Source organism: Ranitomeya imitator, chromosome 2, assembly GCF_032444005.1.
Source record: "Ranitomeya imitator isolate aRanImi1 chromosome 2, aRanImi1.pri, whole genome shotgun sequence".
Classification (NCBI taxonomy): domain Eukaryota; kingdom Metazoa; phylum Chordata; class Amphibia; order Anura; family Dendrobatidae; genus Ranitomeya; species Ranitomeya imitator.
Genome location: NC_091283.1, coordinates 328918530 through 329062708, shown reverse-complemented (window position 1 = coordinate 329062708; position 144179 = coordinate 328918530). Strand labels below are relative to the sequence as shown.

The window sequence follows — 144179 nt, the reverse complement described above, 5'->3', positions numbered from 1 at the left end:
AAAATAGTGGTCCGTAGCTCCTCCGTAGGCAGGGTGTTTCAGCGTTTTTTGCGCATGGCATCCTCCGTATGTAATCCGTATGTCATCCGTACTGCGTGTTTTTATCGCAGGCTTGCAAAACCGACATACGGATATACAAGGGATCCATGTGTAAAAAAAAAATAAAAATATATATACTGTCTATATATATATATATATATATATATATATATATATATATATATATATATATGTCAGTAGACACATATATGTATATATATTAATATTTCATCCAGCGCGATATAGCAGAAAGCCGGTAATTCAATTACCGGCTTTTGCTTTCTCCTTCCTAAACCCGACATGATATGAGACCTGGTTTACAGACAGTAAACCATCTCATGTCACCATTTTTTTTGCATATTCCGCACTACTAATGTCAGTAGTGTGTCTATGCAAAATGACCTATATTTACCTGCATTTGCGGTGAGGCGCCCTCTGCTGGCTGTTCCTAGATCGTGGGAACTTTCCTAGAAAGCTCCCTGGCTCGAGTTCATATGAGGACAACCAGTATTTTTTTTAACCCTTTCCTAGTATTGGATTAATAATGGATAGGTGTCATAATTGACGCCTCTCCATTATTAATCTGGCTTAATGTCACCTTACAATAGCAAGGTGGCATTAACCCTTCATTACCCCATATCCCACCGCTACACGGGAATGGGAAGAGAGTGGCCAAGTGCCAGAATAGGCGCATCTTCCAGATGCGCCTTTTCTGGGGTGGCTGGGGGCAGATGTTTTTAGCCAGGGGGGGGGGGCAATAACCGTGGACCCTCTCCAGGCTATTAATATCTGCCCTCAGTCACTGGCTTTACTACTCTGGCAGAGAAAATTGTGCGGGAGCCCACGCCAATTTTTTCCGCAATTTAACCCCTTAATTTACTAGCTAGAACGGCCAAATTTTGCATAGACACACTACTAACATTAGTAGTGTGGAATATGCAAAAAAATGGTGATATGAGATGGTTTACTGTTTGTAAACCAGGTCTCATATCATGTCGGGTTTAGGAAGGAGAAAGCAAAAGCCGGTAATTGAATTACCGGCTTTAAAGCTGTCTAGCGCTGGAAGAAATATTAATATATATATATGTGTCTCACTGATATATATATACAGTGGGGCAAAAAAGTATTTAGTCAGTCAGCAATAGTGCAAGTTCCACCACTTAAAAAGATGAGAGGCGTCTGTAATTTACATCATAGGTAGACCTCAACTATGAGAGACAAACTGAGAAAAAAAAATCCAGAAAATCACATTGTCTGTTTTTTTATCATTTTTTTTGCATATTATGGTGGAAAATAAGTATTTGGTCAGAAACAAACAATCAAGATTTCTGGCTCTCACAGACCTGTAACTTCTTCTTTAAGAGTCTCCTCTTTCCTCCACTCATTACCTGTAGTAATGGCACCTGTTTAAACTTGTTATCAGTATAAAAAGACACCTGTGCACACCCTCAAACAGTCTGACTCCAAACTCCACTATGGTGAAGACCAAAGAGCTGTCAAAGGACACCAGAAACAAAATTGTAGCCCTGCACCAGGCTGGGAAGACTGAATCTGCAATAGCCAACCAGCTTGGAGTGAAGAAATCAACAGTGGGAGCAATCATTAGAAAATGGAAGACATACAAGACCACTGATAATCTCCCTCAATCTGGGGCTCCACGCAAAATCCCACCCCGTGGGGTCAGAATGATCACAAGAACGGTGAGCAAAAATCCCAGAACCACGCGGGGGGACCTAGTGAATGAACTGCAGAGAGCTGGGACCAATGTAACAAGGCCTACCATAAGTAACACACTATGCCACCATGGACTCAGATCCTGCAGTGCCAGACGTGTCCCACTGCTTAAGCCAGTACATGTCCGGGCCCGTCTGAAGTTTGCTAGAGAGCATTTGGATGATCCAGAGGAGTTTTGGGAGAATGTCCTATGATCTCATGAAACCAAACTGGAACTGTTTGGTAGAAACACAACTTGTCGTGTTTGGAGGAAAAAGAATACTGAGTTGCATCCATCAAACACCCTACCTACTGTAAAGCATGGTGGTGGAAACATCATGCTTTGGGGCTGTTTCTCTGCAAAGGGGCCAGGACGACTGATCCGGGTACATGAAAGAATGAATGGGGCCATGTATCGTGAGATTTTGAGTGCAAACCTCCTTCCATCAGCAAGGGCATTGAAGATGAAACGTGGCTGGGTCTTTCAACATGAAGGCACACCGCCAGGGCAACGAAGGAGTGGCTTCGTAAGAAGCATTTCAAGGTCCTGGAGTGGCCTAGCCAGTCTCCAGATCTCAACCCTATAGAAAACCTTTGGAGGGAGTTGAAAGTCCGTGTTGCCAAGCGAAAAGCCAAAAACATCACTGCTCAAGAGGAGATCTGCATGGAGGAATGGGCCAACATACCAACAACAGTGTGTGGCAACCTTGTGAAGACTTACAGAAAACGTTTGACCTCTGTCATTGCCAACAAAGGATATATTACAAAGTATTGAGATGAAATTTTGTTTCTGACCAAATACTTATTTTCCACTATAATATGCAAATAAAATGTTAAAAAAACAGACAATGTGATTTTCTGGATTTTTTTTTCTCAGTTTGTCTCCCATAGTTGAGGTCTACCTATGATGTAAATTACAGACACCTCTCATCTTTTTAAGTGGTGGAACTTGCACTATTGCTGACTGACTAAATACTTTTTTGCCCCACTGTATATATATATACCTATTCTATGTGTAGACATTTATTCTACCTATTCTACTGGAAGCTGTCAGTGTGATTTTACTATACACTGCGCTGAATTGCCGGCTTTTCTCTCTAACAGCGCTGCGTATTTCTCGCAAGTCACACTGCTGGTCCGTGTGTGATTCGTATTTTTGGGGCTTCCATAGACTTTCATTGACATTTAATTTGCGCAATACCGTGACAAACGCAGCATGCTGCGCTTTTCTACGGCCGTAGAAAGCCGTATAATACTGATCAGTTTAACACGGCAGATAGGAGCAGGGGCATAGAGAATAATTGTGCCGCATGTTTTGCGAGTTTTACGGACGTAGTTTCTGCGCTCTTACGTCCGTAAAACTCGCAAGTGTGAAGCCGGCCTTAGGCTGCCGTCACAGTAGCAGTATTTGGTCAGTATTTTACATCAGTATCTGTAAGCCAAAACCAGGAGTGGGTGATAAATGCAGAAGTGGTGCATATGTTTCTGTTATACTTTTCCTCTATTTGTTCCACTCCTGGTTTTGGCTTACAAATACTGATGTAAAATACTGACCAAATACTGCTAGTGTGACGGCAGCCTTACATTCACACGCTGAAGCTCAAACTCACATGCTGACACTCACGCTCATGCTCACACGTTGACGCTCACACTCAGCCTGACACCCTCATTCCTAAGCTGATAAGTGAACACAAACACACACAAACCTATGCACACATTGTCACCAGCCTATGTAGGAGCGTTAACAGAACGAACGTACATAGGCTGTAACCAGACTGCAACTGTTAATTTTAAAGAAAAAGAATTGTGTGATCTCCAGCATAATTTTAATTATCAGCAGAGGGAAAGCCGATGGCTGGGAGCAGATGTTTATAGCCTGGGAATGGGTTAAAATCCATTGAGCTTCACAGGCTATTAATATCAGCTCACATACTTAGCCTTTACTGGCTATTAAAATGGGGGATCCCCAAAAAATGACGTGGGGTACCTCTATAATAACCAGCAAAGGCTATGCAGACAGCTGTGGGCTGATATTAATAGCCTACATAGGGGCCATGGATTTTGGCCCCCATGCTAAAACCAGCTTTCAGTTGCCCCAGAAAAGGCGCATCTATAAGATGCACCAAATCTGGCACTTAGCCTCACTCTTTTCACTTGCCCTGTAGTAGGGCGTTGGTGGATTAGGCGTTCAGCAAGTATGGTTTAATTAAGATTATTAATGGAGTCTGAGTGATTGTTTCAAATAAAGGACTTTATTCTGGCTGTGTCTTTATTTACCATATAACTATAGGATTATTAATGAAGAGGTGCATTATAGACACCTCTCCATTACTAAGCTGTGGGCTTGATGTCACATGACAATACAAAGGTCACATCAACCCCACAAATATGAACCCCACTTGTCACATAGTTCAAGTTCACCTGAATTCATTAGCTCCGGTGATATCCTTTATGGCACCACTGCTGCGTGGGAAAGTTCTCACACAGCGGTGCCGTAAGTGAGAGCACCGGAGCTGATGAACTCCGTTGAACCTCACAGCAGCGCAGTGATACACTGCGGGAGGGATTACCTCCTGTCAGTGTATCGCCGGTGGCCGGGTAGAGCGGTCACATCTCCTTATGTGACAGTTCTACACGTGAGATCGCCGTGGAACAATATGGATTACCTGGACTTAGGCGGAAAAGTGAATATAGGTTGGTTTATTATTTTACATTATTTCTAGGAGACTTTATTTTAACTGAGCACAAGCGCCGGCTGCTGATACTACTCTACCATCAGACATAGCCCGATGGGAGCAATAGTGTCGTCGGCCCGCGCCTGCTTTTTTACCACAGGTCCCCGCAGCTGGTCACAGTCAGCTGCAGAATCACGCTGACATCTGCCAGCATGATCCCACAGCGCTGTGACTTACAGTACTGGTGAAAGCATTACAATGGGTGACAGTCACAGCTGCGGGGTCACGCAGACAGGTGACAGCATGACCCTGCAGCGCCTGTCATCCCATGCACTGAGCAGTGTATGCAATGACAGGGTAAAATAAAGACCACAGCATGTGCTGCGGGCTACAACAAAATGGCCATTATCTCCAACTAAAGCTGTGACCTCGACAGCCCAGGAGGGTGTGCCCAGGTCACAGCTGAGAGGCAGGAGGAGCTGCCTCAATGCAAGAGATATGGTCGAGTCCGACCGTTAGCTCTTATGCCCATCGCTGCCGTAAGTGAGGTGTTCAAGTTTCATTCCCAGACTCACACGCCCCCACTAGTCAAAATGGCAGCCCTCAGTGGTACATATATATGTCAATAAATAAAAAAAACTATTAAAGTAGTTAATTTAATTTTGTATTAAAAATAATTGATTGTATAATCCAAAATTATTGATACAAAAAATAAAATCACGGCACCTTCCCTTTTAATTAACTGAAAGATAAACATATTGGGGAGCCGGTACAACTCTTTCTTGTTCGACCAAGTGCCCATTGTAAGCAGCATTTAACGTCCAAACCACCTAGGTATATCGCCAGCAATGATCATGTCCATAAAAGGAAAAAACATCAAAAAGCCCATAACATTTCATAAACACATGACTAAATTGCGGCATACAATTTGGCAAGACCCGCAGTGGTTAAAGGGAACCTGTCACCTGAATTTGGCGGGACTGGTTTTGGGTCATGTGGGCGGAGTTTTCGGGTGTTTGATTCACCCTTTCCTTACCCGCTGGCGGCATGCTGGCCTCAATATTGGATTGAAGTTCATTCTCTGTCCTCCGTAGTACATGCCTGCACAAGGCAAACTCCGCCCATATGACCCAAAACCAGTACCGCCAAATTCAGGTGACAGGTTCCCTTTAAATACATAGACAGTTTGTTAGCAGTGGATTCAGGATACTCTCCAAGCGTGTCACAACAGACCTTCTTTATTCAGGAACAGTATATGATAAGCTAAATAGATCAGGAATAAATCATTTGTGTGTCTCTATCTGTGCAGCATCTGCAGCAGGCTGCTTTTCCTCTCATAGGCTAGGTTCACATTAGCATTTGAGCCGGCTGCGTATCATCTCCATGCTCAAACACATGCAAAAACGCATGCAAATGCATTTGTATGCAGCGTTTTTTATCCACATCATCTTACCCATGATGGCAAAAAGAACGCTGTGTGCATACGTTTGCATGCATTTTTGCATGCATTTGCGTTGTTTGTGTGCATGCGTTTGATATTTCTAATGTTTTTTCAGTAGCTTTTCCTTGACATCAGACACCCAATGGGCGTGTATCATGTGATTATATACTGCACTGAGGAAATCCTTGTCTTTGGATGCTGAAACAAGCTGCAGATGGATCTTGACAAAGAGAGCTTCTATGATAATCTGGATTTACAATTGAAATTGGCTGTTGCCTTTGCATTTGCATTTGCTTGTCAAGAAGACAAAGACTGAGAAGACGTTGCCATCGCTACTGGCAACACCCGATCCTTGAACTCTGAGAGAGCCGTGGAGCCTACTATTCGTTGTACACCGAGCTGTGTGCAAACCCTCAGAAGTGTTTTGACTACACGAGGATGTCTGAAGGAAGTTTCGATGACTTGCTGCAACATGTCCAAGGATCCATTACCAGGAATAACACACAAATCCGTAGAGCAATTCCTTCTGAGGAACGTCTGTTGGTGTGACCCTGAGGTACGTAATTGTGAAAAACAAACACATGTTCATAGTATTATTGTTAGAAAACCCATATATTATTTTTTTTTCCTTTTTCTGTTGGTCAGATTCCTGGCTACCAGAGAGACCTTATCTCTCCATTTCCAGGTCTGGATTGGAATGTCCACCCTCTCTGGGATTGTTGGAGACACCTGCAGGGCTTTATGTGATGTACTTCATCAAGAATTCCTCCCCCAACCCAAAACTGAACTTTGGCTTGAAAATGCTGAAATTTTCCAGACGCTGAATGTCGATTTGTCACTGTAGACTTTGGCTCACTTGGACGAGGAAATGACTCACAGACTTTCCGACACGGGCCAACGTTTGTATCATAATAATTTCAATTTTCCACAGCCACGACATCTTCCCAACACTGAAGGCCCGCCATTGTCATTTGTTGTGGTTGAGGATGAGGCCTTTCAAATGTGTGTTTCTATATGTCTAATGAAATGGAATCAGAGACTTTGCTTTTTTATTGCCAATAAAGAGCGGAATTTCTACAAAAGACCGGTGAGAGCAATTTGCTTTTCTTCTGGTGGACCTTTCAAATGTGTGCCAACCTCCTAAAACCTTACTCAAGTAGGGACTTGAATCACACCAAACTGATTTTTAATTACCGACTGACAAGGGCACGAAGAACTGTGGAGTGTGCCTTTGGCTTGCTGGTATCTAAATAGCGCATTTTGGGAACAGCCATAAATCTAAAAATTGAGATACCTGTAGTAAAACACCCATTACAAGTTCCCTAAACAATACAATACAAACGTGTGTGTTTTCGGCGGCGGAGCTTAAAGAAACAAAGAAAACACAGATATTGTGCAAAGAAAATAAACATTTATTTAACAAAAAATAATTGGCAGTAGGATCGGGGTCTATCTGAGGGTGAGATGTGGTGGATCTTGGGGGTGTGGAGCTGTGAGGATTGGGTGGTAGTTGATGAGGAAGGAGTTACATGGGAAGGGGCAACAAATTGAAGGATTGGATCAAGGATGGTTCTGGACATATTGGGAATAGACAACACGGTGGAATCATGGGAATGGATAGACAAACTGGAAGGAACAGATAAAAGGGAAGGTAGTGACTAGAGATGAGTGGTGTTTGAGTTGAACTGTTCGCCAATTTCAAATTCAAGCTGTTTTGGGCGGTGTTCGAGTCGTTCGACGAACTCGAACAATTTGCTTAAAATTCGGCTGTTCGAGTTTCTGTTCGATAACTGTTCGTTCACCAAAAGCCTAACTTGATTTTCACATTAAAACTGTTTATCAATGTTAATAGACTGTTTCAGTGTATAGTGGGTGGGGGGGATAGATCTGTGCTGAAATAATGCTGATCTCCATTTTTTTTTCTTTCCTGCATTTACAGTGGGGCGGTGCAGACTCTCAGCCTATCAGCAGTGCACACACACACAGCAATGTGCATGTGATGCACACAAGCAAGGGCATGTGTCATTGGCTGTGTATGTCATATGTCCTTGCCCTATAAGAACCAGCCACTTTCCAAGTCGCCACCATTTCCTCACTGCCGCAGCTTAGTGTTAGACGGCACTGCTGCTGCTGTGGGCTCTATACAGTCTAAGAGTTTTTTGCAAGCGAATTTTCAGTTACATAGAGAGAGATAGGTTTAGGGAGTCGGGAGACGGGACTAGTTGTAATATCAGCCCTTTTCAGGGTAGGTTACAGCAGTTCATAGCACTTTTTGCCAGGCAGGTCTGTTCCAGTGCTGTGCAAGTATTTGTCACAGCATTTGGTGTAATCTAGCTCAGCCAATCCTTTTGGGCTAGTAGCATTGTCTGGTAGTCATCTGAGTAGCCCACCTGTGAAGCTAGCTACACCGCCTGTGTATCTAAATTTTTAGTGCATCTAACCCAGTAAATCATTTTGGGCCTAGTAGCAGTGTCTGCATGTCAGCGGATTAGCCCACCTGTTAAGCTAGCTACACCGCCTGTGTATCTAAATTTTTACTATATCTAACCCAGTAAATCGTTTTGGGCCTAGTAGCACAGTTTGGCCACTCATCTTTGCTTGGTTTCCATCCATCGTTTTTTGTACCAACAACTACAGAGTTGCCAATTAGTTAAGCACCAAAATGAGTGGCAAAAGGCCTGCTGCTGGTGGAAAGGGGAATATGCGTGTTGGAAAGGGAAAAAAAGCTTGTGTCCGTGGGGTACGTGGTAAAGCAACAGTAACATCTGCAGAAGATAGACCATCTTCCAGCCAAAGTAAGATGTCTACTTCTTTTCGTGGACAATCTGATATGATCCCTTTCTTACGACCATCGCTACGAGCATCGCTACAAATTCCAGATGAGGCACAAAAAGAGCAGGTGCTTGAACGGATATCACGTGCTCCTTCAAGTGGGCTCTCCTCCACCTCAAATTCAACATCACAACTACTCCAGTCCTCAGAGGTGTCACCCCAATCGCACTTGCTTCCTCACAGCTCCCAAGACTCCTGCCACCCATCTGAGTATGGGGTAACACAGATGGTTGAGTCTGCAGAGCTGTTTACTCATACTATAGCCTGAGAATCAGAGGTCTGCTCCAGAGCTTCTGTGAATCTAGACGAGGAAATGATCTGCACTGATGCCCACAATCTTTGTGAGTCGGATCCAGGCCCAGATGAAGAAGGATCTGAGCATAATGTAGACCCTCATTCCCAAACTGTAACTCCTGTTGGTGGAGATAATGAGGAAGATGATGATGATGACACTGAGATACCTGATTGAAACGAAAACTTGACTTTTCAGTCAGGGCAGGAAGAGGTTGGCTCTGAGGACGACGGGTGTGAGTGCACACAGGGTGATGATGATGAGGTTGGAGACCCCACTTACTGTCAACCCACAGTCCGCCAGCCCATGAGGTCAGCAGAGGAGGTGTAGGAGGATGCTAGTGACGACGAGGTTAGGTTGCACTTTCCTGGACAGGGACGGAGTACTGGAAGCACGTCAACAACTGCATCCTCAACCACAACTGTTCCTCTGAGCACAAGTCGTGGTGGCTCTTCAGGTCGCATGGGCTCTAAGCCTTGCATAGCCTGGGCATTTTTTGAGATCGCAAAGGATAACCCAACTCATGTTGTCTGTATGATTTGTCACCAAAATCTCAGTAGAGACCAAAAAATGAATAGTTTGAGTACTTCATGCATGAACCGTCACATGGATATGAGGCATAAGTTGCAGTGGGAAGCTCACTGTGCTACAATGCGGCTTAGTGGGCCGGGCCAACCACCGTCTGCCCCATCAAATGCATCCATGGCCTGTTCATCCTCTGTGACTGTGGGGACAGCAGTCGCACATGGTTTTGGACGCAGACCTTCCACCTCTTTACCCGCAACAGCCAGTGTGATTGGCAGGTCGTCAGTAAATTTGCAAGTGGAAACACCTGCTGGTTTTGAGCGCTCTCCGACATCGAGACCACCACATTTTGATCAAAGCAACATATCTTCACCTGCACCTTCCTCACAGACCAGCAGTTTGCCAGGGACACCCTACTCAACCCCATCTAAGCACGGCAGCCAGCCCTCGGTCCCTCAGATGTGGACAAGTAAAAGAACATTTCCTCCTAGCCATGACAAAGCTAAGAGGTTGAATTTCACCATCTGCAAGCTGTTGGCTACAGAAATGCTGCCATTCCGCCTGGTGGACACAGAGGACTTTCGAGACCTTATGTCTGTCGCAGTGCCCCAGTATCAGATGCCCAGTCGCCACTACTTCTCAAAGAAAGCTGTGCCTGCACTACACCAGCATGTCGTACACAACATCACCGCGTCCTTGAGAAACTCTGTGTGTGACAGGGTGCATTTCACCACAGACACTTGGATGAGTAGACATGGACAGGGGCATTACATGTCAGTGACTGGGCACTGGGTAACTATGGTGACATCAGGAGAAGGGGCTGCTGTCCAAGTCTTGCCATCCCCATGAGTTGCGCGTTGATCCTCTGTATCTCTAAGTTTATCCACTGCTTCTGCCTTCTCAACCTCCTCTCGGTCCTTCACCTGCACCCAAAGCCTGTCAGGTATTGCCACCCGCGTTCTAACTGCGCAGCAGGAATCCTGCACACCTCCTTACTATGCTGTCACTAGGGCTCAACGACATTAGGCGTTGTTAACCTTGAAATGTCTGGGAAATGTGAGTTACACAGCTGAGGACTTGTGGTCATCGCTGGAGACCGAGTTCCATCAATGGTTGTCTCCACTGAACCTGCAACCAGGGAAGGCCGTGTGCGACAATGCTGTAAACCTGGGTGCGGCCCTTCGCCGCAGCAATGTCACACACGTGCCTTGTATGACTCACGTTTTGAACCTGGTTGTGCAGCAATTTTTATCCCACTCTCCCGGACTAGATGGGCTTCTGCAGAGGGCACGATCGCTGTGTGCTCACTTCCGCCGTTCGCATCCCACCGCTCTACGACTTATATCTCTACAGATGTCGTTGGACCTGCCAGTTCACAGGCTGAAATGCGATGTGCCCACATGGTGGAATTCAACTCTGCATACAGTTAGGTCCATATATATTTGGACAGAGACAACATTTTTCAAATTTTGGTTATAGATATTACCACAATGAATTTTAAACAAAACAATTCCGATGCAGTTGAAGTTCAGACTTTCAGCTTTCATTTGAGGGTATCCACATTAATATTGGATAAAGGGTTTAGGAGTTTCATCTCCTTAATATGTGCCACCCTGTTTTTTAAGGGACCAAAAGTAATTGGACAGATTCAATAATTTTAAAGAAAATGTTCATTTTTAGTGCTTGGTTGAAAACCCATTGTTGGCAATGACTGCCTGAAGTCTTGAACTCATGGACATCACCAGACGCTGTGTTTCCTCCTTTTTGATGCTCTGCCAGGTCTTCTCTGCGGTGGTTGTCAGTTGCTGTTTGTTTGTGGGCCTTTCTGTCTGAAGTTTAGTCTTTAACCCCTTTACCCCCAAGGGTGGTTTGCACGTTATGGACCGGGTCAATTTTTACAATTCTGACCACTGTCCCTTTATGAGGTTATAACTCTGGAACGCTTCAACGGATCCCGGTGATTCTGACATTGTTTTCTCGTGACATATTGTACTTCATGATAGTGGTAAAATTTCTTTGATATTACCTGCGTTTATTTGTGAAAAAAACGGAAATTTGGCGAAAATTTTGAAAATTTCGCAATTTTCCAACTTTGAATTTTTATGCAATTAAATCACAGAGATATGTCACACAAAATACTTAATAAGTAACATTTCCCACATGTCTACTTTACATCAGCACAATTTTGGAACCAAAAATTTTTTTTTGTTAGGGAGTTATAAGGGTTAAAAGTTGACCAGCAATTTCTCATTTTTACAACACCATTTTATTTTAGGGATCACATCTCATTTGAAGTCATTTTGAGGGGTCTATATGATAGAAAATACCCAAGTGTGACACCATTCTAAAAACTGCACCCCTCAAGGTTCTCAAAACCAGATTCAAGAAGTTTATTAACCCTTCAGGTGCTTCACAGGAATTTTTGGAATGTTTAAATAAAAATTAACATTTAACTTTTTTTCACAAAAAATTTACTTCAGCTCCAATTTGTTTTATTTTGCCAAGGGTAACAGGATAAAATGGACCCCAAAAGTTGTTGTACAATTTGTCCTGAGTACGCTGATACCCCATATGTGCGGGTTAACCACAGTTTGTGCGCATGGCAGAGCTCGGAAGGGAAGGAGCGCCATTTGACTTTTCAAAGCAAAGTTGACTGGAATTGAGATGGGACGCCATGTTGCGTTTGGAGAGCCACTGATGTGCCTAAACATTGAAACCCCCCACAAGTGACACCATTTTGGAAAGTAGACCCCCTAAGGAACTTATCTAGAGGTGTGGTGAGCACTTTGACCCACCAAGTGCTTCACAGAAGTTAATAATGCAGAACCGTAAAAATAAAAAATCATTTTTTTTCACAAACATTATCTTTTCGCCCCAAATTTTTTATTTTCCCAATGGTAAGAGAAGAAATTGGACCACAAAAGTTGTGGCACAATTTGTCCTGAGTACGCTGATACCCCATATGTGGGGGTAAACCATTGTTTGGGCGCATGGGAGAGCTCGGAAGGGAAGGAGCGCCGTTTGACCTTTCAATGCAAAATTGACAGGAATTGAGATGAGACGCCATGTTGCGTTTGGAGAGCCACTGATGTGCCTAAACATTGAAACCCCCCACAAGTGACACCATTTTGGAAAGTAGACCCCCTAAGGAACTTATCTAGAGGTGTGGTGAGCACTTTGACCCACCAAGTGCTTCACAGAAGTTTATAATGCAGAACCGTAAAAATAAAAAATCATTTTTTTTTCACAAAAATTATCTTTTCGCCCCCAATTTTTTATTTTCCCAATGGTAAGAGAAGAAATTGGACCACAAAAGTTGTGGCACAATTTGTCCTGAGTACTCTGATACCCCATATGTGGGGGTAAACCATTGTTTGGGCGCATGGGAGAGCTCGGAAGGGAAGGAGCGCCGTTTGACCTTTCAATGCAAAATTGACAGGAATTGAGATTGGACGCCATGTTGCGTTTGGAGAGCCACTGATGTACCTAAACATTGAAACCCCCCACAAGTGACACCATTTTGAAAAGTAGACCCCCTAAGGAACTTATCTAGATGTGTGGTGAGCACTTTGACCCAATAAGAGCTTCACAGAAGTTTATAATGCAGAGCCGTAAAAATAAAACAAAATTTTTTTCCCACAAAAATAATTTTTTAGCCCCCAGTTTTGTATTTTCCTGAGGGTAACAGGAGAAATTGGACCCCAAAAGTTGTTGTGCAATTTGTCCTGAGTGCGCTGATACCCTATATGTGGGGGAGAACCAGCGTTTGGGCGCATGGGAGGGCTCGGAAGGGAAGGAGAGCCATTTGGAATACAGACTTAGATGGAATGGTCTGCAGGCGTCACATTGTGTTTGCAGAGCCCCTAATGTACCTAAACAGTAGAAACCCCCCACAAGTGACCCCATATTGGAAACTAGACCCCCCAAGGAACTTATTTAGATGTGTTGTGAGAACTTTGAGCCCCCAAGTATTTCACTACAGTTTATAACGCAGAGCCGTGAAAATAAAATAAAAAATTTCCCCTCAAAATTATTTTTTAGCCCCCAGTTTTGTATTTTCTCGAGGGTAAAAGGAGAAATTGGACCCCAAAAGTTGTTGTCCAATTTGTCCTGAGTGCGTTGATACCCCATATGTGGGGTGAACCAGCGTTTGGGCGCATGGGAGGGCTCGGAAGGGAAGGAGCGCCATTTGGAATGCAGACTTAAATGGAATGGTCTGCAGGCGTCACATTGCGTTTGCAGAGCCCCTAATATACCTAAACAGTAGAAACCCCCACAAGTGACCCCATGTTGGAAACTAGACCCCCCCACGAACTTATCTAGATGTGTTGTGAGAACTTTGAGCCCCCAAGTGTTTCACTACAGTTTATAACGCAGAGCCGTGAAAATAAAAAATCTCTTTTTTTCCCACAAAAATTATTTTTTAGCCCCCAGTTTTGTATTTTCCCAAGGGTAACAGGAGAAATTGGACCCCAAAAGTTGTTGTCCAATTTGTCCTGAGTACGCTGATACCCCATATGTTGGGGTAAACTCCTGTTTGGGCACACGGGAGAGCTCGGAAGGGAAGGAGCACTGTTTTACTTTTTCAATGCAGAATTGGATGGAATTGAGATCGGTCGCCATGTCGCGTTTGGAGATCCCCCTGATGTGCCTAAATAGTGGAAACCCCCCAATTATAACTGAAACCCTAATCCAAACACACCCCTAACCCTAATCCCAACGGTAACCCTAACCACACCTCTAACCCAGACACACCCCTAATCCTAATCCCAATCGCAAATGTAATCCAAACCCTAACCCTAACTTTAGCCCCAACCCTAACTGTAGCCTTAACCCTAACCCTAGCCCTTACCCTAGCCCTAACCCTAGCCCCAACCCTAACCCTAGCCCTAACCCTAACCCTAGTCCCAACCCTAACCCTAGCCCTAACCCTAGCCCTAACCCTAGCCCTAACCCTAGCCCTAACCCTAGCCCTAACCCTAACCCTAGCCCTAACCCTAGCCCTAACCCTAGCCCTAATCCTAGCCCTAACCCTAGCCCTAGCCCTAACCCTAGCCCTAACCCTAGCCCTAACCCTAGCCCTAACCCTAGCCCTAACCCTAGCACTAACCCTAACCCTAACCCTAGCCCTAACCCTAATGGGAAAATGGAAATAAATACATTTTTTTCATTTACTTTTATAGCGGGTTTTTTAGCGGATTTTTATGATTGGCAGCCGTCACACACTGAAAGACGCTTTTTATTGCAAAAAATATTTTTTGCGTTACCACATTTTGAGAGCTATAATTTTTCCATATTTGAGTCCACAGAGTCATGTGAGGTCTTGTTTTTTGCGGGACGAGTTGACGTTTTTATTGGTAACATTTTCGGGCACTTGACATTTTTTGATCGCTTTTTATTCCGATTTTTGTGAGGCAGAATGACCAAAAACCAGCTATTCATGAATTTCTTTTGGGGGAGGCGTTTATACCGTTCCGCGTTTGGTAAAATTGATAAAGCAGTTTTAATCTTCGGTTCAGTACGATTACAGCGACACCTCATTTGTATCATTTTTTTATGTTTTGGCGCTTTTATACGATAAAAACTATTTTATAGAAAAAAATAATTATTTTTGCATCGCTTTATTCTGAGGACTATAACTTTTTTATTTTTTTGCTGTTGTCGCTGTATGGTGGCTCGTTTTTTGCGGGACAAGATGACGCTTTCAGCGGTACCATGGTTATTTATATCCGTCTTTTTGATCGCGTGTTATTCCACTTTATGTTTGGCGGTATGATAATAAAGCGTTGTTTTTTGCCTCGTTTTTTTTTTTTTTTTCTTACGGTGTTTACTGAAGGGGTTAACTAGTGGGCCAGTTTTATAGGTCGGGTCGTTACGGACGCGGAGATACTAAATATGTGTACTTTTATTGTTTTGTTTTTTTTATTTAGATAAAGAAATGTATTTATGGGAATATTTTTTTTTTTTTTTTCATTATTTAGGATTTTTTTTTTTTTTTTTTTTTTTTTTTTACACACTTGGAAATTTTTTTTTTTACTTTTTTACTTTGCCCCAGGGGGGGACAATACAGATCGGTGATCTGCCAGTTTGCACAGCACTCTGACAGATCACCGATCTGTCTGAGAGCAGTGCAGCGTTACCAAGTGCCTGCTCTGAGCAGGCACTTGGTAAGCCACCTCCCTCCCTGCAGGACCCGGATCCGCGGCCATTTTGGATCCGGGACTTACTGCAGGGAGGGAGGTAGGAGACCCCCGGAGCAACGCGATCACATCGCGTTGCTGCGGGGGTCTCAGGGAAGCCCGCAGGGAGCCCCCTCCCTGCGCGATGCTTCCCTGCACCGCCGGCACATCGCGATCATCTTTGATCGCGGTGTGCCGGGGGTTAATGTGCCGGGGGCGGTCCGTGACCGCTCCTGGCACATAGTGCCGGATGTCAGCTGCGATAAGCAGCTGACACCCGGCCGCGATCGGCGGCGCTCCCCCCGTGAGCGCGGCCGATCGCGCTGGACGTAATATTCCGTCCTTGGGAATTAAGGCCCACCCCACATGGACGGAATATTACGTCCAATGGCAGAAAGGGGTTAACAAGTGAAATGCATGCTTAATTGAGTTGAGATCAGGTGACTGACTTGGCCATTCAAGAATATTCCACTTCTTTGCTTTAATAAACTCCTGGGTTGCTTTGGCTTTTTGTTTTGGGTCATTGTCCATCTGTAGTATGAAACGATGACCAATCAGTTTGGCTGCATTTGGCTGGATCTGAGCACACACTATGTCTCTGAATACCTCAGAATTCATTCGGCTGCTTCTGTCCTGTGTCACATCATCAATAAACTCTAGTGACCCAGTGCCACTGGCAGCCATGCATGCCCAAGCCATCACACTGCCTCTGCCGTGTTTTACAGATGATGTGGTATGCTTTGCATCATGAGCTGTACCAAGCCTTTGCCATACTTTTCTCTTTCCATCATTCTGGTAGAGGTTGATCTTGGTTTCATCTGTCCAAAGAATGTTCTTCCAGAACTGTGCTGGCTTTTTTAGATGCTTTTTAGCAAAGTCCAGTCTAGCCTTTTTAACCTTGATGCTTATGAGTGGCTTGCACCGTGCAGTGAACCCTCTGTATTTACTTTCATGCAGTCTTCTCTTTATGGTAGATTTGGATATTGATACGCCTACCTCCTGAAGAGTGTTGTTCACTTGGTTGGCTGTTGTGAAGGTAACATAGTAACATAGTTAGTAAGGCCGAAAAAAGACATTTGTCCATCCAGTTCAGCCTATATTCCATCATAATAAATACCCAGATCTACGTCCTTCTACAGAACCTAATAATTGTATGATACAATATTGTTCTGCTCCAGGAAGACATCCAGGCCTCTCTTGAACCCCTCGACTGAGTTCGCCATCACCACCTCCTCAGGCAAGCAATTCCAGATTCTCACTGCCCTAACAGTAAAGAATCCTCTTCTATGTTGGTGGAAAAACCTTCTCTCCTCCAGACGCAAAGAATGCCCCCTTGTGCCCGTCACCTTCCTTGGTATAAACAGATCCTCAGCGAGATATTTGTATTGTCCCCTTATATACTTATACATGGTTATTAGATCGCCCCTCAGTCGTCTTTTTTCTAGACTAAATAATCCTAATTTCGCTAATCTATCTGGGTATTGTAGTTCTCCCATCCCCTTTATTAATTTTGTTGCCCTCCTTTGTACTCTCTCTAGTTCCATTATATCCTTCCTGAGCACCGGTGCCCAAAACTGGACACAGTACTCCATGTGCGGTCTAACTAGGGATTTGTACAGAGGCAGTATAATGCTCTCATCATGTGTATCCAGACCTCTTTTAATGCACCCCATGATCCTGTTTGCCTTGGCAGCTGCTGCCTGGCACTGGCTGCTCCAGGTAAGTTTATCATTAACTAGGATCCCCAAGTCCTTCTCCCTGTCAGATTTACCCAGTGGTTTCCCGTTCAGTGTGTAATGGTGATATTGATTCCCTCTTCCCATGTGTATAACCTTACATTTATCATTGTTAAACCTCATCTGCCACCTTTCAGCCCAAGTTTCCAACTTATCCAGATCCATCTGTAGCAGAATACTATCTTCTCTTGTATTAACTGCTTTACATAGTTTTGTATCATCTGCAAATATCGATATTTTACTGTGTAAACCTTTTACCAGATCATTAATGAATATGTTGAAGAGAACAGGTCCCAATACTGACCCCTGCGGTACCCCACTGGTCACAGCGACCCAGTTAGAGACTATACCATTTATAACCACCCTCTGCTTTCTATCACTAAGCCAGTTACTAACCCATTTACACACATGTTCCCCCAGACCAAGCATTCTCATTTTGTGTACCAACCTCTTGTGCGGCACGGTATCAAACGCTTTGGAAAAATCGAGATATACCACGTCCAATGACTCACCGTGGTCCAGCCTATAGCTTACCTCTTCATAAAAACTGATTAGATTGGTTTGACAGGAGCGATTTCTCATAAACCCATGCTGATATGGAGTTAAACAGTTATTCTCATTGAGATAATCCAGAATAACATCCCTCAGAAACCCTTCAAATATTTTACCAACAATAGAGGTTAGACTTACTGGCCTATAATTTCCAGGTTCACTTTTAGAGCCCTTTTTGAATATTGGCACCACATTTGCTATGCGCCAGTCCTGCGGAACAGACCCTGTCGCTATAGAGTCCCTAAAAATAAGAAATAATGGTTTATCTATTACATTACTTAGTTCTCTTAGTACTCGTGGGTGTATGCCATCCGGACCCGGAGATTTATCTATTTTAATCTTATTTAGCCGGTTTCGCACCTCTTCTTGGGTTAGATTGGTGACCCTTAATATAGGGTTTTCATTGTTTCTTGGGATTTCACCTAGCATTTCATTTTCCACCGTGAATACCGTGGAGAAGAAGGTGTTTAATATGTTAGCTTTTTCCTCGTCATCTACAACCATTCTTTCCTCACTATTTTTTAAGGGGCCTACATTTTCAGTTTTTATTCTTTTACTATTGATATAGTTGAAGAACAGTTTGGGATTAGTTTTACTCTCCTTAGCAATGTGCTTCTCTGTTTCCTTTTTGGCAGCTTTAATTAGTTTTTTAGATAAAGTATTTTTCTCCCTATAGTTTTTTAGAGCTTCAATGGTGCCATCCTGCTTTAGTAGTGCAAATGCTTTCTTTTTACTGTTAATTGCCTGTCTTACTTCTTTGTTTAGCCACATTGGGTTTTTCCTATTTCTAGTCCTTTTATTCCCACAAGGTATAAACCGCTTACACTGCCTATTTAGGATGTTCTTAAACATTTCCCATTTATTATCTGTATTCTTATTTCTGAGGATATTGTCCCAGTCTACCAGATTAAGGGCATCTCTAAGCTGTTCAAACTTTGCCTTCCTAAAGTTCAATGTTTTTGTGACTCCCTGACAAGTCCCCCTAGTGAAAGACAGGTGAAACTGCACAATATTGTGGTCGCTATTTCCTAAATGCCCGACCACCTGCAGATTTGTTATTCTGTCAGGTCTATTAGATAGTATTAGGTCTAAAAGTGCTGCTCCTCTGGTTGGATTCTGCACCAATTGTGAAAGATAATTTTTCTTGGTTATTAGCAGAAACCTGTTGCCTTTATGGGTTTCACAGGTTTCTGTTTCCCAGTTAATATCCGGGTAGTTAAAGTCCCCCATAACCAGGACCTCATTATGGGTTGCAGCTTCATCTATCTGCTTTAGAAGTAGACTTTCCATGCTTTCTGTTATATTTGGGGGTTTGTAACAGACCCCAATGAGAATTTTGTTACCATTTTTCCCTCCATGAATTTCAACCCATATGGACTCGACATCCTCATTCCCTTCGCTAATATCCTCCCTTAAAGTGGACTTTAGACAAGACTTTACATAGAGACAAACCCCTCCTCCTCTCCGATTTTTACGATCCTTTCTAAACAGACTGTAACCCTGTAAGTTGACTGCCCAGTCATATCTTTCATCTAACCATGTCTCGGTTATTCCCACTATGTCAAAGTTACCTGTAGATATTTCTGCTTCTAGTTCTTCCATCTTGTTTGTCAGGCTTCTGGCGTTTGCGAGCATGCAGTTTAGAGGATTTTGTTTTGTTCCAATCTCCTCCCTGTGGATTGTTTTAGAAATGTTCTTACCTCCCTTCAGAGTATGTTTTCCTGGGTCGTCTTTGTTCGAGTCTAATGTTTTTCTTCCCGTCCCCTCTTCTTCTAGTTTAACGCCCTCCTGGTGAGTGTAGCGAGTCTTCTGGCGAATGTGTGTTTCCCAGGTTTGTTGAGGTGTAGTCCGTCTCTGGCGAGGAGTCCATCATACCAGTAATTCACACCGTGGTCCAGGAATCCGAATCCTTGTTGTCTGCACCATCGTCTTAGCCAGTTGTTTGCATCAAGGATCCTGTTCCATCTCCTGGTGCCATGCCCGTCTACTGGAAGGATAGAAGAAAAAACTACCTGTGCATCCAGTTCCTTTACTTTCTTCCCCAACTCTTCAAAGTCCTTGCAGATTGTCGGTAGGTCCTTCCTTGCCGTGTCATTGGTGCCAACATGTATCAGAAGAAATGGGTGGACGTCCTTGGAGCTGAAGAGCTTTGGTATCCTATCGGTCACATCCTTGATCATCGCACCTGGAAGGCAGCATACTTCTCTTGCAGTTATGTCCGGTCTGCAGATGGCTGCTTCTGTGCCTCTCAGTAGTGAGTCTCCCACCACCACCACTCTTCGTTGCTTCTTGGCTGTACTTTTTGCTGTCACTTGTTGCTGTGTGCCCTTTTCTTTTTTGCTTGCTGGTATTGCTTCATTCTTAGGTGTGCCATCTTCATCCTCTACAAAGATTTGATATCGGTTCTTCAGTTGTGTGGTTGGTGATTTCTCCATGGTCTTCTTGCTTCTTTTGGTCACATGCTTCCACTCATCTGCTTTTGGAGGTTCTCTGACACTTTTTGCACCTTCTGTGACCAGTAGAGATGCTTCTGTTCTGTCTAGAAAGTCTTCATTCTCTTTGATGAGTTTCAAAGTTGCTATTCTTTCTTCCAGACCCCGCACCTTTTCTTCTAAAAGGGCCACTAGTCTACACTTCTGACAGGTGAAATTGGATTCTTCTTCTGGTCGATCTGTGAACATGTAGCACATGCTGCAGCTCACCATGTAGGTTGTCACATCTGCCATGTTGCTCCTAGATCCTGCTGACTTGCTGTGTGTTTTCCTTCTTGTGTAATCTACTCAGCCAAGCTGCTGGTCCCGGCTGTACCCAACGATCTTCTAGCTTAGGGAGACTTCGCTTCTCCCAGAAGGCACCTGGAATATGCAAATTAGCCTCCTGAAGCTTGAATCCCTGGTTTGGTGATGCTTTCGAAGCAGCTGGTCCCGGCTGTACCCAACGATCTTCTAGCTTAGGGAGACTTCGCTTCTCCCAGAAGGCACCTGGAATATGCAAATTAGCCTCCAGAAGCTTGAATCCCTGGTTTGGTGATGCTTTCGAAGCAGCTGGTCCCGGCTGTACCCAACGATCTTCTAGCTTAGGGAGACTTCGCTTCTCCCAGAAGGCACCTGGAATATGCAAATTAGCCTCCTGAAGCTTGAATCCCTGGTTTGGTGATGCTTTCGAAGCAGCTGGTCCCGGCTGTACCCAACGATCTTCTAGCTTAGGGAGACTTCGCTTCTCCCAGAAGGCACCTGGAATATGCAAATTAGCCTCCTGAAGCTTGAATCCCTGGTTTGGTGATGCTTTCGAAGCAGCTGGTCCCGGCTGTACCCAACGATCTTCTAGCTTAGGGAGACTTCGCTTCTCCCAGAAGGCACCTGGAATATGCAAATTAGCCTCCTGAAGCTTGAATCCCTGGTTTGGTGATGCTTTCGAAGCAGCTGGTCCCGGCTGTACCCAACGATCTTCTAGCTTAGGGAGACTTCGCTTCTCCCAGAAGGCACCTGGAATATGCAAATTAGCCTCCTGAAGCTTGAATCCCTGGTTTGGTGATGCTTTCGAAGCAGCTGGTCCCGGCTGTACCCAACGATCTTCTAGCTTAGGGAGACTTCGCTTCTCCCAGAAGGCACCTGGAATATGCAAATTAGCCTCCTGAAGCTTGAATCCCTGGTTTCATGGTGTTTCTCTTCACCATGGAGATTATTCTGCGATCATCCACCACTGTTGTCTTCCGTGGGAGCCCAGGTCTTTTTGCATTGATGAGTTCACCAGTGCTTTCTTTATTCTCAGGATGTACCATACTGTAGATTTTGCCACTCCTAATATTGTAGCAATTTCTCGGATGTTTTTTTTTTCTGTTTTCACAGCTTAAGAATGGCTTGTTTCACATGCATGGAGAGCTCCTTTGACCACATGTTTACTTCACAGCAAAACCTTCCAAATGCAAGCACCACACCTCAAATCAACTCCAAGCCTTTTATCTGCTTAATTGGGAATGACATAACGAAGGGATTGCCCATACCTGTCCATGAAATAGCCTTGCAGTCAATTGTCCAATTACTTTTGGTCCCTTTAAAAACAGGGTGGCACATGTTAAAGGGACTCTGTCACCTGAATTTGGCGGGACTGGTTTTGGGTCATATGGGTGGAGTTTTCGGGTGTTTGATTCACCCTTTCCTTACCCGCTGGCTGCATGCTGGCTGCAATATTGGATTGAAGTTCATTCTCTGTCCTCCATAGTACACGCCTGCGCAAGGAAAGATTGCCTTGTGCAGGCGTGTACTACGGAGGACAGAGAATGAACTTAAATCCAATATTGCAGCCGGCAGCAGCCAGCGGGTAAGGAAAGGGTGAATCAAACACCCGAAAACTCCACCCATATGACCCAAAACCAGTCCCGCCAAATTCAGGTGACAGAGTCCCTTTAAGGAGCTGAAACTCCTAAACCCTTCATCCAATTTTAATGTGGATACCCTCAAATGAAAGCTGAAAGTCTGAACTTCAACTGCATCTGAATTGTTTTGTTTAAAATTCATTGTGGTAATGTCTATAACCAAAATTAGAAAAATGTTGTCTCTGTCCAAATATATATGGACCTAACTGTATGTTGCAGCGACTGTGGCAGCACCAACAAGCCCTGGTGCAATACGTTATGGCGTATAGCCTGGGCCAACGAGATGCAGAGGTGGGGCAAATCACACTGCAGGAGTGGTCTCAGATCAGGGACCTATGCACCCTTCTGCACAGTTTTGAAATAGCGACGAAGATGTTTAGTGCTGACGATGCCATTATCAGCATGACTATTCTGGTGATTTACATGCTGGAGCACACCTTAAACAGTATTCGGAGTCAGGTGGTGGGACAAGAGCAGGAGGAGGAGGAGCAGGAGGAGTCATATGCGGAAGGGATAATATCTCCAAGGTCCAGATGGTCGGCTGCACCAAGGCGGCTGGCATTGGAGGGTGGGGGAGAGGGATTACCGAGGGCACATGGTAGCAGCCAAACTGTTGAGGAAGGTGCAGAAGCTGAGGAAGAAGTGAAGGACAAACTGGCGCTGGGCACGGAAGACTCATCAGATGAGGGAGACCTTGATCAAATTTCTGTTGTGCGAGGTTGGGGGGAGAGAAGCATGATTCTCACCTCTCCGCCACCAAGACAACAAGGACTTGGTCCTCCTGGATGCACAAGACACATGAGTGCCTTCTTGCTGCACTACCTGCAACATGACCCTCAGATTGTCAGAATCCGAAGTAATGCCGACTACTGGATTGCTACACTCTTAGATCCCCGGTACAAAAGTAAATTTGGTGAAATAATTCCTGCCATAGAAAGGGATTCACGCATGCAGGAGTATCAGCACAGACTGTTACAGAATCTTACATGTGCTTTTCCACAAAACACCAGTGGTGCACGTAGTGAATCTCTGAGTTCTAACTTGCCAACCGTGGGACTGTCGAGTCATTACTCAAACCGTAACAGTAACATCGTATCTGGTGGTAACAGCAATTTTTTTACAATCGTTTCAAGCATTTTTTAGACCATCCTTTGCAAGGCTCCAGGAGACAAGAAGTCTGACGCATAGACAATGCCTAGAGAGGATGGTACAGGAGTATCTCCAAGTTAACATCGATGCCATGACTCTGGAACTGGACCCTTGCTCATTTTGGGCTTTCAATCAGGAAAAATGGCCTGAGCTTGCCACTCACGCCTTGGTGATCTTGTCGTGCCCCGCAGCCAGCGTTCTCTCTGAACGTGTGTTCAGCGCTGCTGTTGGTGTGCTGACAGATAAGCGCACACGGCTGTACAATGACAATGTAGACAGACTAATGGATCGCCCCCAGATGCAGGGCCGCGGGTTACTCGGTACCGGTCCTCTCTGTCTCGGTTCTGGGGATGTCACGGTGGCTGGACCCGGTCCGAGACCCTGCTAAGGGGTGTCCAATGAAATGTGATAGGAGTCTGTCAAGGTTTCGTGACACCACCTGTGGTGTTTGGTCTGGGTCACCGATGCTGCTTGGGGTCCACTGGGGTGATGTGATGGCAGCTAGATGGTGAACCTTCCCACAGGTGAAGTATGTCTCCAAGGCTTCCCAGTAAGGTGGATGGTGATGGTGTGAGGTGCAGGCAATGACGAGGACACAGGGTTGCAGTCTCATTACCTGTTCCACCTTGCAGACATGCGCACTGGGAGGATGTGTTGGAGTAATGTGTATCCTCAGAGCGCTGGTAGAATTTAAAGGAAAATGAAGCGGTGGATGCGTGATCCAATGGACAAATGGTGCACTTGCTTAGTAGAGGCGGTTCTGTGAAGGAAGACATAAATATGTTAATAAATATGGCAACATATTAACATGTTACAGTAATGCTGAGCAAATTAAGTATATGAACAGACATGCAAGGTCCTTTCTGTTAAAGATACGACAAATATCGATATTTGCAGATGATACAAAACTATGTAAAGCAGTTAATACAAGAGAAGATAGTATTCTGCTACAGATGGATCTGGATAAGTTGGAAACTTGGGCTGAAAGGTGGCAGATGAGGTTTAACAATGATAAATGTAAGGTTATACACATGGGAAGAAGGAATCAATGTCACCATTACACACTGAATGGGAAACCACTGGGTAAATCTGACAGGGAGAAGGACTTGGGGATCCTAGTTAATGATAAACTTACCTGGAGCAGCCAGTGCCAGGCAGCAGCTGCTAAGGCAAACAGGATCATGGGGTGCATTAAAAGAGGTCTGGATACACATGATGAGAGCATTATACTGCCTCTGTACAAATCCCTAGTTAGACCGCACATGGAGTACTGTGTCCAGTTTTGGGCACCGGTGCTCAGGAAGGATATCATGGAACTAGAGAGAGTACAAAGGAGGGCAACAAAATTAATAAAGGGGATGGGAGAACTACAATACCCAGATAGATTAGCGAAATTAGGATTATTTAGTCTAGAAAAAAGACGACTGAGTGGCGATCTAATAACCATGTATAAGTATATAAGGGGACAATACAAATATCTCGCTGAGGATCTGTTTATACCAAGGAAGGTGACGGGCACAAGGGGGCATTCTTTGCGTCTGGAGGAGAGAAGGTTTTTCCACCAACATAGAAGAGGATTCTTTACTGTTAGGGCAGTGAGAATCTGGAATTGCTTGCCTGAGGAGGTGGTGATGGCGAACTCAGTTGAGGGGTTCAAGAGAGGCCTGGATGTCTTCCTGGAGCAGAACAATATTGTATCATACAATTAGGTTCTGTAGAAGGACGTAGATCTGGGGATTTATTATGATGGAATATAGGCTGGACTGGATGGACAAATGTCTTTTTTCGGCCTTACTATGTTACTATGTTACTATGTTACGGTAAAAATGACTGGATATCGTATTCCCTGTTTAAGCCTTGTGGGGCTAGAGTTTGGAGTTCATGTATCCCCACCTCTGCGTGGTTGTGCCACTGTGTCGATCACTTGAAATTTAAGTTGTGCTATGGTGTGACCATGGCTTATGAAGTGGTTGGGGATGGGTAATAAGAGATTTTTACACCTAATTGTCGATTTGTGCTTTGATATGCGGTCTCGTACTGACTGTGTGGTTTCCCCCACATAGCCGAGACCGCACGGACATTTTATCAGGTATATCACGAAGGCTGAATCGCATGTGTAATATCCCTTGACTGTGTATTCTTTGCCCGTGAGTGGATGATGGAAAATCCCGCCCCGTTGTACGTTATTGCATTGTGTACACCTCAGACAGGGAAAAGTGCCAAATTTCGGATTCATCAGAAACCGTTGTTTCGGTGTCTGTGAAAGGACCTATGTCAGCCTTGACCAGTCTGTCTCTGATATTGCGTGGTCTCCTGAAGCAGGGGAGAAAGGGGCTATTGAATTCTTTTATCTGTGGATGTGCTGTCCCTAGGATATGCCAATGTCGCCGTATTGATTTATGTAATAAATAGGCCATAGGATGGTAGCTATGGACAAAGGGAATACGGTTCTCCTGCTTGGGCCTAGGATAAGTGGCAGTGGTGGTTTCAATGTGGTTTAGGACATGGGGGGATAGCCCCTCTCTGCAAATTTAGAACGCATCTCGTCTAGACGTTGTATGCGTAGGTCTTGCCTGGAGACAATTCTTTGTACTCTCTTGTACTGTGACTTTGGTATAGAGTCTTTCATCCTAGTTGGATGGAAGCTGTGGTAGTGCAACAGACTATTCCTATCTGTGGGTTTGGAATAAATGTCTGTATAATTCACCTTTGTCATTCTTCACCACCAGGGTGTCCAGGAAGTTGACCTGTTCTAGACTGTGCATCATAGTGAAGTCTAAACCCGGCCACGAAGTTTTAAAAAAAATTGAAGAACGTTTCTAGAGTGTCAAGTGGGCCTGTTATGATCCGGTGACCTTGGAGCAGCATGAAAACTTTCACTGGAGTAGGTCGTAACTATACTGACCGCAAATCCTGATCTTAACACCGCAACTAGAAGTAGCCGTGGGGTGTACCTAACAAACCCTAGACACCTCGTCACAGCCGGAGGACTAAATACCCCTAAAGATGGAAATAGGAATACTACCTTGCCTCAGAGCAGAACCCCAAAGGATAGGCAGCCCCCCACAAATATTGGCTGTGAGTAGGAGAGGAAAGACACACACAGTCAGAAAACAGCATTTAGCACAAGAGGCCACTCTAGCTAAAATAGGAAAGGATAGGAGTTCTGTGCGGTCAGTATTAAAACCCTTCCAAAAATATCCACAGCAGATTATACAAAAATTCCTCCATTTAACTAAAGACGTGGAACGTATATCTGCAACTCCAGAGACTACTAAACTCAGAGCAGGAATACAATCAAAAAACAAGCACACAGCTTGTGTGCCATAGAAAAAAAACAGACACTTATCTTTGCTGAATTGGCAGCTAAGCAGGAGAAGCCAGAAAGGGATCCAACACTTCCCAAGAAACATTGACAACTGGCAAGGACTAATGAGTCCTGCAAACCTAAATACCCCAGTCAGAACTGCAATCAGTAGATACACCTGTCCAGGACTGCAGCTCAGAGACAACTGCATTACCACCTACAACCACTGGAGGGAGCCCAAAAGCAGAATTCACAACATGCGCCGTCCCAAATGCAGAAAATGTCATCAATGTACCTCTTCCACAGTATGATATGTGTGCGGAAGAGGTCATTGGTGTATATAGTACTGTCCTCGTAATCCGCCGTCAGAATTTTCTCTATGTACATGGAGATAGGTGACAAGATAGATTGTGTGGAAGCGACAATGGGTCTCCCAGGTGGGTGATCCAACAGTTTGTGGATCTTAGGGAGTACATAAAAGACAGGAGTAATTGGATGCTGTTTCGTTAAGTACTCACATGTTTTTTGGTCCAAGACACCCAGGTTGATGTATTTATTGAGTGTATTTTGAATTATATCCTTCACCGTGTTGGTAGGATCCCTCTGTAAAGGTATGTAGATGGAGGTGTCCCCTAATTGGCGAAAAACTTCGCTCATGTAGGATGTTCTATCCGTTACTACAATGGAACCCCCCTGTGCCACTGTGTCGATCACTTGAAATTTAAGTTGTGCTATGGTGTGACCATGGCTTATGAAGTGGTTGGGGATGGGTAATAAGAGAATAACCCGCTCACAGGTATTGCCCCCCTCGTCATCAATATTTCGTCTAAATCCCTGAGTATAGCTGAAGATCAGATCCTTCAGAAGGGTCTGTCGTTCTGTCCAAGCTACAGACTCAATACCTTCAATCTAGAAATGGACCTACAGAGGTTCTATAGATCACTGAGACTGAAATTACATTTTTCAGAACCAGACAGAATTAGTCCACCAGAGACTATTCTAGAAGGGAATCTCCTCACATCCAAAAGTCTGGGCCTGAGGGTTCCCAGCAACTATAGACCTCCCACAGGGTCACATGCACTTGAGGCATTTATTTCATTTGTCCAAAGCTCATTTCAGAAACCCAGGAATGATTTAGACAAAGGTAGACTACATGCCCCCTCCAACCTTACCCCCCTAGACCAACAGGCTTTAAAGGGAACCTGTCACCTGAATTTGGCGGGACAGGTTTGTGGTCATATGGGCGGGGTTTTCGGGCCTTTGATTCACCCTTTCCTTACCCGCTGGCTGCATGCTGGCTGCAATATTGGGTTGAAGTTCATGCTGTGTCCTCCGTAGTACACGCCTGCGCAAGGAAATCTTGCCTTGTGCAGGTGTGTACTACGGAGGACAGAGAATGAACTTCAACCCAATATTGCGGCCAGCATGCAGCCAGCGGGTAAGGAAAGGGTGAATCAAAGGCCCGAAAACCCCGCCCATATGACCACAAACCTGTCCCGCCAAATTCAGGTGACAGGTTCCCTTTAAAGACACTCGAGACAAAAAAAGATTTGATCATAAAGCCAGCAGACAAGGGGGGTTCCTGTTATGTTTGCTAATGACAGGTGTTATGAAGGCAATCCAGAAACACAGTGTGCTTAGCGATCAGAGCGCACACAGTGATCTGACAAATACCCAAAAATACAAGAATGAGCTCTGAGACGTGGAAACTCTGTAGACTGCACACCTGATCCTATCCTAAACACAACTAAAAGCGGCTGTGGATTGCGCCTAACAACTACCTAGGCAACTCGGCACAGCCTAAGAAACTAGCTAGCCTGAAGATAGAAAAATAGGCCTGACTTGCCCCAGAGAAATTCCCCAAAGGAAAAGGCAGCCCCCCACATATAATGACTGTGAGTAAGATGAAAAGACAAAACGTAGGGATAAAATAGATTCAGCAAAGTGGGGCCCGATATTCTAGGACAGAGCGAGGACAGTAAAGCGAACTTTGCAGTCTACAAAAAACCCTAAAGCAAAACCACGCAAAGGGGGCAAAAAAAACCACCGTGCCGAACTAACGGCACGGCGGTACACCCTTTGCGTCTCAGAGCTTCCAGCAAAACAAAAGACAAGCTGGACAGAAAAAAAGCAACAAAAAAGCAAAAAGCACTTAGCTATACAGAGCAGCAGGTCACAGGAACAATCAGGAGAAGCTCAGATCCAACACTGAAACATTGACAAGGAGCAAGGATAGCAGCATCAGGCGGAGTTAAGTAATGAAGCAGTTAACGAGCTCACCAGAACACCTGAGGGAGGAAGCTCAGAAGCTGCAGTACCACTTGTGACCACAGGAGTGAATTCAGCCACAGAATTCACAACAGGTTCCATTGTTGTAATGGATAGAACATCCTACATGAGCGAAGTTTTTCGCCAATTAGGGGACACCTCCATCTACATACCTTTACAGAGGGATCCTACCAACACGGTGAAGGATATAATTCAAAATACACTCAATAAGTACATCAAACTGGGTGTCTTGGACCAAAAAACATGCGAGTACTTAACAAAACAGCATCCAATTACTCCTGTCTTTTATGTACTCCCTAAGATCCACAAACGGTTGGATCACCCACCTGGGAGACCCATTATCGCTTCCACACAATCTATCTTGTCACCTATCTCCATGTACATAGAGAAAATTCTGACACCTCTCATTAAACAAACCACCTCCTTTCTACTAGACACAGGAGCTTTCCTATGCCTCATTGACAACATAAACACCATCCCTAAGGAAGCATTTCTAGTGACATTTGACGTCAAAGATTTATACACTTCCATACCTCATTCAGAAGGAATAGAATCAGTCAGGAAACTACTCAGAACTTCCAACAGAACCCCAGAGCAGGTGGATTTGGTGTGTGATTTACTCACCACAATACTCACGCAGAATTTTTTTCTCTTTGAGGACAAATTCTACATGCAGATACGGGGCACAGCAATGGGGTCTAACGCTGCGCCCCCTTATGCAAACAGTTACATGGCGGATTACAACGACAGTACTATATACACCAATGAACTCTTCTGCACACATGTCATACTGTGGAAGAGGTACATTGATGACATTTTCTGCATTTGGGACGGCCCACTTGACACTCTAGAAATGTTCTTCAATTTTTTGAAAACTTCATGGCCGGGTTTAGACTTCACTATGATGCACAGTCTAGAACAGGTCAACTTCCTGGACACCCTGGTGGTGAAGAATGACAAAGGTGAATTATACAGACATTTATTCCAAACCCACAGATAGGAATAGTCTGTTGCACTACCAAAGCTTCCATCCAACTAGGATGAAAGACTCTATACCAAAGTCACAGTACAAGAGAGTACAAAGAATTGTCTCCAGGCAAGACCTACGCATGCAACGTCTAGACGAGATGCGTTCTAAATTTGCAGAGAGGGGCTATCCCCCCCATGTCCTAAAGCACATTGAAACCACCACTGCCACTTTTCCTAGGCCCAAGCAGGAGAACCGTATTCCCTTTGTCCATAGCTACCATCCTATGGCCTATTTATTACATAAATCAATACGGCAACATTGGCATATCCTAGGGACAGCACATCCACAGATAAAAGAATTCCACAGCCCCTTTCTCCCCTGCTTCAGGAGACTACGCAATATCAGAGACAGACTGGTCAAGGCTGACATAGGTCCCTCACAGACACCGAAACAACGGTTTTTGATGAATCCGAAATTTGGCACTTTCCCCTGTCTGAGGTGTACACAATGCAATAACGTACAACGGGGCGGGATCTTCCATCATCCACTCACGGGCAAAGAATACACAGTCAAGGGATATTACACATGCGATTCAGCCTTTGTGATATACCTGATAAAATGTCCGTGCGGTCTCGGCTATGTGGGGGAAACCACACAGTCAGTACAAGACCGCATATCAAAGCACAAATCGACAATTAGGTGTAAAAATCTCTTATTACCCATCCCCAACCACTTCATAAGCCATGGTCACACCATAGCACAACTTAAATTTCAAGTGATCGACACAGTGGCACAACCACGCAGAGGAGGGGATAGAATTCGCCTCCTGAAGAGGCGGGAAGCCTATTGGATACATGAACTCCAAACTCTAGCCCCACAAGGCTTAAACAGGGAATACGATATCCAGTCATTTTTACCGTAGCCAATGACATTGTCTGTATCTGTAACAGAAAGGACCTTGCATGTCTGTTCATATACTTAATTTGCTCAGCATTACTGTAACATGTAATATGTTGCCATATTTATTAACATATTTAGGTCTACCTTCACAGAACCGCCTCTACTAAAGCAAGTGCACCATTTGTCCGTAGGATCACGCATCCACTGCTTCATTTTCCTTTAAATTCCACCAGCACTCTGAGGATACACATTACTCCAACACATCCTCCCAGTGCGCATGTCTGCAAGGTGGAACACACACCCGGACTTAGCTCCACCTCTCTAGGTCATAGTGGAACGCACACACATCACAGGACTCATGGCGTCACTTCCGGGATAGGACTTCCGGCCGCGCACTGCTACGGGCACCTAGCATATAAGGCACAGCGGCTGGGCACTCAGACGCACTGGACAAGCGGTGGATACTGCGTCCATGGTCCGCATACACCAGCCCACCTTCACTTCGGTAAGCCTTAATGATCCTATGCTTAGCCCAGCCGGCACCCCACCGCTCCTGTCAGCTAATTAACCACACCGCTTTCCTTTGTTCTACAGCGGTCTGCCCCCTTTTATCCCTTAGGAGCCATTCAAAGCAACAGGGTATGTGTACATTCACTGTGTGTTTTGGCAGCACTTTCACTCTGATTCCAATCAGAAACGTACAACACGTTTTCCCTTCCTCTAGGACTCCCTGTCCATTCACTAACCCGGGGTACCCTCTTGATTAATAGAGTGAGGGTAGGTGCGGTTCTTATTCATATCTCTTGCCGGTTAACGTATTTAATTGTATACATTAATGTAATATCTTCATCTGGGCCTCAGCGCTGTTGATCCTCATGGCCTTGTATCCTCTGCTACTATGTTGCTATAAGTCTGATGTTTTGCTGCATGTGTCCATTGCCATAAAACCCCATGTAAACGACTATGTAACGACCCATTATATTGTAAATACCTTAGTTTTTATATTATATTTTGTTGTATTTTATTGCAGTACATTGATGAAGGTCTAGTGATTAGACCGAAACGTCTACTACTGTATGTACCTCATTAATAAACCCCTCTTCTTCACTGCATTTACGCATTGGTGTGTGCCAAGTTTATTGTCATAGAAATTGTGTATATGTCTGGTGAAAGCAGTACCCGGGTCATTGCAGATTTCAATGCAAGACACCCTATGCAAGAAAAGGGTCACCATTCCCATTTGATTTAGGTGTATCCATATAAATGGCCCAACTAAAAAAGTTTGCCTCATCACTGAACATAATGTTCTGTGTAAACTGAGGGTCCTATTCCAATTTTTGTCTTGCCCATTCTGCCAACAGTGGCGCGTTGCTGCACGCCGCAGGCTGTGATGAGGGGGTGTTCTGGTGTGTGGCGCTGCAAATAAAAATGGCTGCGGTGCTCTGTGGTGCGGGGAGCTCCGCCGATACTTTGTGAAAGCCCAGAGGCCCCTGCACATCCATTACTGCAATGCTGTGGCTTCCAGGAAAATGGCCGCCAGGGGCGGCGCATGCTCAGATTGAGATCTTGGCAATGAGATCTCGTCCCAAGATCTCAATCTGAGCATGCACCGCCCCGGCGGCCATTTTTCCAGAGGCCATGACATTGCAGTAATGGATATGTAGGAGGCTCTGGCCTTTCACAAAATGTCGGTGGAGCCCCCCCGCACCACAGCCATTTTCACTCACAGCGGCGCACATCTGAACATCCTCTCATCCCAACCATGTGGCCTGCAGCAATGTGCCACTCTTGCCTCTTTGATCAGCGATCCTGCTTCACCACAGCCACAACCCCGATAAGCAATGAGACGCATGGAATATAAGAGGAGCCAACCATTGTATTAGAAGTTTTGTTCCTATTGTTCGTCTCAAAATTTGGGGTGCGCCTTATAATCAGTTCCTTTCCAGTCTAGTTGCATCGTCATCAAGTTCTTGATCCATTTAGCTTTTTCTGCAACATGCTGGAACTCTCTATGGCAATGGTGGAGCAGGTGGCCAGTCAGATATATGGATTCTGGGAATGTCCAGGGCATCACAGAATGGTCTCATGTCGCTTGGATCTTTCAAAGTAAACAAAGTTCCATTTTTCTGGACCTGCAGCTGTAAGAGGCATCCCCAAGAGTACATCAGGCCATTTTCCTAAAGGGTGTCAAGTAGTGGTTTCAACGCCCTTCCTTTTGCAAGTGTTATTGAGGATAGACCTGTGAGCAATTTTATGTCCACAGTGTTGGCATAATCGCTTGTGTATTGATGCTTTCAGATATACTCCTTATCTGGATATTATTGTGATTTTCTTGGTTATCAACATTATTAAACAAACTGTTAATTTGCTGGCTGTGAAGATCCACTGATTGTTTATGAGCATTATGATGGCCCACACCTTGTATGACATCATCCTCTAATCTCTGTAACTTGTCAGTAAGCTATGACACGGAATGCGAGTTCTGACACCGCTGGAACAGAACCTTAATGGAAAGCAAGTGCGAGTGTTTTTATTTTAACAAGGCCAAACATGAGGAATGACAAAGGGTTGTACTAGCAGTGCATAATCCCTATAAGAAAATACAATTTTCGGTTAAAACATTTCCAACATTCTGAACATGAAAAAGGCTTCGCCTGTGTGTGACCTTTTGAAAGTTTATTAAGAGTTGATTTCCATGTAAAACATTTCCGACATTAAGAATATGAAAAACCTTTTCCCCTTTGTGAATTGTTTGGCGACTAAGAAGAGATGATTTCTTAACAAAACATTTCTGATATTCTAAACAATAAAAAGGCTTCTACACTGTGTGGGTTCTTTCGTGCATATCAAGGTTCGCTTTTCGGTTAAAACACTTCCCACATTCTGAACATGAAAAAGGCTTCTCCCCTGTGTGAGTTCTCTGGTGCATAACAAGATGCCATTTCTGGGTAAAACATTTCCTACATTCTGAACAAGAAAAAGGCTTCTCCCCTGTGTGGGTTCTCTGGTGCTTATCAAAATCTGATTTCTGATTAAAACATTTCCTACATTCTGAACATGAAAAAGGCTTCTCCCCTGTGTGAGTTCTCTGGTGCTTATTAAAATTCGATTTCTGATTAAAACATTTCCCACATTCTGAACATGAAAAAGGTTTCTCCCCTGTGTGAGTCATTTGGTGAATAACAAGACCCCATTTCTGGTTAAAACCTTTCCCACATTCTGAACATGAAAAAGGCTTAGCCCCTGTGTGAGTTCTCTGGTGTATAACAACATTTGATTTACGTTTAAAACATTTCCCACATTCTGAACATGAAAAGGGCTTCTCACCTGTGTGAATTCTCTGGTGTATAACACATTCTGATTTCTGGTTAAAACATTTGCCACATTCTGAACATGAAAAAAGCTTCTCCCCTGTGTGAATTTTCTGGTGCATGACAAGATTCCATTTCTGGGTAAAACATTTTCCACATTCAGAACATGAAAATGGCTTCTCCCCTGTGTGAATTCTCTGGTGCTTATCAAAATCTGATTTCCGATTAAAACATTTCCCACATTCTGAACATGAAAAAGACTTCTCTCCTGTGTGATTTCTCTGGTGCATTACAAGATTCCATTTCTGGGTAAAACATTTCCCACATTCAAAACATGAAAAAGGTTTCTCTCCTGTGTGGGTTCTCTGGTGCTTATCAAAATCTGATTTCTGATTAAAACATTTCCCACATTCTGAACATGAAAAAGACTTCTCTCCTGTGTGATTTCTCTGGTGCATAACAAGATTCCATTTCTGGTTAAAACATTTCCCACATTCTGAACAGCAAAAGGGCTTCTCCACTGTGTGAGTTCTCTGGTGTATAACAACATTTGATTTCCATTTAAAACATTTCCCACATTCTGAACATGAAAAGGGCTTCTCCTCTGTGTGAGTTCTCCGGTGGCTATCAAGATTCGCTTTACTGTTAAAACATTTCCCACATTCTGAACATGAAAAAGGCTTCTCCCCTGTGTGAGATCTTTGATGTGTAAAAAGAGATGATTTGTCTCGACAACATTTCCCACATTCTGAACATGGAAAAGGCTTCTCCCCTGAGTGAGTTCTCTGATGTATAACAACATTTGATTTCCGTTTAAAACATTTCCCACATTCTGAACATGGAAAAGGCTTCTCCCCTGTGTGAGTTCTATAGTGGCTATCAAGATGCGCTTTCTGGTTAAAACATTTCCCACACTTGGAACATGAAAATATATTCTTCGCTATGTGAATTTTTTGATTTTTCATAAAAGACTTTTCAACAGGAAATCTATTTCCACATTTTGAAACTGAAAAGGGCTTTTTTGCTTTAGGAGCAGTTCGTTTTTCAATGCTTAATTTGTGACTTTGATTTTCCCTAGAAGTCAGTAATGAATCAGAAGACAGGACCTGTTTCAAAGGATCAGATGACAGCTCTTTGCTGTGAAGTGATGATGGTATATCTGGAGAAATGGCATTCACTTTAATTGTATCCTGTGGAATCTCAAGATCATCTGATTTAAAAATTGAAGATGTCAGTTGTCCCTCTGTTCTCGTGGTACAGTCAACTGCCAGGAATAAAACCAACATTTATTTTTGAACAAAATATCCTTAAATGTTATATTTTTGAACATTTCTACTTAAATGGTCAATAAAAATAGAAAAAGAAAAGTAATGTAAAAATATTAAATTATTCACCAAGACAATGACAGCTCTCAGTCGAATAGAAAACCTCATAGGATGAACCAGTGGAGCGTGGTGTTTGTTTGTTTCTTCATTCTGCCTCCCAAATATGGAATGAAAAGCCACCCAACACTGTTATGTAGGCGAAAATACCAATAAAAACTCCTACTCATCTAAAAAAAAACAAAAAAAACAAGTCCTCCCTCAGGTCCATCATCTGTAAGCCATCTGTAAGTGGAAAAACAGAGGTTTCCACAGTATTAGTGGCTCAAAGGCTCTTGAAAAGCAACATGGCTTCCATTAACCAATCCAGCCATATCGCCTCTCCCAAAGTCAAATCTTCCCCTCACTTCTGAGCCTTGCAGTGTGCCGAAAACACATTTAGCATCCATGTATTTGGCATTACTATAATGAGAAGAACCCATTTAATTTACGTTGTGTGTGTCTGATAGGGCCCAGATTGTGCTCCATGTGTGGGGTAATAAAACGGCAAATGTGTAATTTTCACTCTCCAACATCCACCACTGCGTGCTAATATACGGAAAGTGTCTGTGGAGTCAAAGTATTCCCTACTTCTAAAGATTAATTCATTTTGGGGCTATAATTTCCAAAATAGAGTCACTTTATGGGGATTCCTAATGCTCCAAAAGGGTTTTCTGCACTTTTGTCATATTAGGTCTTCTGCACATAGTGTGTCCCATCTCCTCTGGTATCTGCTTCTGCGATGTTTCCTTCTGTCACCAGGAGCCGCCTTATTCATTCTGCAGGCAGCGCTGGTAGTGGAGGAGACATGGGAACCAGGAGATTCAAGAGAATTTTAAAAATAATTTGTAAGGTCAACTTGTTTCCTATTATCCTTTGTGAAGAATTCTAAAGTTATCACCACATAAAGCGACATGTCAGATTTGAAAAATGGGCCCTGATTTGGAACACAACACTGGCTGCAGGAAGTGGTTAAATTTGATTATTTTGGGCACTTACTATTGTAGTCAAAAACTGACTATAGACAACAACACATCTACTGATATGATAAAACTCAGCAGTCTTCTTCAATAAAAAATGAGTAACTAGTGGTGAAACCTCTCTGGGGTAATTAGAGTATGTGGCTCGGTGGCTCGTAGCAATCTAAACTATCGTAAGGGCCAATATTTTCTGTCATAGGAATTTCAAGAGGAAATATTAGACATTTAAAGAGAACTTTTTAATGTAGATCTCAGGCATTTGGAAGACAAAATGGAGATTTTTTTTTAAAAGATACCAGGGAGTTACAGACTCACATACTGTTAAGTAATCAACCTATTATACAGAATGAACCTGTAAAAAATTACATTTTTAAATTTTATGTTGCATCTTTAACAACAACATATGTATGAGGGGAGAGCTCCAACACTAAACTGAAGTTACACTTATTTATGGTGGACCATTGGAACTACTAGGAGTCCTGACCAGAAGAGTAGAGAAAGTATTAGTCCCCCCATTTCAGGAGAATTTGTGCAATAATCTGAATTTCTTAGGATTTAAAACATGATGGAATTTAGGATGTGGCGTGAATCCATGAAACCAGGTCTCATTCCATGCCAACACATCTCCTGCAGGCGTGAATAAATGTATATTACAGCCATCAGCCACACACAGCTCAGAGATATATCATGACACAGCTGTAATGTTTTTTATGTAGTTTATCACAATCCTGTTTGCAGTTAGTCAGCTTTAAAAGAAGTAAAAAGTCAGGATAAAGGGAAACTCTGCTGTTATTGTACAGAAATTCACACTTGACCCTCACTGCACATTCAATGTTGTCAATCATAAAAGTGAAGTTTGGCCAGAAAGACTGGACCTGGTCTTGTAGGGACCATATGAGCACATTCAGCAGCACAGAAGGGAGAGAAGGGAGATTCATCCAATAAGATATAAGGGTTCTAGGAAGCCAACAGCATCATTACCCTCTGCTTTCTCTTACAGGTTCATCATAATATTTTTTTCCAAGTGATTTTCTAACTTGTCAACACATTCTATGTACATTTAAAGAAGAAGAGAAGCAGCGTCAAGCTATAAAATGGGGACCACCACTTATATAATAAAGATTTAATTTATTAGTCAACCAACAAACCACATGAACACCAACAATAAAAACATTTAAAACCTCAACTCAAGTGAGTCCTGGGTACCAAAAAAGGAACCACCACCCCTGGACATGGTGAATAAGAAAAATATACTAGGATATACAGGTAATACGCACACTGTGTAAGATACAATATACAATATATATGGTAATAGATAACTTAATACACACATATGTATAACCTGTAAATAGGTCTCAAAAACACTTATAACAGCATGGCACAGCTCGCCTAGAACATAATGTCAATATGGTAAAGTTGTCATTATATAGATACAGACATACATACATATGTTGCAACAAAAATATGCACACAAAATCTCCCAGTAATGGATAGATAAATGATGGAACCGGTGCTGAATAATTATTACCATACATACATATCCATACCCATCAGCGCACCATGGGCTGGTAAGACTGATGACATAGTCGAATACCATAGATTCTTGCGTAGATAAGTGGCGTAGATGTAATAAGCAAACCCCAGCATATATACCGAACCCTGTAGAGTTCTATAGCTACTAGGTGCGCACATGTAGCAGGTGAAAATCACGAGACTGTGTCAGGCTAAACCCATATAACCATATAGAGAGAACATGACCATAACCACCTATCACCAGAGGTCCAGGGGGCCTTACCAGCCCATGGTGCGCTGATGGGTATGGATATGTATGTATGGTAATAATTATTCAGCACCGGTTCCATCATTTATCTATCCATTACTGGGAGAATTTGTGTGCATATTTTTGTTGCAACATATGTATGTCTGTATCTATATAATGACAACTTTACCATATTGACATTATGTTCTAGGCGAGCTGTGCCATGCTGTTATAAGTGTTTTTGAGACCTATTTACAGGTTATACATATGTGTGTATTAAGTTATCTATTACCATATATATTGTATATTGTATCTTACACAGTGTGCGTATTATCTGTATATCCTAGTATATTTTTCTTATTCACCATGTCCAGGGGTGGTGGTTCCTTTTTTGGTACCCAGGACTCACTTGAGTTGAGGTTTTAAATGTTTTTATTGTTGGTGTTCATGTGGTTTGTTGGTTGACTAATAAATTAAATCTTTATTATATAAGTGGTGGTCCCCATTTTATAGCTTGACGCTGCTTCTCTTCTTCTTTAACTGTACTTAGATTGTTGAGTTTGGGTTGACCCCCCTTTTTCATTCTTGTATGTGATTTCTAGATGGATGGTGCCCTCCACCCCCTTTTTGTGTACACATTCTATGTACATTGTCATTTGGCTTTGTAGTTTACAAATCTGGGCAGGTAACCGTCAGCGTCTTTCTTATTTCAGTTGGTAGTTGGATCTGCCAGGTTGTAAGTTCTATAGAACAGGGCTTTCAATGCCTAAAGTCATTTGAACACTTTTGGGTGGTTGAATATGTTGTGGTCGAAAAGTAAATTGGTGATCACAACTGTGATATTGCTGGACTACACGACCAAAAAAGCAGCCACAGCCGGAGACTGAGAAGAATCTGTGACTTCTCAGCATTTAGTGGTTACTACTCACCTGGGTAGTCATATGTAGGTATCTCCTCTTTACACCACTCATCACCCCTCACATATGTCTCTGTAGTATTAATATGGGTCAGATCTTCACCCTGAAACAAATATTGCAAAGGTCACAGACAGGTGGAAAAGTCACATCTATGATCAGCTCTAATCCTGCCATCTCCACCGTTCTCATCACACAAGTATAAAACATATAATACTGGTGGATAAAACAAGACTGAGCACAAGACCTTCACAGCCGTATACACATCATAGGGGAGCTCTCATGACACCTTCTCTCCATCTACCTGATGAAACTGAGGAACATTGGGATCTTCTTGTTTACAGTCCTGTGGAAGAAGAGGATGGGGACATCTCTCTGGTGTTGTCTTCATACTGGATAGATCTGGAGAAAACACATACAAGGACTGAATTCATCCTTTACATACAGATAATTATAGGCCGTGTGTATTTAGTCCTGTCTATTACCTGGTGATGTGAGGGGCTTGAGAACCTCCATCATGACATCCTTGTAGAGATCTTTGTGTTCTTCTAAATACTCCCACTCCTTCATGGAGAAATAGATGGAGACATCCTGACATCTTATAGGAACCTGACACATACAATGATACCGTCATCCCTCCGATCCCTTCATAGCGTTACTGAATAATGTCCCAGCATTCCCAGCAGTGTCACCTCTCCAGTCAGCAGCTCAATCATCTTGTAGGTGAGTTCTAAGATCTTCAGGTCATTGATGTCCTCATGTATAAGGGGGTGAGGTGGAGGCCTTAAGATTGGGCTCAGGGGTCTTCCCCATCCCTCAGACACAGGGTCCTGACAGCGCTCACTAGAGGTCTTCTTCACTACTGTGTAATCCTGGTTATGGAGAGACACATTAATAAATCTCACTACAGACATTTCCAGAGTCCTCACCTCTCCAGTTCTGTCCATATGTTATTTGATAGATAAGAATGATGTAATGTGACATCATCAGAATCTCTCACCTCTCCAGTAAGCCGGAAGAGGATTTCTAGGGTGAGGTGTAATATCCTCTCCGCCATCTTGTCTCTATCCATATTCATCCTTGATGGGTAAATCAGGAAAATTCTCTTCTATAGAAGATCTTCACTGAGAGGATCCGATATTGTAGAGACCTGAATGAGAAGAAGATGAGCAGATGTAACATCATAAAAATCCGGTGTAATAATACAATTACTGGAGATAATAAAGGAAACATATGAGGAGAGTTATTATTTTATAGTATTCAGTTTTCTTGTTGGCATCTACTAATAAAACCTATATATTGTTTAGGCCACAGACAACAAGCAGTTTCTTCCTCGGAGTCGGCAGCTGAATACGTTTCTCACAGACTCATCTTTCATAACGCTAATTCTCGTCTCATTTACCGACACTGGAATCGGCATTAGCAATACTGCAGGAGATATTCATTACACGTGACAGGAGAAATAACTACTTCATGATGAGGACAACATCTTCATCTTCTACTACAGATCTAAAAACATATCTGTCCAGAGACCATCACTGACTCCATCACCACTGGCCGTCTATATGAAGGTTTCCCCTCTTCCCCGCACTGTAATCTTCTATCACGTTAGATCTCAGGTCTGATTCACTCACAGAAGTTTGAGGCTTTTAGAAAAGCTTTTTGGTAAGAACATCAAGACAGGATATATCTGATGCCAAAGTCTCCATGTAGTGTTTTTTTCCCTCTGGATAAGATGTTTTTTTTTTAGCATTTTCCAGTAGGCTTCCATATATTACATGAAAAACACAAAAAGCAGGTATTCACATGTAACAAACTAAAATTGGGCATAGAGGTACTGTGGGAACATTATACTGTGTGAGGGTCCTGTACTGTGAGAGTAATACATGTTTCCTTGGTTCCTGTCTTTCATAGTTGGCTCATTTGTATCTATCAACGGAAAAGGAACAAAACCATTGTGATTCTTACAAGGAGACAACACAAAACCCCCTAAATATAACATTTTATAACAACCCCACAATCTGTGACTCTTCAGGGTAAATCGCTCTCTCACCATTGGCTTAGAGCTGATACTACAAAGCTAAAGTGACTGTCATGAATATACACAGCTCTGCTACACCCATTAGGTCTGTGCAAAGTACACACACACATTCAGGGATGCTGCATCTTCCTGCCTTTGTGACATGCCACCCAGACACACAGCAGATTTGACCCCCTCTCTCTTTCCCCCCAGCTTTTCTCCTCACCCTGCTTACAATATACCGTATATACTCGAGTATAAACCGACCTGAGTATAAGCCGACCCCCCTAATTTTGCCACAAAAAACTGGGAAAACTTAATGACTCGAGTATAAGCCTAGGGTGGAAAATGCAGCAGCTACCGGTAAATTTCAAAAGTAAAAATAGATACCAATAAAAGTAAAATTAATTGAGACATCAGTAGGTTAAGTGTTTTTGAATAACCATATTGAATCAGGAGCCCCATATAATGCTCCATAAAGTTTGATGGGCCCCATTAGATGCTCCATATTAAAATATGCCCCATATAATCCTGTATAAAGGGTAATAAGGGCCCCATAAGATGCTCCATAGAGATATTTGCCCTATATAGTGCTGCACAAACGTTATGCCCCATAAGATGCTCCATACAGACACTTGCCCCATATAATGCTGCACAAACGTTATGGCCCCATAAGATCATCCATAGTCACTTGCCCCATATAGTGCTGCACAAGCGTTATGGCCCCATAAGATGCTCCATACAGTCACTTGCCCCATATAATGCTGCACAAGCGTTATGGCCCCATAAGATGCTCCGTACAGCCACTTACCCCTTATAATGCTGCACAAGCGTTATGGCTCCATAAGATGCTCCATACAGTCACTTGCCCCATATAGTGCTGCACAAGCGTTATGGCCCCATATGATGCTCCGTACAGTCACTTGCCCCATATAGTGCTGCACAAGCGTTATGGCCCCATAAGATGCTCCATACAGTCAGTTGCCCCATATAGTGCTGCACAAGCGTTATGGCCCCATAAGATGCTCCATACAGTCACTTGCCCCATAAGATGCTCCGTAGTCACTTGCCCCATTATAGTGCTGCACAAGCGTTATTGCCCCATAAGATGCTCCGTACAGTCACTTGCCCCATTATAGTGCTGCACAAGCGTTATGGCCCCATAAGATGCTCCGTACAGTCACTTGCCCCATATAGTGCTGCACAAGCGTTATGGCCCCATAAGATGCTCCGTACAGTCACTTGCCCCATTATAGTGCTGCACAAGCGTCATGGCCCCATAAGATGCTCCGTACAGTCACTTGCCCCATATAGTGCTGCACAAGCGTTATGGCCCCATAAGATGCTCCGTACAGTCACTTGCCCCATTATAGTGCTGCACAAGCGTTATGGCCCCATAAGATGCTCCGTACAGTCACTTGCCCCATATAGTGCTGCACAAGCGTTATGGCCCCATAAGATGCTCCGTACAGTCACTTGCCCCATATAGTGCTGCACAAGCGTTATGGCCCCATAAGATGCTCCGTACAGTCACTTGCCCCATATAGTGCTGCACAATCGTTATGGCCCCATAAGATGCTCCATACAGTCACTTGCCCCATATGCTTTTGCTGCGATAAAAAAAAAAAATCACATACTCACCTCGCTTCGCTCAGGACCCCCGGCACTTTCAATATTTACCTGCTCCTCGTGCGGCTCCGTCTTCAGCACTGACGTTCCGCAGAGGGCACGCACTGACTACATCACCGCGCCCTCTGACCTGAGCGTCACAGCCAGAGGATGATGAAGATGGAGCCGCACCGAACGAGGAGCGGTAAATATCGCGCAGCGCTCCCCTCCCCATATACTTACCTACTGCTAGTGCGGTCCCTGCTTCTTCCAGCGCTGCATCTTCTTCCTGTACTGAGCGGTCACCGTTACCGCTCATTACAGTAATGAATATGCGGCTCCACCTCTATGGGAGGTGGAGCCGCATATTCATTACTGTATTGAGCGGTAACACGTGACCGCTCAGTACAGGAAGAATCTGCAGCACTGGAAGAAGCAGGGACGTGCAGAGACCGCGCCAGCAGTAGGCGAGTATAATTAGATAGCCCCCGCTCCCCCTCCCCTGCCGACCCCTGGGTATGACTTGAGTATAAGCCGAGAAGGGGACTTTCAGCCCAAAAAATGGGTTGAAAATCTCGGCTTATACTCGAGTATATACGGTAGCTGTAACGTGAGACTCCAGTGTGTGATTCCCTCCCCCCTCAGTCCTGGCAGCTGGAGAGAACAGGTTGAAAGCAGCCTACAGCCTCATGGAATTCCCTTTGTTCTCTTAAACTGGTATATAATCGCTCAGATTAGGTCTGGAAGCAGGACAAATACACTTTTGGCCTCTGCATCAGCCAGGCAATCACACAGTGCTTTTTCTAAAATTCAACAGTTGCAGAATTTGAGAAACGCATTACTGCTTACCCGAGTCACATAGCCAAGTCATGTTTAGACTTAATAGTAGAACGCTAATCTCAAAACAAGATCGATAATACGTTCGTCGTCCTTCCACGAGCCTCTCCCCAAGAGTTATGAGTAATAAAAGATTTGACATAACATCGAGAAAGGGGAGGACATTCCAGGGTGCAGCCCACTCAGTGAGGTCATGAAGCGCAGGGTATAACATTGACCAGCTGAGTTTCGGAGGTGGTCTATTGCCCTGGAAGTCAGTTAACAGAAACTCTGCAATCTGCTCTGATGCATTGGGATGTGTCGCCCTTCCCCCGCCAAATGGCCTACCATTATCTGAGAGAACTTTAAGTGCTTTTCATCTTTAATCCCTTTTATTTTGTAATCGTTCTGTACATACTATAATTGTCTCATTTTGTAAGATCTTTTTATATACTTTTGTAAACACTGCCTAATTTTTTTTAAGTAAAAGCTATAGTCACAAGCTTCATTTTCCTTGCTCTAAAACATACCTCCAACGTCCTCTGAAGTAAATTACACTACTGATTGTGTTGGCCCCTGACCCGCTATTATTCATAATAGGAGCTGGTGGCAGTGAAGTGTCCTGAGCTTTTGGAGAAACTGGCAGCGACGGATGGCGTTGATAATTATATTTCCCACATGCACGGGAGTAGTTCTATTGCCCTCGCTACAGTGTGCCCAATAGCCAGTACATAGCAAGGCAGACTTTCTGGTGACTAATTACCCTAAGTGCAGTTCCCTGACTGACCTGAGGGTAAGGGGGGGTGCTAGAGAGCTGCAAGTTCCAAACCGGAAGTGAGATATAAATAGATCCCTGATGAAAGAACTGGGGCAACCAAACACCCCCGGTTCATGAGAGTGACTAAACAGACTTTCTTTCACATCCATAAAGGGGCACTTTTCCGTGTTTGTCAGAACTGCCCAAGGATTATTAGAGATGATAGTTTCCCCCAATTAGAAGGGACACCTGTGGATAAAGGTGTCTTTACCTGCTACAGTTCTGGTGTGGACCCTCCACCTGCAGAGCTGCACTCAAGTGATATTTCCTTAGTGAACGATCCGAGACGAAGAGCCGGCTCTTTGATGTGAACGACGGGGCCCCTGGCTCACAACTGGGAGTCAAATTTTGTTTCCCTGCTGTTTGCTTAGCTTCTTCCCGCCTGACTGAGGGCTGGGAGGAGATGAGGAGGAGACTTAGAGCAGTGTGTACAAATGGGGAATAATTAGCAATGCTTTGTTGTGACTGGGCTCCTGCCAAGTGAACACTTAAGGTACTGTCACACTAGACGATATCGCTAGCGATCCGTGACCTTGCAGCGTCCTCGCTAGCGATATCGTCCAGTGTGACAGGCAGCAGCGATCAGGCCCCTGCTGGGAGATCGCTGGTCGGGGAAGAAAGTCCAGAACTTTATTTCGTCGCTGGACTCCCCGTAGACATCGCTGAATCGGCGTGTGTGACACCGATTCAGCAATGTCTTTGCTGGTAACCAGGGTAAACATCGGGTAACTAAGCGCAGGGCCGCGCTTAGTAACCCGATGTTTACCCTGGTTACCATCCTAAAAGTAAAAAAACAAACACTACATACTTACCTACAGCCGTCTGTCCTCCAGCGCTGTGCTCTGCTCTCCTCCTGCTCTGGCTGTGAGCGTCGGTCAGCCGGAAAGCAGAGCGGTGACGTCACCGCTCTGCTTTCTGGCTGCCCGGCGCTCACAGCCAGACCAGAGAAGCAGAGCGCCGAGGACAGACAGCGGTAGGTAAGTATGTAGTGTTTGTTTTTTTTTACTTTTTAGGATGGTAACCAGGGTAAACATCGGGTTACTAAGCGCGGCCCTGCGCTTAGTTACCCGATGTTTACCCTGGTTACCGGGGACCTCGGGATCGTTGGTCGCTGGAGAGCTGTCTGTGTGACAGCTCTCCAGCGACCAAACAGCGACGCTGCAGCGATCCGGATCGTTGTCGGTATCGCTGCAGCGTCGCTATGTGTGACGGTACCTTTAGATGTACTGTGATTAGCTGCTCATTGTAGTGAGTGCATAAATGATCTGTGATTGGCTGCTCAGTGTACTGAGTGCATACATGATCTGTGATTGGCTGCTCAGTGTAGTGAGTGCACACATGATCTGTGATTGGCTGCTCAGTGTAGTGATTGCATACATGATCTGTGATTGGCTGCTCGGTGTAGTGAGTGCACACAGGATCTGTGACTGGCTGCTCGGTGTAGTGAGTGCACACATGATCTGTGATCTATCACAATCTGCAATTAGAGAATGGACAGTGGTGGATGTCTGGCAGCTGCAGGATGAGCAGAGGCACTGCGGTGACGAACTGGCAGTGATTAGGTTAATAACAGGAGAAGGATTTCTACATCCCATTAATTCCTGTAGTTCCTGCTGCTCTACAGTGGGAAAATAATAATATAAATCTGAGGCAGACAAATACTGTGGACAGATCTGTCACGCTCACGCCCTGACTGGTGGGCGTGAGCTCGGGGGGTTTGTGGCCCCACTGTGCCACAAACCAGACTACCCTGGAAGGGGCGTGACTATGACAGCTGCATGGGTTTTCACTGGAGCCTCTGATGGTGAGGACAGGCTTGTGCAGCAGGCAGCTGCCAGGTGCTACTCCAGGGTGGTGTCTGGCTGTGGCTGCTGATCCCACTTGGGAGACAGGAACACCAGGATTGGTGCGGGCATTAGGCAGGACTGGCAGAAGAGCACGGCTGGAACACAGACGAGTAGGCTGGCACGGCTGAGACAGGGCTGGCAGAGACACGGCAGAGAACTCAGGGCTGGCAGAGACACGGCAGGAAACAGGACTGGCTAGGACAGCAGGAACACAGGACTGGAAGGCAGGGCAGGAACGGCAGGAACACAGGATACACAGGACTGGTTGATGTGGTGTATGAATCAGGCTGCACTCAGATGACACCCGAGTGCAGTCATATTGTGAGAGTGATGAAGGAACAGGTAGGGACCTGTACACACAGAAGATGCAGGTACGGAAACAAGCCAGAAGGAAAAGAGAATGAAGGAACAGGTAGGGATCTGTTCACACAGGAGGTGCAGGAAAGCAAACAAGCAGAAAGGAATGAGGTATGAAGAAACAGGTAGGGACCTGTTCACACAGGAGGACCAAGTAACAAGTAGAAGGTGGAACTAAGAAAAGAGAAGGAGAAGGCAGAGCCAAGGGCGGAGACGCTGGAGGCGGAGCCAAGAGCGGAGACGGAGCCAAGAGCGGAGACGCTGGAGGCGGAGCCAAGAGCGGAGACGCTGGAGGCGGAGCCAAGAGCAGAGACGGAGCCAAGTGCAGAAACACAGGAGGCGGAGCCAGATAGTACCGCAAAGAGCGGAGCCAGACAGAACGGCAAAGAGCGGAGCCACAGAGCAAAGCCAGAGAGTGCGAAGCAAAGTCTGAGTGCAGAGCCGCAAGAGTGCGGAGTGTAAGCAAACAGAAAACACAAGGAAAGAAAGCAGGGAAGGAAGCCACAGACAAGGAGACCGAGAAAAGACAAAGTACAGACAAGGCAATAGAACAAGACACAGGGACAAAGACACAGGGACCAGGATATTCTGCCTCCTGGAGGGCGGACTACAAGATCAAGGCAATAGCACAGAGAAAAGCCTCCAGAGAGGGAGTAACTCAGAGCAAGGCCAGGCAAACTCAGCAGCTAAACACTAACTGAGCGAACACATTGCACAGGCCCAGAGCACAGGGTGGAGCTGCACTATATACAGGAGGCCTCTTGGTAATTGGTCAGGAACTGATTGGACAGGTGCACCTGATTCCTATAAGAACCAGAGAGTTCAGGCGCCGGCCCCCTATACACACAGCCATGAGGCATGCAGAGAGCAGAGACACAGAACATGGAGCTGGCATTAAAGAGAAAGCACATCATGGCCTGGAGCAGTGGGTAATATAGTGTGAGAGATGTGAGGCCATGCTGTGATGCCAGCAGAGTTGTTACAAGATCCCAGTATATGTACAATAATAGTGTAATAAGTCAGCAGCACTGAGTCACACACGGCCTCTGTAGCCCCATAAGTGTGCAATCATGGAAGGCTGCCTTTTTATTACTATTACTATTATTATTTCTCCTCTTTCATTTTTCCCTCCTCTTCTTCTAAGAGATGTAACTTTCACTTTGTCAGCGGGAAAATAAAAAATGTTGTGTGGGCTTGTGTTTTTTTGTTTTTCTTTTATTGGGGTGGAAAAAATGAGAAACTCATAACAAAAAAATTACTTGAATTGCAATTTTCCAAAACATCTGTGACTTATAGATATTAAATGTTGGGGTACATACAGGGCCGGACTGGGACTAAAATTCAGCCCTGGTATTTGAAGTTACACAGGCCCACTTGTCGCATGGTGACTGTATAATATCTTTGTACATTTGTAGGCAGGGCCGGTTTTAGGCAAAGTGTGACCCTATGCCTAGGCAAAGTTTAAAATGGGGCCCCAAATGCTAACATATTGCACATCACACTAAAGCATTTCGGTTGTATTTACAAGCGCTGAGTTCAGGCCGCTAAATGAGTTTGATCTACAATACTGAAGTTCTTCAATGCTTGTTTCCCGGCTTCTTTCCACCTGAGGAATAATGATGGGACAGAACAATCACTAATAGATCATTAACAGATCACCATACAGTATCATGTTATCAGCAGCACATCTACAGTTTACACCGGCGATGTGCTGCTGAGAACAAGGATTTTTGTTCCAGCAAAAACAATCTGAATATGCAGCATTTTACTTGTTTAGTAAAATACACCCCATAGTCCTCCATATATTATAATGTGCACCACAGTCCTCCATATAGTATAATACACTCCCTATAGTCTTCTATATATTAAAATACACTGCTCAGTCCTCCATATAGCATAATACACTCCTCACAGTGCTCCACATAGTATAATGAACCACCATAGTCATCCATGTAGTACAATTCACTTCCCATAGTATAATGCACCCCATAGTTCTTCATATAGTATAACGTATTCCCCATAATCCTCGATACAGTATAATGCAGCCCACATATAGTATAATGCAGCCAACACCCTACAAAATATAATGCAGCCACCCCAGAGTATAATGCAGCCACTCCATAGAATATAATACAGCCCACCTCCCCATAATATATAATGTAGCCCCCATAGAATATAATGCAGCCCCCATAGTATAACACAGCCTCCCCCATAGAATATAATATACCCCCACAATAGTATATAACAGCCACATAATATCTAACACGGCCTCCCCCATAGAATATAATATGCCCCCATAGTACATAGCACAACCCGCATAGCAGATAACACAGCCCACGTAGCAGTATAAAGCACAGCCCATGTAGCAGTGTACAGCACAGCCCACATAGTAGTATACAGCACTGCCCACATAGTAGTATACAGCACTGCCCACATAGTAGTATACAGCACTGCCCACATAGTAGTATACAGCAGGTAGAGCCCATATAGTAGTATACAGCAGAGCCCACATAGTAGTGTATACCACAGCCCACATAGTAGTGTATAGCACAGCCCATATAGTAATATACAGCACAGCCCACATAGTAGTATACAGCAGAGCCAACATAGTAGTATATAGCACAGCCCATGTAGTAGTATACAGCACTGTCCACATAGTAGTATACAGCACTGCCCACATAGTAGTATACAGCACTACCCACATAGTAGTATACAGCACAGCCCACACAGTAGTATACAGCACAGCCCACACAGTAGTATACAGCACAGCTCACATAGTAGTATACAGCAGAGCCCACATAGTAGTGCATTGCACAGCCCACATAGTAGTATACAGCAGAGCCCACATAGTAGTGTATAGCACAGCCCACATAGCAGTATACAGCACAGCCCACAGAGTGTATACAGCAGAGCCCACACAGTAGTAAACAGCACTGCCAACATAGTAGTATACAGCAGAGCCCACATCTCTCCTCCCCCCTAGAATGGCCCCACAGTCCAGTAAAAAAAAACACTCCTCACCTCCCCTCTTGCCTGCGGTGCTCCCTGCACCTGTCTCGGCGGCTGCAGCTGCACTGCCTGGGACACAGTGAGTGCTCGCACACCCGCAATGTCAGAGGCAGAGCGGGGAATAATGGGAGAGGGAGCGTCAGGTGACGCTCTCTCCTCCATCATTGCATTCAACTTTACCTATAATGCGGCAGCAGCGGCGCTGGGGGGGAAGGGCGAGTCGGCGTGCAGCGGCCCACTACTGGCACCGGCCCTTCTGGCATTTGCCAGAACTGCCCGATTGTCAGTCCGGCCCTGGGTACATATGATGCTTTGATTGCTACTTTCTTTCAATTTTCTTTTTATTGAAATTTTTAAGGATAACAAACAGCTTTAGAAGAATATGAATATAACAAATGCAAATATTCAAATGTCTAGTTAGCATAGTAAGCTCTGAAAGTCTACAAATAAAGAGCTAACATAATATTATTGTTATTACATGCGTTTTGACTCTCTTATTTATTTTGATTTAACAGAGTAACTTTAACATATAACAAGAAAAGTAAAGAGAAGAGGATAAAGAGAAGGAGAACAGGAGTGGAAGGTGGGGAGGGATGGGGAGGGAAGGGAGGTACAGGTTCGGTGACACCTTGGGACATATAATTATTTATGGCGATAATGTAGCGTAGAATGTGGGCTGTGTCCTGAGTTGGGTCCAAGCCTTCCAAGTGTTATGAAAGATAGCCGTGGTATGATTAATTCTCGCAGCCAGTTCCTCAATGTGGTATAGTTGTTCAATTTTGGAGTATAACTGATGGGCGGTGGGTACTGTTTTAGAGTTCCAAAATGCTGGAATTAAGGATTTTCCCGCCGCCAGAATGAATTGGGCCAATTTAGTGGCGTTCCTATCATTTGGCCAGATTTGGAGATTGAGAAAAATATTTTCTGGTTTCAAGACAATACATTTACCTAATATTTTACGTATGATAGAAGCTAACTTGTTCCAAAATGGGCAGAGCAATGGGCAGGACCACCATATATGATAACTACCTTCATCCGCTTCACATCTCCAACAATTAGTGGTTGAGGTGCGGTTTCATCTCTGAATGCGTTTAGGCGTTATATACCATCTGGGAATAATTTTAAATGAATTTTCTTGGATACGTACGCAGTTAGGCTACGTTCACATTAGCGTTTTGCGGGGCTGCGTCGGGCGCAGCTGCGGCGACGCATGCGCCATGCACCCCTATATTTAACATGGGGGGCACATGGACATGCGTTGTCTTGCGTTTTGTGACGCATGCGTTTTTTTGGCGCAACAGAAACCGCTGCATGATGCAGTTTTTTCTGCGCCAAAAATCATGAAAAAATGAACGCATGCGTCACAAAAAGCTGCGTTTTGCATGCGTTTTTGCATGCGTTGTGCGTTGCGTCGCCGACGCAGCACCGCACAACGCAAATGTGAACGTAGCCTTAGAGGGACCGTGTGAGTGCCTGTATACATGTTTGATCTGCGTTTCAGAAAAGGAAGTACCCAAGTCCTTTTCCCATTGGGCTATATAAGCTCGTTTCTGTGGTACGTCTATTTTAAGTATAGATTGGTATATTATTGAGAGGATTCGGGTAGGAGGTTGCGTTTTGGCACATAATGTTTCATAGGGTGTCAGGGGTCTATTGAAGTCGATCGAAAGATATCTCTGGCAGGAGAGATGTGAGAGTTCACCATGCTGTAAAAATTTTAAGGTACCGTCACATTTAGCGACGCTGCAGCGATCTAGACAACGATGCCGATCGCTGCAGCGTCGCTGTGTGGTCGCTGGAGAGCTGTCACACAGACAGCTCTCCAGCGACCAACGATGCCGAAGTCCCCGGGTAACTAGGGTAAACATCGGTTACTAAGCGCAGGGCCGCGCTTAGTAACCCGATGTTTACCCTGGTTACCAGTGTAAATGTAAAAAAAAAACAAACATTACATACTTACATTCCGGTGTCTGTCCCCCGGCGTTCTGCTTCCCTGCACTGTGTAAGCGCCAGCCGTAAAGCAGAGCGGTGACGTCACCGCTGTGCTTTACGGCCAGCCGGTGCTCACACAGTGCAGGGAAGCAGAACGTCGGGGGACAGACACCGGAATGTAAGCATGTAGTGTTTGTTTTTTGTTATATTTACACTGGTAACCAGGGTAAACATCGGGTTACTAAGCGCAGCCCTGCGCTTAGTAACCCGATGTTTACCCTGGTTACCAGTTAAGACATCGATGAATCGGCGTCACACACGCCGATTCAGCGATGTCTGCGGGAGATCCAGCGACAAAATAAAGTTCTGGCCTTTCTGCTCCGACCAACGATGTCACAGCAGGATCCAGATCGCTGCTGCGTGTCAAACACAACGATATCGCTATCCAGGACGCTGCAACGTCACGGATCGCTAGCAATATCGTTGTTAAGTTGTTCAGTGTGAAGGTACCTTTAGTCCCGAAAGTCCGGCTATTTTGTGTAGTTCTTGCAAGGGTAGAAGGGCTCCGTCCTCAAATAACTGCTCTAATGGGATATGAGCAGCTCGGATAGGGAGGGAGTCTATGAGGTCTGTGACTTTAGTTAATGGGGAGAGGGGGAGTGGTATAGTTTTTTCCATATCTTAGTTGTGGCTAAAGTGCGAATATTTGTTAGTCTGATTAAGGACGGATCATTGTTTTGTCCCAGCAAGATGGAACGCAGAGGGAGAGGAAACATTGCTTCTTCTATCTTTAGCCATTGCTTATCCTCTGAGTTTCTGATCCAGTGGATTGTTCTTGACCCATTCCTCCCATGTCTTTTGGAAGCGTAATAGATTTAGAATTAATTTGCGGTTTACTTTTTTGCCAGATGTAATTAAAGAATAGGGAGTGTACTTTAGCTAAAAAGGAGTAGGGGATTTGGATTGGGAGCATATTAAACAGGTAGATAAATTTTGGTAGAATTAAGCTTTTTAGAATATTTTTCCTTCCTATCCAAGACAGAAAGGTGTCTTCCCATGACCGGAGGCATAAAGTCATGTTTCCTAAGAGATGATTATAATTAAGGGAAACAAGATCTTTCTCAGATGCACATAACTGAATGCCTAAATATGTTAAGCTTTTCTGTTGCTAGGGAAAGGGAAAAGCAGTTTTAAGGTGATCCACCACCTTGTTTGGTAAGCCTAGGTTTAATAGTTCAGATTTAGTTTTATTTTAAAATTAGAGAATTTGCTGTAACACTCTAGAATGTCCATTATGGCCGGAATGCTCTTTAAGGGTTTTGAGACTACTAATAAAAGGTCGTCTGAAAATGCCGCTGTTTTGTAATGGGTGTCACGGATTTGCAAACCTTCTACATCTTCACATTGTTGAATGGCCTGTAAAAGTGGTTCCAGTGATAGGAAAAAAAGTAACAGAGACAATGGGCAGCCTTGCCTTGTACCATTGAGGATATGGAATGAGTCCGTGAGAAATCCGTTTAATCTTATTTTAGCTGTGGGCATTGAGTACATACTCATAATCGCAGTTATTGTTGGAAGGGGGAAACCAAATTTTAATAACGTTTCCTGTAGGAATGTCCAGTCAACCCTGTCGAAAGCTTTTTCAGCATCTATACTCATTAGCGCAATCGGTATTTTCTTCAGCTTTGCATATAGCATCAGGTGAAGAATTTTATATGTATTATCTTTCCCCTCTTTACCTTTCACAAGTCCGGATTGATTTAAGGAGATTAACTGAGGCAGCACGACCGCAATTCTGTCCGCCACCATTCTCGCATAAAGTTTTAGATCCATATTCAACAATGATATAGGCCTATAACTGCGGCATTGTTCCGGATCTTTCCCTTCTTTATAAATCAGTGAGATTCTGGCTTCTAGAAGCTGACATGGTGCCCTTCCACCTCCCTGAAGGGAGTTGCACATGTTAAGAAGGTAGGGGAGTAAGATTTCAGCATTGGATTTGTAATAATGAGCTGTGAAGCCATCCGGCCCCGGGGCTTTCCCTTTGGGACACTTCGACAGGGCTGACTGGAGTTCCATAAGTGTAAATGGCTTAATTAATTGTTCTTGTTGAGTAACAGATAGGATTGGGACATTTAGGTCTTTTAAGAAAGTTTGGATATCACGTTTCCTCTGGCTTTTTTATTTTTCTCCTTCGTCAAGGCGTAGTTGGTATAGGGATTTGTAATAATTTAGAAATTCTTTACCTATCTGGGAATAATTCTGGGTTTTAGAACCAGCTTTAGTTTTTATAGAATGAATAAATGTGCGAGCCTGCCTCTTTTTGATTAATGACAGGTCAGTTTAGAAGCTTTATCTCCATGCACTAGTATGTGGTTTTTCCAAGAGGTGAGAAATTTAGCTGATTGTTCTCTGAGAATGTCCTTTAGTCTTTGTCTTTTTTCTGTAAGTTCTAATAGGGTTTGTGGTAGTAATGTTTTCTTGTGTTGAGATTCCAGTCGTATTATCTCTCTATGTAAAGAATCTAATTATTTATTTTTTGTTTTATTCAATTATAGATATAAGTTCTCCTTGTATCAATGACTTATGTGCTTCCCAAAGTATTAAGGGTGATGTCTCATCTGTATTGTTTAACTCAAAATACGTTTTAATGGCCTTATTAATACAAGATTTAGTTGATGGGTTGTCTAAGGGTACCGTCACACTGAAACGACGCTGCAGCGATACGACAACGATGTCGCTGCAGCGTCGCTGTTTGGTCGCTGGAGAGCTGTCACACAGACAGCTCTCCAGCGACCAACGATCCCGAAGTCCCCGGTAACCAGGGTAAACATCGGGTTACTAAGCGCAGGGCCGCACTTAGTTAGTAACCCGATGTTTACCTTGGTTATCAGCGTAAACGTAAAAAAAACAAACATTACATACTTACATTCCGTGTCTGTCCTCTGGCGCTCTGCTTTCCTCTGCACTGTCAGTGAGCGGCCAGCCGGAAAGCAGAGCGGTGACATCACCGCTGTACTTTCTGGCTGGCCGGCGCTGACACAGGATGCAGGAGTGCAGAGAAGCAGAGATCCGGGGACAGACAGCTGAAGGTAAGTATGTAGTGTTTGTTTTCTTACGTTTACGCTGGTAACAAGGGTAAACATCGGGTTACTAAGCGCGGCCCTGCGCTTAGTAACCCGATGTTTACCCTGGTTACCAGTGAAGACATCGTTGAATCGGCGTCACACACGCCAATTCAGCGATGTCAGCGGGAGATCCAGCGACGAAATAAAGTTTCAGACGATCTGCTACGACGTACGATTCTCAGCGGGGTCCCTGATCGCAGTAGCGTGTCAGACACAGCGAGATCGTAACGATATCGCTGGAACGTCACGGATCGTGCCGTCCTAGCGATCAAAGTGCCACTGTGTGACGGTACCCTAAGAGGGAGTCATTTAATTGCCAGGATTTGTTTGGGGAGAATTGTTTAGATAAGATCAACGAGGTTGTTACATATGAGTGGTCAGAGAACAGGTACAATACCTGCTTGTTGGATATTGGGCAATAATGATCTAGGAGCAAATAATCTATTCGGTGATAGGAGGCATGTGGATGTGAGAAAAAAGTGTAATCACGTTTAGCCGGATGCATGTAGTGCCAAATATCTATAAGGTTTAAGGAAAGAATAGCCTGTTTCAACCTTGCCAAGTCTCTCAAAGAGATTGCACTCTTTTTCTTCGTAGTATCAATGGAGGGTTCTAGGGCTAGGTTGAAGTCTCCTCCTAGTATGAGGATACCTTCTCTGAAGTCTCTTATTTTCTTAAACATGGTTAGAAGCCATTTTGTTTCTTGTTTAGAGCATAAACATTACAGATAGTAACGGCCACACCCGCCAAGACCCCTTTTATCATTAAATAGCGGCCATTTGTATCCGCCACTTGGTCGTGGAGTAGGAATGGAATTCCTTTAGCTATGGCTATTGATACTCCTTTTAATAATAATAATAATAATAATAATAATCTTTAGTTTATTTATTTTATTTTTATATAGCGCTAACATATTCCGCAACGCTTTACAGTTTTGCACACATTATCGTTTCGTTTGGGGTGAAGTAGCATGAAACCACCTGTCAAAATATGCTTTCTCAAACGTAGGAACTTTGTTGCTAGTGAAGTGAGTTTCTTGTAAAGGTACCTTCACACTAAGTGACGCTGCAGCGATACCGACAACGATGTCGATCGCTGCAGCGTCGCTGTTTGGTCGCTGGAGAGCTGTCACACAGACCGCTCTCCAGCGACCAACGATGTCGGTAACCAGGGTAAACATCGGGTTACTAAGCGCAGGGCCGCGCCTAGTAACCCGATGTTTACCATGGTTACCATCGTAAAAGTAAAAAAAACAAACACTACATACTTACCTTCTGCTGTCTGTCCCCGGCGTTCTGCTTTCCTGCACTGACTGTGAGCACAGCGGCCGGAAAGCACAGCGGTGACGTCACCGCTCTGCTTTCCGGCTGGCCGACGCTGACACAGGATGCAGGAGGAGTGCAGAGAAGCAGATCGCCGGGGACAGACAGCTGAAGGTAAGTATGTAGTGTTTGTTTTTTTTACTTTTACGATGGTAACCAGGGTAAACATTGGGTTACTAAGCACGGCCTTGCACTTAGTAACCCGATGTTTACCCTGGTTACCAGTGAAGATATCGCTGAATCGGAATCACACACGCCGATTCAGCGATGTCTGCAGGGAGTCCAGCGACAAAATAAAGTTCTGGACTTTCTGCAGCGACCAACGACATCACAGCAGGATCCTGATCGCTGCTGCGTGTCAAACACAACGATATCGCTAGCCAGGACGCTGCAACGTCACGGATCGCTAGCGATATCGTTGTGAAGTTGTGTAGTGTGAAGGTACCTTAAGAGTAGTAGGTCAATACCCTTTTTCTTAAAGTGTGAAAGGGTTTGACCTCTAGGCGTCGGTGAATTGAACCCGTTAGTGTTGGAAGTAAGTAATTTAAATACCTTCTGGTTGTCAGCCATCTGGATGTATCTTCCAATGATAGTGATCATTCCAAGGTGCCTGGGGGGGAGGAGGAAAGGGGGAACTAAGTGAAGGGAAGAGAGGTAAGACGTAGAAAAATTGTGAGAATGAAATATTAGAAATTGAAGAGACATAACATAGTACTTAATCAAGTACAACATATTGAAAAATGACGTTGAGAATAGTAAATTACTGTCAGGTAGCAGGAGGCAAATTAACCTGTAACAGTTACATTCTAAACTGAAAGTATTACTTCTAATTATAAAGAAGGTTTACACAAATGGTCAATTAACTAAGATATAATATTAGGGAAGGTTATAAAGAATCCCTATGATGCTAGATCAATCAAAATAGTTGAAAAATCTCTTCAGGTGTCCCGATCTTTGGTAGAAGTCAACCTGGAGACTTTACGTTTTGTCTTCTGGGATTTGGGTGTTGAGACATGGTGCCATGGTTTAGGTGTAGGAAGAGGTTGTAGCAAAGAAGCTGCATGTAAGGTCTCGATGTCTGGATACTGGTCCAGGCAGATGTTCAGTTCTTTGCAAATTTTTGGGATTTCGGCAGAGGTTCTGGCTTGTAGTCTTTTGTCTTCAGTGATGACTTGTATCCCAAATGGGAATAGCTAGCGGTATTGAATTTTTTTCTGAAGAACAGCATCGGTGAACGGTTTAAGTAGATAGCGTTTCTTTAGAGTAATTGCTGAAAGGTCCTGGGAAAATTTGACTTGTGAACCTTCAAATTTAATGTCTTGTGCTTCCCTGGCACGTTTTAGATCAGATTTTTGGTGCGGAAATCTAAGAATCTGCATAGTACATCTCGAGGTGGGTCTCCTTGTTTAGGTTTAGGGCGGAGCGCTCTGTGAATTCTTACAATTTCCATATCTTGGGGGTCTTGCTCCAATAGGAGAGAGCGGAAGACCTCAATTGCAGCTTTATTCAAATCGTCAAAGGCGACAGATTCCGGAAAGCCTTTTATTCGGATGTTATTTCTGCGCTCTCGGTTTTCGTGGTCCTCTAGGGTGGAATGAACAATTTGCAATTGCTCCTCTTGAGCTTTGATACAGGACAGAATGGCATTAGAATACTCTGTACAGCTGTTTTGAGCGTTTTCTAAGGTCTCCAGTCTATGGCCTTTGTTGTGATATTTCCTGTTTGATATCTGTCAGCTCTTTTCCAATGGGCTCTAGTTCCTTGGATAAAATTTGTTTGATGAAGGAGCGCATCACCGGCTGGTCTTTACAGCCAGAGCCCATATCAGAGTCACTTTTCATGTCTGTATCCATTTCCCCTTCTAGAGCTGAATTAGTGGGGTAGTTTGTTTCATTAGCACTGGGATTAGTAAGACTTTTTTTTAAATATTTATCCAGGTCTGATTGAGTGGCTAAAGAATTTGCCTTAGTTGATCTGGGCGTCTTAGTGCCCGATTTGACCGTTGTATAATATGTTGAAACACATAAATGCTATTAATTCCGCCTCTAGTCAGCAGGCAGAGTTCCTACTGTTTCATATTACTAGAGTACTAACAATGTAGCCCAATTATTAGTTCAAGTATTGCGGTGACAGTTATGAAGACCCACAGGTTCCTGTATTGTTGTGAACAAGAAAAAGGGAGTTATAGTTTCTTTATGCAACCATTAGGCGTCAATATTGGATCACGCAGCTACACACCACCACTGCAACAGTGTAAAACTCCTACAATCCTCCTGTAAAATTAGCCAGATTCCTTAGTGAACACACAGGTAGAATTATGATGAGAGGTCAGATATTTAGATATTTGGTGAGGGAATGCTTCTTGTGTGGTCTTATGGGCATTGGTTTCAGAGCACCTGACCGTGGAGTTAGTGGCTCTTCAGCACTGCATCAGAGTGTCATCTGCAACTCAGACATCGCTTAGAAGTTTCCCTTTCTAGTCCAAGTGAGGTTTCCCTTTAAGCAGTCCGAGGTGGGGATGTTACACTGCCCCCAACTTTTGTGTTTTAATGTTCCCCTCCAGTGAGTTTTATGTGGGCTCTCCTATTATGGGGTAATATATATGGGGGAGGCACTCAGGGAGCTTCCATTCAGGGTGACTCACCGCTGCTGTTTCTGTGTATTAAGGCTGTGTCAGCGGTGTCAAAGGCCTGTTTTCATCTGCCTCCTGTGTTATGAGGGCGAGTCACTCCCTCGGCTTCCAGGCGGGAGACGTGGCCAGGGATCCAGGCCCAGGTGGCGCAGTTAGAAGGTGGACCACGCAGGGGATAGGCAGCTCCGGGTAACTCACCTACAGGTAACTCAGATACAGGAGCCGCAACAGCTGCTGCAGAAGTCGGCGGGCAGGAAGCGCCGCTAATAGATCTGTGACCGGCTCACATGCCACAGATATCTTCACTCCCAGGCTCCGGGCCCTGTCTGGAGGGACCGCTTGGGATCCATGGTACACAGGGGAAGGGGGAAGGATCTCAGCTGGCTCACCTGATGCTATGTCCCGTCTGGAGGAGGAAGGGTGCCACAAGCAGAAGGCGGGAACTGCCTCCGCAAGGCTTCAGGTCCTCCTGTAGGCCTCAGATTACCGCCGAGCCCAAAGTTATAGTTTGTGCCCAGGATGGCCAAATATTGACACAGGGGCTTGAGGGCAGGTGGATACTGCCTTGTATTGACGTGGATGGGCCCTGTAAAGCAGTAGATTGTCTGGATTGTAGCTGCTATCCAAGGAGCTCAGGGAGATCAGGTCTTGCCTCTTCGGCTATCCACCCTCGTGTCTCCCCTTTTCCCCATAGTTTGTAAGCTTGCGAGCAGGGCCCTCACTCCTCCTGGTATCTGTTTTGAACTGTATTTCTGTTATGCTGTAATGTTTATTGTCTGTACAAGTCCCCTCTATAATTTGTAAAGCGCTGCGGAATATGTTGGCGCTATATAAATAAAATTATTATTATTATTATTATTCGGCTGCTGGCCACGCCCCAGCTTTGATTGCTTCTTAATCTATTTTTTGTGGTATTGTGACCAAAACCCCACAATTCTGACATTAAATATTTTTTTTACTTTTATAGTTTTTCCAGATCATGTATGTTAATTTTCAATTAAAATAGATTGTTCTTTTGTAGTCACGTTTATATATAAAAAAAAATAAAAATTGCACTTCTTTATTAGGCCTCTTTCACACGTCCGTATTTCCGGTACATGTGGTGACAGTTTCCACATGTACTGGAGACACTGACACACACAGACCCAGTGAAATGAATGAGTCTGAAAATATGTCAGTGTGTTTCCACGGACCGTGTGTCATGGACGATAGCACGGATCACACAGATCCATTCAAGTCAATGAGTCCATGTGAAAACGTACCCCACATGGATGCCATCTGTGCGAGACGTCTCGGAGCATGGGAATCAGTGTACAGTTTGCTGTGTTCCCAAGTGCCGATTGCTGAACGTTCCCCTCATCATGGTTCCCAGCAGGGCCGGACTGGGACAAAAAAGCAGCCCTGCCACACAAATCCTACCAGCCCACATACTATAATACGTCCCACCCCCGATCAGTGGATTTGTATTTACTTACCCAAGAGCTTTGGGTTTCTTTCAGCGCTGGAGTGGCGCTTCAAGTGTAAACCTCCTAGCCCCAGTGATATTCTCACCCTCCGGCATCTTCCACTCTTTTCAGCACTGCTCCAGTCCCACATCACCATTTTGTAAGCACAGCTTCTGACAGCCGGAAGTCAGAAGTTACATCACAAGCTCTCAATACAAGGTTATGAGAACCAGGATGAGGCCAGGACAAGGTTCTCAAAGACTTGTACTGAAAAGTGACCTCTGCGTCGCTCCATGAAACACTAGAGCTGCCGGGTCACTTTCCACAGGAGACGAACCGGAGCAATGCTGAAGACCAATGAAGGCAGTGGAAGGTGATTGTGAGACAGGACAGCAGACTTCCATTTAAAGCAACACTCCAGTGGTGCAATAAAAAAAAATGGTGGAGGGGTGCTTTAACCCCTTTCTGCCAGCTGACGGAATAGTATGTCAGCTGGCAGATCCCCTGCTTTGAGGTGGGCTCCGGCGGTGAGCCCACCTCAAAGCCGCGACATGTCAGCTGTTTTGTACACAGCTGACATGTGCGCGCAATGAGCGCGAGCGGAATCGCGATCCGCCCGCGCCCATTAACTAGTTAAATGCCGCTGTCAAGCGCTGACAGCGGCATTTAACTAGCGCTCCCGGCCGAAAGGCCGGAAGTCCTCGCACCGCTGACCCCCGTCACATGATCGGGGGTCAGCGGTGCATTGCCATAACAACCAGAGGTCTCCTTGAAACCTCTATGGTGGTTGATGGCCGATTGCTTTGAGCGCCAACCTGTGGTCGGCGTTCAAAGTACACCTGCATTTCTGCTACATAGAGGTGATCTGTACTTCACCTCTATGTAGCAGAGGCGATCGTGTAGTGCATGCTTCTGCTATTGAAGCATGCCAAAATTAAAAAAAAAGTGTTTTCGCCCCAATCAAAATAAAACAATAAAAAAAAAAATCAAACATACACATATTTGGTATCGCCGCGTTCAGAATCGCCCGATCTATCAATAAAATCAAAGGATTAACCTGACCGCTAAATGGCGTAGCGAGAAAAAAAGCAAAACGCCAAAATTACGTTTTTTTGGTCGCCGCAACATTGCATTAAAATACAATAACGGGCGATGAAAAGAACGTATCTACACCAAAATGGTATCATTAAAAACGCTAGCTCGGCACGCAAAAAATAAGCCCTCACCTGACCCCAGATCACGAAAATTGGAGACACTACGGGTATCAGAAAATCACGCAATTTTTTTTTTTTTTAGCAAACTTTGGAATTTCTTTTCACCACTTAGATAAAAAAATAACCTAGACATGTTTGGTGTCTATGAACTCGTAATGACCTGGAGAATCATAATGGCAGGTTAGTTTTAGCATTTGGTGAACCTACCAAAAAAGCCAAACAAAAAACAAGTGTGATGTTGCACTTTTTTTTGCAATTTCATCACACCGCGGTTGGGGTGTGTGAAGGGGTTAAAGGAGCCACATGTGAATGGCGCAGCAGTGTGCAGGATTGACCACAGCTCTATTTACATGATGCTCTTCAGAGCTCCGTTTCTTGGGATTATGGGGGTTCCGGCAATTGGCAAATTATCGCATATCCCGAGGTGAGGGGATTACTTAGGGTAACCCAGTTAAATGGGTTTTCCAAGATTTATTTTTGTTTGGCCATAGGAATATAAAAAACAAACCAATAAAGACAATCCAGAAGAGCAATGCAGCCTCTCTGACAACAAGACAGGAGAAGTGTATATATACAGAATAAGGTCATTTTCACACATTTTACCTCCGTATTTGTAAACCACAACCAGGAGTGGGTGATAAATACAGAAGTGGTGACGTGTTTCTATTACACTTTTCCTCTGATTGTTCCTCTCCTGGTTTTGGCAATAAATACTGGGGTAAAATACAAGTACTGAGCCTTAATACAAGTAATGAGTAGTACACCCAGTGTACAGGACAGGAGAAGTGGTACTGTGCAGAGTGTGTGGGTGTGTGGTGGCTCCACAAATTTACTACATGTGTGTACTGTACCAATACGTGGACTATGTTGTAGTACGTCCTGTGGAGCTGTGATATAGTTATCTAGTGGGCGCTGCGCCTGTGTATATAATTTGTAGTGGGGAGTCCACATCATATACAGAGCTCCACACTATATACTCCGTTTTGTGTCTTCAGGTTTCTTGGTGGTGTGTGAACATGTTCCTACAGACTTGTTCACTGTGCAAGTAGCCCATGTGTTCCTGTTTCCATAATTGTTCTCTTGTGTCTACAAGACTGGGGAGTTACCACCACTCCTCTTGGGCTATCTGCACAAAAGCTGTTCTACTCTGTACGCACACATGGATTTTTCCTCTCTGAACCCTGTTCACACAGGTAATATACCAGATGATCAGGTTTTTAAATACATCAGATAGGGATTGCATACATTAGTTAGGACTGCTCTGATAAGGGTATACCGTGAAGTTTGGTAGAGAAGCTTAGTATACATTTTTTACAAAAAACGTATCAACCAAATACCCTGTTTTTTACATCTTCTACTAGCACTTGCGGATTACTGCAATTTTTTTTTTTTCAAACTGAGTGTTTTTGGTTTTACTATTCTCTTTTGTGTCTTCAGGTTTCTTGGTGGTGTGTGAACATGTTCCTACAGACTTGTTCACTGTGCAAGTAGCCCATGTGTTCCTCCTTCCTCCATACTCCGTTATAAAGCCTGGTATGGAGCTGTGCGTATAGTATATAGTGTAGAGATGTGCCTGTATAGTGTAGAGTCCACACCATCAAATATACACACAGCACCATATTATATACACATATCTACACTATAAAAAACAAACAGTACCTATGCTATAAACTTAAAGTGCCGCAGTCAGCAGGATTGTGCACAGTAACTACAGACACTGTCAGGTCGGCACTGTTATACTGATTACAATGATACATGGTGATGAAATCCGTCTTGTGGTATTTGTGCGATCTTTATTTTCAGTTTTAAGTTAACGAAATGCACTCCGGGGCAGCCTGTTGGTGGTGCTGTGGGGGGTCTTCCTATGGTGCTCTGATTATATATTCATAATGCAGACTGCTGACAGGTCACTGATCCCTCACTGCCCCCTAGTTTACATAATGAATATTATATAATATATAAACATACAGTACAGACCAAAAGTTGGGACACCCCTTCTCATTTAAAGATTTTTCTGTATGTTCATGACTATGAAAATTGTACATTCACACTGAAGGCATCAACACTATGAATTAACACATGTGGAATTATATACTAAACAAAAAAGTGTGAAACAACTGAAATTATGCCTTATATTCTAGGTTCTTTAAAGTAGCCACCTTTTGCTTTGATGACTGCTTTGTACACTCTAGGCATTCTATTGAGGAGCTTCAAGAGGTAGTCACCGGGAATGGTTTTCACTTCATAGGTGTGCCCTGTCAGGTTTAATAAGTGGGATTTCTTGCCTTAAAAATGGGGATGGGACCATCCCATCAGTTGTGCGGTGCAGTAGTCTGGTGGATACACAGCTGATAGTCCTACTGAATAGACTGTTAGAATTTGTATTATGGCAAGAAAATGCAGTTAAGTAAAGAAAAACGAGTGGCCATCATTATTTTAAGAAATGAAGGTCAGTCAGTCCGAAAAATTGGGAAAACTTTGAAAGTGTCCCCAAGTGCAGTGACAAAAACCATCAAGCACATGCCTGGTTCCCACTGTGAAGCATGGAGGAGGAGGTGTGATGGTGTGGAGGTGCTTTGCTGGTGACACTGTTGGGGATTTATTCAAAATTGAAGGTATACTGAACCAGCATGGCTACCTGTTATGGACCTTGTGGTTAGGAGCACCCGGAACGACCTGATAGTTAAACTCACACAGGACAAGCTCTGGGAAGTGGGAGCTCTGCTGACCGCAACCCCTAATCCTATCACACAACTAGAAATAGCCGTGGAGCGTACCTAACACGACCTAGACGCCTCTTCACAGCCTAAGAGCTAACTAGCCCTAAAGATAGAAAATAAAGCCTACCTTGCCTCAGAGAAATTCCCCAAAGGAAAAGGCAGCCCCCCACATATATTGCCTGTGAGTTAAGATGAAAGTCACAAACACAGAAATAAAACAGGTTTCAGCAAAGGGAGGCCAGACTTACTAAACAGACTGAGGATAGGAAAGGTATCTTTGCGGTCAACACAAAAAACTACAAAAGACCACGCAGAGTGTGCAAAAAGACCTCCGCACCGACTCACGGTGCGGAGGTGCCACTCTGCATCCCAGAGTTTCCAGCTAGCAAGGCAAAATCATGATAGCCAACTGGACAAGGAAACAATGAACAAATAATAACTAGCAGGGACTTAGCTTCTGCTGGAGTAGACACCAGAAAGATCCAAGAGCGAACTGAACCAGTACAAGAACATTGACAGCTGGCATGGAGTAACGATCTGAGTGGAGTTAAATAGAACAGCCAGCCAAAGAATAAACTATGTCACCTGTGGAAGGAACCTCAGAAGCAGCAGCTCCACTCACAGCCACCAGAGGGAGTCCATGAACAGAACTCGCCGAAGTACCATTCATGACCACAGGAGGGAGTTCGAAAACAGAATTCACAACAGCTACCACAGCATCTTGCAGCTGCATGCTATTCCTTCCGGTTTGCATTTAGTTGGACCATCATTCATTTTTGAACAGGACAATGAACCCAAACACACCTCCAGGCTGTGTAAGGGCTATTTGACCAAGAAGGAGAGTGATGGGGTGCAACGCCAGATGCCTGGCCTTAACAGTCACCAGACCTGAACCCAATCGAGATGGTTTGGGGTGAGCTGGACCGCAGAGTGAAGGCAAAAGGGCCAACAAGTGCTAAGCATCTCTGGGAACTCCTTCAAGATTGTCGGAAGACCATTTCCAGTGAAGCTCGTCAAGAGAATGCCAAGAATGTGCAAAGCAGTCATCAAAGCAAAAGGTGGCTACTTTGAAGAACCTAGAATATAAGACATACCGTATATACTCGAGTATAAGCCGACCCGAGTATAAGCCGACCCCCCTAATTTTGCCACAAAAAACTGGGAAAACTTATTGACTCGAGTATAAGCCTAGGGTGGAAATGCAGCATTTACCGGTGAATTTCAAAAATAAAAATAGATCATTATTTCCCCATAGCTGTGCCATATAGTGCTCTACACCATTCATATTTCCCTATAGCTGTGCCCCATATAGTGCTCTGCACCGTTCACTGTGCCCCCTAGCTGTGCCATATACAGTGCTCTGCACCGTTCACTGTGCCCCATAGATGTGCCATATACGGTGCTCTGCACCGTTCACTGTGCCCCCTAGCTGTGCCATATACGGTGCTCTGCACCGTTCACTGTGCCCCCTAGCTGTGCCTTATACGGTGCTCTGCACCGTTCATTGTGCCCCCTAGCTGTGCCTTATACGGTGCTCTGCACCGTTCACTGTGCCCCCTAGCTGTGCCTTATACGGTGCTCTGCACCATTCACTGTGCCCCCTAGCTGTGCCTTATACGGTGCTCTGCACCGTTCATTGTGCCCCATAGATGGGCCTTATACGGTGCTCTGCACCGTTCACTGTGCCCCCTAGCTGTGCCTTATACGGTGCTCTGCACCGTTCACTGTGCCCCCTAGCTGTGCCTTATACGGTGCTCTGCACCGTTCATTGTGCCCCATAGCTGTGCCTTATACGGTGCTCTGCACCGTTCATTGTGCCCCCTAGCTGTGCCTTATACGGTGCTCTGCACCGTTCATTGTGCCCCATAGATGTGCCTTATACGGTGCTCTGCACCGTTCACTGTGCCCCATAGATGCTCCACATTAATCTGTGCTGCCGCTGCTACTGCTGCAATAAAAAAAAAAAAAACACATACTCACCTCCCTTGATTGCAGCTCCCGGCGTCTCGTTCCGGCGCCTCCATCTTCCCGGCGTCTCTGCTCTGACTGATCAGGCAGAGGGCGCCGCGCACACTATATGCGTCATCGCGCCCTCTGCCTGATCAGTCAGAGCGCAGACGCCGGGAAGATGGAGGCGCCGGCCGGGAAGATGGAGCGACGCCCGGCGGCTGGAACGAGGACAGGTGAATATAACATACTCACCTAGTCCTGGCGATCCTCGCGCTGTCCCCTCCTGTCTTCGGCGCTGCAGCTTCTTTCTCTATCAGCGGTCACCGGCACCGCTGATTAGAGAAATGAATAAGCGGCTCCGCCCCTATGGGAGGTGGAGCCGCTTATTCATTTCTGTAATGAGCGGTCCCACGTGACCGCTGAAGAGGGGAAGAAGCTGCAGCACAGAAGCCCGTGGGACGGCAGGGACAGCGTGAGGATCGCTGGGACTAGGTAAGTATACCCCAGCGCCCTCAGCCCCTCACCTGCCGACCCCACCGCTACCGTGACTCGAGTATAAGCCGAGGGGGGCACTTTCAGCCCTAAAATTTGGGCTGAAAATCTCGGCTTATACTCGAGTATATACGGTAATTTCAGTTGTTTCACACTTTTTTGTTAAGTATATAATTCCACATGGGTTAATTCATAGTTTTGATGCCTTCAGTGTGAATGTACAATTTTCATAGTCATGAAAATACAGAAAAATCTTTAAATGAGAAGGTGTGTCCAAACTTTTGGTCTGTACTGTATATCTTTTGGAAAAAATCCCCTCCTGCAGGCAGACGCCAATGGTTGCGCCTGCGCTGCAGCCTGATCGCATATGTACTGTGTATATAATTCATTTGTTTAAGGTTATCCTGAAATGCATAAAAATATTTAAAATAAAAAATCAGTTTGAAAATGGCGCCGGCCACGCCTGCACAGTAGCAGCTATAGGTGTATACACAGGTGATCCGACAGCTGCTACTGCGTGTGAGCGTGCATGTGTGTTTTCCTATGTGTGTTAGCATGCACGTTTGTTTTCCCATGCGCCTTAGCGTGCACGTGTGTTTTCCTATGTGTGTGAATGTACATGTGTGTTTATTTTCCAATGTGTGTGTGTTTTGCTATGTGTTTGAGCGTGCATGTGTGTGTTTTGCAGAGTGGGTGAGGGTGCATGTGTGGGTCTTCTCCAATGTGTGTGCATGTGTTATATACACACACACACACACACACACACACATATTTGGTGGATGACAAACTAGACCCAATTACGGCTTGCTCTTAGCAACTAATAACCCTGATCCCAACTTTTCAAAATATTTGTGAATTGTGCACCTTACTAGATAAGATTTACATCCATTCAGTGTCTCCATCATTATGGCTACTTATGGTCAAATATGAGTGTTTTTTTCACAGTGGTGCTTTCATTATTTTTGCAGGGTCTATTAGGGTCAGTAAGGGCAAGCCGACATTGCGTGGGGGTGCTATATCACGGCAAGGTGGGGTAACTACTAGGTCACAAGTAGGGCCAGTACCCCTATTGCTCCTGTGTGTCTCCTCTCTGCTCTATCATTATGAAGCCCCCCCTTTTTAATTATTTGTGAATTAAAGCTGTTGTGTATATAGTGGGTGGGACTTTTTTATTGTTGCTTAATATGCAAATCAGCCTGTACTCGCCCCAACCTCTCCTGCTGTAATTACAGTCTTGTAGGAAAAAAACTTTTCTTTTTATAAGGCAAAATGGGGTCAAATATTAATGAGAACCAACTAGAAAAAAAACTAAAAAATATTTTTTTCTGCAAGTAACTTAAAAGTATATGTTAGTATATACAAAAGCCTTTAAAAAGAGGCCATAAATGGGTTAATTGTAATATCAGAAACAATAATACACAAAAGCTGAATGTCCTTAGTAGGCCCTGTTCACCTGGCTTTCAGCTTCTGTGTATTGTTCCTGATATTACAATTAACCCATTTATAGTCCCTTTTTTAAAGGGGTTTTGTATATACTAACATATATTTTTAAGTGACTTGCATTAATTTTTTTAGGTGTTTTTTCTAGTTGGGTCCAATTGCACCAATATAAAACTTTTTGCTGCATATAACAAGAAACTGGCAGTACCCCAACTTTGATGAGTGCTCCAGCGGTGAGCCTTGCATCAAAGCAGCGACATGTCAGCTGTTTTGAACAGCTGACATGTGCCCGCTATAGACACTGGCAGAATTGCAGTCCACCCGTGCCTATTAACTAGTTAAATGCCGCTGTCAAACTCTTGACAGTTGCATTTAACATGCACTTCCAGCCATCGGGCTGGAAATACGCACACTGCTGATTTTCGTCACGTGATCGGGGGTCGGCGGTGAGTCAGCATGACAACTAGCGGTGTCCTGGAGACCTCTATGGTTATTGATGCCGGATTGCTATGAGAGCCATCCTGTGGTTGGCGCTCAGAGCATCGCCTTTATGTAGCAGAGACGATCAGGCTATTCCAGCTTCTAGCCTCTCATGGAGGCTATTGAAGCATGCCAAAAGTAAAAAAAAATGTTTTTAAAAATATAAAAGCTCAAATCACCCCCTTTTCACCCCATTCAAAAGAAAACAATGAAAAAAAATTCAAACCTACACGTTTGATATCGCTGCGCTCAGAATCACCCAATCTATCAAGAAAAAAATAATTAACCTGATCGCTAAACGGCGTAGCGAGAAAAAAGTCAAAACCCCAGAATTACGTTCCTCTCGAGGCTATTAATATCTGCCCTCAGTCACTGGCTTTCATGTAAACCATGTCTCATATCCTATCAGGTTCTGTAATAATTTAACAGAACCCGACAATTGAACTATCGCCTATTCTGCTATCTAGCTCTGTATGAAATATATATATATATATATATATATATATATATATATATATATATATTGTAGGGGTTCCACTCACTCAGCTGCGACGGCTGACACTCAGGAGGCAGGTTCCTTTAAAGTTCACTGGGTTTATTACTCCATAAACCATATGACAAAACAACAGAAAGCAAATAGCCTTTGGTTCAGGCAAAGAAAAAAACAAGTGTCCAGTTCATCCGGCTCAGTCCTGAAGCCGTAACACACTCAGGAGGGTTTCACCTCCACACATATCTACCTGTGTTAAGCATTAGGCTTTCTTTTATATGTCTAACCACACCCAGAACCCATCACATGACCAGACATGTGGTTGTGACATCACCACAGGTCCTGAAACACATATAGGTAGCTATAGGTTACATCACAGTAGCAAGCCATCTATAAGGGACATATCTCCCATCGATTAGACATCCTTTAGCCACGCTACATACCTCCCCCCTCTGCCTAAAGCCGTGGGGCTTGGCACTTTCTCCCACTAGACAAGGGATTCTTGACAGGGCATCAGCATTACCGTGCAGCTTTCCGGCCCTATGTTCCACATGGAAACAGAAGTCCTGCAGGGCTAAGAACCAACGGGTGACCCTAGCATTTCTACCCTTCGTTTCCCTCATCCACCTAAGTGGGGCATGGTCGGATATCAGTCTAAATTTACGTCCCAGCAAATAGTACCGTAATGTGTCGACTGCCCATTTTATGGCCAAGCACTCCTTTTCAACGACTGAGTAGTTCTTTTCAGACGAGGACAGCTTCCTACTCAGATAGAGAACAGGATGCTCCTCTCCATGTAGTTCTTGGGAAAGGACTGCTCCCACCCCAACATCTGAGGCATCTGTTTGAAGAATAAACTCTTTCTTGAAGTTTGGGGCCATCAGAACGGGTTGCTTACATAAAGCCTCTTTCATTTCTTGGAAGGCTGAATCTGTTTCTTCGGACCACTTAACCTTTACTGATTTTGTCCCTTTTAGCAGGTCAGTCAGAGGCGCCGCCATTGTGGCGAAGTTTGGGATGAACCTCCTGTAATATCCCACGATTCCCAGGAAGGCTTTAACTTGCTTCTTGGAAACTGGTTTTGGCCATGTTTGAATTGCCTCCACTTTACTGATTTGGGGTTTTATTTCTCCATGACCCACTATGTATCCAAGGTACTTAGCTTCTTCTTTACCCAATGCGCACTTCTTCGGGTTTATTGTAAATCCGGCCTCTCTTATAGCATCAAACACCGCTTGGACTTTCTCCAGATGACTCTCCCAGTCCGGGCTAAAGATGACGATATCATCTAGGTACGCAGCAGCGTATGCCTTGTGGGGTGCAAGGACTCTATCCATAGCCCTTTGGAAGGTGGCCGGAGCTCCCTGTAGGCCAAATGGCATCCGGACATACTGGAAGCACCCATCTGGTGTAGAAAACGCCGTCTTCTCCTTGGCTTCCTGTGCCATGGGGATCTGCCAATACCCCTTTGTCAAATCCAAGGTGGTTATGTACCTGGCGGGCCCAAGCCTTTCGATGAGCTCATCAACGCGGGGCATGGGATATGCGTCGAACTTAGAGACCTCATTCAACTTCCTATAGTCGTTGCAAAATCTCCACTCCCCATCAGGTTTTGGGACCAGGACAATTGGGCTCGACCAACCGCTCTTGGATTCCTCAATGACTCCAAGCTTCAACATACGCTCCACTTCCTTGGAGACTATTTCTCGACGGGCCTCAGGAATTCTATAGGGCTTCACGTTCACGCGCACATGGGGCTCTGTCAGGACCTCATGCTCTATGACCTTCGTGTACCCAGGCAACTCGGAAAACAGGTCCCTGTTTTTCTGGAGTAACTCCCGGCATTGCTGTTTCTGGGACTCCGATAGCGTCTCCGCTATAGTAACCGCTCCAACCTCATCTTCTGGGTTGCTTAACAACGATGGAGTTACTGTCGGCTCTCTATCTTGCCACGGCTTGATAAGGTTGACATGGTATACTTGGAATGGTTTCCGTCTTCCTGGTTGGTGAATTTTATAGTTTACTTCACCAAGTTTCTCGACAACCTCATATGGCCCTTGCCATTTGGCCAAGAACTTGCTTTCCACTGTCGGAACTAACACAAGAACTCGGTCTCCCGGATTGAATTGCCTCACTCTTGCAGACCGGTTGTAGACCCTGGCCTGAGCTTCTTGTGCTTGGAGAAGGTGTTCTTTCACGATAGGCATCACCTTTGCAATCCTCTGCTGCATCAGGGCCACATGCTCAATGACGCTTCTGTGGGGCGTGACTTCGGCTTCCCAGGTTTCCTTGGCTATATCCAGGAGTCCTCGTGGATGTCGGCCATACAGAAGCTCAAACGGTGAGAAACCTGTGGAGGCCTGTGGAACTTCACGAATGGAAAACATCAAATAGGGTAAGAGACAATCCCAGTCTCTACCGTCTTTTTCTATAGCTTTTCTCAGCATGCTCTTCAGTGTCTTGTTAAATCTCTCAACAAGGCCATCTGACTGGGGATGGTACACCGAGGTCCTCAACTGGGAGATTTTCAGGGCTTTGCATAGTTCCCTCATCACCTTGCTCATGAAAGGTGTCCCCTGGTCAGTCAGGATCTCCTTCGGCAGACCTGTCCGGGAAAAGACATGGACCAACTCGCGAGCTATACTCTTTGAAGAAGAATTTCTCAAGGGAATTGCCTCAGGATAGCGTGTGGCATAGTCCAGGATGACTAATATATACTGATGGCCCCGGGCTGATTTAACTAAGGGACCGACCAATTCCATGGCAATTCTCTCGAATGGCACCTCAATAATGGGCAGTGACACAAGGGGGTTTCGGAAATGAGGAGTGGGAGCAGTTAGCTGACATGTAGGGCAGGACCTGCAATAGTTCACTATTTCCCGGTGGCACCCAGGCCAATAGAACCTCTGCACAACCCGTTCCTGCGTTTTTTCCACCCCTAGGTGTCCACCCAAGATGTGTGAATGGGCCATGTCCAACACCTTCCGTCTATATGGACCCGGCACTACCAACTGCTCTACCAACTCCTCCCTTATTTTCGTGACCCGGTACAACAACTCCCTGCTCATTAGAAAATGGGGAAATCTTGTGTCTGCCCCCGGCTCCTGTACCACCCCGTCAATAACTGTGACATTATTAAAGGCTTCCCTCAGAGTGGGGTCCCTATGTTGGGCAGTCCCAAAATTTTCACCGGATACCTCTAACTCCAGAATGTCAGATGCAGGGGACACTTCCTCCTCATCTCCAGCCAGGACACAAAAAGGAAACCTGTCTGACTCTGGGTGTGGCACCACCCTTCCAGGGTTCACTGGTTCCCTACTCTTGCTAGGGAGCTCAGAACCTTTCCCCCACAAATCCCAAAACAAACAGAAATCCCGGCCAATAATTATAGGGTGCAACAAGTCCTGAACGACGCCGACTATGTGGGACTCCGTGCCACATGTCGTTTCAATGTTCACACTGGCCACAGGGTAGTCCTTTGCATCACCATGTATGCACCGCACTCCGACCTTCTTTCCCGTGAGCAGGTGGAGAGGAAAAGTGGCCCTCACCAGGGTCACTAGGCTCCCCGAGTCTAACAGTGCCGTTACTGCTCGACCGTTCACCTTTACGGGACACGCTTGAGGTCCCTCGTTGGGCGGAGAGTTCACACTGCAGGCTGGATACGCATAGTATGAACAACGGCGTCCCATGCTACAGTCCATCTGCTCAGTGGTCTGGGAACACCGGGCAGCTATATGTCCTGGCTTGTGGCACCTCCAACAAACAATATCACCCGTAGGGACCTTGGGCACCACCTCCCCCGCCCTTGGTGACCTTGGACGCGCCACCCCTTTTTGGGGCTCAGCTTCCTTCTGGGACCCCCAGTATGGCATGGGCTGCCTCCTGAAGGAGCCTTCCAACCCTTGGTATCTCTCAACCAGTCCGATCAGCTCGTCGGCATTCTGGGGATCACCCTGGGCAACCCAAGTCTGTATAGGCCTCGGGAGGGAATGGACAAACCGATCCATCATCACCCGTTCTACCATTTGAGCAGGCGTAGATGACTCTGGCTGCAGCCATTTCTGGACCAGGTGCAACAGATCAAACATTTGGGAACGAGGTGGTTTGTCCCGGTGATAGCCCCAGGAGTGAACTCGCTGTGCCCTGACAGTCAGTGTCACCCCCAAACGTGCGAGAATCTCGGCTTTCAATTTGTGATACTCTTTGGCATCCTGCAAGGTCAAATCATAGTACGCCTTCTGGGGTACTCCTGTCAGGTATGGCGCAAGTACCTCTGCCCACTGCTCTGGCGGAAGTTTTTCCCTCTCAGCGACCCTCTCAAACACCGTCAGGAAGGCCTCAACATCATCCCCGGGAGTCATTTTCTGCAATGCGCGTCTTACCGTCTTTCGGACGTGGGTGTCATCAGCCAAACCTGGGGTTGGGGCGCTCGCCTTGCCCTGGATGGCGGTTGCCAGAAGCTGCATCTGCTGCTGGCTCTGTTGTAACTGCTGCCGTTGCTCCTGCTGGCTCTGTTGTATCTGCTGCATCAACAGCCTGTTGGTCTCTTGCTGCCTTTGCTCCTGCTGGACCAAGTGTTTCAGCAAGTCCTCCATTTTCTCCGGCAATGCTTGCTGGCTTGCAACAGCCTTGACCCAGGACATTCAAAAATAAACTCACTTCTCCGCTGGGAACGCTGCCCGCATTCTCCACCAATTGTAGGGGTTCCACTCACTCAGCTGCGACGGCTGACACTCAGGAGGCAGGTTCCTTTAAAGTTCACTGGGTTTATTACTCCATAAACCATATGACAAAACAACAGAAAGCAAATAGCCTTTGGTTCAGGCAAAGAAAAAAACAAGTGTCCAGTTCATCCGGCTCAGTCCTGAAGCCGTAACACACTCAGGAGGGTTTCACCTCCACACATATCTACCTGTGTTAAGCATTAGGCTTTCTTTTATATGTCTAACCACACCCAGAACCCATCACATGACCAGACATGTGGTTGTGACATCACCACAGGTCCTGAAACACATATAGGTAGCTATGGTTACATCACAGTAGCAAGCCATCTATAAGGGACATATCTCCCATCGATTAGACATCCTTTAGCCACGCTACAATATATATATATATGTATATATATATATATATATATATATATATATATATATTGCCTTGCGAAAGTATTCGTCTCCCTGGAACTTTTCAACCTTTTCCCACATATCATGCTTCAAACATAAAGATACCAAATGTAAATTTTTGGTGAAGAATCAACAAGTGGAACACAATTGTGAAGTTGAACGAAATTTATTGTTTATTTTACATTTTTGTGGAAATTCAAAAACTGAAAAGTGGGGCGTGCAATATTTTTCGGCCTCTTTACTTTCAGTGCAGCAATCTCACTCCAGATGTTCATTGTGGATCTCTGAATGATCCAATGTTGTCCTAAATGCCTAATGATGATAAATATAATCCACTTGTGTGTAACCAAGTCTCCGTATAAATGAACCTGCTCTGTGATAGTCTCAGGGTTCTGTTTGAAGCACAGAGAGCATCATAAAGACCAAGGAACACAACAGGCAGGTCCATGATACTATTGTGAAGAAGTTTAAAGCCGGATTTTGATACAAAATGATTTCCAAAACTTTAAACATCTTAAGGAGCACTGTGCAAGCAATCATATTGAAATGGAAGGAGTATCATACCACTACAAATCTACCAAGACCCGGCCGTCCCACTAAACTTTCATCTCAAACAAGGAGAAGACTGATGAGAAATGCAGCCAAGAGGCAGAGATCTACAGCTGAGGTGGGACAGTCTGTCCACAGGACAACAATCAGTTGTACACTGTTCAAATCTGGCCTTTATGGAAAGCCATTTCTCAAAAATATCCATAAAAAGTGTTTAAAGTTTGCCACAAGCCACCTGGGAGACACACCAAACATGTGGAAGAAGGTGCTCTGGTCAGATGAAACCAAAATTGAACTTTTTGGCAACAATGCCAAACGATATGTTTGGTATAAAGGCAACACAGCTCATCACCCTGAACACCCCATCCCCACTGTCAAACACGGTGGTGGCAGCATCATGGTTTGGGCCTGCTTTTCTTCAGCAGGGACAGGGAAGATGGTTAAAATTGATGGGAAGATGGATGCAGCCAAATACAGGACCATTCTTGAAGAAAACTTGTTGGAGTCTGCAAAAGACCTGAGACTGGGATGGAGATTTGTCTTCCAACAAGACAATGATCCCAAACATAAAGCAAAATCTACAATGGAATGGTTCACAAATAAACGTATCCAGGTGTTAGAATGGCCAAGTCAAAGTCCAGACCTCAATCCAATGGAGAATCTGTGGAAAGAGCTGAAAACTGATGTTCACAAACGATCTCCATCAAACCTCACTGAGCTCGAGCTGTTTGCCAAGGAAGAATGGGCAAGAATTTCAGTCTCTCGATGTACAAAGCTGATAGAGACATACCCCAAGCGACTTGCAGCTGTAATCGCAACAAGAGGTGGCGCAACAAAGTATTAAGTTAAAGGGGCTGAATAATATTGCACGCCCCACTTTTCAGTTTTAAAATTTCCACAAAAATTTTAAATAACCAATAAATTTAGTTCAACTTCACAATTGTGTTCCACTTGTTGTTGATTCTTCACCAAAAATTTTCATTTCGTATCTTTATGTTTGAAGCATGATATGTGGGAAAAGGTTCCAGGGGGCCGAATACTTATAAAAAAAAAAAAAAAAAAAATCGCATCCTCGCATTGCACACGGATGACATACGGATCACTGTTAGGGAACATTTATGCGATTCTCATGCATGACAAACGGACCGATTTTTATACGTTATGTGTGACTCCACCATTTTTTTTCTCAGGCGTATTCAGCATGCTGTGATTTTACGCGTATATCGGCTGAGTCTCGCCAATGCAAGTCTATGGGTGCGAGAAAAAAAAAAAAAAATCGCACACCACACCGACCATCCGTGTGACTTGCGAGAAATACGCACACATTTTCCTCACTTCAGCCCATTGAGCCATTAAATTAAATGAGGAAAAAAGTGACAAATGTAAAGCCATACGGATGTTATATGGATACATGGGTGCAAGAAAATCGCATCATCGCACTGCAAACGGATTACACACGGATCACCAAATGGAGAACATTGGTGCGATTTCCAGCCGTCAAAATTCGACTGATTCTTTATACGTTGAGTGTGACTCCGGCCAAAGAGACTGGAAAATGTCTCCAAGGATTTACTGATAAGAATGTTCTCCAGCACCGACAGATGTCACAGTACTGACTTAGGCTACTTTCACACTAGCGTCGGACTCGGCCCGTCGCAGTGCGTCGGGCCGAGGTTCCGACGCTAGCAGTGAAACGGAGGCACAACGGAGGCATTTTTCCTGCGCATCTGCTGCCCCATTGTAAGGTGCAGGGAGGTGGGGGCTGAGTTCCGGCCACGCATGCGCGGTCGGAAAAAGCGGTCCGTCGGCAGCAAAAAACGTTATATGTAACGTTTTTTGCTCCCGGCGGTCCGCCACAACACGGCGCAACCGTCGCACGACGGTTGCAACGTGTGTCAATGCATCGCAATGCGTCGCTAATGTTAATCTATGGGGCAAAAACGCATCCTGCAAACAACTTTGCAGGATGTGTTTTTTCCCATAAATGACGCATTGCGACGTATTGCAAAAACCGCTAGTGTGAAAGTAGCCTAATGGAGAAACCACAAATATTAGAGAATAACACAAGTCACAATAGAGATGAAGTGAGGGCCTGTTCCCAGGAGCTACAGTCTGAGAAATGGCTAAAAAGCCTCCACTAGACCCCTGTACAGCTGTATAATGAGGCCCAGGCTTTATAGTGAAGAGACTGGAGCGAGGGCCTGTTCCCAGGAGCTACAGGCTGAGAAATGGCTAAAAAGCCTCCACTAGACTCCTGTACAGCTGTATAATGAGGCCCAGGCTTTATAGTGAAGGGACTGGAGCGAGGGCCTGTTCTCAGGAGCTACAGTCTGAGAAATGGCTAAAAGCCTCCACTAGGCCCCTGTACAGCTGTATAATGAGGCCCAGGCTTTATAGTGAAGAGACTGGAGCGAGGGCCTGTTCCCAGGAGCTACAGGCTGAGAAATGGCTAAAAAGCCTCCACTAGACTCCTGTACAGCTGTATAATGAGGCCCAGGCTTTATAGTGAAGGGACTGGAGCGAGGGCCTGTTCCCAGGAGCTACAGGCTGAGAAATGGCTAAAAAGCCTCCACTAGGCTCCTGTACAGCTGTATAATGAGGCACAGGATTTATAGTGAAGGGACTGGAGCGAGGGCCTGTTCCCAGGAGCTACAGGCTGAGAAATGGCTAAAAAGCCTCCACTAGACACCTGTACAGCTGTATAATGAGGCCCAGGCTTTATAGTGAGGGGAATGGAGCGAGGGCCTGTTCCTAGGAGCTACAGGCTGAGAAATGGCTAAAAAGCCTCCACTAGGCTCCTGTACAGCTGTATAATGAGGCCCAGGCTTTATAGTGAGGGGACTGGAGCGAGGGCCTGTTCCCAGGAGCTACAGGCTGAGAAATGGCTAAAAAGCCTCCACTAGGCCCCTGTACAGCTGTATAATGAGGCCCAGGCTTTATAGTGAAGGGACTGGAGCGAGGGCCTGTTCCCAGGAGCTACAGTCTGAGAAATGGCTAAAAAGCCTCCACTAGGCTCCTGTACAGCAGTATAATGAGGCCCAGGCTTTATAGTGAGGGGACTGGAGCGAGGGCCTGTTCCCAGGAGCTACAGGCTGAGAAATGGCTAAAAAGCCTCCACTAGGCCCCTGTACAGCTGTATAATGAGGCCCAGGCTTTATAGTGAAGGGACTGGAGCGAGGGCCTGTTCCCAGGAGCTACAGGCTGAGAAATGGCTAAAAAGCCTCCACTAGGCTCCTGTACAGCTGTATAATGAGGCCCAGGCTTTATAGTGAGGGGACTGGAGCGAGGGCCTGTTCCCAGGAGCTACAGGCTGAGAAATGGCTAAAAAGCCTCCACTAGGCTCCTGTACAGCTGTATAATGAGGCCCAGGCTTTATAGTGAGGGGACTGGAGCGAGGGCCTGTTCCCAGGAGCTACAGGCTGAGAAATGGCTAAAAGCCTCCACTAGGCTCCTGTACAGCTGTATAATGAGGCCCAGGCTTTATAATGAAGGGACTGGAGCGAGGGCCTGTTCCCAGGAGCTACAGGCTGAGAAATGGCTAAAAACCCTCCACTAGGCTCCTGTACAGCTGTATAATGAGGCCCAGGCTTTATAGTGAGGGGACTGGAGCGAGGGCCTGTTCCCAAGAGCTACAGGCTGAGAAATGGCTAAAAAGCCTCCACTAGGCCCCTGTACAGCTGTATAATGAGGCCCAGGCTTTATAGTGAAGGGACTGGAGCGAGGGCCTGTTCCCAGGAGCTACAGTCTGAGAAATGGCTAAAAAGCCTCCACTAGACTCCTGTACAGCTGTATAATGAGGCCCAGGCTTTATAGTGAAGGGACTGGAGCGAGGGCCTGTTCCCAGGAGCTACAGTCTGAGAAATGGCTAAAAGCCTCCACTAGACGCCTGTACAGCTGTATAATGAGGCCCAGGCTTTATAGTGAAGGGACAGGAGTGAGGACCTGTTCCCAGGAGCTATAGTCTGAGAAATGGCTAAAAAGCCTCCACTAGACTCCTGTACAGCTGTATAATGAGGCCCAGGCTTTATAGTGAAGGGACTGGAGCGAGGGCCTGTTCCCAGGAGCTACAGTCTGAGAAATGGCTAAAAAGCCTCCACTAGACTCCTGTACAGCTGTATAATGAGGCCCAGGCTTTATAGTGAAGGGACTGGAGCGAGGGCCTGTTCCCAGGAGCTACAGTCTGAGAAATGGCTAAAAAGCCTCCACTAGGCTCCTGTACAGCTGTATAATGAGGCCCAGGCTTTATAGTGAAGGGACTGGAGAGAGGGCCTGTTCCCAGGAGCTACAGTCTGAGAAATGGCTAAAAAGCCTCCACTAGGCTCCTGTACAGCTGTATAATGAGGCCCAGGCTTTATAGTGAGGGGACTGGAGCGAGGGCCTGTTCCCAGGAGCTACAGTCTGAGAAATGGCTAAAAAGCCTCCACTAGACCCCTGTACAGCTGTATAATGAGGCCCAGGCTTTATAGTGAAGGGACTGGAGCGAGGGCCTGTTCCCAGGAGCTACAGGCTGAGAAATGGCTAAAAAGCCTCCACTAGGCCCCTGTACAGCTGTATAATGAGGCCCGGGCTTTATAGAGAAGGGACTGGAGCGAGGGTCTGTTCCCAGGAGCTACAGTCTGAGAAATGGCTAAAAAGCCTCCACTAGACCCCTGTACAGCTGTATAATGAGGCCCAGGCTTTATAGTGAAGGGACTGGAGCGAGGGCCTGTTCCCAGGAGCTACAGTCTGAGAAATGGCTAAAAAGCCTCCACTACACCCCTGTACAGCTGTATAATGAGGCCCAGGCTTTATAGTGAAGGGACTGGAGCGAGGGCCTGTTCCCAGGAGCTACAGTCTGAGAAATGGCTAAAAAGCCTCCACTAGACCCCTGTACAGCTGTATAATGAGGCCCAGGCTTTATAGTGAAGGGACTGGAGCGAGGGCCTGTTCCCAGGAGCTAGAGGCTGAGAAATGGCTAAAAAGCCTCCACTAGACCCCTGTACAGCTGTATAATGAGGCCCAGGCTTTATAGTGAGGGGACTGGAGCGAGGGCCTGTTCCCAGGAGCTACAGTCTGAGAAATGGCTAAAAAGCCTCCACTAGACGCCTGTACAGCTGTATAATGAGGCCCAGGCTTTATAGTGAAGGGACTGGAGCGAGGGCCTGTTCCCAGGAGCTACAGTCTGAGAAATGGCTAAAAAGCCTCCACTAGACCCCTGTACAGCTGTATAATGAGGCCCAGGCTTTATAGTGAAGGGACTGGAGCGAGGGCCTGTTCCCAGGAGCTACAGTCTGAGAAATAGCTAAAAAGCCTCCACTAGGCCCCTGTACAGCTGTATAATGAGGCCCAGGCTTTATAGTGAAGGGACTGGAGCGAGGGCCTGTTCCCAGGAGCTACAGGCTGAGAAATGGCTAAAAAGCCTCCACTAGACCCCTGTACAGCTGTATAATGAGGCCCAGGCTTCATAGTGAAGGGACTGGAGCGAGGGCCTGTTCCCAGGAGCTACAGGCTGAGAAATGGCTAAAAAGCCTCCACTAGGCCCCTGTACAGCTGTATAATGAGGCCCAGGCTTTATAGTGAGGGGACTGGAGCGAGGGCCTGTTCCCAAGAGCTACAGGCTGAGAAATGGCTAAAAAGCCTCCACTAGGCCCCTGTACAGCTGTATAATGAGGCCCAGGCTTTATAGTGAAGGGACTGGAGCGAGGGCCTGTTCCCAGGAGCTACAGGCTGAGAAATGGCTAAAAAGCCTCCACTAGACCCCTGTACAGCTGTATAATGAGGCCCAGGCTTCATAGTGAAGGGACTGGAGCGAGGGCCTGTTCCCAGGAGCTACAGGCTGAGAAATGGCTAAAAAGCCTCCACTAGGCTCCTGTACAGCTGTATAATGAGGCCCAGGCTTTATAGTGAGGGGACTGGAGCGAGGGCCTGTTCCCAAGAGCTACAGGCTGAGAAATGGCTAAAAAGCCTCCACTAGGCCCCTGTACAGCTGTATAATGAGGCCCAGGCTTTATAGTGAAGGGACTGGAGCGAGGGCCTGTTCCCAGGAGCTACAGTCTGAGAAATGGCTAAAAAGCCTCCACTAGACTCCTGTACAGCTGTATAATGAGGCCCAGGCTTTATAGTGAAGGGACTGGAGCGAGGGCCTGTTCCCAGGAGCTACAGTCTGAGAAATGGCTAAAAAGCCTCCACTAGACTCCTGTACAGCTGTATAATGAGGCCCAGGCTTTATAGTGAAGGGACTGGAGCGAGGGCCTGTTCCCAGGAGCTACAGTCTGAGAAATGGCTAAAAAGCCTCCACTAGGCTCCTGTACAGCTGTATAATGAGGCCCAGGCTTTATAGTGAAGGGACTGGAGAGAGGGCCTGTTCCCAGGAGCTACAGTCTGAGAAATGGCTAAAAAGCCTCCACTAGGCTCCTGTACAGCTGTATAATGAGGCCCAGGCTTTATAGTGAGGGGACTGGAGCGAGGGCCTGTTCCCAGGAGCTACAGTCTGAGAAATGGCTAAAAAGCCTCCACTAGACCCCTGTACAGCTGTATAATGAGGCCCAGGCTTTATAGTGAAGGGACTGGAGCGAGGGCCTGTTCCCAGGAGCTACAGTCTGAGAAATGGCTAAAAAGCCTCCACTAGACCCCTGTACAGCTGTATAATGAGGCCCAGGCTTTATAGTGAAGGGACTGGAGCGAGGGCCTGTTCCCAGGAGCTACAGTCTGAGAAATGGCTAAAAAGCCTCCACTAGACCCCTGTACAGCTGTATAATGAGGCCCAGGCTTTATAGTGAAGGGACTGGAGCGAGGGCCTGTTCCCAGGAGCTACAGGCTGAGAAATGGCTAAAAAGCCTCCACTAGACCCCTGTACAGCTGTATAATGAGGCCCAGGCTTTATAGTGAGGGGACTGGAGCGAGGGCCTGTTCCCAGGAGCTACAGTCTGAGAAATGGCTAAAAAGCCTCCACTAGACGCCTGTACAGCTGTATAATGAGGCCCAGGCTTTATAGTGAAGGGACTGGAGCGAGGGCCTGTTCCCAGGAGCTACAGTCTGAGAAATGGCTAAAAAGCCTCCACTAGACCCCTGTACAGCTGTATAATGAGGCCCAGGCTTTATAGTGAAGGGACTGGAGCGAGGGCCTGTTCCCAGGAGCTACAGTCTGAGAAATAGCTAAAAAGCCTCCACTAGGCCCCTGTACAGCTGTATAATGAGGCCCAGGCTTTATAGTGAAGGGACTGGAGCGAGGGCCTGTTACCAGGAGCTACAGGCTGAGAAATGGCTAAAAAGCCTCCACTAGACCCCTGTACAGCTGTATAATGAGGCCCAGGCTTCATAGTGAAGGGACTGGAGCGAGGGCCTGTTCCCAGGAGCTACAGTCTGAGAAATGGCTAAAAAGCCTCCACTAGGCTCCTGTACAGCTGTATAATGAGGCCTAGGCTTTATAGTGAAGGGACTGGAGCGAGGGCCTGTTCCCAGGAGCTACAGGCTGAGAAATGGCTAAAAAGCCTCCACTAGGCTCCTATACAGCTGTATAATGAGGCCCAGGCTTTATAGTGAAGGGACTGGAGCGAGGGCCTGTTCCCAGGAGCTACAGGCTGAGAAATAGCTAAAAAGCCTCCACTAGACCCCTGTACAGCTGTATAATGAGGCCCAGGCTTTATAGTGAAGAGACTGGAGCGAGGGCCTGTTCCCAGGAGCTACAGGCTGAGAAATGGCTAAAAAGCCTCCACTAGGCTCCTGTACAGCTGTATAATGAGGCCCAGGCTTTATAGTGAAGGGACTGGAGCGAGGGCCTGCTCCCAGGAGCTACAGGCTGAGAAATGGCTAAAAAGCCTCCACTAGGCCCCTGTACAGCTGTATAATGAGGCCCAGGCTTTATAGTGAAGGGACTGGAGCGAGGGCCTGTTCCCAGGAGCTACAGTCTGAGAAATGGCTAAAAAGCCTCCACTAGACTCCTGTACAGCTGTATAATGAGGCCCAGGCTTTATAGTGAAGGGACTGGAGCGAGGGCCTGTTCCCAGGAGCTACAGGCTGAGAAATAGCTAAAAAGCCTCCACTAGGCCCCTGTACAGCTGTATAATGAGGCCCAGGCTTTATAGTGAAGAGACTGGAGCGAGGGCCTGTTCCCAGGAGCTACAGGCTGAGAAATGGCTAAAAAGCCTCCACTAGGCTCCTGTACAGCTGTATAATGAGGCCCAGGCTTTATAGTGAAGGGACTGGAGCGAGGGCCTGTTCCCAGGAGCTACAGTCTGAGAAATGGCTAAAAAGCCTCCACTAGACTCCTGTACAGCTGTATAATGAGGCCCAGGCTTTATAGTGAAGGGACTGGAGCGAGGGCCTGTTCCCAGGAGCTACAGTCTGAGAAATGGCTAAAAAGCCTCCACTAGACTCCTGTACAGCTGTATAATGAGGCCCAGGCTTTATAGTGAAGGGACTGGAGCGAGGGCCTGTTCCCAGGAGCTACAGTCTGAGAAATGGCTAAAAAGCCTCCACTAGGCTCCTGTACAGCTGTATAATGAGGCCCAGGCTTTATAGTGAAGGGACTGGAGAGAGGGCCTGTTCCCAGGAGCTACAGTCTGAGAAATGGCTAAAAAGCCTCCACTAGGCTCCTGTACAGCTGTATAATGAGGCCCAGGCTTTATAGTGAGGGGACTGGAGCGAGGGCCTGTTCCCAGGAGCTACAGTCTGAGAAATGGCTAAAAAGCCTCCACTAGACCCCTGTACAGCTGTATAATGAGGCCCAGGCTTTATAGTGAAGGGACTGGAGCGAGGGCCTGTTCCCAGGAGCTACAGGCTGAGAAATGGCTAAAAAGCCTCCACTAGGCCCCTGTACAGCTGTATAATGAGGCCCGGGCTTTATAGAGAAGGGACTGGAGCGAGGGTCTGTTCCCAGGAGCTACAGTCTGAGAAATGGCTAAAAAGCCTCCACTAGACCCCTGTACAGCTGTATAATGAGGCCCAGGCTTTATAGTGAAGGGACTGGAGCGAGGGCCTGTTCCCAGGAGCTACAGTCTGAGAAATGGCTAAAAAGCCTCCACTACACCCCTGTACAGCTGTATAATGAGGCCCAGGCTTTATATTGAAGGGACTGGAGCGAGGGCCTGTTCCCAGGAGCTACAGTCTGAGAAATGGCTAAAAAGCCTCCACTAGACCCCTGTACAGCTGTATAATGAGGCCCAGGCTTTATACTGAAGGGACTGGAGCGAGGGCCTGTTCCCAGGAGCTACAGGCTGAGAAATGGCTAAAAAGCCTCCACTAGACCCCTGTACAGCTGTATAATGAGGCCCAGGCTTTATAGTGAGGGGACTGGAGCGAGGGCCTGTTCCCAGGAGCTACAGTCTGAGAAATGGCTAAAAAGCCTCCACTAGACGCCTGTACAGCTGTATAATGAGGCCCAGGCTTTATAGTGAAGGGACTGGAGCGAGGGCCTGTTCCCAGGAGCTACAGTCTGAGAAATGGCTAAAAAGCCTCCACTAGACCCCTGTACAGCTGTATAATGAGGCCCAGGCTTTATAGTGAAGGGACTGGAGCGAGGGCCTGTTCCCAGGAGCTACAGTCTGAGAAATAGCTAAAAAGCCTCCACTAGGCCCCTGTACAGCTGTATAATGAGGCCCAGGCTTTATAGTGAAGGGACTGGAGCGAGGGCCTGTTCCCAGGAGCTACAGGCTGAGAAATGGCTAAAAAGCCTCCACTAGACCCCTGTACAGCTGTATAATGAGGCCCAGGCTTCATAGTGAAGGGACTGGAGCGAGGGCCTGTTCCCAGGAGCTACAGGCTGAGAAATGGCTAAAAAGCCTCCACTAGGCCCCTGTACAGCTGTATAATGAGGCCCAGGCTTTATAGTGAGGGGACTGGAGCGAGGGCCTGTTCCCAAGAGCTACAGGCTGAGAAATGGCTAAAAAGCCTCCACTAGGCCCCTGTACAGCTGTATAATGAGGCCCAGGCTTTATAGTGAAGGGACTGGAGCGAGGGCCTGTTCCCAGGAGCTACAGGCTGAGAAATGGCTAAAAAGCCTCCACTAGACCCCTGTACAGCTGTATAATGAGGCCCAGGCTTCATAGTGAAGGGACTGGAGCGAGGGCCTGTTCCCAGGAGCTACAGGCTGAGAAATGGCTAAAAAGCCTCCACTAGGCTCCTGTACAGCTGTATAATGAGGCCCAGGCTTTATAGTGAGGGGACTGGAGCGAGGGCCTGTTCCCAAGAGCTACAGGCTGAGAAATGGCTAAAAAGCCTCCACTAGGCCCCTGTACAGCTGTATAATGAGGCCCAGGCTTTATAGTGAAGGGACTGGAGCGAGGGCCTGTTCCCAGGAGCTACAGTCTGAGAAATGGCTAAAAAGCCTCCACTAGACTCCTGTACAGCTGTATAATGAGGCCCAGGCTTTATAGTGAAGGGACTGGAGCGAGGGCCTGTTCCCAGGAGCTACAGTCTGAGAAATGGCTAAAAAGCCTCCACTAGACTCCTGTACAGCTGTATAATGAGGCCCAGGCTTTATAGTGAAGGGACTGGAGCGAGGGCCTGTTCCCAGGAGCTACAGTCTGAGAAATGGCTAAAAAGCCTCCACTAGGCTCCTGTACAGCTGTATAATGAGGCCCAGGCTTTATAGTGAAGGGACTGGAGAGAGGGCCTGTTCCCAGGAGCTACAGTCTGAGAAATGGCTAAAAAGCCTCCACTAGGCTCCTGTACAGCTGTATAATGAGGCCCAGGCTTTATAGTGAGGGGACTGGAGCGAGGGCCTGTTCCCAGGAGCTACAGTCTGAGAAATGGCTAAAAAGCCTCCACTAGACCCCTGTACAGCTGTATAATGAGGCCCAGGCTTTATAGTGAAGGGACTGGAGCGAGGGCCTGTTCCCAGGAGCTACAGTCTGAGAAATGGCTAAAAAGCCTCCACTAGACCCCTGTACAGCTGTATAATGAGGCCCAGGCTTTATAGTGAAGGGACTGGAGCGAGGGCCTGTTCCCAGGAGCTACAGTCTGAGAAATGGCTAAAAAGCCTCCACTAGACCCCTGTACAGCTGTATAATGAGGCCCAGGCTTTATAGTGAAGGGACTGGAGCGAGGGCCTGTTCCCAGGAGCTACAGGCTGAGAAATGGCTAAAAAGCCTCCACTAGACCCCTGTACAGCTGTATAATGAGGCCCAGGCTTTATAGTGAGGGGACTGGAGCGAGGGCCTGTTCCCAGGAGCTACAGTCTGAGAAATGGCTAAAAAGCCTCCACTAGACGCCTGTACAGCTGTATAATGAGGCCCAGGCTTTATAGTGAAGGGACTGGAGCGAGGGCCTGTTCCCAGGAGCTACAGTCTGAGAAATGGCTAAAAAGCCTCCACTAGACCCCTGTACAGCTGTATAATGAGGCCCAGGCTTTATAGTGAAGGGACTGGAGCGAGGGCCTGTTCCCAGGAGCTACAGTCTGAGAAATAGCTAAAAAGCCTCCACTAGGCCCCTGTACAGCTGTATAATGAGGCCCAGGCTTTATAGTGAAGGGACTGGAGCGAGGGCCTGTTACCAGGAGCTACAGGCTGAGAAATGGCTAAAAAGCCTCCACTAGACCCCTGTACAGCTGTATAATGAGGCCCAGGCTTCATAGTGAAGGGACTGGAGCGAGGGCCTGTTCCCAGGAGCTACAGTCTGAGAAATGGCTAAAAAGCCTCCACTAGGCTCCTGTACAGCTGTATAATGAGGCCCAGGCTTTATAGTGAAGGGACTGGAGCGAGGGCCTGTTCCCAGGAGCTACAGGCTGAGAAATGGCTAAAAAGCCTCCACTAGGCTCCTATACAGCTGTATAATGAGGCCCAGGCTTTATAGTGAAGGGACTGGAGCGAGGGCCTGTTCCCAGGAGCTACAGGCTGAGAAATGGCTAAAAAGCCTCCACTAGACCCCTGTACAGCTGTATAATGAGGCCCAGGCTTTATAGTGAAGAGACTGGAGCGAGGGCCTGTTCCCAGGAGCTACAGGCTGAGAAATGGCTAAAAAGCCTCCACTAGGCTCCTGTACAGCTGTATAATGAGGCCCAGGCTTTATAGTGAAGGGACTGGAGCGAGGGCCTGCTCCCAGGAGCTACAGGCTGAGAAATGGCTAAAAAGCCTCCACTAGGCCCCTGTACAGCTGTATAATGAGGCCCAGGCTTTATAGTGAAGGGACTGGAGCGAGGGCCTGTTCCCAGGAGCTACAGTCTGAGAAATGGCTAAAAAGCCTCCACTAGACTCCTGTACAGCTGTATAATGAGGCCCAGGCTTTATAGTGAAGGGACTGGAGCGAGGGCCTGTTCCCAGGAGCTACAGGCTGAGAAATAGCTAAAAAGCCTCCACTAGGCCCCTGTACAGCTGTATAATGAGGCCCAGGCTTTATAGTGAAGAGACTGGAGCGAGGGCCTGTTCCCAGGAGCTACAGGCTGAGAAATGGCTAAAAAGCCTCCACTAGGCTCCTGTACAGCTGTATAATGAGGCCCAGGCTTTATAGTGAAGGGACTGGAGCGAGGGCCTGTTCCCAGGAGCTACAGGCTGAGAAATGGCTAAAAAGCCTCCACTAGGCCCCTGTACAGCTGTATAATGAGGCCCAGGCTTTATAGTGAAGGGACTGGAGCGAGGGCCTGTTCCCAGGAGCTACAGTCTGAGAAATGGCTAAAAAGCCTCCACTAGACTCCTGTACAGCTGTATAATGAGGCCCAGGCTTTATAGTGAGGGGACTGGAGCGAGGGCCTGTTCTCAGGAGCTACAGTCTGAGAAATGGCTAAAAAGCCTCCACTAGGCTCCTGTACAGCTGTATAATGAGGCCCAGGCTTTATAGTGAAGGGACTGGAGCGAGGGCCTGTTCCCAGGAGCTACAGGCTGAGAAATGGCTAAAAAGCCTCCACTAGACCCCTGTACAGCTGTATAATGAGGCCCAGGCTTCATAGTGAAGGGACTGGAGCGAGGGCCTGTTCCCAGGAGCTACAGTCTGAGAAATGGCTAAAAAGCCTCCACTAGACTCCTGTACAGCTGTATAATGAGGCCCAGGCTTTATAGTGAAGGGACTGGAGCGAGGGCCTGTTCCCAGGAGCTACAGGCTGAGAAATGGCTAAAAAGCCTCCACTAGGCCCCTGTACAGCTGTATAATGAGGCCCAGGCTTTATAGTGAAGGGACTGGAGCGAGGGCCTGTTCCCAGGAGCTACAGTCTGAGAAATGGCTAAAAAGCCTCCACTAGACTCCTGTACAGCTGTATAATGAGGCCCAGGCTTTATAGTGAGGGGACTGGAGCGAGGGCCTGTTCTCAGGAGCTACAGTCTGAGAAATGGCTAAAAAGCCTCCACTAGGCTCCTGTACAGCTGTATAATGAGGCCCAGGCTTTATAGTGAAGGGACTGGAGCGAGGGCCTGTTCCCAGGAGCTACAGGCTGAGAAATGGCTAAAAAGCCTCCACTAGACCCCTGTACAGCTGTATAATGAGGCCCAGGCTTCATAGTGAAGGGACTGGAGCGAGGGCCTGTTCCCAGGAGCTACAGTCTGAGAAATGGCTAAAAAGCCTCCACTAGACTCCTGTACAGCTGTATAATGAGGCCCAGGCTTTATAGTGAGGGGACTGGAGCGAGGGCCTGTTCTCAGGAGCTACAGTCTGAGAAATGGCTAAAAAGCCTCCACTAGGCTCCTGTACAGCTGTATAATGAGGCCCAGGCTTTATAGTGAAGGGACTGGAGCGAGGGCCTGTTCCCAGGAGCTACAGGCTGAGAAATGGCTAAAAAGCCTCCACTAGACCCCTGTACAGCTGTATAATGAGGCCCAGGCTTCATAGTGAAGGGACTGGAGCGAGGGCCTGTTCCCAGGAGCTACAGGCTGAGAAATGGCTAAAAAGCCTCCACTAGGCTCCTTTACAGCTGTATAATGAGGCCCAGGCTTTATAGTGAGGGGACTGGAGCGAGGGCCTGTTCCCAGGAGCTACAGGCTGAGAAATGGCTAAAAGCCTCCACTAGGCTCCTGTACAGCTGTATAATGAGGCCCAGGCTTTATAATGAAGGGACTGGAGCGAGGGCCTGTTCCCAGGAGCTACAGGCTGAGAAATGGCTAAAAACCCTCCACTAGGCTCCTGTACAGCTGTATAATGAGGCCCAGGCTTTATAGTGAGGGGACTGGAGCGAGGGCCTGTTCCCAAGAGCTACAGGCTGAGAAATGGCTAAAAAGCCTCCACTAGGCCCCTGTACAGCTGTATAATGAGGCCCAGGCTTTATAGTGAAGGGACTGGAGCGAGGGCCTGTTCCCAGGAGCTACAGTCTGAGAAATGGCTAAAAAGCCTCCACTAGACTCCTGTACAGCTGTATAATGAGGCCCAGGCTTTATAGTGAAGGGACTGGAGCGAGGGCCTGTTCCCAGGAGCTACAGTCTGAGAAATGGCTAAAAGCCTCCACTAGACGCCTGTACAGCTGTATAATGAGGCCCAGGCTTTATAGTGAAGGGACAGGAGCGAGGACCTGTTCCCAGGCGCTATAGTCTGAGAAATGGCTAAAAAGCCTCCACTAGACTCCTGTACAGCTGTATAATGAGGCCCAGGCTTTATAGTGAAGGGACTGGAGTGAGGGCCTGTTCCCAGGAGCTACAGTCTGAGAAATGGCTAAAAAGCGTCCACTAGACTCCTGTACAGCTGTATAATGAGGCCCAGGCTTTATAGTGAAGGGACTGGAGCGAGGGCCTGTTCCCAGGAGCTACAGTCTGAGAAATGGCTAAATAGCCTCCACTAGGCTCCTGTACAGCTGTATAATGAGGCCCAGGCTTTATAGTGAAGGGACTGGAGAGAGGGCCTGTTCCCAGGAGCTACAGTCTGAGAAATGGCTAAAAAGCCTCCACTAGGCTCCTGTACAGCTGTATAATGAGGCCCAGGCTTTATAGTGAGGGGACTGGAGCGAGGGCCTGTTCCCAGGAGCTACAGTCTGAGAAATGGCTAAAAAGCCTCCACTAGACCCCTGTACAGCTGTATAATGAGGCCCAGGCTTTATAGTGAAGGGACTGGAGCGAGGGCCTGTTCCCAGGAGCTACAGGCTGAGAAATGGCTAAAAAGCCTCCACTAGGCCCCTGTACAGCTGTATAATGAGGCCCGGGCTTTATAGAGAAGGGACTGGAGCGAGGGTCTGTTCCCAGGAGCTACAGTCTGAGAAATGGCTAAAAAGCCTTCACTAGACCCCTGTACAGCTGTATAATGAGGCCCAGGCTTTATAGTGAAGGGACTGGAGCGAGGGCCTGTTCCCAGGAGCTACAGTCTGAGAAATGGCTAAAAAGCCTCCACTAGACCCCTGTACAGCTGTATAATGAGGCCCAGGCTTTATAGTGAAGGGACTGGAGCGAGGGCCTGTTCCCAGGAGCTACAGTCTGAGAAATGGCTAAAAAGCCTCCACTAGACCCCTGTACAGCTGTATAATGAGGCCCAGGCTTTATAGTTAAGGGACTGGAGCGAGGGCCTGTTCCCAGGAGCTACAGGCTGAGAAATGGCTAAAAAGCCTCCACTAGACCCCTGTACAGCTGTATAATGAGGCCCAGGCTTTATAGTGAGGGGACTGGAGCGAGGGCCTGTTCCCAGGAGCTACAGTCTGAGAAATGGCTAAAAAGCCTCCACTAGACGCCTGTACAGCTGTATAATGAGGCCCAGGCTTTATAGTGAAGGGACTGGAGCGAGGGCCTGTTCCCAGGAGCTACAGTCTGAGAAATGGCTAAAAAGCCTCCACTAGACCCCTGTACAGCTGTATAATGAGGCCCAGGCTTTATAGTGAAGGGACTGGAGCGAGGGCCTGTTCCCAGGAGCTACAGTCTGAGAAATAGCTAAAAAGCCTCCACTAGGCCCCTGTACAGCTGTATAATGAGGCCCAGGCTTTATAGTGAAGGGACTGGAGCGAGGGCCTGTTCCCAGGAGCTACAGGCTGAGAAATGGCTAAAAAGCCTCCACTAGACCCCTGTACAGCTGTATAATGAGGCCCAGGCTTCATAGTGAAGGGACTGGAGCGAGGGCCTGTTCCCAGGAGCTACAGGCTGAGAAATGGCTAAAAAGCCTCCACTAGGCCCCTGTACAGCTGTATAATGAGGCCCAGGCTTTATAGTGAGGGGACTGGAGCGAGGGCCTGTTCCCAAGAGCTACAGGCTGAGAAATGGCTAAAAAGCCTCCACTAGGCCCCTGTACAGCTGTATAATGAGGCCCAGGCTTTATAGTGAAGGGACTGGAGCGAGGGCCTGTTCCCAGGAGCTACAGTCTGAAAAATGGCTAAAAAGCCTCCACTAGGCTCCTGTACAGCTGTATAATGAGGCCCAGGCTTTATAGTGAAGAGACTGGAGCGAGGGCCTGTTCCCAGGAGCTACAGTCTGAGAAATGGCTAAAAAGCCTCCACTAGACCCCTGTACAGCTGTATAATGAGGCCCAGGCTTTATAGTGAAGGGACTGGAGCGAGGGCCTGTTCCCAGGAGCTACAGTCTGAGAAATGGCTAAAAAGCCTCCACTAGGCCCCTGTACAGCTGTATAATGAGGCCCAGGCTTTATAGTGAAGGGACTGGAGCGAGGGACTGTTCTCAGGAGCTACAGTCTGAGAAATGGCTAAAAAGCCTCCACTAGATCCCTGTACAGCTGTATAATGAGGCCCAGGCTTTATAGTGAAGGGACTGGAGCGAGGGCCTGTTCCCAGGAGCTACAGGCTGAGAAATGGCTAAAAAGCCTCCACTAGACCCCTGTACAGCTGTATAATGAGGCCCAGGCTTCATAGTGAAGGGACTGGAGCGAGGGCCTGTTCCCAGGAGCTACAGTCTGAGAAATGGCTAAAAAGCCTCCACCAGGCCCCTGTACAGCTGTATAATGAGGCCCAGGCTTTATAGTGAAGGGACTGGAGCGAGGGCCTGTTCCCAGGAGCTACAGGCTGAGAAATGGCTAAAAAGCCTCCACTAGACCCCTGTACAGCTGTATAATGAGGCCCAGGCTTTATAGTGAAGGGACTGGAGCGAGGGCCTGTTCCCAGGAGCTACAGTCTGAGAAATGGCTAAAAAGCCTCCACTAGACTCCTGTACAGCTGTATAATGAGGCCCAGGCTTTATAGTGAGGGGACTGGAGCGAGGGCCTGTTCTCAGGAGCTACAGTCTGAGAAATGGCTAAAAAGCCTCCACTAGGCTCCTGTACAGCTGTATAATGAGGCCCAGGCTTTATAGTGAAGGGACTGGAGCGAGGGCCTGTTCCCAGGAGCTACAGGCTGAGAAATGGCTAAAAAGCCTCCACTAGACCCCTGTACAGCTGTATAATGAGGCCCAGGCTTCATAGTGAAGGGACTGGAGCGAGGGCCTGTTCCCAGGAGCTACAGTCTGAGAAATGGCTAAAAAGCCTCCACTAGACTCCTGTACAGCTGTATAATGAGGCCCAGGCTTTATAGTGAGGGGACTGGAGCGAGGGCCTGTTCTCAGGAGCTACAGTCTGAGAAATGGCTAAAAAGCCTCCACTAGGCTCCTGTACAGCTGTATAATGAGGCCCAGGCTTTATAGTGAAGGGACTGGAGCGAGGGCCTGTTCCCAGGAGCTACAGGCTGAGAAATGGCTAAAAAGCCTCCACTAGACCCCTGTACAGCTGTATAATGAGGCCCAGGCTTCATAGTGAAGGGACTGGAGCGAGGGCCTGTTCCCAGGAGCTACAGGCTGAGAAATGGCTAAAAAGCCTCCACTAGGCTCCTGTACAGCTGTATAATGAGGCCCAGGCTTTATAGTGAGGGGACTGGAGCGAGGGCCTGTTCCCAGGAGCTACAGGCTGAGAAATGGCTAAAAGCCTCCACTAGGCTCCTGTACAGCTGTATAATGAGGCCCAGGCTTTATAATGAAGGGACTGGAGCGAGGGCCTGTTCCCAGGAGCTACAGGCTGAGAAATGGCTAAAAACCCTCCACTAGGCTCCTGTACAGCTGTATAATGAGGCCCAGGCTTTATAGTGAGGGGACTGGAGCGAGGGCCTGTTCCCAAGAGCTACAGGCTGAGAAATGGCTAAAAAGCCTCCACTAGGCCCCTGTACAGCTGTATAATGAGGCCCAGGCTTTATAGTGAAGGGACTGGAGCGAGGGCCTGTTCCCAGGAGCTACAGTCTGAGAAATGGCTAAAAAGCCTCCACTAGACTCCTGTACAGCTGTATAATGAGGCCCAGGCTTTATAGTGAAGGGACTGGAGCGAGGGCCTGTTCCCAGGAGCTACAGTCTGAGAAATGGCTAAAAGCCTCCACTAGACGCCTGTACAGCTGTATAATGAGGCCCAGGCTTTATAGTGAAGGGACAGGAGCGAGGACCTGTTCCCAGGCGCTATAGTCTGAGAAATGGCTAAAAAGCCTCCACTAGACTCCTGTACAGCTGTATAATGAGGCCCAGGCTTTATAGTGAAGGGACTGGAGTGAGGGCCTGTTCCCAGGAGCTACAGTCTGAGAAATGGCTAAAAAGCGTCCACTAGACTCCTGTACAGCTGTATAATGAGGCCCAGGCTTTATAGTGAAGGGACTGGAGCGAGGGCCTGTTCCCAGGAGCTACAGTCTGAGAAATGGCTAAATAGCCTCCACTAGGCTCCTGTACAGCTGTATAATGAGGCCCAGGCTTTATAGTGAAGGGACTGGAGAGAGGGCCTGTTCCCAGGAGCTACAGTCTGAGAAATGGCTAAAAAGCCTCCACTAGGCTCCTGTACAGCTGTATAATGAGGCCCAGGCTTTATAGTGAGGGGACTGGAGCGAGGGCCTGTTCCCAGGAGCTACAGTCTGAGAAATGGCTAAAAAGCCTCCACTAGACCCCTGTACAGCTGTATAATGAGGCCCAGGCTTTATAGTGAAGGGACTGGAGCGAGGGCCTGTTCCCAGGAGCTACAGGCTGAGAAATGGCTAAAAAGCCTCCACTAGGCCCCTGTACAGCTGTATAATGAGGCCCGGGCTTTATAGAGAAGGGACTGGAGCGAGGGTCTGTTCCCAGGAGCTACAGTCTGAGAAATGGCTAAAAAGCCTTCACTAGACCCCTGTACAGCTGTATAATGAGGCCCAGGCTTTATAGTGAAGGGACTGGAGCGAGGGCCTGTTCCCAGGAGCTACAGTCTGAGAAATGGCTAAAAAGCCTCCACTAGACCCCTGTACAGCTGTATAATGAGGCCCAGGCTTTATAGTGAAGGGACTGGAGCGAGGGCCTGTTCCCAGGAGCTACAGTCTGAGAAATGGCTAAAAAGCCTCCACTAGACCCCTGTACAGCTGTATAATGAGGCCCAGGCTTTATAGTTAAGGGACTGGAGCGAGGGCCTGTTCCCAGGAGCTACAGGCTGAGAAATGGCTAAAAAGCCTCCACTAGACCCCTGTACAGCTGTATAATGAGGCCCAGGCTTTATAGTGAGGGGACTGGAGCGAGGGCCTGTTCCCAGGAGCTACAGTCTGAGAAATGGCTAAAAAGCCTCCACTAGACGCCTGTACAGCTGTATAATGAGGCCCAGGCTTTATAGTGAAGGGACTGGAGCGAGGGCCTGTTCCCAGGAGCTACAGTCTGAGAAATGGCTAAAAAGCCTCCACTAGACCCCTGTACAGCTGTATAATGAGGCCCAGGCTTTATAGTGAAGGGACTGGAGCGAGGGCCTGTTCCCAGGAGCTACAGTCTGAGAAATAGCTAAAAAGCCTCCACTAGGCCCCTGTACAGCTGTATAATGAGGCCCAGGCTTTATAGTGAAGGGACTGGAGCGAGGGCCTGTTCCCAGGAGCTACAGGCTGAGAAATGGCTAAAAAGCCTCCACTAGACCCCTGTACAGCTGTATAATGAGGCCCAGGCTTCATAGTGAAGGGACTGGAGCGAGGGCCTGTTCCCAGGAGCTACAGGCTGAGAAATGGCTAAAAAGCCTCCACTAGGCCCCTGTACAGCTGTATAATGAGGCCCAGGCTTTATAGTGAGGGGACTGGAGCGAGGGCCTGTTCCCAAGAGCTACAGGCTGAGAAATGGCTAAAAAGCCTCCACTAGGCCCCTGTACAGCTGTATAATGAGGCCCAGGCTTTATAGTGAAGGGACTGGAGCGAGGGCCTGTTCCCAGGAGCTACAGTCTGAAAAATGGCTAAAAAGCCTCCACTAGGCTCCTGTACAGCTGTATAATGAGGCCCAGGCTTTATAGTGAAGAGACTGGAGCGAGGGCCTGTTCCCAGGAGCTACAGTCTGAGAAATGGCTAAAAAGCCTCCACTAGACCCCTGTACAGCTGTATAATGAGGCCCAGGCTTTATAGTGAAGGGACTGGAGCGAGGGCCTGTTCCCAGGAGCTACAGTCTGAGAAATGGCTAAAAAGCCTCCACTAGGCCCCTGTACAGCTGTATAATGAGGCCCAGGCTTTATAGTGAAGGGACTGGAGCGAGGGACTGTTCTCAGGAGCTACAGTCTGAGAAATGGCTAAAAAGCCTCCACTAGATCCCTGTACAGCTGTATAATGAGGCCCAGGCTTTATAGTGAAGGGACTGGAGCGAGGGCCTGTTCCCAGGAGCTACAGGCTGAGAAATGGCTAAAAAGCCTCCACTAGACCCCTGTACAGCTGTATAATGAGGCCCAGGCTTCATAGTGAAGGGACTGGAGCGAGGGCCTGTTCCCAGGAGCTACAGTCTGAGAAATGGCTAAAAAGCCTCCACCAGGCCCCTGTACAGCTGTATAATGAGGCCCAGGCTTTATAGTGAAGGGACTGGAGCGAGGGCCTGTTCCCAGGAGCTACAGGCTGAGAAATGGCTAAAAAGCCTCCACTAGACCCCTGTACAGCTGTATAATGAGGCCCAGGCTTTATAGTGAAGGGACTGGAGGGAGAAAGGTGTGAAAAGTAGCTGCAAGAAGAGCCAGAATGCCCATAACTGACCTGCAAAGCCGCACTCCACAAAGATGGCTGATCTTTGCACACACAAAGGACCTGTGATGAGGTCACAGGAGGGGAGGAGTCAGGGGTCACATGATCAGTGTATGCAGGACTCTGCTGTGCTGGTTGTCATGGTGCTGGATGAGGGGAAGTTTATGTGTGGGGTCAGGAGGGGTTTACAGTGTAGATGTAGCAGAGCCGTGTGTGTACGGACTACTGTGTACTGACCTCTCCCAATGTACACTGTATACCCCCAGCTTCGGTCACAGACCCCCCTGTGTACACTGTATACATCCATATACCTCCAGCTTCGGTTGCAGACCCCTCTGTGTACGCTGTATACACTCGTATACCCACAGCTTTGCTCACAGACCCCTCTGTGTATGCTGTATACACCCATATACCCGCAGCATCAGTCACAGACCCCTCTGTGTACGCTGTATACACCCGTATACCCCCAGCTTTGGTCACAGACCCCTCTTTGTATGCTGTGTACACCCGTATACCCCCAGCTTCAGTCGCAGACCCCTCTGTGTATGCTGTAAACACCCGTATACCCCCAGCTTCAGTCGCAGACCCCTCTGTGTATGCTGTAAACACCCGTATACCCCCAGCTTCAGTCACAGACCCCTCTGTGTACGCTGTATACACCCATATACCCCCAGCTTCGGTCACAGACCCCTCTGTGTACACTGTATACACCCATATACCCCCAGCTTCGGTCACAGACCCCTCTGTGTACGCTGTATACACCCATATACCCCCAGCTTCGGTCACTGACCCCTCTGTGTATGCTGTAAACACCCGTATACCCCCAGCTTCAGTCACAGACCCCTCTGTGTACACTGTATACACCTGTATACCCCCAGCTTCGGTCGCAGACCCCGCAGCACACTGTAAAACTGACACCGGACACACACGGTAAAACTGTGGTTGGACGTTTCCTGCTCAAAATATTGATAACATTAACATCTTCATGACTGATGACATATATACACACGTGATCGGTCCTGTCCCTGCCTCCATTCGGGCTCTGGCACTGATCTGATCAACTGTTTTGTGCCCCCAACTTCTGCTGATGCAATTGCGATCCCCCCACAGCGGTTAGCATGTTTAATACTGTAAGAAACTCCGAGGCACTTAACATGGCCACTCTGACAGCGCGTCACTAGCTTCGCACTTTGGCACTTCTGTCACATGATTACGGGGCACCGATCAGTTGGTGTGACAATCTAGAGTCTGCAGGAGACCCTTGTGATTGTTATAGCTGATCTGCTAGGAGCACCGACCAGTGGTCAGCGATCAAAGTATCGTATCTGTCCCAACATGGTATTAATAAAAGCGTCAGCTCGGCGCACAAAGAATAATCCCTCACCAAGCCCCAGATCTCCACAGGTCTCAGAAAATAGCACCATTTATTCTTTCATCACTTACATTAAAAAAAAAAAACAGTACATGTTTGGTATCTGGAGAATCAGAATAGCCTTCAGTTTTAGCATTTAGTGAACATGGTAATATATACAGTGGGGCAAAAAAGTATTTAGTCAGTCAGCAATAGTGCAAGTTCCACCACTTAAAAAGATGAGAGGCGTCTGTAATTTATATCATAGGTAGACCTCAACTATGGGAGACAAACTGAGAAAAAAAAATCCAGAAAATCACATTGTCTGTTTTTTTAACAATTTATTTGCATATTATGGTGGAAAATAAGTATTTGGTCAGAAACAAAATTTCATCTCAATACTTTGTAATATATCCTTTGTTGGCAATGACAGAGGTCAAACGTTTTCTGTAAGTCTTCACAAGGTTGCCACACACTGTTGTTGGTATGTTGGCCCATTCCTCCATGCAGATCTCCTCTAGAGCAGTGATGTTTTTGGCTTTTCGCTTGGCAACACGGACTTTCAACTCCCTCCAAAGGTTTTCTATAGGGTTGAGATCTGGAGACTGGCTAGGCCACTCCAGGACCTTGAAATGCTTCTTACGAAGCCACTCCTTCGTTGCCCTGGCGGTGTGCTTTGGATCATTGTCATGTTGAAAGACCCAGCCACGTTTCATCTTCAGTGCCCTTGCTGATGGAAGGAGGTTTGCACTCAAAATCTCACGATACATGGCCCCATTCATTCTATCATGTACCCGGATCAGTCGTCCTGGCCCCTTTGCAGAGAAACAGCCCCAAAGCATGATGTTTCCACCCCCATGCTTTACAGTAGGTATGGTGTTTGATGGATGCAACTCAGTATTCTTTTTCCTCCAAACACGACAAGTTGTGTTTCTACCAAACAGTTCCAGTTTGGTTTCATCAGACCATAGGACATTCTCCCAAAACTCCTCTGGATCATCCAAATGCTCTCTAGCAAACTTCAGATGGGCCCGGACATGTACTGGTTTAAGCAGTGGGACACTTCTGGCACTGCAGGATCTGAGTCCATGGTGGCGTAGTGTGTTACTTATGGTAGGCCTTGTTACATTGGTCCCAGCTCTCTGCAGTTCATTCACTAGGTCCCCCCGCGTGGTTCTGGGATTTTTGCTCACCGTTCTTGTGATCATTCTGACCCCACGGGGTGGGATTTTGCGTGGAGCCCCAGATCGAGGGAGATTATCAGTGGTCTTGTATGTCTTCCATTTTCTAATTATTGCTCCCACTGTTGATTTCTTCACTCCAAGCTGGTTGGCTATTGCAGATTCAGTCTTCCCAGCCTGGTGCAGGGCTACAATTTTGTTTCTGGTGTCCTTTGACAGCTCTTTGGTCTTCACCATAGTGGAGTTTGGAGTCAGACTGTTTGAGGGTGTGCACAGGTGTCTTTTTATACTGATAACAAGTTTAAACAGGTGCCATTACTACAGGTAATGAGTGGAGGAAAGAGGAGACTCTTAAAGAAGAAGTTACAGGTCTGTGAGAGCCAGAAATCTTGATTGTTTGTTTCTGACCAAATACTTATTTTCCACCATAATATGCAAATAAATTGTTAAAAAAACAGACAATGTGATTTTCTGGATTTTTTTTTCTCAGTTTGTCTCCCATAGTTGAGGTCTACCTATGATGTAAATTACAGACACCTCTCATCTTTTTAAGTTGTGGAACTTGCACTATTGCTGACTGACTAAATACTTTTTTGCCCCACTGTATATAAAATTATGAAATAGCACGTTTTCAGAGATTTTTCCCCATTTTCCAGTACATTACATGTTAAAACCAATGGTACAACTCGCTCGGGAAAAAAACAAACCCTCACATGGCCATATTATCAGAAAAATAAAAAAGTTACGGCTCTGGAAAGAAGGGGAGCAAAATACAGAAAATGACCCAGGGTGAAGGGGTTAACGACCTTAGCTTCTTTCTTTTTTCAATCAGATCGTTTTTATTGAACAAAACAAAGAATTACTAACATTTTGTTCTTTTTTTATACAAACATTGTGAGAAAAACAAAAGAAAGAAAAACCAGTAAACAATACAACAACCGGTGACAATGAGATAAATCCCAATTTTGCTCTATAGTACAAGGCTTTGGAATAGTCATTTTACATTTGTACAGACATAAATATCTGAATACTTCCTGACTGATTATGTTTTTCCCTATTGGGACATCAAAAGAAAAAGAATAGATCTAAGAAGGGGCAATAGTGTGGAATGAAACAATTATTATTTGCGGACATCTTGGGTATAAGGATAGAAATTCCCGGTTTACTGGAAGGAAATGGAGAAACGGTCCGGTATAGGATTTCTGAGAAGGTTTTCTGTAGCAATACTGGCAGTAATTAACTATTGTTCCATATGTGGTTGGATTTCTTGAGAACGTTCCTTTAATATAAGCTCCACTTTCCAAGCATAGAGTGATATTTATCCTGGATTTAAGTTCTGTTATCGTTGAGGGAGAATTGTCTATCCACTGTAGAGCCAACAACTTTCTGGCTATGGCCATATGTGAGTCTGGGTCTACGCCCTCTTCCAGGAGTCCTAGGAGACAGATTTTAAGGCCGGAGTCACACTACAACGAGATACGGCCGAGTCTTGCAGGTTAAAACCAAGCTCTGGTGCCGGCACTCTGGAGCAGAGCGTGCAGCTCCATGTATTGCAATACGGCCATGTGTGAGTGCAGTGCCCCAGAGTCCTGGTCATTGCAGTAATGTCGCTCTGCCACTAAGGGGAGTGATGTTATGTCTGATTAAACTAAAGGAGTTCACCTGACCAGGTATCACAGTCACACATTACACTTCACACTCCGGCCACCAGGGGGAGCAAAAGGCACTATGTATTAGGCCACTCCTCACACTGGTAAAACTGGGGGTTGGATCGGAGGTTAGTTGAGTAGGCAGCCTGGGAGAGCTCCAGGGAGGACCTGTCAGGGGTTGGTTCCTGGCAGGTACCTAGCAGAAAGGACAGACCGTACGGAGCCGCGCCTGCACTACCTTGCGGCGGCAATCTAAGGAAGGACACGAAGCAAAGGATATTGTGGAGAAGTGAGAAACGAAATCGTAGCACAAGGAGATATCCAGTAGGAATCGTGCCCCGAGAACGGCAACATCCTACTGAGGCGCATAGCCGGTGGCCGTATCGCCGAGGAAGTAACAGACTTCAAGCATTACTTCAAACAGCGGCAGGACAGTTGATTTTAGGTTGGCTGTCTACCTTACATCACCTAAGCAGACATAGGGGGCAAAGTTGGAGAGGGGCGTCTCTAGGGTCCCAGAATAGCTCCGAGCCTTCCAGTCAAACGGGTGCGTCCTATCCAGATATAAACTTGCAGGACGGAGAGAAAGAGAAAGAACAGATACGAAAGTTGTGAGGACTGTTGTAAATTCCGCTCTTGGTTGTAAGTGGCACTTTTGTGGGTTCTGCTCTTGGGCTCCCTCCGTTGGTTTTAAGTGGAATGGCTGCTCCTTGGATTTAGCTGTCAGCAGCTGCTTCCACTGATTGTCTTTTCTGCTCGGCTATTTAGCCTGGCTCTTTCCTTCAGCTTGTGCCACTTGTCAATGGTTCCTTGTTGGATTCACATCTCTTTGGATTTCCCTGTTATCCTGACCAGTTCAGCAAAGCTAAGTCCTTGCTTGCTCTTTTCTGTCCACAGGTTGTGGACTTATCCGTTCTGTGCTTTCTATGTTTGTCCAGCTTGTCAGTATGAATTAATTCTGTGATGCTGGAAGCTCTGGGAAGCAGATTTACCCTCCACACCTTTAGTCAGGTGTGGAGATTTTTGTAAACTCTGTGTGGATTTTTTGTAGTGTTTTATACTGACCGCACAGTATTCCATCCTGTCCTATCTATCTAGCTAGACTGGCCTCCTATGCTCATCCTAGTTTCATTCTGTGTATGTCTTTTCCCTCTCCACTCACAGTCATTACTTGTGGGGGGCTATCTATCCTTTGGGGATTTTCTCTGAGGCAAGATAGTTTTCCTGTTTCTATCTTTAGGGGTAGTTAGTTCTCAGGCTGTGACGAGGTGCCTAGGGAGTGTTAGGAGCATCCCACGGCTACTTCTAGTGTTGTGTTGAGCTTAGGGACTGCGGTCAGTACAGATACCACTTCCTTCAGAGCTCGTTCCATGTTGCTCCTAAACCACCAGATCATAACAGTACAAGTGGCCAAAAATGAATTAAATGCATCTCAAAAGAAGGAAAAAATTCTGAGCCATTTTTTTTTCTGTGCTCTCTTTTGTCTTTTTTTCCTTTTGATCTCTGGGTGGTTCAGGATTTATGCTCTGGCATGGATGTTCAGGGTTTGTTTTCTCGTGTGGATCAACTTGCTGCAAGAGTACAGAGTATCCAAGATTATGTTGTCCAGACTCCGGCTTTGGAGCCTAGAATTCCTACTCCTGATTTGTTTTTTGGAGACAGATCCAAGTTTTTGAACTTTAAAAATAACTGCAAATTGTTTTTTGCTTTGAAACCCCGTTCTTCTGGTGATCCCATTCAGCAAGTAAAAATCATCATATCCTTGCTGCGTGGTGACCCTCAGGACTGGGCATTCTCCCTTGAATCAGGGGATCCGGCATTGCTGAATGTAGACGCATTTTTTCAAGCGCTCGGATTATTGTATGACGAACCTAATTCTGTGGATCATACAGAAAAAACCCTGTTGGCCTTGTGTCAAGGTCAGGAAGCGGCAGAATTATACTGCCAGAAATTTAGGAAATGGTCTGTGCTCACTAAATGGAATGAGGATGCTCTGGCTGCTATTTTCAGAAAAGGTCTTTCGGAAGCCCTTAAAGATGTTATGGTGGGCTTCCCTACGCCTACTGGTTTGAGCGAATCTATGTCTCTAGCCATTCAGATTGATCGGCGTTTGCGCGAGTGCAAAGCTATGCACCATATGGCAGTGTCCTCTGAGCAGAGTCCTGAACCTATGCAATGTGATAGGATTTTGACTAGAACAGAACGGCAGAAATTCAGACGTCAGAATAGGCTGTGTTTTTACTGTGGTGATTCTGCTCATGTTATTTCTGATTGCCCTAAACGTACTAGGAGGGTCGCTAGGTCTGTTACCATTAGTACTGTACAGCCTAAATTTCTTTTATCTGTGACCCTGATTTGCTCATTGTCGTCCTTTTCTGTCATGGTATTTGTGGATTCAGGCGCTGCCCTGAACTTAATGGACTTAGAATTCGCCAGGCGCTGTGGTTTTTCCTTGCAGCCTTTGCAGAGCCCTATTCCTTTGAGGGGCATTGATGCTACTCCATTGGCCAAGGATAAACCTCAGTACTGGACGCAGATGACCATGTACATGGCTCCTGCACATCAGGAAAATTGCCGTTTTCTGGTGTTGCATAACCTGCATGATGTTGTTGTACTGGGTTTTCCATGGTTACAGGAACATAATCCGGTGCTGGATTGGAAAACTATGTCTGTGACTAGTTGGGGTTGTCAAGGGGTACATAGTGACGTTCCTTTGATGTCAATTTCCTCTTCCCCCTCTTCTGAGGTCCCTGAGTTTTTGTCGGATTTCCAGGATGTATTTGATGAGTCCAAGTCCAGTTCCCTTCCTCCACATAGGGACTGTGATTGTGCTATTAACTTGATTCCTGGTTGTAAGTTCCCTAAGGGCCGACTTTTCAATCTGTCTGTGCCAGAGCATGCCGCCATGCGGAGCTATGTTAAGGAATCTTTGGAGAAAGGGCATATTCGGCCGTCTTCGTCACCATTGGGAGCGGGTTTCTTTTTTGTTGCTAAGAAGGATGGCTCCTTGAGACCCTGTATAGATTATCGTCTTCTTAATAAGATCACGGTCAAATTCCAATACCCCTTGCCTTTGCTTTCCGATTTGTTTGCTCAGATTAAGGGGGCTAGTTGGTTTACTAAGATTGACCTCCGATGATGAAACCGTGTGCTTTTTTTTCCAGAAAGTTTTCACCTGCGGAACGCAATTATGATGTCGGCAATCGGGAGTTGTTGGCTATGAAGTGGACGTTTGAGGAGTGGCGACATTGGCTTGAGGGAGCTAAGCACCGCGTTGTGGTCTTGACTGATCATAAGAATCTGATTTACCTCGAGTCGGCCAAGCGGCTGAATCCTAGACAGGCTCGATGGTCCCTGTTTTTCTCCCGTTTTGATTTTGTGGTCTCGTATCTTCCGGGATCTAAGAATGTTAAGGCTGATGCCCTCTCTAGGAGTTTTTCGCCTGATTCTCCTGGAGTCCTTGAGCCGGTTGGCATTCTTAAGGAAGGGGTGATTCTTTCTGCCATCTCTCCTGATTTGCAGCGGGTGCTTCGGGAATTTCAGGCTGATAGGCCTGACCGCTGTCCAGTGGGGAAGCTGTTTGTTCCTGATGGATGGGCAAGTAAGTTGATTTCTGAGGTTCATTGTTCAGTGTTGGCTGGTCATCCTGGGATTTTTGGTACCAGAGATTTGGTTGCTAGGTCCTTTTGGTGGCCTTCCTTGTCGCGCGATGTGCGTGCTTTTCTGCAGTCCTGTGGGACTTGCGCCCGAGCCAAGCCTTGCTGTTCCCGCGCTAGTGGGTTGCTTTTGCCTTTGCCGGTCCCTGAGAGGACCTGGATGCATATTTCCATGGATTTTATTTCGGATCTTCCTGTTTCCCAGAAGATGTCTTTTATCTGGGTTGTTTGTGACCGGTTCTCTAAAATGGTCCATCTGGTACCTTTGCCTAAGTTGCCTTCCTCCTCAGATTTGGTTCCATTGTTTTTTCAGCATGTGGTTCGTTTGCATGGCATTCCGGAGAATATTGTGTCTGACAGAGGTTCTCAGTTTGTCTCTAGGTTTTGGCAGGCCTTTTGTGCTAGGATGGGCATTGATTTGTCTTTTTCTTCGGCGTTTCATCCTCAGACTAATGGCCAAACTGAGCGAACTAATCAGACCTTGGAGACCTATTTGAGATGCTTTGTGTCTGCTTATCAGGATGATTGGGTGGTTTCTTGCCGTTGGCCGAGTTTGCCCTTAATAATCGGGCTAGTTCGGCTACTTTGGTTTCACCTTTCTTTTGTAATTTTGATTTTCATCCTCGTTTTTCTTCTGGGCAGGTTGAGCCTTCTGATTGTCCTGGTGTGGATTCTGTGGTGGACAGGCTGCAGCAGATTTGGACTCATGTGGTGGACAATTTGACGTTGTCTCAGTAAAGGGCTCAACGTTTTGCTAACCGCCGTCGGTGTGTTGGTCCCCGGCTTCGTGTGGGGGATTTGGTTTGGTTGTCTTCTCGTCATGTTCCTATGAAGGTTTCTTCCCCTAAGTTTAAGCCTCGGTTTATTGGTCCTTATAAAATTTCTGAAATTATTAATCCGGTGTCTTTTCGTTTGGCTCTTCCAGCCTCTTTTGCCATTCATAATGTTTTCCATAGATCTTTGTTGCGGAGATATGTGGTGCCCATTGTTCCCTCAGTTGATGCTCCTGCCCCGGTGTTGGTTGAGGGAGAGTTGGAATATGAGGTTGAGAAAATTTTGGATTCTCGTTTTTCGAGGCGGAGGCTTCAGTATCTTGTCAAGTGGAAGGGTTATGGCCAGGAGGATAATTCTTGGGTTGTTGCCTCCGATGTCCATGCCACCGATTTGGTTCGTGCTTTTCACTTGGCTCGTCCTGACCGGCCTGGGGGCTCTGGTGAGGGTTCGGTGACCCCTCCTCAAGGGGGGGTAATGTTGTGAATTCCGCTCTTGGGCTCCCTCTGGTGGTTGTAAGTGGCACTTTTGTGGGTTCTGCTCTTGGGCTCCCTCCGGTGGTTTTAAGTGGAATGGCTGCTCCTTGGATTTAGCTGTCAGCAGCTGCTTCCACTGATTGTCTTTTCTGCTCGGCTATTTAGCATGGCTCTTTCCTTCAGCCTGTGCAACTTGTCAATGGTTCCTGGTTGGATTCACATCTCTTTGGATTTCCCTGTTATCCTGACCAGTTCAGCAAAGCTAAGTCCTTGCTTGCTCTTTTCTGTCCACAGGTTGTGGACTTATCCGTTCTGTGCTTTCTATGTTTGTCCAGCTTGTCAGTATGAATTAATTCTGTGATGCTGGAAGCTCTGGGAAGCAGATTTACCCTCCACACCTTTAGTCAGGTGTGGAGATTTTTGTAAACTCTGTGTGGATTTTTTGTAGTGTTTTATACTGACCGCACAGTATTCCATCCTGTCCTATCTATCTAGCTAGACTGGCCTCCTATGCTCATCCTAGTTTCATTCTGTGTATGTCTTTTCCCTCTCCACTCACAGTCATTACTTGTGGGGGGCTATCTATCCTTTGGGGAATTTCTCTGAGGCAAGATAGTTTTCCTGTTTCTATCTTTAGGGGTAGTTAGTTCTCAGGCTGTGACGAGGTGCCTAGGGAGTGTTAGGCCATGTTCACACAGTGCGTTTTTTACCGCGGAACCGCGGCGGTTTTGCCGCTGCGGTTCCGCAGCTGTTTTCCATGCAGGGTACAGTACACTGTACCCTATGGAAAACAGGACACACTGTGCACATGGTCCGGAAATTGTAAAAAAAAAGACGCGCTGAATAGCTCCCGGAAAAAAGAAGGAGCATGTCAATTCTTTTTCCGGAGCCGCAGCGGTTCTGCACCCATAGACCTCCATTGTGAGGTCCAAACCGCAGTAAAACCCGCAGATCAAAAATATATCTGCGGGTTTTACTGCGGTTTGATGTGCAGAACCGCTGCAGCAGGAAGTGCGGGGAGCGGGCGGAAGTGCGTGGGCGGAGTGTGGCTGCCCCCCCCGTGTTCCGATCCCGCCCCCCCGTGCTCCGATGCCCCCCCCCAGTGCTCCGATGCCCCCCCCCAGTGCTCTGATGCCCCCCCCGTGCCCTAATCTCCCCCCCTTATACTCACCCGGCGTCCCGGTGTCCGTCCGGCCGTCTTCTCCCTGGGCGCCGCCATCTTGCAAAATGGCGGGCGCATGCGCAGTGCGCCCGCCGAATCTGCCGGCCGGCAGATTCGTTCCAAAGTGCATTTTGATCACTGAGATATAACCTATCTCAGTGATCAAAATAAAAAAATAGTAAATGACACCCCCCCCCCTTTGTCACCCCCATAGGTAGGGACAATAAAAAAAATAAAGAATTTTTTTTTTTTTTTTTTTCACTAAGGTTAGAATAGGGGTAGGGGTAGGGTTAGGGGTAGGGTTAGGGGTAGGGTTAGGGGTAGGGGTAGGGTTAGGGTTAGGGGTAGGGTTAGGGGTAGGGTTAGGGTTAGGGGTAGGGTTAGGGGTAGGGTTAGGGTTAGGGGTAGGGTTAGGGGTAGGGTTAGGGGTAGGGGTAGGGTTAGGGTTAGGGGTAGGGTTAGGGGTAGGGTTAGGGTTAGGGGTAGGTTTAGGGTTAGGGGTAGGGTTAGGGGTAGGGTTAGGGTTAGGGGTAGGGTTAGGGTATTTTCAGCCATTTTAACCCTAAAAAAATTCCTAGAAAACACACAGACTCTGGCTAGAAAACTGCATCAAAAAAACGCATCAAAAAACGCATCAAAAAACGCATCAAAAACGGACCAAAAAAGGACCAAAAAAAGGACCTGCGTTTTCTGCCAAGAGCTGCAGTTTTTTAAAAAACAGTCAGGAAAAAAAAAGGATGGAAATCCTGAACGTGTGAACATACCCTTAGGAGCATCCCACGGCTACTTCTAGTGTTGTGTTGAGCTTAGGGACTGCGGTCAGTACAGATACCACTTCCTTCAGAGCTCGTTCCATGTTGCTCGTAAACCACCAGATCATAACAGAGGACTATCCCGAATGCTCAGCAGGGAAGAACTACAACACACAGGCGCTAGTTGGTAGGCACTGATTTCCACCTGCAAAGGGAACTCTGGATGTGCCTTCGGACTGGCCGGACTCAGCCAGCCCAGTTAGCAGTGCTCTGGATTGCGGATCCCGAAGTCTTCAGTAAAAAGGTAAAGAGACTGCAACCCTGTGTCCTTGTTATTATCTGCACCTCACATCATCGCCACCTACACTATTGGGAAGCCCTGGGGATATACTTCACCTGTGGGAAGGTACACCATCTAGCTGCCATTCCATCACCCCCAGCGGACCCCGGAGCAGCGTCGGTCCCCCTGACCGAATACCACAGGTGGCGTCACGAATACTTGACAAACTACATCACCCTTTCATTGGACGCCTCTTAGCAGGGTCACGGACCGGGTCCAGCCACCGTGACAACCCCAGCACCGAGACAGAGAGGACCGGTACCGAGTACCCCGCGGTCCTGCGTCTGAGGGCGCTCCAACTTGGCATCACGAGCAGAATCGTACTTAAGCCTGAAGAATCAGGTGATGTGTGCTTTGGAACTGTGATTGAATTGTGCTTGAACTGTGATTTATTGCAAAGACTGTGTGTTGCTATTTGCCGCCAAGATTCCCGCCCAAACTGCCGCCATTATAGCGCCATGAGGAGCGAAGGAGAAGAAGGGCGTGCAGTTGTGGGTGTGAATGGACTGAGAAGCATGAAAAGTAATGGCCGCCCAGTCTAAGTATTTTTGCATCTTGGAGACGTGTCCGTCAGCAGCAGAGACCCGCCTCCTGCTTCTCTATGGATGACGGGAGCTCTGGAGACGGGGCCACCCCCGAAAGAGGGCGTGGGAGGAATATGAAGGAGACGGGGAGACTGACATGGCGACCCCCAGGCGTTCCACGTAGAAACATCCCGGCCCGGCCTGATCTTTTGCCGGAGGGAGAAGACTCCAGTCCACTGGTACGAGAAGGGACCGATGCTCAGCCGAGGGCGGGTTGGACGTGACCAGGGTCCGGAGGCTGGTCACCCGCTGGAGGGATGCTCGGAGGGAGGCACAGTTTGCCACGCTGACGGCCCCGATCTCTCTGCCTGAACCATGGATCGGCCGAGGTCGGTTTAGACCCCGTGTGAGTGCCAAACCCGAATGGACCCCTGGGATCCGCCTGTCCCCCTTGGTTGATCCGCTGCTTGCTGCGGCTGCAGGGGGCCCAGCCACATCGCTACCCCATCGTGGACCGAGAGGGCCGGATCTTAGGGTCCTCACCTGGGAGGAGAACCGGCGGCACCGATCGGTGGAGTGGAAGGAGGAGACGAAACCCGGGGCCTTGGTCGACTTGAGGGAGGATCATCCTCTACCGCAGTGGGGTGTCGTAGTCCTCTTCAATCCCAAGGAGGGGAGGGGAGTCATCCAAGAGATCGGGACACCGTTGACGGTACGTGTCACCCGGGAAGAGGTGGAACCCTGCTGGGGGCAAGCTGACGCCGACCGCGACCTACGACCGGGAGACGCGGTGACTTACATCCGATGGCAGAGAGGAGCTGGCTGGTGGGCCCACGGTGTCCAAAGGTGCACAGCCCTCCTTGCTGCGACCCCGGCCAGGGAGGCCGAACCCGTCGCGGAGGGAACAACTGCGACCTCCGCTGCGGACTCCCAGGTTGCTCAGACTCGTCAGGTAACCTTGAGCCCCACCCGCTCTCGGCCGAGAAGGATGGTGTGTGAGGTGAAGCCGTTACAGCAGAAAACCTCGGAGAACCGAAACTGTAAATAGTTAACTGTTTCCTGTTCTTTTGCTGTTAAACCCGTCCCAGGTTATTTCTTAAAGGGATCCCTTTGTTGACCCGGGATCCCTATTGTTTTATGTTTTCTTTTGAACAAGGTTATCAGTGTTCCACAAGACTGCCAAATCATGGATGGTGAATGATTCACGAACTGGTTTTGTAAATAGTTTGCACCTTCTTAAAGGTGCTCCCTACTGGTTTTACAAGGAAAGAAGACTTTGTGAAGAAACTGTTCCTGATGACGACGTGAAAGTTTCTCTTGTCTTAAAGTTTATTAATGACTTGTTGATTGATTGCACTACCTCAGAAAAGACTGATTTTTCCTCTTAAGGGGAATGTTTACGTGTTGCACTGTGATAATGTTGCCTTAAGTAGTAAGATAGAAATAATGTTTACATAGTAGATGACGTGTAGCTAGAGAGCTAGTAAGTGAACCCGTAGGGGTTAGTGAGTCCTCCTGAGAACCATAGAGAGATGGTTTGCCGTGGACCTAGTAGAAGGGATGCAGTAGGCCCAGACAAGTAGCTAGGCGGTTCTGCATGTGTGAAGTCGAAGAAGTAAAGAGAATGTTAGCTTTGTACCATAGTGTTTTGTAGTAAGCCTTTAGTGGGTTCAGCCTATACGCCCTTAAAGGAAAAGTTAAATTATTGTTCAATGATTTGCACTTAGTAGAATACCCGGCTGGGTAATAGGAAATTATTTATAGTCAGTAGATTAGAATGTTATTTAAAATGTTTTTGTCTGTAACGTTCAAGCGACCTCACCTCCTATAAAGGGAAGCATTGTTATATTTACTTATTCATAGCATTTAAAAATTTTGTATGTCTTTTTCCTAATATGTATTGTTGTTATTCTTTTCCCAGTCCGGGAGTACTGGATTTAACCGGGGGGGGGGGGGGGGGGTGCAGCGCCCCAGAGTCCTGGTCATTGCAGTAATGTCGCTCTGCCACTAAGGGGAGTGATGGTATGTCTGATTGCACTAAAGGAGTTCACCTGACCAGGTATCACAGTCACACATTACACTTCACACTCCGGCCACCGGGGGGAGCAAAAGGCACTATGTATTAGGCCACTCCTCACACTGGTAAAACTGGGGGTTGGATAGGAAGTTAGTTGAGAACACAGCCTGGGAGAGCTCCAGGGAGGACCTGTCAGGGGTGGGTTCCTGGCAGGTACCTAGCAGAAAGGACAGAACGTATGGAGCCGCGCCTGCACTACCTTGCGGCGGCATCCTTATGGAAGGACACGAAGCGAATGATATTGTGGAGAAGTGAGAAAAGAAATCGCAGCACAAGGAGATATCCAGTAGGAGTCGTGCCTCGAGAACAGCAACATCCTACTGAGGCGCGTAGCCGGTGGCCGGAACGCCGAGGAAGTAACAGACTTCAATCATTACTTCAAACAGCGGCAGGACAGTTGATTTTAGGTTGGCTGTCTACCTTACATCACCTAAGCAGACATAGGGGGCAAAGTTGGAGAGGGGCGTCTCTAGGGTCCCAGAATAGCTCCGAGCCTTCCCGTCAAACGGGTGCGTCCTATCCAGATATAAACTTGGGGACGGAGAGAAAGAACAGATACGAAAGTTGTGAGGACTATCCCGAATGCTCAGCAGGGAAGAACTACAACACACAGGCGCTAGTTGGTAGGTACTGATTTCCACCTGCAAAGGGAACTCTGGATGTGCCTTCGGACCGGCCGGACTCAGCCAGCCCAGTTAGCAGTGCTCTGGATTGCGGATCCCGAAGTCTTCAGTAAAAAGGTAAAGAGACTGCAACCCTGTGTCCTCGTTATTAACTGCGCCTCACATCATCGCCACCTACACTGTTGGGAAGCCCTGGGGATATACTTCACCTGTGGGAAGGTACACCATCTAGCTGCCATTCCATCACCCCCAGTGGACCCCGGAGCAGCGTCGGTCCCCCTGACCGAATACCACAGGTGGCGTCACGAATACTTGACAAACTACATCACCCTTTCATTGGATGCCCCTTAGCAGGGTCACGGACCGGGTCCAGCCACCGTGACAACCCCAGCACCGAGACAGAGAGGACCGGTACCGAGTACCCCGTGGCCCTGCACCTTAGGCTCATACTCACTTGCGAGCAACTCGGATGAGTCTCGCATGTTAAAACCTGGCTCTGCTGCCGGCACTCAGATCGGGGCGTGCGGCCGCATAGGAATACATGCAGCCGCACGCTCCGCTCCTCTGTGCCAGGTGCAGTGCCGGGTATTGCCGTGCGAGACTCATCCGAGTCTCGCGCAAGTGAGTCCAAATGAAGGGTCCAACTGAAGATGTTTCTCAAATACAGATAGTACAAGGGCGATTCCCCTTTCAGTAGTCGCCAATATTCAGGGTATGTGCACACGCTGCGGATTACTGTGCCGATTTTTCGGACTGATTTTGGTAAATCCGCAGGTAAACCGCACTGTGGATTTCCTGCGGAAGTACCGCGGATTTACTGCGATTTTTTTTGCGGATTTTGTGGGGATTCCACCTGCGGTTTTACACCTGCGGATTCCTATTGAGGAGCAGGTGTAAACCGTTGCGGAATCCGCACAAAGAATTGACATGCTGTGGAATAAAGAACGCTACGTTTCCGCAAGTTTATTTCCGCAGCATGTACACTGCGGATTTTATTTTTCATATGTTTGCATGGTACTATAAACTCATGGAAAACTGCTGTGAAACCACAGCGGCCAATCCGCTGCGGATCCGCAGCAAAATCCGCAACGTGTGCACCTACCCTCACACATCCCTACATCATATGCATCAGGTGGGCGTCATTGTGACCACATCTAGGGCATGCGTCATCTGTTCTTATTCCAATTTTAAATAAAATACTTGGGGATCTATATCCCCTATGGATGAGAAGAATGTGGGACAATCTTTGTGACTCCGACATGGAATGTTTAGTTGTCAAATCCAGTATTTCCCCCCATTACTTCTCAGATAAGAGACTCACATCTTCCTCCCACTTTGTCTTTTGTATCAAAGCATATTTATCCAAATGTAGGAACAGTAATTGCCTATAAATAAGAGATATTAGACCTTTTGTATCCACCGCTGTAACAATGGGGGATACAAATAACAATAACCTCCAAAGAATGTCAGGGTCTGGCACAGTCAGGTGGAAGCAATTAACAACATCTACAATCAAAGGGTGTTTGAAACAATGGTAGCCTGCTTTAGGCCGGAGTCACATTACAGCGAGATACGCCGAGTCTCGCAGGTTAAAAACAAGCTCTGGCACCGGCACTCCGGAGCGGAGCGTGTGGCTCCATGTATGGCTATGCAGCCGCACGCTCCGCTCTGGAGTGCCGGTGCCAGAGCTTGGTTTTAACCTGCAAGACTCGGCCGTATCTCGCTGTGTGATCCCGGCCTTATAGGATAGAAAAGTCACTGTGTGCCGAGGGACCTAGGCAATGAAGGGGACTATATGATCAGTTTATCATCCTTACTGCGGCTTTTTTCCAAAGACCATACAAGGATACAGCAAGGTAACAAAAGAACAAATGAAATGGGGAGTTTGGCAAATGGAAGCCTGCTGGATGGGATAAATAAGTCACTATATACATCAGCAAGACCTTAGCAATGAAGGTAACTGGAGTGTAATATTAACATCCCTGCTGCAGCTATTTGCAAAAACCACACAATGGGAGCAACGAGATGACAACATGAATGAAAAGATTAATCAATTGCTGTGAATAAGAATCTCAGGAAGATGAATGCTGAGATGAAATGTAGTATGTAGGGTTGAGCGACCTTGACCTTTTTAGAGTCGAGTCGTGTTTCGCGAAACCCGACTATCTTAGAAGTCGAGTCGAGTGGAATCGGCCGATTATGGCGAAAAGTCGGGTATCGCCCGAAACACGAAACCCAATGCAAGTCAATGGGGGAGCATAGTCGGCAGTGAGTGGAGGCCAGGAAAACACCTACACTGCCCATTTTAATGGCAAAAACATTCATTCTTGTTACAGAAGCTTGTCAATCGTAATTTAGCTTATAATAATTGGAAGGCATTTTAAATTGGGGGTCATTTGACTAAAGTTGTGGGGGGTAGGGCTGGTTCAAGTAATTAGTGGGCCCAGTAAATCTGGACCACGTCACGGCAGTGGAGCAGGGAGAGGTAAGTATTTCAACTTTGCAAGTGCTGTGATCCTGAGCAAGCAGGGGGGGCCCACTCGTTGGCATTGGCACTGGCACAGGGCCCCTCAAAGTACAGCGGTGTGTTTGCACGGCGGGGGCGCCTCCCACCGGCAGCAACACTTTTGCGTACTATGAGAGGCCCTGTGCCAGTGACGTCGCCAACTAGTATCCTCCCCCCACCTGATGAAGGAACCTGCACTTTCATCTGCACCTTCCTCTTTGTCCCCGTGTAAGGTGGTATGGTATGCGGGAAGAGGAACCTGACTTTCAGCAGAGTCACAATCTTGCTGTGTAGCGTGCACGGGGAATTTTGCGTTATGGGTCAATGTACCAGCAGACTCATCTATCACTGGCTGGGCAATGGGCAGGATGAGGAGGAAACACAGATATAGGCCCAAAGAATAAAGTTGGCTAAATGCAGTTCAAAATTGGTAACACAGGACTAACCAGGGGGCATTGCAGTGGAGGACAACTGGAATGAGAGGCTGACACAGAGAGTAGGCCCAAATCAGTAAGTAGTCGAAATGCAGTTCAAAATTGGCAACCGTAGTAAACAGGCGGCACAGCTTTGTTCAGTGGAGGAGAACAGCAAGGAGTGGCAGACACCGATAGTAGGCCCCAACCCAACTAGTAGGCCAAATGCAGTCTAACATTAACAACTACTTAACGAGAGCCTGAAAATGGAATTTCAGGACAGGAAACCAGGAGAACAGCAAGGAATGGCAGACACCGATAGTAGGCCCCAAACCAACTAGTACGCCAAATGCAGTTGTTCCATTTAACCACAATTTAATGAGAGCCTGAAGATAGAAGTTCAGGAAAGGCAACCTGGAGAACACCTTGGAGTGTAACACACCATCTCTCTACACCCCATACCCAATTTGTAGGCCTAATGCAGTGTAGTTTCCAACAACTACTAAACGAGAGCATGAAGATCGAAGCATTGGCGAGGAAACCTGGGGAAGACCTTGGAGTGGAACACACCATCTCTCTACACCCCATACCCAATTTGTAGGCCTAATGCAGCGTAGTTTCCAACAACTACTAAACGAGAGCCGGAAGATCGAAGCTCAGGAAAGGCAACCTGGAGAACACCTTGGAGTGGAACACACCATCTCTCTACACCCCATACCCAATTTGTAGGTCCAATGCAGCGTAGTTTCCAACAACTACTAAACGAGAGCCGGAAGATCGAAGCTCAGGAAAGGCAACCTGGAGAACACCTTGGAGTGGAACACACCATCTCTCTACACCCCATACCCAATTTGTAGGCCTAATGCAGTGTAGTTTCCAACAACTACTAAACGAGAGCCGGAAGATCGAAGCTCAGGAAAGGCAACCTGGAGAACACCTTGGAGTGGAACACACCATCTCTCTACACCCCATACCCAATTTGTAGGTCCAATGCAGCGTAGTTTCCAACAACTACTAAACGAGAGCATGAAGATCGAAGCAATGGAGAGGAAACCTGGGGAACACCTTGGAGTGGAACACACCATCTCTCTACACCCCATACCCAATTTGTAGGCCTAATGCAGTGTAGTTTCCAACAACTACTAAATGAGAGCCGGAAGATCGAAGCTCAGGAAAGGCAACCTGGAGAACACCTTGGAGTGGAACACACCATCTCTCTACACCCCATACCCAATTTGTAGGCCTAATGCAGTGTAGTTTCCAAGAACTACTAAACGAGAGCCGGAAGATCGAAGCTCAGGAAAGGCAACCTGGAGAACACCTTGGAGTGGAACACACCATCTCTCTACACCCCATACCCAATTTGTAGGCCTAATGCAGTGTAGTTTCCAAGAACTACTAAACGAGAGCCGGAAGATCGAAGCTCAGGAAAGGCAACCTGGAGAACACCTTGGAGTGGAACACACCATCTCTCTACACCCCATACCCAATTTGTAGGCCTAATGCAGCGTAGTTTCCAACAACTACTAAACGAGAGCCGGAAGATCGAAGCTCAGGAAAGGCAACCTGGAGAACACCTTGGAGTGGAACACACCATCTCTCTACACCCCATACCCAATTTGTAGGTCTAATGCAGCGTAGTTTCCAACAACTACTAAACGAGAGCATGAAGATCGAAGCAATGGAGAGGAAACCTGGGGAACACCTTGGAGTAGAACACACCATCTCTCTACACCCCATACCCAATTTGTAGACCTAATGCAGTGTAGTTTCCAACAACTACTAAACGAGAGTCGGAAGACCGAAGCAATGTGGATGCAACCTGGGGAACACCTTGGAGTGTAACACACCATCTCTCTACACCCCATACCCAATTTGTAGGCCTAATGCAGTGTAGTTTCCAACAACTACTAAACGAGAGCCGGAAGATCGAAGCTCAGGAAAGGCAACCTGGAGAACACCTTGGAGTGGAACACACCATCTCTCTACACCCCATACCCAATTTGTAGGCCTAATGCAGTGTAGTTTCCAACAACTACTAAACGAGAGCCGGAAGATCGAAGCTCAGGAAAGGCAACCTGGAGAACACCTTGGAGTGGAACACACCATCTCTCTACACCCCATACCCAATTTGTAGGCCTAATGCAGTGTAGTTTCCAAGAACTACTAAACGAGAGCCGGAAGATCGAAGCTCAGGAAAGGCAACCTGGAGAACACCTTGGAGTGGAACACACCATCTCTCTACACCCCATACCCAATTTGTAGGTCTAATGCAGCGTAGTTTCCAACAACTACTAAACGAGAGCATGAAGATCGAAGCAATGGAGAGGAAACCTGGGGAACACCTTGGAGTGGAACACACCATCTCTCTACACCCCATACCCAATTTGTAGGCCTAATGCAGTGTAGTTTCCAAGAACTACTAAACGAGAGCCGGAAGATCGAAGCTCAGGAAAGGCAACCTGGAGAACACCTTGGAGTGGAACACACCATCTCTCTACACCCCATACCCAATTTGTAGGCCTAATGCAGCGTAGTTTCCAACAACTACTAAACTAGAGCATGAAGATCGAAGCAATGGAGAGGAAACCTGGGGAACACCTTGGAGTGGAACACACCATCTCTCTACACCCCATACCCAATTTGTAGGCCTAATGCAGTGTAGTTTCCAACAACTACTAAACGAGAGCATTAAGATCGAAGCAATGGCGAGGAAACCTGGGGAACACCTTGGAGTGGAACACACCATCTCTCTACATCCCATACCCAATTTGTAGGTCTAATGCAGCGTAGTTTCCAACAACTACTAAACGAGAGCATGAAGATCGAAGCAATGGAGAGGAAACCTGGGGAACACCTTGGAGTGGAACACACCATCTCTCTACACCCCATACCCAATTTGTAGGCCTAATGCAGTGTAGTTTCCAACAACTACTAAACGAGAGCCGGAAGATCGAAGCTCAGGAAAGGCAACCTGGAGAACACCTTGGAGTGGAACACACCATCTCTCTACACCCCATACCCAATTTGTAGGCCTAATGCAGTGTAGTTTCCAACAACTACTAAACGAGAGCATGAAGATCGAAGCATTGGCGAGGAAACCTGGGGAACACCTTGGAGTGGAACACACCATCTCTCTACACCCCATACCCAATTTGTAGGCCTAATGCAGCGTAGTTTCCAACAACTACTAAACGAGAGCAGGAAGATCGAAGCTCAGGAAAGGCAACCTGGAGAACACCTTGGAGTGGAACACACCATCTCTCTACACCCCATACCCAATTTGTAGGCCTAATGCAGTGTAGTTTCCAAGAACTACTAAACGAGAGCCGGAAGATCGAAGCTCAGGAAAGGCAACCTGGAGAACACCTTGGAGTGGAACACACCATCTCTCTACACCCCATACCCAATTTGTAGGCCTAATGCAGCGTAGTTTCCAACAACTACTAAACTAGAGCATGAAGATCGAAGCAATGGAGAGGAAACCTGGGGAACACCTTGGAGTGGAACACACCATCTCTCTACACCCCATACCCAATTTGCAGGCCTAATGCAGTGTAGTTTCCAACAACTACTAAACGAGAGCATTAAGATCGAAGCAATGGCGAGGAAACCTGGGGCACACCTTGGGGAGGCAGACACCGTTAGTAGGCCCTACCAAAGTTGTACCCCCAATGCAGTTTTAAAATTCCTAGAGGCTGATAACAAGACTATTGACGCTCAGCTTTTTTCAAAGGAACACAGCTGAATTGAGTGGCGCAGACAGACACAGGTAGTAGGACTTAAACCAAAAATGTGGCTCACTGCAGCTTAAAAAAGTTACAGGGGTACACAAGCAGCAGTGCTCTGGGCAGTGGAGGACAATTTCAATAGTGGACCGCAGACAGACTTTGTACGCCTACTATTAAAAAAAGGATGCTCTATGCAATTAAAAATAGGTTCCAGGGGTCCACGGGCAGCAGTGGTGTGGTCAGTGGACGAGTATTGGAAGGAGGGACCGCAGACAGGCGTAGTAGGCCTAACATAACAAAATTAGGCTGTAGACACTGTAAAATTGGTTCCAGGGATACACGGGCAGCAGTGGTGTGGTCAGCGGAGGAAAATTGGAATTAGGGACTGCAGACAGACTTTGTAGGCTGTCCCCTGTGAACCATGCATCCAACACATTAACCCAGTGCGCCGTAATGGACACGTAACTTTTTGTGGACATGCCTACTGGTCCATGCATCTCTTGTCAGGTGCACCTTTCTACTGTTTGATTGCCTGAGTGCTATGACAATGCAGACTTTTTCATGCCGGTGGAGGGCTGGGATGGCTTTTCTCGCAAAAGAAATGTCGACTGGGTAGCTTGAACCGTTGCACAGCGTAGTTCATCTGGGCTTTCTAAATATAAAACAAAGAAAAAAAGGAGGCTACATGCACTTTCAGCTGGGTTCCAGGGGTACACGGCCAGCATTGGTCTGGTCAGTGGAGAACTATTGGAAGGAAGGACCGCAGACACGCTTCGAAGGCCTAACATAATAACAGATGGCTGTAGGCAATTTTAAATTGGTTCCAGGGGTACACGGGCAGCAGTGGTGTGGTCAGTGGAGGCCTAGTGGAAGGAGGGACCGCAGACAAGCATCGAAGGCCTAACATAATAACACATTGCTGTTGGCAATTTTAAATTGGTTCCAGGGGAACACGGGCAGCAGTGGCCTGGTCAGTGTAGTAGTAGTAGAAAGAACGGACCGCAGACAGGCATCGAAGGCCTAAAATAAAAAAATTGGGCTGGCTGTAGGCAATTTTAAATTGGTTCCAGGGGTACACGGGCAGCAGTGGTGTGGTCAGTGGAGGCCTAGTGGAAGTAGTGACCGCAGACAGGCATCAAAGGCCTAACATAATAACACATTGCTGTTGGCAATTTTAAATTGGTTCCAGGGGAACACGGGCAGCAGTGGCCTGGTCAGTGTAGTAGTAGTAGAAAGAACGGACCGCAGACAGGCATCGAAGGCCTAAAATAAAAAAATTGGGCTGGCTGTAGGCAATTTTAAATTGGTTCCAGGGGTACACGGGCAGCAGTGGTGTGGTCAGTGGAGGCCTAGTGGAAGGAGTGACCGCAGACAGGCATCGAAGGCCTAACATAATAACTAGTGTTGAGCATTCCGATACCGCAAGTATCGGGTATCGGCCGATATTTGCGGTATCGGAATTCCGATACCGAATTCCGATACTTCCCGCGTATCGGATACCGGAATCGGAAGTTCCCAGAATTCAAACTGAACGCAGCAGCCAATGAGGAATGATTGGAAGTGTGGGCACATCCTGTTTAGCATGGTGGGCATGTAAGTACTGGCAAGGCTTGGATTGGCTGCTGAAATGATGTCACTCTGCACTATAAAAAACGCTGCCGCCATTTTGCGCTCACTCTGCTGTGATTTCAGTTAGGGACAGGACGCTGTGTTCTAACTGAGGGCCAGTCGAGCTAGCTAATTGCTTTATTTTCCTTTCCAAAGGCTAATTTAGCAAAACGCTGTGTGTTCTTCACTGTTCACCTTGCTCTTGCCTTGCAGCGCTGTTTTAACAGCGTTCTGCAAGGTCTCTGTGTGTGTGTGTGTGTGTGTGCAGCTCACTCTGTAGTCTGTGTGCAGCCATATACCCGGTTGTATTCAGCTCAGGGGGGGTTCACACTGCCTCACACAGTTGTCCTTTTTTGCTCTTAGTGCAGCCTGCTGCACATTTTTTCTCAAATTTCCTATTAGTGTTTTTCCACCAGTCTCCAGCTCTATTGTGGAAAAACACTACATAGGATAACCTAGAGGGGGTTTTTTGGGCCTTGCAGCGCCGTTTACGGCTGTCTGCACGGTCTCCGTGTGAGCCCAGCTCGCCCTGTAGTCTGTGTGCAGCCATAGCCGGTTGGATTCAGCTCAGGGTTCGTTACTGGCTCATACCTTGAGAAAAATTTTACTTTTTTTCAAATAGTGCAGCCTGTTTAAAATTTGAAAAAAAAAAATTCCTATTAGTGTCTTTCCACTCGTATCCAGCTAAATAGTGGAAAAACACTATATAGGATAACCTAGAGGAGGGTTTTTTGGCCTTGCAGCGCCGTTTACGGCTGTCTGCACGGTCTCCGTGTGAGCCCAGCTCGCCCTGTAGTCTGTGTGCAGCCATAGCCGGTTGGATTCAGCTCAGGGTTCGTTACTGGCTCATACCTAGAGAAAAATTTTACTTTTTTTCAAATAGTGCAGCCTGTTTAAAATTTGAAAAACAAAAATTCCAATTAGTGTCTTTCCACTCGTATCCAGCTAAATAGTGGAAAAACACTATATAGGATAACCTAGAGGAGGGTTTTTTGGCCTTGCAGCGCCGTTTACGGCTGTCTGCACGGTCTCTGTGTGAGCGCAGCTCGCCCTGTAGTCTGTGTGCAGCCATAGCCGGTTGGATTCAGCTCAGGGTGCGTTACTGCCTCATACCTTGAAAAACAATTTCCTTTTTTTCAAATAGTGCAGCCAGTTTAAAATTTGAAAAAAAAAATTCCTATTAGTGTCTTTCCACTCGTATCCAGCTAAATAGTGGAAAAACACTATATAGGATAACCTAGAGGAGGGTTTTTTGGCCTTGCAGCGCCGTTTAAGGCTGTCTGCACGGTCTCCGTGTGAGCCCAGCTCGCCCTGTAGTCTGTGTGCAGCCATAGCCGGTTGGATTCAGCTCAGGGTTCGTTACTGCCTCATACCTTGAGAAAAATTTTACTTTTTTTCAAATAGTGCAGCCTGTTTAAAATTTGAAAAAAAAAATTCCTATTAGTGTCTTTCCACTCGTATCCAGCTAAATAGTGGAAAAACACTATATAGGATAACCTAGAGGAGGGTTTGTTGGCCTTGCAGCGCCGTTTACGGCTGTCTGCACGGTCTCTGTGTGAGCGCAGCTCGCCCTGTAGTCTGTGTGCAGCCATAGCCGGTTGGATTCAGCTCAGGGTGCGTTACTGCCTCATACCTTGAAAAACAATTTCCTTTTTTTCAAATAGTGCAGCCAGTTTAAAATTTGAAAAAAAAAATTCCTATTAGTGTCTTTCCACTCGTATCCAGCTAAATAGTGGAAAAACACTATATAGGATAACCGAGAGGAGGGTTTTTTGGCCTTGCAGCGCCGTTTACGGCTGTCTACACGGTCTCCGTGTGATTTAAACTAGCTCTGTAGCCCGATCTGCACCAAAAAAAAAGTTAAGTTCACCAAACACAACTTAACACTTGTGTAGGCCACATTTGAAAAATAATAAAGTTTAGTCCACAATTTACAACATTAGTGTTTCTTACACCTGTTAGGAGGAGCATTTCAGGAATAAGCACACTAAGGCCTTAGTACTTTTCTGCTTATCTTTATCTGTCAACCAAGATGAAGAGGGCAGGGAGTAAGGCACGTGGGCGTGGGCGCGGAGCAGGGAGAGGAGCAGGGAGAGGACGTGGTGATTCTGTGCCTGCTGCGGGCGCCGGTGACTCGTCGTCACTCAGTTTCAGCAGGGAACAGTCCTTCATGCGCAGCTTTGTCGGAGAGCGCCGTGCACCGCTGCTACGTGAAGACCAAATTGAAGCCGTTGTCGGGTGGATGGCAGCTAACGCCTCGGCATCGACTTCAGTTAGTGCCACATCCTCTCAGGCACAGAGCACTGGAGAGCAGCCATCTGTCTCTTCACCACCTGCCAAATTGGCCAGGCAGTCAGAGAGCCCAGGACAGGAGCCGTCTCTACTTCTGTTCTCTGAATCTCTTGGCTTGGAAACAGGGGGCCAGCCAAGCAGCATTGGAGAAATGGAAGAAGAGGCAGTGTGCAGTGATGCCCAAAAGCTTTATCTCTCTGACTCTGAAGAGGCAGGTGGGCCAGTGCCTCCGGTGACCACAGCGCAGTACGCATCTGATGATGAAACTCAGGTGCCGCTTTCTGATGCATACTGTGCTGCCGAGACTACCCAGGAGGAGCAGTTGGTGGCAGAGGGTAGTGGAGATGATGAGGTCCTTGACCCATCGTGGCGTGAGGAACAGGAAGGTGGTGGGAGCAGCTCTGAGGAAGAGCTTCCCCTTACGGGCCAAAGAGGGAGAGGGAGGGGGAAGACTGCGGAGCCTGTAGCCTCCACTTTGGCACCCGTTAGGAGCCTGTCTCTTTCCAAAGCCAAAAAGGGCGCTCCCAAGACTTGCAGTGCCTGGTCCTTTTTTGACACAGTTGCAGATGACATTTGTTTTGTCAAATGCAAGCTGTGTCATCAGAAAGTAAAAAGAGGTAAAAGTGTCAGCAACCTCAATACCACAAATATGTGGAAACATGTGCGGAACAGGCACGCGGTGGAGTTACAGAAACACAGTGAAGACGTAGGCCAAACAACAGCGGCAGCTACCACCTCTTCATCTCGTGTTGCCTCTTCCTCCACTGTTGTCCAGAGACCTAGTGTAATTCCACCCACAGCACCACCTTCCCAGTCATCCTCACACTCCCAGTCTACTCTACAGCCATCGATAGTCCAGGCATGGGAGAAAAGGCGGGCATTCTCGGCCAACCACCCCCGAGCACAGGCTCTGAATGCAGGCATTGCCAAACTGTTGTCCCTGGAAATGCTCTCGTTCAGGCTGGTGGAGACTGACAGCTTCCGTGACTTGATGGCATTGGCAGTCCCACAGTACAAGGTGCCCAGCCGCTTTTACTTCAGCAGGCAGGCTGTCCCTGCCCTGCACAGGCATGTTGAGGCAAACATAAAACATGCGCTACTGAACGCCGTCAGTAGCAAGGTCCACCTCACCACCGATGCGTGGACCAGTCAGCATGGACAGGGGCGATATGTTTCCCTCACTGCCCATTGGGTTAATGTTGTTGAGCCAGGTACAGATCGTGCGAGTGGCGCAGGACGTGTCCTGCCCACTCCAAGGATTGCAGGAATCCAGTCTGTACGCATCGACTCCTCCTCTTACACCAGTTCCTCTGATTCCTCTCTGCAGGATCCGTCACAGTCCACCTCCACATGGACCCGTGAACGTTTACCTATGACCGACATGAGCACAGCCATGGCCAAACGTCAGCAGGCCGTCTTGAAACTAGTTTCATTGGGGCATCGAAGCCACACAGCGCAGGAGCTCTGGAATGCCATCAAGCAGGAGAGCGATGTGTGGTTACTGCCAGCGAATCTCCAGCCAGGCATGGTAGTGTGTGACAATGGCCGAAATCTGGTGGCAGCTTTGGCCCTTGGCAACCTCACTCACATCCCATGTCTGGCACATGTGCTCAATTTGGTTGTGCAGAGTTTTCTGAGGGACTATCCGGATCTTGATGCCCTGCTGCACAAGGTCCGCCTAGAGTGTGCTCACTTGCGGCGTTCCAGCTTGGCCAGATCCCGCATTGCTGCTCTGCAGCGCCGATTCCGCCTTCCGGAACACCGCATCATATGTGACCTACCTACCCGGTGGAATTCCACGTTACATATGTTGGAGCGGTTGTGTGAGCAGCAGCAAGCAGTTATGGAGTACCAGCTGCATCAGGCGCAAAGAAGTCGCAGTCAGCGCCGATCAGACTTCACAACCACAGAGTGGGCCACTATGAAGGACGTCTGCCAGGTTTTGCGTCCTTTTGATTATTCCACGCGGATGGCAAGTGCAGATGATGCACTAGTCAGCATGACTGTCCCCCTTATCTGCCTGCTTCAGCAAACTTTGCAAGGGTTAAGGGATGATGTGGTGGAAGAGGTGGAGGATGAGGAGTCACCTTTTCCATCAGCTTCTGGAGAGTCAGCGCCACGTGGTTCCTCACAAAGGGGTACGCAGGGGCCAATTTGTGAGGAGGATGAGGAGGAGTCAATGGAGGAGGAAGAGCTCCGTCCAGAGGAGGGAGCGACACAATTGTCCAGTGGTCAGTGTGTACAGCGAGGGTGGGGTGATGACGAGCGGGCAGAGATCATGTCTCAAGCAGGGGACAGCGTTTCTGGGCCAGTTGGCACTCTGCAGCACATGGTGGATTTCATGCTGCAGTGCCTGAGAAACGACCGCCGCATCGACCACATTCTCAACATGCCTGATTATTGGGTGTTCACCCTCCTCGATCCTCGCTACCGGGACAACGTCCAAAACCTCATCCCTGCGTTGACCCGGGAGCGTAAATTGCGGGAGTACCACGACACACTGGTGAATTCCATCATCTTCTCCTGTCCAACTGAGAGGAGTGTTGCTAGTGCTTTACAAAGCAGCTCAGTGCGTCGAGGCAGTGGGGGAGGCTCTGCCCAAAGAGGGAGCAGAAGCAGTGCCTCTGCCCAAGGCAAGCCCAGTATGGCACAACTCTGGCACACTTTTGTGTGCCCGCCCCAAATGTCTACACAATCACCGGCGGCTCCAGTCAGCAGGAGGCAACGGTTCCGTCAGATGGTGACAGACTACATGGCTTGCCCTCTTACTGTACTCCCAGACGGCTCTTCCCCGTTCAAGTTTTGGGTCTCTAAGCTGGATACATGGCCAGAGCTAAGCCAGTATGCATTGGAGGTGCTGGCTTGCCCTGCGGCTAGTGTCTTATCGGAACGTGTCTTTAGTGCCGCAGGTGGTGTACTAACAGACCGTCGCATGCGACTATCCTCCGATAACGTTGACCGGCTTACTTTCCTGAAAATGAACCAGGCCTGGATCTCGCAGGAATTTGCCACTCCTCTGCCTGATTAAGTAATTGGGTGTCATCCAGGTCTCCTGCTGTGTTCATCTTTCTACCACCTGAACTGCTATTCCTGGGCTCCAACACCGCCAGTTGCGGCTCAGAAGTGCAGGCTGCACAGTAAAAACATACGACCCAGTGTTATTGGGTTTCAGTAACGTCAGCTGATCCCCAGCTGTGTAGCCGGCAATGTGTCCTGCGACCGCCACGCTGGCACAACAACCTAAATGTAAGGGAACCTGTCCCCCCCCCCCCGTCGTTTGTTACTGAAAGAGCCATCTTGTGCAGCAGTAATGCTGCACAAGGAAAAGGTAGCTCTTTATTTTTAGCTCTTTGCACACGCAGAACTTAACACTTATAAAATGTGTTCACTGATACCGTTATACCGTCCCGGAGCTGGGACTTTCCTTCGTAATGTGACGCAGCACAGCCGTCATTCCTACCCCCTTGGTGCCATGCGCTGCCTCCTCAGCGTTGTTTTAAGCTGTCACGGAGCCTGCGCTGTTCTGTTATCCCTTGGGCATGCCCTATTTGCGCTGCCTGTCTTCTGACATAATTTGGTGTCAGGCTGGCTGCGCCTGTGCGGCCGCGCTGCCCGAGATCCCGCCTCGCAGTGTCTTCTGATTGAGTCACACTGCGGGCCTGGGATCCATGGGCATGCGCAGTGCATATCTTCCCCTCGGGCTCTCCGCCTTCTTTAGACTGTGCGCCATCAGCTGATCCCTAGCATGCCACGGCCGTGACACCGCACAGTCTGAAGAAGAGGGAAGGAGGGGAGTGAGAGTCGAGGTTATGCACTGTGCATGCCCATGGTTCCAAGGCCCGCAGTGGGATTACGTTAGACGAGACTGCGAGGTGGGATCTGGAGCAGCGTGGACGCACAGGCACTGACAGCCTGACACCAAATTATGTCAGAAGACAGGCAGCGCTAATTGGGCATGGCCAAGGGCTAACAGAACAGCGCAGGCTCCGTGACAGCTTAAAACAACGCTGAGGAGGCAGCGCACGGCATCAAGGGGATAGGAATGACAGCTGTGCTGTGTCCCATTACGAAGGAAATTCGCACCTCCGGAACGGTTTAACGGTATAAAGGGACACATTTTTAGTGTTTACTTCGGTGTTTGCAAGGAGCATAATTAAAAGAGCAACCTTTTCCTTTTGCATCCTTAGTGCTGCACAAGATGGCTCTTTCAGCTACAAACGTCTTGGGGGGGGGGGGGTTAAAGGTTTCCTTTCAACTTGCTCCAATCAGGCTTCGGCCTACACTCTGTTCCTCTGCTCCTCCTGCTGTCCCTGGGCTCTAACACCGCCAGTTGGTGCCTGGAAGTGCTGTGTGCACAGTCAACAGTCGCTCCTCTGTTATTGGGGTTCAGTAACGTCAGCTGATCCCCAGCTGTGTGTGCGGCAATACCTCCAATCTGCTCCTCCTGCTGTCCCTGGGCTCTAACACCGCCAGTTGGTGCCTGGAAGTGCTGTGTGCACAGTCAACAGTCGCTCCTCTGTTATTGGGGTTCAGTAACGTCAGCTGATCCCCAGCTGTGTGTGCGGCAATACCTCCAATCTGCTCCTCCTGCTGTCCCTGGGCTCTAACACCGCCAGTTGGTGCCTGGAAGTGCTGTGTGCACAGTCAACAGTCGCTCCTCTGTTATTGGGGTTCAGTAACGTCAGCTGATCTCCAGCTGTGTGTGCGGCAATACCTCCAATCTGCTCCTCCTGCTGTCCCTGGGCTCTAACACCGCCAGTTGGTGCCTGGAAGTGCTGTGTGCACAGTCAACAGTCGCTCCTCTGTTATTGGGGTTCAGTAACGTCAGCTGATCCCCAGCTGTGTATCCGGCAACGTGTCATGCGACCGCCACGCTGGCACAACTAAAATGTAAGGGGACCTGTCCCCCCCCCCCTAGGCGTTTGTTACTGAAAGAGCCACCATGTGCAGCACTAATACTGCACAAGGGAAAGGTCGCTCTTGAAATTATGCTCCTTGCAAACGCTGAACTACACACTCATGTAATGTGTCCCCTCACACCGTCCAACCGTCCCGGAGGTGGGACTTTCCTTTGTAATGTGACGCAGCACAGCCGTCATTGCTACCCCCTTGGCACCGTGCGCTGCCTCCTTAGCGTTGTTTGATTCCGTCATGGACCCTGCGCTGTTATGTTATCCCTTGGCCATGCACAGTTTGTGCTGCCCGTCCTCTGACATCATTTGTTGTCGTCCTGGCTGCGCCTGTGCGTCCACGCTGCCCGAAATCACACCTCGCAGTGTCGTCTAATGTGATCCCACAGTGGGCCTGGTATCCATGGCCATGCGCAGTGCATATACTAGCCTCTCACTCCCCTTCTTCACGCTTCTTCAGACTAGGCGGCGTCAGCTGATCCCTAATAGCATGCCACGGCCGTGACGCCGCACAGTCTGAAGAAGCAGGAAGGAGGTGAGTGAGAGGCGATGATATGCACTGCGCATGCCCATGGATCCCTGGCCCGCAGTGCGACTATATTAGATGACACTGCAAGGTTGGATCTCGGGCAGCTTGGACGCACAGGCACTGCCAGCCTGACACCTACATGATGTCAGAAGACGGGCACCGCTAACTGTGCATGGCCAAGGGATAACATTACAGCGCGGGCTCCGTGACAGAACCAAACAACGTTGAGGAGGTGGCGCCCGGCACCAAGGGGGTTGGAATGACGGCTGTGCTGTGTCACATTACAAAGGAAAGTCCCACTTCCGGGATGGTTTGACGGTGTGAGGGGACACATTATATGAGTGTGTACTTCAGCGTTTGCAAGGAGCATAATTTTCGGAGCCACCATTTTCCATGTGCAGTATTACTGCTGTACAAGATGGCTCTTTCAGCAACAAATGCCTGGGGGGGGGGGGGGGTTAAAGGTTCCCTTTCAACTTGCTCCACTGCAGGCTTCGGCCTACACTCTGCTCCTCTTTGATTCCCTGGGTTTCAACACTGTCAGTTGCCACCTGGAAGTGTTGTCTACACAGAAAAAACACTAGGTGATGTGTCAGTGGGGTTCAGCACCGCCAGCTGTTCCCCTGCTGTGTAGTCGGCAACGTGTCCAGCACAAGCCACGCTGGCACAACAGAACAAAAGCTGCCACCAGTGCAGGCTTCGGCCTACACTCTGCTCCTCTCCTCCTCCTGCTGACCCTGGGCTCAAACACCGCTAGTTTTTGCCCGGAAGTGCTAGCTGCACAGAGAAAAACACCAGCCAATGTGTTAGTGGGGTTCAGCAACGCCAGCTGTTCCCCTGCTGTGTAGCCGGCAACGTGACCTGCAAACGCCACGCAGGCACATGAACTGAAATTAAAGGGAACCTGGCCCCACCCCCCCAGGTGTTTCTATGTATAACAGCCACCTAGTACAGCAGTACTGCTGCATTTGTACAAGGTGGCTGACTTTTTCTCCTTGCCCACGTGGAACTCAACACGTACAAAATGTCATTGAGACCATTCCACTGTCCCTGAGGTGTGACTTTCCTTTCTAATGATACGCAGCACCCCCCTTGGTAGCGTTTCCCGTCTTTTGTCATCATGGTTAGCTGGCTGGGCCTGTGCATCCGCCCTGCTAGAAACAACGCCCCTCGTTGTCATATTTATTTTGTCAGCAAGGGTGTGGTTTATGGGCACGAGCAGTGCATATGTTCGCCTGTCTTAACTCATCTCCTTCCGCCTTCTTCAGACTGTGCGGCCTCCTGGCCGTGGTAGGCGATAAGGGATCAGCTGAGGCCGCCCAGTCCGGAGCAGGTGTAAGGACATGTGTAAGCGGCAAACCTATTTACTGCACAAGGCCACGAATCCCAGCCACGCAGTGTGATTTTTTGAAAACACACTGTGGGTCTGGGATTCATGTCCATCGCTAACCGCAACGGCCGAAATGAAATGAGGTCAGAAGACAGGAAGCGCTCACAGCGCATGGCCAAGGGATCACAATAGCGCAGACTCCTGTACAGCAAATAACAACGCTCAGGAATCTGCGCCCAGTACCTAGGTGCAAATTTTGACACCTGTGCTGCGTCTCCTTAAAAAGACAAGTCACGCCTCCACAACTGTTTGACAGTATAATGGGCTAGTGTACGTGTTTTAGTCAGCGTGTGCAAGGAGCAAAACAAATAGAGCAACCTTTTACTTGTGCAGCATTAATGCTGCACAAGGTGTGGCTCTTGTACCTTGCAACACCTGAGGGGGGTTAAAGGTAACCTTTGAAATTGGTTCAACTAGGCTTCGGCCTACACTCTGCTCCTCTCCTGCTGACCCTGGGCTCAAACACCGCTAGTTTTTGCCCGGAACTGCTAGCTGCACAGAGAAAAACACCAGTCAATGTGTTAGTGAGGTTCAGCACCGCCAGCTGTTCCCCTGCTGTGTAGTCGGCATCGTGTCCAGCACAAGCCACGCTGGCACAACTGACCAAAAGCTGCCACCAGTGCAGGCTTCGGCCTACACTCTGCTCCTCTCCTCCTCCTGCTGACCCTGGGTTCAAACACCACCAGTTTCTGCCCGGAAGTGCTAGCTGCACAGAGAAAAACACCAGCCAATGTGTTAGTGGGGTTCAGCACCGCCAGCTGTTCCCCCGCTGTGTAGCCGGCATCGTGTCCAGCACAAGCCACGCTGGCACAACTGACCAAAAGCTGCCACCAGTGCAGGCTTCGGCCTACACATTGCTCCTCTCCTCCTCCTGCTGACCCTGGGCTCTAACACCGCCAGTTTTTGCTCGGACATGCGAGCTGCACAGAGAAAAACACCAGTCAATGTGTCAGTGGGGTTCAGCACCGCCAGCTGTTCCCCTGCTGTGTAGCTTGCAACGTGACCTGCAAACGCCACGCAGGCACATGAACTGAAATTGAAGGGAGCCTGCCCCCCACCCCCAGGTGTTTCTATGTAAAACAGCCACCTTGTACAGCAGTACTGCTGCATTTGTACAAGGTGGCTGACTTTTTCTCCTTGCCCACGTGGAACTCAACACGTACAAAATGTGTCTCATTGAGACCATTCCACTGTCCCTGAGGTGTGACTTTCCTTTCTAATGATACGCAGCACCACCCTTGTTAGCGTTGCCCGTCTTTTGACATCATTGGTTAGCTGGCTGCGCCTGTGCGTCTGCCCTGCTCGAAACAACGCCCCTCAGTGTCTTATTTTTTTGAACAGCGAGGGTGTGATTGATGGGCATGTGCAGTGCATATGTTTGCCTGTGTTCACTCATCTCCTTCCGCCTTCTTCAGACTGGGTGTCCTCATGGCCGCGGCAGGCGATAAGGGATCAGATGAGGCCGCCCAGTCTGAAGCAGGTGTAAGGACATGTGTGAGCGTCAAACATATTTACTGAACAAGGCCACGAATCCCAGCCACGCAGTGTGATTTTTTGAAAACACACTGTGGGTCTGGGATTCATGTCCATCGCTAACCGTAACGGCCGACATTAAATGAGGTCAGAAGACAGGAAGCGCTCACAGCGCATGGCCAAGGGATCCCAATAGCGCAGACTCCTGTACAGCAAATAACAACGCTCAGGAATCTGCGCACAGCAGCTAGGTGTAAATTTTGACACCTGTGCTGCATCTCCTTAAAAAGACTAGTAGTCACGCCTCCACTACTGTTTGACAGTATAATGGGCTAAATAGTGTACGTGTTTTATTCAGCGTGTGCAAGGAGCAAAATTAAATAGAGCAACCTTTGACTTGTGCATCATTAATGCTGTTCAAGGTGTGGCTCTTGTACCTTGCAACACCTGAGGGGGGGGGGTTAAAGGTAACCTTTGAAATTGGTTCAACTAGGCTTCGGCCTACACTCTGCTCCTCTCCTCCTCCTGCTGACCCTGGGCTCAAACAACGCCAGTTTCTGCCCGGACATGCTAGCTGCACAGAGAAAAACACCAGCCCATGTGTTAGTGGGGTTCAGCACCGCCAGCTGTTCCCCTGCTGTGTAGTCGGCATCGTGTCCAGCACAAGCCACGCTGGCACAACTGACCAAAAGCTGCCACCAGTGCAGGCTTCGGCCTACACTTTGCTCCTCTCCTCCTCCTGCTGACCCTGGGCTCAAACAACGCCAGTTTCTGCCCGGACATGCTAGCTGCACAGAGAAAAACACCAGCCAATGTGTTAGTGGGGTTCAGCACCGCCAGCTGTTCCCCTGCTGTGTAGTCGGCATCGTGTCCAGCACAAGCCACGCTGGCACAACTGACCAAAAGCTGCCACCAGTGCAGGCTTCGGCCTACACTTTGCTCCTCTCCTCCTCCTGCTGACCCTGGGCTCAAACAACGCCAGTTTCTGCCCGGACATGCTAGCTGCACAGAGAAAAACACCAGCCAATGTGTTAGTGGGGTTCAGCACCGCCAGCTGTTCCCCCGCTGTGTAGCCGGCATCGTGTCCAGCACAAGCCACGCTGGCACAACTGACCAAAAGCTGCCACCAGTGCAGGCTTCGGCCTACACATTGCTCCTCTCCTCCTCCTGCTGACCCTGGGCTCTAACACCGCCAGTTTTTGCTCGGACATGCGAGCTGCACAGAGAAAAACACCAGTCAATGTGTCAGTGGGGTTCAGCACCGCCAGCTGTTCCCCTGCTGTGTAGCTTGCAACGTGACCTGCAAACGCCACGCAGGCACATGAACTGAAATTGAAGGGAGCCTGCCCCCCACCCCCAGGTGTTTCTATGTAAAACAGCCACCTTGTACAGCAGTACTGCTGCATTTGTACAAGGTGGCTGACTTTTTCTCCTTGCCCACGTGGAACTCAACACGTACAAAATGTGTCTCATTGAGACCATTCCACTGTCCCTGAGGTGTGACTTTCCTTTCTAATGATACGCAGCACCACCCTTGTTAGTGCTGCCCGTCTTTTGACATCATTGGTTAGCTGGCTGCGCCTGTGCGTCTGCCCTGCTCGAAACAACGCCCCTCGGTGTCTTATTTTTTTGAACAGCGAGGGTGTGATTGATGGGCATGTGCAGTGCATATGTTTGCCTGTGTTCACTCATCTCCTTCCGCCTTCTTCAGACTGGGTGTCCTCATGGCCGCGGCAGGCGATAAGGGATCAGATGAGGCCGCCCAGTCTGAAGCAGGTGTAAGGACATGTGTGAGCGTCAAACATATTTACTGAACAAGGCCACGAATCCCAGCCACGCAGTGTGATTTTTTGAAAACACACTGTGGGTCTGGGATTCATGTCCATCGCTAACCGTAACGGCCGACATTAAATGAGGTCAGAAGACAGGAAGCGCTCACAGCGCATGGCCAAGGGATCCCAATAGCGCAGACTCCTGTACAGCAAATAACAACGCTCAGGAATCTGCGCACAGCAGCTAGGTGTAAATTTTGACACCTGTGCTGCATCTCCTTAAAAAGACTAGTAGTCACGCCTCCACTACTGTTTGACAGTATAATGGGCTAAATAGTGTACGTGTTTTATTCAGCGTGTGCAAGGAGCAAAATTAAATAGAGCAACCTTTGACTTGTGCATCATTAATGCTGTTCAAGGTGTGGCTCTTGTACCTTGCAACACCTGAGGGGGGGGGTTAAAGGTAACCTTTGAAATTGGTTCAACTAGGCTTCGGCCTACACTCTGCTCCTCTCCTCCTCCTGCTGACCCTGGGCTCAAACAACGCCAGTTTCTGCCCGGACATGCTAGCTGCACAGAGAAAAACACCAGCCAATGTGTTAGTGGGGTTCAGCACCGCCAGCTGTTCCCCTGCTGTGTAGTCGGCATCGTGTCCAGCACAAGCCACGCTGGCACAACTGACCAAAAGCTGCCACCAGTGCAGGCTTCGGCCTACACTTTGCTCCTCTCCTCCTCCTGCTGACCCTGGGCTCAAACAACGCCAGTTTCTGCCCGGACATGCTAGCTGCACAGAGAAAAACACCAGCCAATGTGTTAGTGGGGTTCAGCACCGCCAGCTGTTCCCCTGCTGTGTAGTCGGCATCGTGTCCAGCACAAGCCACGCTGGCACAACTGACCAAAAGCTGCCACCAGTGCAGGCTTCGGCCTACACTTTGCTCCTCTCCTCCTCCTGCTGACCCTGGGCTCAAACAACGCCAGTTTCTGCCCGGACATGCTAGCTGCACAGAGAAAAACACCAGCCAATGTGTTAGTGGGGTTCAGCACCGCCAGCTGTTCCCCTGCTGTGTAGCTGGCAACGTGTCCTGCAAACGCCACGCAGGCACATGAACTGAAATTGAAGGGAGCCTGCCCCCCACCCCCAGGTGTTTCTATGTAAAACAGCCACCTTGTACAGCAGTACTGCTGCATTTGTACAAGGTGGCTGACTTTTTCTCCTTGCCCACGTGGAACTCAACACGTACAAAATGTGTCTCATTGAGACCATTCCACTGTCCCTGAGGTGTGACTTTCCTTTCTAATGATACGCAGCACCACCCTTGTTAGCGCTGCCCGTCTCCTGACATCATTGGTTGGCTGGCTGTGCCTGTGCGTCCCCCCTGCCCGACACAACGCCCCCCGTTGTCTCATATATTTTGACTGCGAGGGTGTGATTGATGGGCACGAGCAGTGCATATGTTCCCCTGTCTTCACTCCCCTCCTTCCGCCTTCTTCTGACTGTGCGGCCTCATGGCCGTGGCATGCGATAAGGGATCAGCTGAGGCCGCCCAGTCTGAAGCAGGTGTAAGGACATGTGTGAGCGGCGAACATATTTACTGCACAAGGCCACGAATCCCAGCACCGCAGTGTGACTTTAGGAAAAGCCACTGTGGGTCTGGGATTTATGGCCATCGTTAACCGCACCGGCCAACATGAAATGAGGTCATGAGACGGCCTGCACTAACAGGGTATTGCCAAGGGATAACACAAGAGCGCAGTTTCCTGTACTGCAAATAACAACGGTAAGGAATCTGCGCACAGCACCTAGGTGTAAATTTGTACACCTGTGCTGCGTCTCCTTAAAAAGACTAGTAGTCACGCCTCCACTACTGTTTGACAGTATAATGGGCTAAATAGTGTACGTGTTTTATTCAGCGTGTGCAAGGAGCAAAATTAAATAGAGCAACCTTTGACTTGTGCATCATTAATGCTGTTCAAGGTGTGGCTCTTGTACCTTGCAACACCTGAGGGGGGGGTTAAAGGTAACCTTTGAAATTGGTTCAACTAGGCTTCGGCCTACACTCTGCTCCTCTACTCCTCCTGCTGACCCTGGGCTCAAACAACGCCAGTTTCTGCCCGGACATGCTAGCTGCACAGAGAAAAACACCAGCCAATGTGTTAGTGGGGTTCAGCACCGCCAGCTGTTCCCCTGCTGTGTAGCTGGCAACGTGTCCTGCAAACGCCACGCAGGCACATGAACTGAAATTGAAGGGAGCCTGCCCCCCACCCCCAGGTGTTTCTATGTATAACAGCCACCTTGTACAGCAGTACTGCTGCATTTGTACAAGGTGGCTGACTTTTTGTCCTTGCCCACGTGGAACTCAAAACGTACAAAATGTGTCTCATTGAGACCATTCCACTGTCCCTGAGGTGTGACTTTCCTTTCTAATGATACGCAGCACCCCCCTTGGTAGCGCTTCCCGTCTTCTGACATCATTGGTTGGCTTGTTGCGCCTGTGCGTCCGCCCTGCCTGAAACAATGCTCCTCGTTGTCTTATTTTGACTGCGAGGGTGTGATTGATGGGCCTGGATGTCTTCCTGGAGCAGAACAATATTGTATCATACAATTATTAGGTTCTGTAGAAGGACGTAGATCTGGGTATTTATTATAATGGAATATAGGCTGAACTGGATGGACAAATGTCTTTTTTCGGCCTTACTAACTATGTTACTATGTTACTATGAGCAGTGCATATCTTCACCTGTCTTAACTCATCTCCTTCCGCCTTCTTCAGACTGTGCAGCCTCATGGCCGCGGCATGCGAGAAGGGATCAGCAGAGGCCGCCCAGTCTGAAGCAGGTGTAAGGACGTGTGTGAGCGGCCAAAATATTTACTGCTCAAGGCCACGAATCACAGCACCGCAGTGTGACTTTATGAAAAGGCACTGTGGGTCTGAAATTTATGGCCATCGTTAACCGCACCGGCCAACATGAAATGAGGTCATAAGACGGGCAGCTCTAACAGGGCATTGCCAAGGGATAACACAAGAGCGCAGACTCCTGTACAGCAAATAACAACGCTCAGGAAGCTGCGCCAAGCACCAAGGCGTTATTTGGGACACCTGTGCTGCGTCTCCTTAAAAAGCCAAGTCACGCATCCACTACAGTTTGACTGTAGAATGGGCTAAATTGTGTACGTCTTTCATTCAGCGTGTGCAAGTAGACAAATTAATAGAGCAACCTTTCACTTGTGCAGCATTAATACTGCACAAGGTGTGTCTCTTGTACTTTGTAACACCTGAGGGGTGGTTAAAGGTTTCCTTTGAAATTGGTTCAAATAGGCTTCGGCCTACACTCTGCTCCTCTCCTCCTCCTCCTGCTTCAATACGGGCTCTAACATCGCTAGTTTTTGACCGCAAGTGCTAGCTGCACAGAGAAAAACACACGCCATTGTGTTAGTGGGGTTCAGCAACGCCAGCTGTTCCCCCACTGTGTAGCCGGCAAAGTGTCCTGCAAACGCAACGCAGACACAAAGCTGCCTCCAGTGCAGGCTTCGGCCTACACTCTGCTCCCCCTGCTTACCCTTAGCTCCAACACCGCTAGTTGGGGCTCTAGGAAGACAATCTTTAATAGGCAACGCATCTGGGTTCCAGCACCGCCAGCTGGTTCTCGGCAGTGTTCTTGTCACAGGTACTCCCTCGTGCCAAGCCTGGTTTCAGCACCGTCAGCTGTTTCCGGGTTGTGTCAAGCTCACTGAGACGCCTATGCTTGCCCTGTCGTGGTGCGGTCGGGTTAGCCAACTCCAGGGTGCCTCCAGTTTAGGAGCTTCCTATGTGGGCTGCGTGAACTGGTAGTCAAGGCTGGTTCTGTAGTGCCAGTAGGCCCAGCTCCCCCTGTAGGACTGTTGGGGTTCGGTAACTGCGGCTGCCTCGCGGCCTAGCTGTTCTCTCCTCTCCTGTGGGCCTTGCGGTCCACCACCTGGTTCCAGCACCGTCAGCTGGTTCCAGGCCGAGCCTTTGGCTTAGGTGCCTCCTCCTGGGTATCCGAGTTCCGCCAACGTCAGGCGGTCCTTGGTAGTGCTTTTAAGCGCGGGCACCTACAGCTTAGTAACCGGGTTCCAGCACCGCCAGCTGGTCCTCGGTCGTGCCATTGGCTCTTGCACACTGGGGCAACGCATCTGGGTTCCAGCACCGCCAGCTGGTTCTCGGCAGTGTTCTTGTCACAGGTACTCCCTCGTGCCAAGCCTGGTTTCAGCACCGTCAGCTGTTTCCGGGTTGTGTCAAGCTCACTGAGACGCCTATGCTTGCCCCGTCGTGGTGCGGTCGGGTTAGCCAACTCCAGGGTGCCTCCAGTTTAGGAGCTTCCTATGTGGGCTGCGTGAACTGGTAGTCAAGGCTGGTTCTGTAGTGCCAGTAGGTCCAGCTCCCCCTGTAGGACTGTTGGGGTTCGGTAACTGCGGCTGCCTCGCGGCCTAGCTGTTCTCTCCTCTCCTGTGGGCCTTGGGGTCCACCACCTGGTTCCAGCACCGTCAGCTGGTTCCGGGCCGAGCCTTTGGCTTAGGTGCCTCCTCCTGGGTATCCGAGTTCCGCCAACGTCAGGCGGTCCTTGGTAGTGCTTTTAAGCGCGGGCACCTACAGCTTAGTAACCGGGTTCCAGCACCACCAGCTGGTCCTCGGTCGTGCCATTGGCTCTTGCACACTGGGGCAACGCATCTGGGTTCCAGCACCGCCAGCTGGTTCTCGGCAGTGTTCTTGTCACAGGTACTCCCTCGTGCCAAGCCTGGTTTCAGCACCGTCAGCTGTTTCCGGGTTGTGTCAAGCTCACTGAGACGCCTATGCTTGCCCCGTCGTGGTGCGGTCGGGTTAGCCAACTCCAGGGTGCCTCCAGTTTAGGAGCTTCCTATGTGGGCTGCGTGAACTGGTAGTCAAGGCTGGTTCTGTAGTGCCAGTAGGCCCAGCTCCCCCTGTAGGACTGTTGGGGTTCGGTAACTGCGGCTGCCTCGCGGCCTAGCTGTTCTCTCCTCTCCTGTGGGCCTTGGGGTCCACCACCTGGTTCCAGCACCGTCAGCTGGTTCCGGGCCGAGCCTTTGGCTTAGGTGCCTCCTCCTGGGTATCCGAGTTCCGCCAACGTCAGGCGGTCCTTGGTAGTGCTTTTAAGCGCGGGCACCTACAGCTTAGTAACCGGGTTCCAGCACCGCCAGCTGGTCCTCGGTCGTGCCATTGGCTCTTGCACACTGGGGCAACGCATCTGGGTTCCAGCACCGCCAGCTGGTTCTCGGCAGTGTTCTTGTCACAGGTACTCCCTCGTGCCAAGCCTGGTTTCAGCACCGTCAGCTGTTTCCGGGTTGTGTCAAGCTCACTGAGACGCCTATGCTTGCCCCGTCGTGGTGCGGTCGGGTTAGCCAACTCCAGGGTGCCTCCAGTTTAGAAGCTTCCTATGTGGGCTGCGTGAACTGGTAGTCAAGGCTGGTTCTGTAGTGCCAGTAGGCCCAGCTCCCCCTGTAGGACTGTTGGGGTTCGGTAACTGCGGCTGCCTCGCGGCCTAGCTGTTCTCTCCTCTCCTGTGGGCCTTGGGGTCCACCACCTGGTTCCAGCACCGTCAGCTGGTTCCGGGCCGAGCCTTTGGCTTAGGTGCCTCCTCCTGGGTATCCGAGTTCCGCCAACTTCAGGCGGTCCTTGGTAGTGCTTTTAAGCGCGGGCACCTACAGCTTAGTAACCGGGTTCCAGCACCGCCAGCTGGTCCTCGGTCGTGCCATTGGCTCTTGCACACTGGGGCAACGCATCTGGGTTCCAGCACCGCCAGCTGGTTCTCGGCAGTGTTCTTGTCACAGGTACTCCCTCGTGCCAAGCCTGGTTTCAGCACCGTCAGCTGTTTCCGGGTTGTGTAAAGCTCACTGAGACGCCTATGCTTGCCCCGTCGTGGTGCGGTCGGGTTAGCCAACTCCAGGGTGCCTCCAGTTTAGGAGCTTCCTATGTGGGCTGCGTGAACTGGTAGTCAAGGCTGGTTCTGTAGTGCCAGTAGGCCCAGCTCCCCCTGTAGGACTGTTGGGGTTCGGTAACTGCGGCTGCCTCGCGGCCTAGCTGTTCTCTCCTCTCCTGTGGGCCTTGGGGTCCACCACCTGGTTCCAGCACCGTCAGCTGGTTCCAGGCCGAGCCTTTGGCTTAGGTGCCTCCTCCTGGGTATCCGAGTTCCGCCAACGTCAGGCGGTCCTTGGTAGTGCTTTTAAGCGCGGGCACCTACAGCTTAGTAACCGGGTTCCAGCACCGCCAGCTGGTCCTCGGTCGTGCCATTGGCTCTTGCACACTGGGGCAACGCATCTGGGTTCCAGCACCGCCAGCTGGTTCTCGGCAGTGTTCTTGTCACAGGTACTCCCTCGTGCCAAGCCTGGTTTCAGCACCGTCAGCTGTTTCCGGGTTGTGTCAAGCTCACTGAGACGCCTATGCTTGCCCCGTCGTGGTGCGGTCGGGTTAGCCAACTCCAGGGTGCCTCCAGTTTAGGAGCTTCCTATGTGGGCTGCGTGAACTGGTAGTCAAGGCTGGTTCTGTAGTGCCAGTAGGCCCAGCTCCCCCTGTAGGACTGTTGGGGTTCGGTAACTGCGGCTGCCTCGCGGCCTAGCTGTTCTCTCCTCTCCTGTGGGCCTTGGGGTCCACCACCTGGTTCCAGCACCGTCAGCTGGTTCCAGGCCGAGCCTTTGGCTTAGGTGCCTCCTCCTGGGTATCCGAGTTCCGCCAACGTCAGGCGGTCCTTGGTAGTGCTTTTAAGCGCGGGCACCTACAGCTTAGTAACCGGGTTCCAGCACCGCCAGCTGGTCCTCGGTCGTGCCATTGGCTCTTGCACACTGGGGCAACGCATCTGGGTTCCAGCACCGCCAGCTGGTTCTCGGCAGTGTTCTTGTCACAGGTACTCCCTCGTGCCAAGCCTGGTTTCAGCACCGTCAGCTGTTTCCGGGTTGTGTCAAGCTCACTGAGACGCCTATGCTTGCCCCGTCGTGGTGCGGTCGGGTTAGCCAACTCCAGGGTGCCTCCAGTTTAGAAGCTTCCTATGTGGGCTGCGTGAACTGGTAGTCAAGGCTGGTTCTGTAGTGCCAGTAGGCCCAGCTCCCCCTGTAGGACTGTTGGGGTTCGGTAACTGCGGCTGCCTCGCGGCCTAGCTGTTCTCTCCTCTCCTGTGGGCCTTGGGGTCCACCACCTGGTTCCAGCACCGTCAGCTGGTTCCGGGCCGAGCCTTTGGCTTAGGTGCCTCCTCCTGGGTATCCGAGTTCCGCCAACGTCAGGCGGTCCTTGGTAGTGCTTTTAAGCGCGGGCACCTACAGCTTAGTAACCGGGTTCCAGCACCGCCAGCTGGTCCTCGGTCGTGCCATTGGCTCTTGCACACTGGGGCAACGCATCTGGGTTCCAGCACCGCCAGCTGGTTCTCGGCAGTGTTCTTGTCACAGGTACTCCCTCGTGCCAAGCCTGGTTTCAGCACCGTCAGCTGTTTCCGGGTTGTGTCAAGCTCACTGAGACGCCTATGCTTGCCCCGTCGTGGTGCGGTCGGGTTAGCCAACTCCAGGGTGCCTCCAGTTTAGGAGCTTCCTATGTGGGCTGCGTGAACTGGTAGTCAAGGCTGGTTCTGTAGTGCCAGTAGGCCCAGCTCCCCCTGTAGGACTGTTGGGGTTCGGTAACTGCGGCTGCCTCGCGGCCTAGCTGTTCTCTCCTCTCCTGTGGGCCTTGGGGTCCACCACCTGGTTCCAGCACCGTCAGCTGGTTCCAGGCCGAGCCTTTGGCTTAGGTGCCTCCTCCTGGGTATCCGAGTTCCGCCAATGTCAGGCGGTCCTTGGTAGTGCTTTTAAGCGCGGGCACCTACAGCTTAGTAACCGGGTTCCAGCACCGCCAGCTGGTCCTCGGTCATGCCATTGGCTCTTGCACACTGGGGCAACGCATCTGGGTTCCAGCACCGCCAGCTGGTTCTCGGCAGTGTTCTTGTCACAGGTACTCCCTCGTGCCAAGCCTGGTTTCAGCACCGTCAGCTGTTTCCGGGTTGTGTCAAGCTCACTGAGACGCCTATGCTTGCCCCGTCGTGGTGCGGTCGGGTTAGCCAACTCCAGGGTGCCTCCAGTTTAGGAGCTTCCTATGTGGGCTGCGTGAACTGGTAGTCAAGGCTGGTTCTGTAGTGCCAGTAGGCCCAGCTCCCCCTGTAGGACTGTTGGGGTTCGGTAACTGCGGCTGCCTCGCGGCCTAGCTGTTCTCTCCTCTCCTGTGGGCCTTGGGGTCCACCACCTGGTTCCAGCACCGTCAGCTGGTTCCGGGCCGAGCCTTTGGCTTAGGTGCCTCCTCCTGGGTATCCGAGTTCCGCCAACGTCAGGCGGTCCTTGGTAGTGCTTTTAAGCGCGGGCACCTACAGCTTAGTAACCGTGTTCCAGCACCGCCAGCTGGTCCTCGGTCGTGCCATTGGCTCTTGCACACTGGGGCAACGCATCTGGGTTCCAGCACCGCCAGCTGGTTCTCGGCAGTGTTTTTGTCACAGGTACTCCCTCGTGCCAAGCCTGGTTTCAGCACCGTTAGCTGTTTCCGGGGTGTGTCAAACTCGCTGAGACGCCTATGTTTGCCCCGTCGTGTTGCAGTCGGGTTAGCCAACTCCAGGGTGCCTCCAGTTTAGGAGCTTCCTATGTGGGCTGCGTGAACTGGTAGTCAAGGCTGGTTCTGTAGTGCCAGTAGGCCCAGCTCCCCCTGTAGGACTGTTGGGGTTCGGTAACTGCGGCTGCCTCGCGGCCTAGCTGTTCTCTCCTCTCCTGTGGGCCTTGGGGTCCACCACCTGGTTCCAGCACCGTCAGCTGGTTCCGGGCCGAGCCTTTGGCTTAGGTGCCTCCTCCTGGGTATCCGAGTTCCGCCAACGTCAGGCGGTCCTTGGTAGTGCTTTTAAGCGCGGGCACCTACAGCTTAGTAACCGTGTTCCAGCACCGTCAGCTGGTCCTCGGTCGTGCCATTGGCTCTTGCACACTGGGGCAACGCATCTGGGTTCCAGCACCGCCAGCTGGTTCTCGGCAGTATTCTTGACACAGGTACTCCCTCGTGCCAAGCCTGGTTTCAGCACCGCCAGCTGTTTCCGGGTTGTGTCAAGCTCACTGAGACGCCTATGCTTGCCCCGTCGTGGTGCGGTCGGGTTAGCCAACTCCAGGGTGCCTCCAGTTTAGGAGCTTCCTATGTGGGCTGCGTGAACTGGTAGTCAAGGCTGGTTCTGTAGTGCCAGTAGGCCCAGCTCCCCCTGTAGGACTGTTGGGGTTCGGTAACTGCGGCTGCCTCGCGGCCTAGCTGTTCTCTCCTCTCCTGTGGACCTTCAGGTCCACCACCTGGTTCCAGCACCGTCAGCTGGTTCTCGGCAGTGTCTTTTGCTCTTGTACCTTCTGCTCCCCATCCTGGTTCCAGTACCGTCAGCTGGTTCCGGGCAGAGCCTTTGGCTTAGGTGCCTCCTTCTGGGTATCCAAGTTCCACCAACATCAGGTGGTCCTTGGTAGTGCTTTCGGGCACGGGTACCTCCTGCTTAGTAACCGGGTTCCAGTAACGTCAGCTGGTCCTCGGTAGTTCCATTGGCTCTTGGACCTTCGGCTACCCATCCGGGTTCCAGTACCGTCAGCTGGTTCTCGGCAGTGTCTTTTGCTCTTGTACCTTCTGCTCCCCATCCTGGTTCCAGTACCGTCAGCTGGTTCCGGGCAGAGCCTTTGGCTTAGGTGCCTCCTTCTGGGTATCCGAGTTCCGCCAACGTCAGGCGGTCCTTGGTAGTGCTTTTTAGCACGGGTACCTCCTGCTTAGTAACCGGGTTCCAGTAACGTCAGCTGGTCCTCGGTAGTTCCATAGGCTCTTGAACCTTCGGGTAGCCATCCGAGTTCCAGTTCCATCAGCTGGTTCTTGGCATTTTCTCAGCCTTCTTGTACCTTCTGCTACATTTCCAAGTTGAAGACCCTAAAGTCGACGACCCGGAAGACCACCCCGATGACGACGACGACGACCCGGAAGACCACCCCGATGACGACGACGACGACGGCGGAGACGACGACGGCTGAGACGACGACGGCGGAGATGACGACACTGGAGACGACGACCCTGGAGACGACGACATGGAAGACCGAGAAGCAGAAGAACAAGAGGCTGCAGAACAAAGAGCAGAAGAACATTAAGCATAAGACTTAATATCAGAGCAAAAGATATTATCTAAATTATATGCAGAAGAAGACTAAGCAGTGTATGGGGGTGAGTCCGTTCCTCCTCGTGGTGCCCCTGGATAAAGCCTGATGCTGCAGGCCAAACTGAACGCGGACAAATGTAACTTTTGTGACTGGCAGAACGGAAGGTGTAATCTTCCAACTTTTATAGATAACAACTACGGGAATGCCTGTCACAAATGAGAATATGATGAAGAAGTAGAATAGGAAGAATAATAACAGTGGAATAAAAAGAATATGTAGAATAGGAAGAATAATAATAGTTGAATAAAATGAATATGAAGAATGTAATAAAAAAAAAAAATAGGTAGAAGATGAAGAAGAAGATGAATAAGGTGAAGAAGAAGTTGATGTCAAAGATGCTGATGATGATGAAGATGAAAGTGTGGGAAAAGTAAAAAAAAAAAAGAAAAAAAAAGAAGGGGAAGGGCGTGGAATAGTGAAACATCAATATCTGACAAAATAAAAAAAAATTTACATACTCAATATCTTTTTCACTCCGAACGTTCTATTTGATTGGGCTAAACCTCATTGCCTTTAATGTCTCCGCCACCTCCCACAATACATCCTACATTATTCTTAGTTGTTTTCCTTCATGTAGAATGAACCTACAAGGCAAGAAAGGGTTTATTTTAATTCCGATATTTTGGTCCCATTGACTTGAATTGGGATCGGGTATCGGTATCGGCGATATCCGATATTTTTTGAATATCGGCCGATCCTATCCGATACCGATACTTTCCGATATCGGAAGGTATCGCTCAACACTAATAATAACACATGGCTGTAGGCAATTTTAAATTGGTTCCGTGGGTACACGGGCAGCAGTGGTGTGGTCAGTGGAGGCCTAGTGGAAGGAGGGACCGCAGACAGGCTTCGAAGGCCTAACATAAAAAAATAGGGCTGTTGGCAATTTAAAATTGGTTCCAGTGGTACAAGGGCAGCAGTACAATGGTCAGTGGAGGCCTAGTGGAAGGAGGGACCGCAGACAGGCTTCGAAGGCCTAACATAAAAAAATAGGGCTGTTGGCAATTTAAAATTGGTTCCAGGGGTACACGGGCAGCAGTACAATGGTCAGTGGAGGCCTAGTGGAAGGAGGGACTGCAGACAGGCTTCGAAGGCCTAACATAACAAAAATGTCAATACAATGGTATTGTCAGTGCCAGGCATTGAAGGATGTCAGCGCATAGACTAAACATTGGTGGAGCTGTGAGAGATAATTTTGCAAGTGGTAGAGCACTGTTTGAGCTGGGGGGGGGGAGCTGTCTTGTGGCCGGCGGTACAGGCCCAGGGCCCCTCATATTACAACGGTGTGTCTGACGTTGGGTGCGCACCACCACCGCCAGAGACACTTTATTGTACTATGAGGGACCCAGTGGCAGTGCCGTCGACCAAAAGCGGGCACACCCACCTCTTCAGACAAACAGCACTCTCACGGGTGCTGGCGCCAAGTGGCGATACCACGGCCCCGTGTGGGGAGTTTGGCTATTTAGTGAGGTGTAAACATGTCGTATGCTGGACAATCAGGTGCAGAAAATTACGAGATTGGAAAAGTCATTCAGAATAGTCCACAGGCAAGACCTTTTCATAGGAAAGCTAGGTGTCAGCCGGGCAAGGTGGGACAAAAGATTTCGAAATCCAGTTGTGGTTCATTTTAATGAAGGTTAGATCATCTACATTTTGGGTAGCCAGACGAGTCCTTTTTTCTGTTAGTATTGAACCTGCAGCACTGAATACTCTTTCTGATAGGACACTAACTGCCGGGCAAGCAAGCTCCTGCAATGCATATTCTGCCAATTCTGGCCAGGTGTCTAATTTGGATGCCCAGTAATCAAATGGGAATGACGGTTGAGGGAGAACGTCGATAAGGGATGAAAAATAGTTTGTAACCATACTGGACAAATGTTGTCTCCTGTCACTTTGAATTGATGCTGCAGTACCTGTCCTGTCTGCGGTCATAGCAAAATCACTCCACAACCTGGTCAGAAAACCCCTCTGGCCAACGCCACTTCTGATTTCTGCCCCTCTAACACCTCTGGTCTGCTGGCCCCTGCAGCTCGTGTGAGAACGATCACGGGCGCTGTGTGCAGGGAATGCCAGAAGCAAACGGTTAACAAGAGTTGATTGTTTGGTTGCTAATATTAGTTCCAAGTTCTCATGTGGCATTATATTTTGCAATTTGCCTTTATAGCGAGGATCAAGGAGGCAGGCCAACCAGTAATCGTCATCGTTCATCATTTTAGTAATGCGTGTGTCCCTTTTGAGGATACGTAAGGCATAATCCGCCATGTGGGCCAAAGTTCCAGTTCTCAAATCTGCGGTTGTGCTTGGTTGAGGGGCAGTTTCAGGCAAATCCACGTCACTTGTGTCCCTCAAAAAACCAGAACCCGGCCTTGCCGCGCCAACAATTTCCAGTGGCCCCGGAAAAGCTTCCTCATTAAAAATATAATCATCCCCATCATCCTCCTCGTCCTCCTCCTCCTCTTCGCCCGCTACCTCGTCCTGTACACTGCCCTGGCCAGACAATGGCTGACTGTCATCAAGGCTTTCCTCTTCCTCAGCTGCAGACGCCTGATCCTTTATGTGCGTCAAACTTTGCATCAGCAGACGCATTAGGGGGATGCTCATGCTTATTATGGCGTTGTCTGCACTAACCAGCCGTGTGCATTCCTCAAAACACTGAAGGACTTGACACATGTCTTGAATCTTCGACCACTGCACACCTGACAACTCCATGTCTGCCATCCTACTGCCTGCCCGTGTATGTGTATCCTCCCCCAAAAACATAACAGCCCGCCTCTGTTCGCACAGTCTCTGAAGCATGTGCAGTGTTGAGTTCCACCTTGTTGCAACGTCTATGATTAGGCGATGCTGGGGAAGGTTCAAAGAACGCTGATAGGTCTGCATACGGCTGGAGTGTACGGGCAAACGGCGGATATGTGAGCAAAGTCCACGCACTTTGAGGAGCAGGTCGGATACCCCGGATAACTTTTCAGGAAGCACTGCACCACCAGGTTTAAGGTGTGAGCCAGGCAACGAATGTGTTTCAGTTGGGAAAGGGAGATGGCAGCCATGAAATTCCTTCCGTTATCACTCACTACCTTGCCTGCCTCAAGATCTACAGTGCCCAGCCACGACTGCGTTTCTTTCTGCAAGAACTCGGACAGAACTTCCGCGGTGTGTCTGTTGTCGCCCAAACACTTCATAGCCAATACAGCCTGCTGACGTTTGCCAGTAGCTGCCCCATAATGGGAGACTTGGTGTGCAACAGTGGCAGCTGCGGATGGAGTAGTTGTGCGACTGCGGTCTGTGGACGAGCTCTCGCTTCTGCAGGAGGACGAGGAGGAGGAGGAGGGGGTGCGAACGGC

At 47.8% G+C, this 144179-nt stretch overlaps 1 protein-coding gene across 2 annotated transcripts; it reads right to left on the bottom strand.

Annotated features, from left to right (window-relative positions):
- Positions 1–33635: 33635 nt before the first annotated feature.
- LOC138663556 (zinc finger protein 665-like) lies at positions 33636–95507 on the bottom strand. Of its 2 annotated transcripts, XM_069749800.1 has the most exons (8): positions 95464–95507; positions 56708–56765; positions 40300–40449; positions 39992–40171; positions 39785–39908; positions 39604–39701; positions 39315–39405; positions 33636–35549 (listed from the first exon to the last, which is right to left on the bottom strand). In XM_069749800.1, exons 3-8 carry the CDS (start codon positions 40375–40377, stop codon positions 33793–33795), a joined length of 2328 nt encoding a protein of 775 aa, XP_069605901.1. In that variant the 5' UTR covers positions 40378–40449; positions 56708–56765; positions 95464–95507; the 3' UTR covers positions 33636–33792. The 2 variants fall into 2 exon arrangements, with proteins under 2 accessions (XP_069605901.1, XP_069605900.1); XM_069749799.1 differs by lacking the exon at positions 56708–56765.
- Between the last annotated feature and the right edge of the window lie 48672 nt (positions 95508–144179).

Coding starts and splice junctions, on each gene's coding strand:
- LOC138663556 (XM_069749800.1), bottom strand. CDS start 40,377: ATGAATATGGATAGAGACAAGATGGCGGAGAGGATATTACACCTCACC. Junction 40,172..40,299: donor TCTTCCGGCTTACTGGAGAG/GTGAGAGATTCT, acceptor CTCCATAACCAG/GATTACACAGTAGTGAAGAA. Junction 39,702..39,784: donor CAAGCCCCTCACATCACCAG/GTAATAGACAGG, acceptor TGTTTTCTCCAG/ATCTATCCAGTATGAAGACA.